Source organism: Castanea sativa, chromosome 7 (assembly GCF_040712315.1).
Source record: "Castanea sativa cultivar Marrone di Chiusa Pesio chromosome 7, ASM4071231v1".
Lineage (NCBI taxonomy): Eukaryota > Viridiplantae > Streptophyta > Magnoliopsida > Fagales > Fagaceae > Castanea > Castanea sativa.
The window spans coordinates 7441918-7586096 of NC_134019.1; the positions used below are offsets into that span (position 1 = coordinate 7441918).

General features: G+C 35.6%; 3 protein-coding genes and 1 long non-coding RNA gene across 5 annotated transcripts; 2 read left to right on the forward strand and 2 right to left on the reverse strand.

Annotated features, from left to right (window-relative positions):
* Positions 1–18408: 18408 nt before the first annotated feature.
* Positions 18409–27054, reverse strand: LOC142642358 (serine/threonine-protein kinase STY13-like). Of its 2 annotated transcripts, none has more exons than XM_075816710.1 (3): positions 26789–27054; positions 24586–25692; positions 18409–18976 (listed from the first exon to the last, which is right to left on the reverse strand). In XM_075816710.1, exons 2-3 carry the CDS (start codon positions 25494–25496, stop codon positions 18637–18639), a joined length of 1251 nt encoding a protein of 416 aa, XP_075672825.1. In that variant the 5' UTR covers positions 25497–25692; positions 26789–27054; the 3' UTR covers positions 18409–18636. The 2 variants fall into 2 exon arrangements, with proteins under 2 accessions (XP_075672825.1, XP_075672826.1); XM_075816711.1 differs by having other exon boundaries at positions 24586–25585; positions 26789–27016.
* An 8407-nt stretch (positions 27055–35461) lies between these two features.
* Positions 35462–37556, forward strand: LOC142642180 (uncharacterized). The gene is made up of 3 exons (XR_012845601.1): positions 35462–35648; positions 36264–36317; positions 37214–37556. It is a non-coding gene; the product is annotated as an uncharacterized LOC142642180 (long non-coding RNA).
* Positions 37557–55614: 18058 nt separating this feature from the next.
* On the forward strand, positions 55615–93699 carry LOC142642881 (uncharacterized). Its single transcript, XM_075817318.1, has 27 exons — positions 55615–55734; positions 55891–56145; positions 57492–57551; positions 57677–57769; positions 59824–60052; positions 61264–61370; positions 66116–66178; positions 66755–66855; positions 71215–71309; positions 71456–71476; positions 72377–72472; positions 72559–72679; positions 72825–72974; positions 73156–73352; positions 80970–81241; positions 82931–83032; positions 85800–85976; positions 86104–86292; positions 86747–86988; positions 87095–87241; positions 87538–87754; positions 88706–88834; positions 88960–89103; positions 92281–92355; positions 92483–92644; positions 92956–93015; positions 93221–93699. The coding sequence occupies exons 1-27, from the start codon at positions 55732–55734 to the stop codon at positions 93293–93295; spliced, it is 3582 nt and encodes a 1193-aa protein (XP_075673433.1). The 5' UTR covers positions 55615–55731; the 3' UTR covers positions 93296–93699.
* Positions 93700–103647: 9948 nt separating this feature from the next.
* LOC142643065 (beta-amyrin 28-monooxygenase-like) lies at positions 103648–107332 on the reverse strand. The gene is made up of 4 exons (XM_075817600.1): positions 106728–107332; positions 105787–106205; positions 104534–104721; positions 103648–104231 (listed from the first exon to the last, which is right to left on the reverse strand). Exons 1-4 carry the CDS (start codon positions 107264–107266, stop codon positions 103932–103934), a joined length of 1446 nt encoding a protein of 481 aa, XP_075673715.1. The 5' UTR covers positions 107267–107332; the 3' UTR covers positions 103648–103931.
* Between the last annotated feature and the right edge of the window lie 36847 nt (positions 107333–144179).

A 144179-nucleotide genomic window follows, 5' to 3' on the forward strand; every position in this document is an offset into this window, starting at 1 on the left:
GGTGCCAAGAGAGAAGAGTTTTAGATTGAAAACACTGAACATGGAACACACATGCAGCAGAAGTTATAGAAATACAAGGTGCACAACATCATACATTGGGAAGAAGTTAGTGAAAAAGGTTAGGAGACAACCTAACATAAGGCTCCAGGGCATTCAGGATGATGTGCATGAGAAGTATGTGGTTGACATAAGTGCAAACAAGGCAAGTAGGGCTAGAAAGAAAGCTCAAGAGGCTGTTGATGGGGCCCACACTGCGCAGTTCAACCAGTTGTGGGAGTACTATGATGAGTTGAAAAGGTGCAGTCCTGAGAGCACAGTATTGATGAAGGTGCATACTTATAATAATGGTGATTTGGCAGCTAAGCATAACTTGGCAACTGGGCTGCCATATATTGAAAGAATCTACATCTACCTGGATGGTTGCAAGAAGGGCTTCTTAGCAGGGTGCAGGCCAATCATTGGTCTAGATGCATGCCATCGGAAGACCAAGACAGGTGGTCAACTCATGTGTGCTATTGGTAGAGATCCCAATGATGAATACTTCCTCATCGCATATGCAGTAGTGGAGGCTAAAACCAAGGACTCTTGAACCTGGTTTCTTAATTTATTGCTTGCTGACATAGGAGATGGAAACAGATGGGTGTTCATATCTGATCAGCAGAAGGTCTGATGGTAGCTTTATTGCTTGTTAAATTAATTATGGTTGATAGGTGTTCTTAATTTATTGCTTGTTGAATTAATTGTGGTTGATGGGTGTTCTTAATTTATTGCTTGCTGAATTAAATGATTGTGCTTTGCAAGGGTTGGTGAACGCCTTTGTTGACAATTGGCCACAATACCAGCATAGAATCTGCTGCAAACATTTATATAATAACTTGAGGAAGAGTCATCTTAGTGTCCTTATTAGAGACCTTTTTTGGAAAGCAGCCAAGGCTACCTATCAGCAAGCATGGGAGAGGGCAATGAATGAGCTAAAGGAGGTGGATGAAGATGCATTCAAATGGCAACAGTCTCACTCAACAACTATCTGGGCTAGGCACATGTCAAAAGTGATGGCCAAAGTGACACAATCCTGAACAACATGTGTGAAAACTTCAACAACAGGATACTTAAGTTCAAGAGCAAACCTATAATCATCATGGTAAGGAAATCTACTCAGGGTAGTCATCACTTAGTATGCATATATGTGCATTATGATCCATCAATCTATGTGATTCATGAATGATTAATTCTCCCTTTCTCTCTATGTGCTTGCAACTTGAGTGTATTAGGTTATATCTGATGGCTAGATTTCAAGCAAACAAACAAATGATTATGAAGGTGGAATCTGAGTTGTGTCCTAAGATAAGGAAGAGATTGTACAAGAAGTTGGCATGCAGCAAGTGGCTAGCATGTTGGGCTGGTCGTACCAAGTTTGAAGTGAAGAATGAGTTGTATAGTTTCACTATAGATTTGGAAGAGAAGAAGTGCAGTTGTAGGAAGTGGGACATAACTAGCATACCATGTTGCCATGCCATTTCCTGTATCTTTTTCAACAGTGAGGATGCTGAAAAATATGTCAATACTTGCTACAAAGGACTACCTACATTGATTGCTATAACCCCATTATAGGGCCCATCAATGGCCAAAATATGTGGAGACCTAGTGGACTGCCACTTGTGCAGCCCCCTATCAAGAGGAGACCTCCTGGCAGGCCTAAGAAAAAGAGGGCACTAGAGCCTGATGAACCTAGAAATCACAACAACAACAAAAAAAAACAAAGGAGTAAGCATCTCAAAACAATGCAAGTCATGTGAGAAATTAGGCCACAATAGGAGGAGCTACAAGGGAGAAGTAGGAGGGAACTCCTCCCTGCCTGGGAGTGCATCCCAAGTCAGCAGGACCACTAGGAGGGTAAATATACTACTTTGACTTAGATATCTGTGTTCTTTTGTTTTTCAGTTGGCAGATTATTAATTGTTATTGTGTTTGTGTTTGCAGGCAGCCAAGGATGGTCATGCAAACAACCTAGCTGTAGGCAGTGCACAACCAGGCTCCAATACTCAGCTAATTGTACATAGGGCATACCCAAGCTCTAATGATGATGTGACCACAAGTGCACCTCCACCCCCATTGATAACCAATCCAATCTAGGACCAAAAAGATAGAGGAAGAGAAGTGCAAACAGCCCAGCTGTAGGCAGTGCACAACCAAGCTCCAATGCTTAGCCAACTGTACATAGGGCACAACCAAGCTCTAATGATGATGTGATTACAAGTGCACCTCCACCCCCCACTGATAACCAATCCAATCCAAGACCAAAAAGACAAAAGAAGTGAAGTGCAGTCCCACTGAGACCTTGAATGCAATTGGGTATGCAGCAAGGTATATGGCAACAATGAGATTTGCTGGAAGATAGCAAGCTGAAGTGGGACCTTTTTTTTTTTGTTGGTGTGCTATATGTTGAGAGCACTCTTCATATGTTTATGTAACTGCAATGACAATTTTCATTTTGGTATACTTATATAATGGCTAACCAAGTCCTTTTTTTGTATGAATGTGCTAGGTAGACTTTGTCCCATATTTTGTAATTATTGCGGTATACCTTAAACTGTTATTTGTGCTAATTAGTGATCATTAGTATTTACAGGTGGATGAATACTTGGTGTTAATTGGTGTTAATTATTGTCTATTTATTGGTTTTAATTGGTGTTAATTAGTTCATTAGTATTTACCCATTATCCCATTGTTGTGATGAATACTTAATTACTGTACAGTTGAATCCAGATTTGTTTGACTGGCATTGGGGGGCTATTGTGTTTTTAAGGCTATTGTGCAGGTACCCCTATATGGTTTAGATATGCAGGTCTGTGATTATGCAGGTAATCTTCAACTTGAGTGTATTATGTAGAACATCTCTTTATGGAATGATAATTGGGGTCTTATATTATAATTGAGGTAGTCCTATATGTTAACAGTAGGAACTGAGATGTTGTTCTGTTTTGGTCTATCAGATATGGCTCTGTTATTTGTTTTTTAGCTTGATATGTAGAGTAATACTGAGTGCACACAAGGCACAAACACTTCATAACAATGCATTAAATTGGTATACAAGTCATAGATTAATTAAAAAGTGATGTTCCATTGCTAAAGTCTCAAATTACAAGAGAATTACACCAAAATTCAGGCCTTTTCCCACTAATACATACCAACACAAATTCAAGACAACACATACCAACACAAAGATTCTACCAAAACCTACCAACATTCACCAAAATTATGGCATTTTTCCACTAATACCTACCCACATAATGACCCATTTTCCCTCTACCTATTTAGCCAACCAAAAGAAGCATCAAGCGGAGTAGCATCCCACTTATCACCAAAGACAGCCCTAGGCAGATGAGTAGCCTCTTCTCTCTCTTCCTATAGCCTACAATGTCAGCTTCAAGGGTAAAAATCCGTTGCCTCTGCTCTAGAATCAGCACCTTGCCACGCTCGCATATTTCATCATCACGCTATTGAAAAAATTTACACTTGCGTCCAGCCTGACACCCAAGAGCCAGATAAAACCCATTATATCTTCAACCAAAATCATGAAAAACAACAACAAATGGTATTGGCAAAATCTGGTCACAACCAATCCAACACTTGTATTAGCAAAATACTAAAACCTTGAAACTAAAAAAGACCCACTAAAGAAAATAACTCTAAAATAAAAACCCAATAACAAAATCCAATAAATGTTCCATAAAAACATCTTTACAGTCAAAGAAGCCCACAAAAGATTCCTCTTTCTCACTCTGTTTTTTTTTTTTTTTTCTCACCTAAACTTCACTCCCACCCAGAAAATCAATAGAAATTTAAAAAGTTTACAAAGAGAGATCACGTATGATTAGAAGAAAAGAGAGATAGTGTATTATATAGATACTAACTTACCCAAAAATTTGGACACCCATAGAACCTTTTTCCAGGGTTCTCAGGTGTCCACGAAACAACCAAAATGGGTTTCTCATAGTAGAAGCATTGGGTTGGGCCCTTTTCCTCAAGCTTCCACTCGATGACATCGAGCTTGATTCCATGAGAACAGTTGTGAGCAAGGAGCTGAGTTCGTGGCGAGGAGATGAGTTTGTGGCGAGGAGCTTAATTTGGGGGTTAGGGATTTCTAAATTTGGGGGTTAGTTTGTGGCGGGGAGCAGATGATTATGAAGTCACGTGAGGGCCACGTGACCTCCTATAGGCGGGAATCGGACTAACTGAAGGAGGGAAAGCCACGTGGAGCTTGTGGACATTATTTTAATATTTTTAAATTCTGCCGTTTGCCACGTGTGCATTTTCCATATTTGATGTAACGACAGGAAACAAAACAAGAAGCGTTTTTCAGGATAGAGAGTAAAAGTGGTAAAAATAAAATCTAGGGATCAAAGTAGGAATTGCCTGAAAATGTGGTTTTCGCCTTTGATATATTTGTGCTCATGGGAGTTTGGTGCCCACAATCTATAGCGAGAATGTTCGGTCTCTACGTGTTGAATTTGTTCTATTAATGGAAGTATGTTTAAATTGTTATGTAAACAAATATTGTGCATTCTAATATGTTTTCCCAGTAAATATGTTTCGGATTGACCATTGGTTAAGCATGTTAACCTTCCTTCAATAAATGGGTATCTTCGATATGTTGATAAGCTTTAGAATGATTTTGTTGATATTCAGTTTTACAAACTCTCTAAAGAGTTAGCTTGATCCTATTTTGAATTATATTATAGATATGTGCTCACTGAGTTGTCAAGCTCATCCATTTCCTATTCTTTCTCACAGTGAAGTTTAAACTTTGAAGGAATGGTTGACATGCATGATTGGATACTTGGGGAATCACAAAGACGTTACATAGATTCGAAGTTTTGAACCTTTGAGAATGTTTCACTGTATTTTTAAGATTCCGTTGTCATTCGAGAAATAAAGACGTAATGCATGTGATTCCCCGAATTGATTGGATATTGATTCTGTGTGTTGTGTGAATGTGCGTGAAGTATCACATCAGGTATATATTGAATTGAATTGGACTTTATTGAGAACTACAAGGAGTCTTAATTATGACTAGACTAATCCTTTTAAGGTATAACACAAGCATGCTTTTCTTGAATTGTCACATGCAATACTAGGGGTATTTTTGAGAGTTTCAGTGAAAAATTCATTAAATCCAATTTCATTCCATCTAATTCCCCCAATTTTAGGGGAATGATAATTGAGATTTTGAGGGAATATAAAGGATTGATTATTCCCTCCTACCATTCCATTCTCTCTCACTAAAACTTCCAAACAATGAAATGATATTTTAATTCCCTCCACTAAAACTCTCAGACAGAATGCAAGGAATATTTCAAAATAATTTATTTCATTTCAATCAATTCTCTCCTCGCAAATGAAGTGCTAAAATGTTTTTTTTTTTTTTTTACCATCGCACACCCGTGGCATGAATGTCACTCTATAAGTATAAGTGCTTATAGGGTGTGGGAGACAAGAGTCAGGGTTCAAGTCTCTAAGAGGGAACTTCGCACACATATATACTTAAATTAGGCAATAGTAGAACTCTATCTCAGATTAAAAAAATGCTCTAACCTTGTTATAATTTTGTGTTCTTCTTGAAATCCTGAAAAATTGATTAATTTTTATTCTTTCAAAATAGTCAAACCTTTTCTTTATGGCATGTAGAGAGAGAAATTAAAAAGAATGTCACTTTGCACTTTGAGATATCTTTTTGTAATTAGAATTTTAAGACATGCTATATGATCTTATTTATGACTGATAGTGATGATTTCTACAGGCCGTCAATGAGTTAAGGAGGCTGACGAGAGGATACAACCCGTCAGCCAAGTCTCATTAGGATGCCTCCTTTTTGACATTCAAGGCCATATCCCTTACATAGCGACGTTAAGCTGACGGATCACGGTGACGAGTCAGGGCTGACGACCTTGGCTATAAGGGTCCTTGGCTGACGTTCTTTGTGGTGACGACCTTGGCTGTAAGGGTCCTTGGCTGACATTCATTGTGGAGACATACATAGGCTGACGGTAGTGTAGGAGGTACACGTGGGTTGACGACCTTGGCAGGTAAAAGCTGAAGGAGTAATCCAACCTTCATTTTTAGCCTATCTTGACTTCTGCTTATGTGAATATAAGGAAAGTTCTTGCGCTACACGTTCGACTTTAGTCAAAAAGATTCCTATAAGGAAAGGGCTTAATACAATAGGCAAAGATCCACGAATTACTCTTTTAAAAGGAAAGTACTTCTTCACCAAGGCGCTTATTTCGGCCACATACCACTATATATACCCCAGAACCCTCATGACCCAAAGGTACGCACAATTATCTCAGCTCTGACACTCTAGGGTTGTTTAAAATACTCTAACTTGATCGTCGGAGGGTTTTTGGCCGGCACCACACCGGTGCTCTCTTAGGTCTATTATTTTCTTTTTGCAGGTATTGTTTCGGTTTGAGGAGTGCTTGCAACTCACTGGTGATATTTTCGGCTTCATCAGTTGGCGCCGTCTGTGGGGAAGAGAAAATCTTTCGATTACTTTAGCCTCGCTCTATTCCTGAGACAAAGAGTTGTATGGTACTCACTCGATCGATGGCAACGAACAACAATCAAGGCGACGAACCGCACGCCACCGTCCTAGAGAGGCAGGTTCAAACGCTTGCGGCAGTGGTTGAGCGCCTCACCAAGCAGAATCATGATTTACAAGAACAGTTGCGACAAAGGACCGCACCCCCAAGTGCACCACAGGAAGACCAGGAGGGCGCTAGTCCGGAAGGAAGGAACGCAGAAAGACCTGAGGGCAGCAACGCTCCAACCAGACCCGAGCGACAAGAAAACAATCAACCATCGGTCTCAGACGCCGTACCGACTCACATAGCCGCCGAAATGCAAGAGATGAGAGAACGCATGGATGTGATGATGAGCGCCCTTAGAGGACGGGTATCCAGCAACCTGGACGACCTCGTCCATAGAACGGATTCACCATTCACAGCGTCGGTGAATTCATACCCCGTTCCTCCAAAGTTCCACATGCCCCATATGGAAAACTACGACGGATCCAAAGACCCGTTGGATCACCTGGAGTCTTTCAGAACCCTAATGCATCTTCAGGATGTACCGGATGAAATCATGTGCAGGGCTTTTCTTACCACCTTGAAAGGACCTGCGAGGGATTGGTACAGTAGGCTGATGCCTAATTCCATCGGTACTTTTAAGGAACTAGGCGCACAGTTCGTATCACACTTCATTGGAAGTCATCGACACAAGAGGTCTATTGCATGTATACTGGGAATTAAGCAACGAGAAGGCGAGACATTAAGGTCTTATATAGCCCGCTTTAACAAGGAGTCCCTCTCGATAGACGAGGCAAATGACAAGATACTTGTGGCAGCATTCACGAACGGGTTACAAGAGGGTAAGTTCTTGTTTTCACTATGCAAGAATGACCCAAAGACTATGTCCGATGTATATTACAGGGCGACGAAGTATATGAACGCGGAGGATGCCTTGCTGGCCAGAGACGACCATAAACCAAGAAAAAGGGAGAGACAGGAAGATGTGAAACCCGATAATGGACGAAAAAGGGGGAGAACCAGAGAGGGACGAGATGATCGACGACCCAAGCCGCCTACAGGAAGATTCACGAACTTCACTCCCCTGAATGCGCCCATCGACCAGGTGTTGATGCAGATTAAAGATGAGGAAACTTTGGCCTTTCCTGGCAAGCTGAAGGGAGATCCCAACAGGAGACCAAGGGATAAATACTGCCGTTTTCATCAAGACCACGGCCATGACACCGCCGATTGCTACGACCTGAAACAGCAAATAGAAGCTCTCATTAGGCGAGGGAGGTTACAGAGGTTCATCAACAAAGAGAGGGCGGACCCGCCACAAAACCAAGCCCCTCGGTGAGACAATGATCGCCCCAGGCAACCCGTAGGAGACATAACGATGATTGTAGGAGGCACCATGAGGGCCGGATCTTCCAAGAAAGCCCGAAAGACATACATCAGAACGGTCCAGAACGTCCAGTCGGCAAGTCCTGCGCTTGGAAGGTCACGGATTGGAAATCCCCCCATTGAATTCTCGGAAGTAGACGTCCAGCACCTTCATCATCCCCACGACGACGCTTTGGTCGTCACCATACGGGAAGGAGACTACAACATACACCGAGTTCTCGTAGACAACAGAAGTTCAGCAGACATCCTTTACTATCCCGCTATCCAACAGATGGGAATTGAAAGGGAGCGACTAATTCTGGTTAATGCCCCACTCATTGGCTTTGGAGGGGCGAGGGTACATCCACTTGGCACTGTCACTTTAACGGTAACCGTTGGAGACTACCCACAGCAAGTCACCCGGAACGTAACATTCCTGGTAGTCGATTGCTCGTCGGCTTACAATGCCATCATAGGGCGTCCAACCCTCAACTCATGGAAAGCCGTAACCTCGACATACCATTTGATGATAAAATTCCCTACTGATCGTGGAATTGGAGAATTGAGAGGAAATCAGGTATCCGCACGAGAATGTTACATGGCCATGATGGAGATGGACAGTCATATTCAAGCCATGAACATAGAGGAACGCCGGGTGGCGACAGAGCCCGTCGAGAGGCTCGAAGACGTTCATCTCGACAAAGCCCACCCGGAGCGAACGACAAAAGTCGGAACCTTGGCCGACCCGGCGATACGTCAAAAACTCGCAACTTTCTTGAAAGAAAACAAAGACGTATTCGCATGGAGCCACGAAGACATGCCAGGAATTGACCCGTCGGTCATGGTGCACAGGTTGAACGTGTCGCCATCTTTTCCGCCCGTCCGACAGAAGAAAAGAACCTTTGCCCAAGAAAGAGACCAAGCAATAGCAGAAGAAGTCTGCAAACTGCAAGAAGCGGGATTTATCAGGGAAGTGTATTACCCCGATTGGTTGGCGAACGTCGTGATGGTCAAAAAGAACAACGGGAAATGGAGGATGTGCGTCGACTTCACGAACTTAAACAAAGCATGCCCCAAAGATAGCTACCCCCTCCCGCGGGTCGACATCCTGGTGGATTCTACGGCCAAACATCAGTTGCTAAGCTTCATGGATGCATTCTCCGGGTATAACCAGATCCGAATGGATGAAGCCGATCAAGAGAAAACTTCGTTCGTAACAAGCCAATGCCTCTTTTGCTACAAGGTCATGCCCTTCGGCCTGAAAAACGCTGGCGCAACCTATTAGAGGCTCATGAACAAGATGTTTGCACGACAGATTGGAAGGAACGTCCAGGTGTATGTCGACGACATGCTGGTCTAAAGCCAAAGGGAAGAAGCTCATCTGGAGGATCTTAAGGAAACATTTGATACTCTTCGCTCCTACAACATGAAGCTCAACCCAAGCAAGTGTGCCTTTGGAGTGACGGCAGGAAAGTTCTTGGGGTACATGGTATCCCAAAGAGGGATCGAGGCCAACCCGGACAAGATTCAGGCCATTATGGGGATGGCCCCTCCTAAAAATATTAAGGAAGTACAAAGCCTCAATGGTAGGGTCGCCGCGCTTAGTAGATTTGTGTCGAAGGCCGCAGATAGATGTCTACCTTTTTTCCGAACATTGAAGAAATCCTTTGAATGGACTGCCGAGTGTCAACAAGCGTTCGAAGATTTAAAGGTCTACCTCTCTTCACCGCCATTGCTGAGCCCCTCGCAACCAGGAGAAGAACTGTTCCTCTATCTGGTTGTTTCCCCAGTAGCTGTCAGTGCGGCCTTAGTTAGGGAAGACGATAAGGTTCAACGACCCATGTATTACGCGAGCAAGGCATTGCACGGTGCAGAAGAGAGATATCCCCCCATGGAGAAACTTGCCTTCGCTTTGGTTACAGCGGCCTGTAAGCTCAAGCTATACTTTCAAGCCCATACAATAGTCGTCCTAACTGACAAACCTTTGCGGCGAGCAATGGGCAGCCCTGCGGCTGCCGGACGAATGGCGTTATGGTCGGTAGAACTAAGTGAATTTGATATACAATATCGCCCCCGTGTTGCCATCAAGGGGCAAGCGGTGGCCGACTTCATTGCTGAGTTCACCAGCGCGGAAGGCGAAGAGGAAAAGAATCCCCAATGGAGCATTTTCACTGACGAGTCATCCAACAAGAAGGCTGGTGGGGTAGGGGTCGTGCTTAACTCTCCGGAAGGCGACGAGCTCAAATGTATGATTCGCCTCGATTTTCCTACAACTAACAATGACGCTAAGTATGAAGCCCTGATAGCAGGTTTAGACCTTACTCAAGTTGTAGGGGCCACAAACATGGTTGTTCATTGCGACTCCCAAGTCGTCACAAGCCAGCTAAATGGCGAGTACGAGTGCAAGGGTGAAAGAATGAAGAGGTACTAGGAACAAGCAAAAAAGAGGATGGACGGGCTGCAAGCCAAAATAGTCCAAATTCCAAGAGGAGAAAACGAACATGCCGACCGACTTTCCAAAGCCGCATCTGCGGAACCTATGACCACCATCGACAAGGTACTTTCTTTTATTCAGTCCTCACCGTTAACTGACGTTGTCTGCATACAGGAAATTGGTTCCGAAAACAATTGGACCACGCCCTTGATCTCCTACCTAAAAGATAGCACGTTGCCTGAGGAGTAGGAGGCTGCCAGGAAGCTGAAGGTCCGGTCTGCACGGTTTGTCTTGATAAAGGACGTCCTCTACAAAAGGGGATTTTCTCGACCATATCTAAGGTGCGTAGATCTCAAAGAAGCAAGCTATGTTATGAGAGAAGTACACGAGGGGATATGCGGCAACCACTCTGGATCACGGTCATTGGTACAAAAGTTGATTCGAGCCGGATACTATTGGCCGACAATGCAAAATGACGCTCAGGTTTATGTGAGAGCTTGCGACAAGTGTCAAAGGTTCAGCAACATCATTTGGCAACCGGCGGAAGAATTGACCCCCATAACTGCCCCATGGCCATTCGCCCAATGGGGGTTGGATATCATGGGACCATTCCCGATGGCAGTAAGGCAGCTGAAGTTCCTCGTCGTCGGCATCGATTACTTCACCAAATGGGTTGAGGCAGAAGCCCTAGCCACAATCACTGAAAAGAATATAAGGGGTTTTGTATGGAGAAACATCGTTTGTAGGTATGGAATTCCAAGAGTCTTAATTTCAGACAATGGTAAACAATTTGACAACGACTCCTTCCGAGCCTTCTGTTCAGAGTTAGGAATCAAGAGCCATTATTCCTCCCCAGCCCATCCTCAGGCAAACGGATAAGTGGAAGTCACCAACCGATCCTTGCTTCGAATCATCAAGACTCGGCTCGAGGGGGCAAAGGGCGTATGGCCCGAGATGCTACCCAACGTGTTATGGGCATACAGAACGACAGTACGAACCCCTACAGGAGAAACCCCTTTCCAGCTGACATACGGAAGTGAAGCGGTCATTCCAGCCGAGATAGGACTCACAAGTTATAGGGTGGAAAATCACGACGAGGGAAGAAATGATCAAGAGCTCCGTTTACAACTGGATCTAATTGACGAAGTAAGGGCGGTGGCCGAGCAGAGACTCGCACGATACCAGGACCTCGTAAGCAAGCACTACAACTCCCGAGTCAAGCACCGAGACTTCAAAGTCGGAGATCTTGTTTTAAGGAAAGTAATGGGCGCAGCCAGAAATCCAAACACAAGGAAAGCTCAGCCCGAACTGGGAAGGACCCTACAAGATAGTATCATGGCGAAGAAAGGGCACCTATCACCTAGAGACTCTTGACGGGCAGAAACTACGACACCCATGGAACGCCGAACATCTCAGAAAGTACTACCAGTAGAAGATAGCAAGCGGAACGTTACTCCTCATTACCAGTTTATGATCCTTAATTATTTGTCTTAGCTTATTCCTGTCTACAGTATATTTTAAGTCCAAAGGGCTGAAAGTTTATCTTTCCTATTTTTGAACAAAATTTTGCTTATGAATTCATCATAATAAGAGGAGGTTCATTCATAAACGACTAGTAAATTTTTTATGTCTTGAAGAAAACAGCAAGTCCTCTACTTCTAAGTCCACAAAGTGGACAACCTGCTTCTAAATCCACAAAGTGGACGGCCTACTTCTAAGTCCACAAAGTGGACGACCTACTAATAAGTTCACAAAGTGGACGATCTACTTCTAAGTCCACAAAGTGGACGGCCTACTTTCAAGTCCACAAAGTGGACGACCTGCTAGTATGTTCACAAAGTGGACGATCTATTTCTAAGTTCACAAAGTGGACGATCTATTTCTAAGTCCACAAAGTGGACGGCCTATTTCTAAGTCCAACAAAGTGTATGACCAACTTTTAGGTCCACAGGATGGACGGCCTTACACCTAAAATCCACAGGGAGGACGACCTCATTGCTAGGTAGGGGGCCTCATCACTAAGTACACGAGATGCACAAGGGCAATGAAGTGCTGATCTTTTCCCTCTTGAACTCGTCATCTTGCCATGATGCAACAAAGTGACGGCGTTATGTTCAAAGTGACGGCATAATAAGTTAGCCAAACTGACGGCATTGTTCGTGGAAATAATGGACGTATAGCCAAATAGATTAGCTAACAAAAGAAGAGCTGACGCCGTTAGGAAATTAACTGGCGTACAATTAAGTTTTATCCAAACGACGTCGCCCACGAAACTGACGGAATGATAATAAACAGTTTTTATGAAAAGAAACTGATGATGTCATCAGTTCAACAAATTGGATTGAAAGGAAAAAACGCCGTCACAAATAAACTGACGAGCTCATATAATTTCGACTTGGAATAAAAAACACACATACTTGAAGTATAAAATGACGTTAAAATTAACATGGACGATGTCTTTACAGAAACCCAGAAAAATGGACGTCAAGTACTACAAGTTCGTCTACACTTTTTCTTAAACAAAAAAGAGGACAGAAAAATAAAATTGAGTTCATAGAACGGTCTCAAGGTCCTCCATCGTCTTCAACAGTAAAAGGCTGGGCACAGGAGAGAGAAGGGCTGACGGCATTTTGGTCGTCACCACGGGGATTTGCTGGAGTCAGAGTAACGGATTAATCCGCAGCTGGTTGAGCTAGGACGACGCTGTTGTCTCTTTAGCTGTTGTCGTCAGCTTCTTCATTGACGGTGTCACCTGCAGGGGTTGACGGGATGGACTCATCCATTGAAATCCTTGACAAATCCAAGTCAGGATAGGCAGATTTTACTTGCTTCAAGCAGTCCTCGAACCCGTCACCATAGTAGGCGGCACAAGCGTCTATGAAGGCTGACGAATCCTTAAACTCCGTCACAGCATCGTTCCTAGCCGTCTCCACTTGGACTAGGATGGACCTCAACTCCTTCTCCGCCGTCACCTTGGCCTCCGTTTCCAGCTCCCGTCGGCGGGTCTCCTCCGTCAGCTTTTCCTTGTAACCCTTCAGCTCCTCGCCTAAGATGCGGTTCGCATCCCTGTACTGCGCCTGGCCGTCAGTTAGGTACTTGACGCGCTCGTGCAGACGGGTAATCACCCCTTCCTTGGCAGAGCACCTGCTTGACAGAGCCTTCATGCGAACCATAGCCTGGACGAAAAAGGGGACAAGACAACGTCAGGATATAAAAAATTGGTCGGGCACCAAAGTAGAAAGCGGGACTCACTCTGGTAAGGTCGAAAAGGCCTGACGCCTTTATCTCGTCAATAGTCTGCTCGGCACAAGGGTCCATTTCCTCATCCTTCAAAATGGACTCCATCACCTCTACAGCGTAGTCTTTATGGGTCAGCAGGCGACGTGCAGACTCCTGGGAGATAGGGCTTGACGAGGTCATGGGCCCCTTACCTACCCCATGAACGGGCCTAGGAGGTGACGGTCTTCGTGAAGACTTATCCCCGGTAGTTGGGGCAGCTTTCTTCCCTGAACGGTCTTCCCTACCGTCAGGTTTTCTCTTGGCCGCGACCTTCCCGACGGGCCTGGGGGCTGACGGTGGGGTTGACTCGCCCCCAGCCTTCTCTTGCTGTTTCTTCTTGACCGCAGCGGCAGCTCGAACCCTCTGTTTAGCTGACTCCATTTCTGCGAAAAATAAGGGTTAGAAAGAGACAGCGTCAGAATAAAGACAAGAGGTAAAAAGACACTCACGACGACGGGAATAAGCGTTCAATTTGCAATCTTCCTCCGTCGGTTCAGGACCTCCACAATATAAGTGAAGAGTATCTAACGTGATTAGATCCCGACACTTCCTCTCGTCCAAAGGAATGGCCGTCACTCGACGAATGAAATCCTCTTGCTCCTCGGTAATACGTGGACGATTGTTAGCTGCAATAAAAGGTGACGGGTTAGGATAGCAAAAAAGTAGACGAGGCGAGAAGGGTCGACAGGATTAACCTGAATCTCTAACGTAAGCCCATGTGTTATCAAAACCATTGGGCATTGACTCCCACTCCTCTTGACGACATACCCAATTTGTTCCCTCTACAAAGAAGTATCTGCCCTTCCACTTCCTATTGGAGTCAGGCATATCTGACACTAACTTCAACTCCTTTTCCCTCACTGCAAAATGATACACTCCTTTTGACGAGGAAATGTGCTGAGGACGATAACACCAAAAGAACTCGTCCAAGGTCAGCTGATGGTTCCCACCACTCAGACGACCCCACAATATCTCGGCACCAATGAAGGTTCGCCAAGCATTGGGGGCAATCTGGCTGACGGATATCCCGAGGAAGTTAGCCAGCTGACGATGTAATGCCGTCAGCGGCAGCCTTAGCCCTGCCGTGAACATGGCATCATACATGCCGACGTCCGCGGTTCGTCCCGAGTAACACCTCTCACCTTCCTCGGGAAGACGGATGGGAATGTCGTCTGGTATTTGGTAACGGGACCGTAAACTTTTGAAAACATTCTCCGACATCGTCGGGAGAAAATTGTTGACGGACCACTCTAAGGGTAAGATGAAGGGACGGTCATCACCAGAGGATCCCGAGGTGCTCTCTAAGGCTTCCTCATCACCGTCACTCTCACCCCCGTCACTGATACTTGCCTTTCCACGAACCCCCTGATCTTCATCGTCTACCCCTTCTTCATCACCGCTCACCTCACTTCCTCTAGAACTCTCTACTTCACCGTCAGAAGGACCTGACGATTCTCTTTCTGACGACCAGGATAGGCCCTCCGCGGGCTCACGACCTGATTGGAAAACTTCGTCATAACCCGCTCCGTCGCGGATCGACGATTGATCACTCGGCGTCTCCCTAAACATCTGACTACCTACAAACGACGGTTTTTTTTCTAAGATCCTAGGTAGACGACTTCACTAAAGGGCGTTACTAGGAAAAGTAAAAAGTAGAGTATCGAAAACTTACGTGTAGTAGGACGGTCTCAAGAAGCTGACGGCTGCACGATTGACGGCGTGATAAGATTGGCAGTGACGAATTCGTTCTCTCAAGATGAACAAGGCGAAAAAAATGGGAAAAAGATAAATAGTTAAGTATATATAGGAGAGAGGAGGCTCGAAAGACGAAGCGGCACGCCCGTCCAGACACGGAGCCAATCAGTTTATGCCATGTGTCCCACCATTTAATGAAGATGGCACGAATTACCATGCACGAACCATTTCCCCAATAACGATTACTCCATGACCCGTCATCCATAGCTGACGGGGTAATGGAGTGGGGGGCAGTTGATAGTGATGATTTCTACAGGCCGTCAATGAGTTAAGGAGGCTGACGAGAGGATACAACCCGTCAGCCAAGTCTCATTAGGATGCCTCCTTTTTGACATTCAAGGCCATATCCCTTACATAGCGACGTTAAGCTGACGGATCACGGTGACGAGTCAGGGCTGACGACCTTGGCTATAAGGGTCCTTGGCTAACGTTCTTTGTGGTGACGACCTTGGCTGTAAGGGTCCTTGGCTGACGTTCATTGTGGAGACATACATAGGCTGACGGTAGTGTAGGAGGTACACGTGGGTTGACGACCTTGGCAGGTAAAAGCTGAAGGAGTAATCCAACCTTCATTTTTAGCCTATCTTGACTTTTGCTTATGTGAATATAAGGAAAGTTCTTGCGCTACACGTTCGACTTTAGTCAAGAAGATTCCTATAAGGAAAGGGCTCAATACAATAGGCAAAGATCCACGAATTACTCTTTTAAAAGGAAAGTACTTCTTCACCAAGGCGCTTATTTCGGCCACATACCACTATATATACCCCAAAACCCTCATGACCCAAAGGTACGCACAATTATCTCAGCTCCGGCACTCTAGGGTTGTTTAAAAGACTCTAACTTGATCGTCGGAGGGTTTTTGGCCGGCACCACACCGGTGCTCTCTTAGGTCTATTATTTTCTTTTTGCAGGTATTGTTTCGATTTGAGGAGTGCTTGCAACTCACTGGTGATATTTTCGGCTTCATCAATGACATCCATATATTTTATGTTTACTGTTCGCGTAAAATAATCTGCAAGCGCACAGAATCGTAACAAGTAGTAAAGTGTTTTTAGAAAACAAATGTCGAACCCACAGGAATTAACTATGTTATTGAATAACGAAATTCACTAAATTAATTACTATTTGAAAAATCAAAAATAAATGGAACATTCTACTATCTGAATTAAATTAAACTATTTAATAAAAATAAATCTACGAATAAAAGATTAACAAAATGCAAAAATCTAAAAGTGTAAAAATATGATAAGAATGGATCTAGAGCGGTTGATTTCACCTAACAAATCCCACACAATTTATTCTTCCTAATTATTAAATTCTAATAATCTCCCGTTGATGATTAAAAATTCCTTAAGTATTCAATATCTTCTCTCGAATAATATCAAAAATATCTTCAACTAACAATTTCATATCTCTATGTGAATTTAATTAATTGGAGACTCGTTACGTACTTTGAATTTTCTGAAAAATCACACTAATCGCGGTAAAGCATCTCTACTTTTGCTCAACTAATGACGTTTAATTCTAGAACTAAAATAACAAATCACCTCTCGGTCTCATTGTAATTCAATTGATCAAACAATAATTCGTAAAAAATATAGTAAGCATTAAGAATAAAAATTAAACACTCAATCATGGAAATCTTAAAAATAAAATAACTCAGAATATAAATTGTGTGATCATTGCTAGACTACATCAACGCTCTAGAAAATAAATTTAGTTCATAATAAAATTGAAAAGAAAACAAATAAAATTTATGTCTTTCATCTGAATTGGTTAATCAACATGAAATTCTCGCCTTTGTCCTCAGATCCTCCTCTTCATAATGACTCCCAAAACAAGTTCTTCTATGCGGCGCCCCCTTTTCCTCTCTGGTTTTTTTTCTTTTTTCCCTAAAGAGCCTTTAATAGGTCAAGGAATCCTATTCCCGTTTGGAGAAAATCCCAGATTTTTAGGCTTCACTTAACCGATGATTTTGGCCCATTTAACGTCAAAATTTGGACTTTTGGTAAGCTACAAAGTTGTAGCCCTTTAAGTTAACTTTCCAGCCCAACTTGAATCATCTCGATTGGATATCTGAGACGAAAGTTATGCCAAAAATACTGCTGATGTGCAGGCTGGAATCCTAATCCGAATTAAACTTGGATTTGGTGCAAATTTCCTTTGATTCTTTGCTCCACTTGGACTTAAATTTAATTGGGTTGGTCTTCTCTTGAATTCATGCCTTGCTCCACTTGGACTTGAATTTAATTGGGTTGGTCTTCTCTTGAATTCATGTCTGGCTGGATGTAAGTTGGCTTGATTCAATTGGCTTAGCCCCACTTTGCATGTAAAGCCCTTGTTATTTGCAACACAAAAATATTATATAATCAGTAACAAAATAACATAAAAGTAAGGCTAAATATGTAGATATGTGAGTACTTTATTGTATATATTTCATGCACATCATTTTCTAGTGTTATTACTTTTGAAACGTGACTGGTTGTTAGAATTAGAACTAATTTTAATTAACAATTTAGGCATGCTTAACCATATATTTTATGTTTTCTAGTGTTCTTACTTGTCAAATATGCCTAATTTGTTAGAATTAATTTAAATTAACCATTTAGGCATGCTTATTTATTCAGTTTACATATCTAATTTATGAATTTTCAATTTTTTTTTATATTTATTTTTTTTTTTTTTTTTTTTTTGACCTGACTTCTAGAACAGGTTAACATTCAATCTGGGCTTAATAACTATAATTAAAAGTATAAAGGATATAATTGCTTTGGACCCCAACACCGTTTGAGACTATATTGTATCTCCTCTCCTACTCTTCCTTTTTGAAATTGATCCAGTTGATTTTTGCTTCCTAGTTTTCTTATTTGGTATTTATTCTGCAAATACTTGTTAAAGACGTCTACAATGATGGATTTTAAGTCTCTCCATATGATCTCGAGCAAATTGCGATATTTTGAGAGGCGGAAAAACAAAAGGCAAGTCAAGTCAACACAACACTCCGCAATAAGAGGGCATGTATACATATGCATCAATTCTCGTCTATTACTAATTCAGCAACAGAATCCATTAAAATAGAAACCCCAAAACCAGCAGTTCTAGTTGTAATAACAGTTCTTAAACTTGATAATTAGAGGGTACAATATGTTTCTCCTGCCCATTTCTTCTCCTGTTGTTTTTCTTACAGCTGTGTTCTTGTCCAATATCTTCTTGGGATCAATCCAGAGTCATTGGTTGGGCCATACAACACCTAAATCGCGCCTTGCGAACTGTTGTCAAGATCTCAACCTCTGCATTCTCAAGCATTCTGACAACTTCAGTGAAAGGGGGTCTGACATCAGGGTTGGCATCCCAGCACCTGGTCATGATCTCACTGAGAGTGGGTAAGCAATCATTGGGAATGATCGGACGGACACCTTTGTTGACAACTGCAAAAGCTGCCTGCACTGCCGTCATGTTTGGAAACGGAAGCAATCCTGTAATGAGCTCCCAAAGAACAATTCCAAAGCTATAAACATCTACTTTCTGTGTGTAAGGCCTATGCTGGATCATCTCCCTGCAGACCCAAAATTCACAGGCAAGTAGACAACATTGTAAATTAGAATATTAAGAAATAGACAAAACGCACAATAAATCATTAGATATTTCAGATTCAAGAATCTAAATGACAAAGCATCATTAATGCATAGCAAAACAAGATTGTGGTAACTAGAACACAAGATATTCACAAGGTGTTGATAGCCCAATTATTAGATTAACTCAACTACATCTCAATCCCAACTATTAAGGTTCAGCCTCATGAGTCCTTTCTAATGCATTTTATTTTTAACCTCTCTCTACAAATCTTCGCTCCGACAACTTGAATCAAAACACTTATTCTCACTGATGCATTCAACGATCTTCACTCAACATGCCATAATTACAAGATTATAGCAGTTAAAACATAAAACAAAATATTGATGTAAAAGAGTAATTTTGTTTTCTTAGTATCAAGCAATTGATGAATCTAATTAAAGCAATTCCATCAATAACAAATTTCAGTTAGAAAGTACAATAGATGAAAGAAAGATCAAATATGTTCAGAACATGTTGATAATTACTAGATAACAAGAGGGGGAAAAATTTGCTGCAATCAATAAAATGTCATCATCAACTTGTATTAAATAAATAATTAACTAATGCAGCCAATGAGCTCTAGCTCAATTGGCACCTCCTCCCAGTTCTAGGGGGAGGGAGGGTAGGTTGTGGGTTCAATACCCATTGGCTGCATGTGTAACTTACTAATAACAAGAATAATCTAATTAAGGCTCTCTACCCAATAAGAAATTGTCGACTGACAAGACCACAAGAAAATATTACACTAATAGATGTTCACAACACAAGACAAATAAATGTCCATGTAGCCAAAAAAAAAAAAAAAGACAAATTAATCTCCACTCAAAGCAAAAATGCATAATAATAATATCTAATTAATTGCTTCTCTACTATATATGATTAGTCGATCTTTAAAACTGAAAAATGTCTTACCCAATGCACAAAGCTCCCACCTTTTGAGGGGTTAGGGAGAGGTCATGGTAGGCAACCTTACCCCCAATTTGATCTTTAAAACCAACCCCCCCCCCCCCCCCCCCCCCAAAAAAAAAAAAGGACAGATAAACTCATCCAAAATATAGAGGAAAACCAAACAATTCAAAAACTATGGGTTGATTATTGTTGGGATCCTCAGCTACTAAAGCTACCACATAGACCCCACAACAAAGCTGTCTTCAATATATTAAATTTTAAGTAAGAAAAGGATGAGCAACATTTAAGTTACTAAGCATAAATGTCAGCGACTACCTTCCATAAGCTGTGGTTCAATAACTTTGTAGTCCTAAACTGCATAAAATGTTCCATGTCTACCTTGCAACACATCTTTCGATAAATTAAACTTCATGCGGCCTGTATATTGATGGGCTAATATAGTTGCCATACTTTTTCATAAATAAATATATGACCATTGACACAAATATCATTAAGATTCAATGCAATATTGTTAAAACTAAACAATATCCACCACCTTGCTTGTCTGTTGTCATAGCCACCACCACCATTCTCTCCCATGACGTACCACCATAGCAGCTCATTGCCACCTTCACCACACCATTAGACTTCACTTCCACTGCTAACAGTGCATATTCTACTCTAAGGTAACAAACAGCAAAGGGTGTACTATACACTGCAATCTTTCTATTGGAAAATGGATCTCAACCCTAAGACCTCAATCTCCACCCCATTCTTATGGGAGGAAGATGTGCCATTTGAACTCGTATAAAGCACAAGGCAGGCTTAAAGCCTATTTTTCACTCCTCAAATAAAGCTAGGAGAGGGGATTATATTAGGTAGACCATCAGCTTATCCTTGACATTTTAACTTATGCTTCCATTTTTTGATAACTATTAACCCATGTGAGGCCAGACCTATTATGACTTTGATGAAGATGAACATAGCTCTTGTGTAATTCACCCTCCTGCTAAAGAGTTCAAACAAATATAACCGTTTCACATTTTCCAGCTAACAAATAATGAAGCCACAGCCTGCACAGAAATGAAAGCTGCAGATGCTTTGTGCTGAACTCTTATCATATGGGTAACTGTTTCACAGATTTTTTTTTTTTTTTTTTTTGATAAGTTAATGAAAACTGACATAATTGGCTTAGGATTATGCAAATAAGTTTACCATACATACCTAAACGGGTAATAATTTATCAAAAATTTCAAAGTGGTACATGACCACCACCAAAGCCCAAGATTGCAAGTAAAGTATGCCCATCAAAAGTTGAGATATGCTTTAATAGAGTACAAACTGAGAGCAGCCATTTAGCATAGAATAGTAAAACAGAAGCAAAATAAATGTTAGTCCTTGCATCATTTATATAGTATGAATGAATAAAAACTATGCCACATCAGAATACAGCTAAACTAATATCAACCCAAGACCCAAGTACAAATACTGACCAATTGACCAAAGAACACCCAGGTTCTAAGCACTTGTCAGGAATAAAATCATATCAATCACATTCAAAGGTAGATTGTCTACTTCCAAAAAAGCTCAACGGTTAAAAGACTAGTGCATAAATTGGTAGGTACAACCAACATCAATTGGACAAGGCAATCCCCAACATTTGGGTGGGGGGGGGGGGGGGAGTATCAACAGCGGCTTGATTGAGAGGAATTTATGACAGTGATTATATATATCTAACCTACAATAATAATAATAATAATTTATAATAGGGGGGAAACTATCCAATTTAAAATAGCTTTAAAAAAATGCCTTATGCACGCTTTAGTATAATAGACTTTGACTCTGACATTGAGGTCTCATTAGAAAGAATATTTCAAATACCCAACATATGAAATTAAACATACAAAATAGAGATATATGAGTGTGTGTGCACCCTGAAAAACTAACCAATCTATTGCAGAAATCAGTTGGATCATTTGATCTATCACTAAGAAAGAGAAAATCTGTTTGGATGCTCAAGTGTGGATTTTATTTTTAATTGTTTATCACACAAAATGTAAAAATTCAATTTATTATTTTTATTTTATTTTAGTTTAGTTTTTACATCACTTGGCCATAGTGTATTTAATAATTAATAGTACCTAGAGTGTATATGATACTGCTTTAAGTCACTTAATACAACTGATCGACCAACCTGATATCACCCAATTATACCACTTCACAATGTCAATTAACCCAGGAAATTTATCAGTAAAGCAAGTCAAATAAATTACTGCATTCATTAATGAAATTTTTTTTTTTTTTTTCCAATTTGATGAATTGTCCCAAATTAAAGTGTTTATTGCTCAATGTAAGTCAGTTTTCAGTTTGTATCCTTGATGACTTTCTTAGCGTATGTTGTTTTCTTTCAGAAAACATATATCAATTAATCAAGAACCTTCCACAGCCTAAAATCATAGTATCTACCACATAGTAATCAATTTATAATATCAGAAAATTGATTGTTTCCCCCACTATACTTCTTGTATACTTGGGTGACTCGTTTCCTGATTTATATAATTTTATTACTTATCCAAAATATATATATATAGAAAGATTTGAGAATTTTAAATCCAGATTATCCTTTAAATTCTGTGTTCATTTTCTGATATTGTATATACTGCCCATCCTCTCCCTCTCTCACACAACCATCCCCAACCCCCCCCCCCCCCCGCCTCCCAAAAGAAACATAGACATGATTTGGCACTGAGAATGAGGCGCATGCATATTCAATTTGTTCTTCGTAATTGGGTAATTTCTGAAATTTATGTTTAGGGTTAAAAAATTGATTAACCCTAATCCACATGTACCATTTATAGTTTTAAGGATAAAGCCCAAATTACCCTCACTACCATACAATATTTGTGATACCCCAAATTGTGCAAATTTGATTGGATTGTTTGAGTGTGTGTTGTGCGGCTAGGTGAATCTTGGGTTTATGAGTGATTACAAGGAGCCCCAATTGAAACTTGAGTAGTCCTTTTGGAGTGTAAGTGTAGATGTGACTAGAGCTTTTCTCTAGTCATTACAATATTAATCAAAATATTCTTAAAAAGCAGATAGCTAAAGGAATCAATACAAATATCACTTTTGAAAAAGTTGAAACTTTCACTGTATTTAACAACTTCAACCAATAAAAGGAAAAGTTAGATTTACTAGAACAATGTCATAAAGGTTTATTTTTATGACATGGAACCTCACCAAGGCAGGGCCCTTTGGACCCACCCCCAGGGAGTAAACCACAAATCCATGACCTAGAACAATATCATAAAGTATTAACATTGACACTTTTCCTACTGCAATAAAATGAGTGTCAAACATTCATGATTTCTTTAGATGTAATATGAACAAAATAAATTGAACTTTTCCTTGAACAATATATCCTCATGTATAAAATTTACAACCGCAACCTCAGCCGAAAGATGGTGATTTTTTATTAGATAATCATAGATTTGTTTCCAAAGATTATTTAAAGCAATTTATATATATATATATATATATATATATATTGATGAGTAAAAAAGTAAAGTAATAAATATCATAATAGTGCATGATTACTTATCAAAAAATAATAATAATAATAATAACAGAGCATGATTTCCTACATAAGCAACTTGGAGATCATGTTAGCATTTGCAAACCAAAACCCATTCTCTTTTATAGACAATATAGAACTTCTATTGGAACAGTTTCAAACCACATCTAATTCAGCAAACATGGATACTAGACCTTAGGTTACTAGTAATTGCATACCTGGACCAAAGGCCTTAAATTTTGACGACTAGTAAAGAAAATACTAAATGCATGCTTATGTGCTCTAACACAAAAACAAACAAATATTAATTTAAAAAAATTTGAAGTCACTAGCTATGAACAATGTTGTAACCCTAATAGTTGTACCCAAGGAACAATGCAATTAAGTTCTCAAAATGATTCTCACAAGACAATTAGATCTGACCTAATGGTGATCAAATGAATCTTCTAAAATACTTGCATGATCTTATAGTTAAAACAAGCACAACTAAACCTACCCTTGGTGCACACACACTCACACACATATAGCCATGTTATTATACAAGTCGAGCTACCAGAAAATTTTTCAGGTCTAAATCAAAACATCAAACCAATATCATCTGACTGCAAGCTTATATATGGCATTGCTTTTCATGAGCATTTTCGAATATCTTACATAATTGTCGTAGAAAGTAGTTTTATTTTGAACAATACCATGTCCCTTTTAATGCACTGCAGCATAGGATATATTGTTAAAATGATTGCAACAATTTGTCTTGAACTTTTTAGCTGTAGAAAATGTGTGAACAAACTTAGAATTGGAAACTAGAGGTCAAAGACTCTGAAAAACAAGATGCATTTCTATATACAAAAAAGATTTAAAAACTTTGATGTCTAAAAGCAATTCAATATAGAATAAAGATGAAAAATCAGAAGAAGGTAGCAATTAGTAATTCTGAAACATTGGTAAGTGATGGATGCCACTAACTATATTAAATTTAAAAATATTATATGTAATGCAAGCGTGGGAAAAAATACCCAGATAGAGAACAGAAAGAGAGAGAAGGAAAAAGTATGAAAATTTTGACAGCTAAAGATCAGAAGTCTTACGGAGCCATCCAGCGATATGTCCCTGTCTCTGGTGTCATTCCCTCAGTCTTCACTTCAATGCGGGCAACTCCAAAATCTGCTACCTTTATGGACTTGTCCGCATTAATCAAAAGATTGTCGGATTTCAAGTCCCTGTGAATCAATCCAAACTCATGCACATATGCCATACCCCTTGCAACATCCAAGGCCTGTTTGACTGCCAGTTTCAATGGAACAGCCCGATTCTGCCGCTTCATCAAAAACTGCCGAACAGAACCCCCCTTTGCATACTCTGTTACAATGCACCATACCATTGGTTTCCGACAGGCACCAATGAACCGAACTATATTGGGATGCTTCAATCTGGCCAACATCATAACTTCCTGCTGAAACTGTTGCTCCATTAACTGAGCCTTTTCCAGATCATTTTCTGGCCTTTCCAAGATTTTGATCGCAACATCCTCCCCATTATAAGTACCTCTGTAAAGTTTCCCAAAAGCCCCTTGAGCAAAAGCTGCCCCCATATTAAGCTTCCTCAAATCAATTGTCCACTCATCAAAGTTCTCAGGCCCCAAAGTGGGGGAATTGCTATCCATTAAAGCTTGGGCAAGTGCATCATCACTCAAAGCATGTGTGACTCTTCCTCGACGATTGACACTCAGTGCAACAGAGTGGTTGTCAGTAGCACGCCTCCGCAACCCTTGGTGATTCAAAATGCGAGTGTGGGAGTCATTTGAACCAACGCTGCTGTTATCCATAGACATTGCAACAGAACCTCCACCATTGCTTGTTTGCAGGCTTCCAAAACTGTCAATGGACATGTTGGTACCCTCTCCGAGTTTATGGTAAAATCCTTGTGACAAATCATAGTAGTTGTTGTCCTGGTTGTTCAGGCCTATAATTCCAGTGAATTTTGGACTAGCTTCCAACATTTTCCCACCCGGGCAGCAGAACCTTTAAGTCTCTTATTTCTTCAACATTCGAAATCCCAAACTCAAAACCCCTTAGCAAAACCCTAAAACTACAATTGTTCCACAAGATTTCAGCATATATGCAAATAACTTATGCTCTAAAGGTCTTCTAAATTATTCCATTCTGGGAAAAATTTAAATCTCCACCAAACATTTACTGGGATAGGGAAAAAGAAAATAAATAAGTTTGAATTAAACATCTTGATCCAACATACTGTGCATATTAAATCATTTGGCTCAAATCAGCTGAGTTTTCCATTATTTGATAAACAAAAAAACATTAAGCATAAGATTCAAACTTCCATATTTCCTTTCTTATGCTTGATTTAATAAACTTAACTCTCTTTTTTTAGTAAGTTACACGTGCACCCAATGGATTTAGAATTCACAACATTCACCTCCATCCACTCTTTTAGGAAAAGAACGCGCCATTTGAGCTTTAACTCGTTGACCAAAAAAAACCCGTCCTGTTTACTGAAATGACATTTATTGCGAAAACTTTTGATTTCAAGAACTTTGTTTGTAAATTATTTATGAGACAAAAAAAACTTTCATTAGAAACAGTGTATATCTATAGAGTGAATGTTTCAAACACAAACAAAGCGTCTCATTTAATTTTTTTCGATGAGCTCTAGTCAATTGGCGCCTCAACTAACAAGTTCCGGGTGGAGGGTGAGCCTGTGGATTCAAGACCCATTGGGCGCGTGTGTAACTTACCAATAAAAAAGGTGACTCATTTATTTCACAGTTATATGGCTACTATATATTAAGTAAAATATATAAGCTTATAGAGAGTGAAATTCTGGGTTAACTGACCAATTAAAAAACATATACCATATGACAAAATCAGAGATTTCTTTAAAAACCCTCTTTTTTTTTCAAATTTAAAACAAAACCCAACAGAGCAATTAGATAAAATCAAACAATTTCACACTAAATACTCATAAAACCCAAACTAAAATTGACCTAATCAAACAAAAATAAACCCATATGAAAAATCAAAGCTTTCAATTCACAGATTATTATCGAAATTAAATAGCAATAAAACCATAAATCATAGCCCCAAAAAAAAAAAAAATTTGCGACAATTTTGGTCAACCAAAGCACTAAAGTAACAGCAAATAACGAAAATTGAGAAAATCAAAACGAAAATTAAATAAATAAATAAAAGTCCCAAAAAAAAACAATAAACCCTAAAACCTAAGATTCATCATTTTAAGAGCTTCGATTTAGCGAATTCTCGCGAAACTTACCTCGATCGAAAGCGCTCGGCCGTGCGATTCCGATTCTAATCGAATCGGATAGTTACCACATGCAAATCAACGGCCAAGATTTCACCACAGCCCTCTCTCTCTCTCTCTGTCTTTCTCTCTCTAGCTCTCTCGCTCTGTGTGTGTGTATGTGTAAACGCAGAAAACGACGACCAAAGCGACCAACAAGAAGGATCAATGCAATAAAAAGAAAGAGAGAAACAAAGAAAATGGGTTTTTATGAGAGTTTTAGTATTAAAATAATGTGTATTACTGTTTGGCTTTTGCCACTGCTATTCTTCTACTACTACTACTACTATTACTTTTTCTTTTTCTTTTTCTTTTTTTTCTTGTCTTCTGGGTAAATTTTTTAGGTTTTTTTTTTTTTAATAGACTCGATAGAATTTCAAGCTTTTGATTCTTCCATTTTTGTTTTTACCAAAAATATGTTTAGAATGGGCAAAAATAAAGACAAAAATGTTATTTTGCTAAGTATAATAGTATTTTAGTATATTCCGATCATCTTTCATATCTTCTTAGTTCATCGGCGTTTCCACTAATATAGAGTAAAAAAAAGTAATATAAATTCCAGTAAACTGTGTTTGTGAGTTATTATTATATTATGCATATTAGTACTTTCTTAGATAATTATGAATTATTTAATAATATTTGTTCTTAGTTCTCTTGTTTGACGATAAAATAGTTAAGCTATCTCAAACCCACGACAGATTATATATGATTAACAACACTTTTTCAAAGTTCATAAGAGAAGGTAAATTAGTGAAAATGAACTAAAAAAAAACATTCTTTTATTTCTTCGTTAGTATTTTAATATATTCCGATCATCTTTCTTGTCTTTTTCGTCATTTTCTCTAATATAAGTAAAAATTAATAGAAATTCAAGTAAACTGTGTTTGTGAGTTATTATCTTAGTACGCATATACTTTCATAGATAGTTACGAAAGAATCTGAATCTATGATGTTCATTAAATGATATTTGCTCTCTTAGTTCCCTTGTTTGACAATAAGAGAGTTGAGTTATCTCAAACTCACAATAGATTGCACATGATTAACAGCACTTTTCCAAAGTTCATAAGGGAACATAAATTAATGCAAATGAATTTAAAAATAAAAATTCATTTATATCTTTATTAAATGTTTGTAAGGAAAAGAATGAAAATTTAGTGTTTATGTGATGGATTTTACAACTTGTTTGTGACAGGAAAACAAAATGGGATATAAAGGGGTTTTAAAAATCATTCCATATGGTCCTCTGTTTTAGAATTTTAAAGGAGGAAATGGATATGGAATAAATAGTAGATAATGTTTGATTCATTCTGTTCCATTAAAATGTAAAACCTTGAATCCCTCCAAAAATAGAGGTGGTATCCACCATGTGAGATAGATATTATATATCCCTGTTATACAAAATAAAAATTCATCCGAATGTGAGGGATCTCAAGGTAACAAAATGAAGTTTATAGAACAAATTGTGTTATTGAACATCAAAAGCCTCCCTTATAAAGTTACAATCACCCTAAAAATCACATCTCTCAAGCCCAGTGCTTTTGCAAAAACATATGCTATAAACATGCCATTGTTTTCATTGCACCATTCTTCATTAAACTTGGACAAACCTCACTTTTAACTACAAGAACTGTTCCATTACAATTTTGGAGTTGAATACCCACGTCTCTATTGTTAAACCTAGCAAGAACTTTTGCATCAAAATTTACCTCTAGTGTTACCAACCGAAGCCAACCAGTGATGGGGCCTTGCATCTATGGAATGAATTCTGTTAACATGCATAAATAGAAATTTTGTAGCCAACTCCAATGCTTTTTGATAAGGGTGAGGATTGAATTCAATGGCCGGTTTCATTGGACATGTTGAGCGTCTCCAGTGGAACAAGCCACTATACACAAGCCCAACCCTTTTGATAATAAGTAACAACCTATAAACAAAACACATATATCCGTGATTAATGTCATTGAGATTCAACCATAACAGCCACATCAAGAATTTAGAGTTAAAAATTTCAAATTCATCCCAGTTTCACCACATGGTCTAAAAGAATTTTTTAAAAAAATCCAATTAACAGCCACTAGCAGTCAGGATCTACAAAGAAAGAAATAGTCCACATGGCATAAGCAAAAATGAGTAATACAGTAGAAAAATGAGTAATAGTTTTCTCATCATCTTTACAAGTTAGACAAGTGTTGAAAGAATAACATGCACAATTTTCCACTTGAAAGCCCAAACAAATTTACATCCATGAAAGCCCAAAACCATTTTAGAACATTTCCCCTCCACCTGCACCTATTGACATCTTTCAGTCAATTACATAAATGATAAGCACGTTGCACTATGAAAATATATTTCCTAATGAGCAAGACTTAAAAACAGTATTTAGTGCATTTTTGGTGCAGTGGTCACTTCACAAGTATAAGTGCTTGTGGAGTGTGGGAGGTAAGGGCTGAGGTTCAAGTCTCCAGGTTAGAGCTTCACACACATATACACTTAGATTAGGCTATAGTAGAAATTCTATCTTGTATTCAAAAAAAAAAAATGTACAATATTTAGGTATTATTCCATAGGTTTCCCTTTTAAGATCCTGTCATGTGAATTTTTCCTCATAAGATGAAAATATATATTTTTTAATTAAAATGAGAATCTAAAGAATAGCACCTAAGATGTTGTGCCTAAATTTTATCATTTTCTAATACCTCTTCAAAAAAAAAAAAAAAATTCGCACAGTTGAGACTAGCCCAAAGGAATATACTTAATGAGCGATGCTTCATGATGCAAAAACACACCATCAATTACTGAATTTTTTTTTCCCATTAATATGCACCTTATTCAATAAGATCGTAAGCACAAGCATTGAATGGGGCACACATTATAGGGTGTCAACTTTATTAGATGGTGGTTGTTGAAAACATTTATCAAACTACACTTGTATGCTTTGTCCATTATTAACCTATCATCTCAAATTAGATGTAAAACATTGCACCCCTTAAGGGTTTGTTTGATAGCAAATTGTAAACAATAGTTTTAGCGTCTAAACACCAAAAATTTTGGTTTTAAAAAAAAAGTGTATTTAATTAAAAATGTTTTGAGTCACAATTCTCAATTTAGGATGTTTAAATATTATATTTTGAGAATTCATCCTAACCTATTTTTAGTTTGTAAGTGACAATGTTGAGTGGCATTATTGCAAATATATCAAAATTGTGGGACCCACATGACTGAAACAATTGTTCCTCTCCCTCACGCCTCTTTCTTTTTCTCTCACGCCTCTCCTCTCTCTCTCTCTCTCTCTCTCTCTCTCTCTCTCAACTCTTTTAAGTTCTGGACTCTACCTCATAACTCCTCTTAAATTCTTCTAATTCATCTACACTTTTTTATCTCTCACTGCTTCTCTTAAATCCATTTAACACAAAGAACCAACTTTCTCTGAAATTCTTCCCTAGCTTTCTCTCAAATCACATAAATTCTCAAATCTTCCCCAGGTTCCCCTCGACTGCTCGCATATCCCTCATTAATCTTCATAGTTCCTCAACCACAATTTATTATGGTAAATGTAAGAAGCATGTGAGGAATACTTGCTTCCAAAAAGAGACATAAGGGAAATAGTGAGACTTTAACACCTTAAACACTAAATTAGTGTTTTGTAAAAGCTTCCAACATTGCTTAGTAGAGGGGTCATATCAAAAGTTTAAAACTCACAAAAACCCAATTCACCATCTTTTTTTTTTTGGTTTACAAAAAGTACTCAAGTTTAAATACTGAAATATTTTTTCATCATGTTTTTAACTCCCACAAAACAAATGACTTAGTATAGAAGTCAATTATTTATAAATATTATCGTTAGTAGAGAAAAGATAGGACAATTGATGACCTCCATGACTAATCGCCACACCATGAAGAGGCTTAACAAATTCAACTTTCATAATCATCTATTGTGGTTAAAAGCCATAAAGTTCGAATATAAATCCTTTGTACCATTTCCTGTGTTCCACTTTATGTTCCATTAATTACAACTTATTATGTGTTTATTTTTTTCCATTTTAAACTTTGGCTATTTTATAAGGAAAGTTAAACAAATACATGATAAGTAGTAATAAGTGAAATATAAAATAGATCACAAAAAGTGATACAAAAGATTTGTATTCATAACCTTCCCATGGGATACACAAGGGAGAGTGTCAATCTCTCAGGGAACTACAATCAAAAGGTCATATCTTCCTTGGAAGCAAAAGAAAAATGTGAGATTGGAAACTTGACATCGAAGAAAGATTCTTAATACCAACTGAATATATATATATATATATATATGTGTGTGTGTGTGTGTGTGTGTGTGTGTGTGTATCAAGAATCGATCAAATGGGTCAACGAGTATTTGGACACTTTATTCCATTATTTGAATAAATGTTATATGTTAACCTAGAGATATCAAAGTAGCCTACGCTAGTTATCAACATTTCTTGATCTAGTGAAAGCCTCAACAACTAGAAATATGAAATCTTATATATCCCTAATTGACAGTGCAATAAAAAGTGCTTAGTTTTGGTGTCTATGATGCTCAATTTTCTGTAATGAATAATGGGCAAAGATGTAACAATTTTCATGACAAATATGTAAAGATATTTGCATATATTAAGGTAATTTTCTAAAAATCTCATTTCATTGTTTTCTTTATCAATATATCAATAATTAGATGTTTCAAACACTCATACCAACTTTGAAGATGACTCACTGGCAAACTAGAATGGGTTATTCAACTTATTCTAACATATGACTTTAAGGCATACATTATATCATATACTATATTATAAAAGTTGAGCTTAAAAATCATGGTTGTGCCAAGTGGCTACTATCACTAATTAATAAATTAATTATATTTTTTGTTAGGATATATTTCCTTAATTAAGGGATAATATTTAACAATTATTTAATTTAGGTAGAACTTTATCATTTAAATTTCAGCAAATTTAAATTATATTCAAAACTCAAAGTCTATTATAAACAATTTATAAACTTAAATCTCACATAACAACCCATGTTTTGACTAAGAGATAGTATTTAACAATAATTTATCATCAAAATTTTCTAAACTTAAATCTCACACAACCCATGTTTTTGTTCTTGTTTTTTTTCCTCAAGTTGCATGATTTAACAATAATTTAAAACAAATTAAAATTCTATTTAAATTAAAAGTTTAGTATAAAAAAATTCTAAATATAAATCCCACACAACCCATACTTTTGTTTTTGTTTTTTTTCCTCAAGTTGCATCTTATTGAACTAATATTTTATTATGATATTAAGCTACAAAACTCTTGACTAAGAGATACAATTTAACAATAATTTAATTTAAATAAAACTTTATCATCTAAGTTTTCTAAATTTAAATTCTACCCCAACAAAAAGTCTATTATCAAAAATTTCAGAACTTATATATATCTAGCCAGGGTTTTTCGATAAAATCCATCTTAACTCGTAAGCCATCTCTATAATTAAATCCCACACAATACACCCCACATTGTTGTATTTTTTCTTTTTCCAAAATGCAACTTACACTTATGTTCTAGTCTAATAAATTTATATAACTTATTGTTCTTTGCTTCTTAATTTTATGTGCGTGATATTAATTCTCAATTTTTAGACTTTCGGTTATATGTTTTGACTTTTGGTTTTTGTTATTGTATTTAATTTGTGAGTGTGTTGGTTTTTTCAATTAGACTATCACTAGAAAAAAAAATTTTGATATTGAGTAACCATTTTGTTTATTATTGTTTGTGTTAACTAGGACATAGATTAAACATAACCCAAATAGGAATGATCAAATTCATTCCATATTTCATATTAAGAAATTAACATATAGCCCAAAGAGAATTTTAAAATACAAAAATAGATAAATACTGATAAAATCTAAACTCTAAACAATAAAAACTTAAAGTAATTTTTTATTAAAATTATTTACTTATTCGATAATTTATTATTTATTTAATAATTCAGTTTTAATTAGTTTAAAAGTTTGGAGCTTACATATGAATCTTTATCAAGCCATGCATCACAAACTAGAATGGGTTATACTAACATGTGACCTTAGGACATACATTAATAAACCATTTTAGGAAACTTTTGATGGAAAAATGAAAAAATAACTAACTTTTTGACTGTTTTTAATTTCTCATAAAAAAAATTCATGAAATGGATAATTAATGTATGTTCTGAGGACATATATTAATTGCACCCAACTAGAATTGCCAAAAGTCAATCTTGAAATGTTGGAAAAACTGAAAAAAGAATCTAATACAATCATTGAATAGACAATCACTATTGATCTTAACTAAAAGTCTAAAACTACACTAAGAAGGACGTTAAGATGTGTTTTGCTCTCTGAATGCATGAAAAAAAAGGGTTAATTTACTGTAAAATTCTTATATGCATTCCTATGGTCATATAAGGAAATGCCAAGATTAGATATCAATATCGTATCATACCGTTTGCCCCTCAAATTTGAATGCCTTCTTTATATGACTAAATTTGCACATGATAGATTTGGACATTATCCATAAATTTAAAGAAGATGATAAACTATACTCAATCAAATTTACGAAAATAATAATGCTAGAAATATAAATTATTTTACAAAAAAATTTACAAACTATTAATATGATGAATAATTATTGGTAAATTAAAAAGTGATATTAATAATAGACCTAAATGAAAACTAATAAGAAGTTGACCACATCAACATTTTGTTATTAATATCTAACAATACAAGTTTTGGAAACAATTGCCCTTTGTCAAACATTGGTGTGTTGGTGGAAAACCAAACTAAGAATGCAATTTTTTCCTTTATATATGGGTTTTCAAATATACTCAAATTAGAATTGTTGAAAAAGACAAAACTAAAACCCCAGTCATCACGATACAATGGCCTTTTGACTTGTATTTGCACTTTAATGGTGAGTTGTTGTAATAAATATTTTAATTGTAAAATATTTTGTTTAGTTTCAGCTAGTCCTCTCTTCGGTGTTAGTTTGATCGTTCTATGTGCAGTGATGTGTTTTCTTATAAAATAAGTATGGTTGTAATATTTGTGTTTGTAAGACTTATGTTTATGTAATATATCGCCCGTTTATGCAATATATATATATATATATATATATATATATATATATATATTAATTGTTTTATTAAGATATTTTGTTACAAACCTATTGCATAAAAGTTATCGTAACAAGGCTAAGGCCACTTGGCTGAGTTAGTTTGATATTCAAAAAGATAGGCTTGTGGGTTATGATGTATAAATAGTCTCCTTTTTAATTTAGATATGGTATCTTATGTCCTATGCCTTAGGATGTGTTTGTTTGGAGGTAAAATACGGTGGATGAAAAACTTTCAAGATAAAATGGGAAAAAAAAAACTCTTGTGGAGTGTATTTAGTTAAATAGAAAGGAAGGAAAATAAATGGTGGGGTTCAAGTGTTTTCTTCTCGGCCCCACCAAAATCTTTTCTCCAAAATGGGGTAAAAACTGAGTGGAAATGAATTTTTTCTTGATTGACAAAAATGCCCATGTGCATATTCTTCAAGTTGTCTTTTTTTTTTCTCCACTGAGCAGTACAGTTGCCCTTTTTTTTTCTTCTTTTTTTCTTTTTTTTTGGGTAGTTGCCTCTTTTTTTCTATTATTTTTTCTTCTTTTGATTTTCTAGGGCCTACCGTGCCTCTTTCTTTTTTTTTTTCTAGGCAATAACGTTGCCTCTTCTTCTTTTTTTCTTTTGATTTTCTAGGGCTTTTTTTTTAACTAGACATGATTTTTATTTTTTAATATATTTGAGTGATTGCTCTTTTTTTATGTGTTTATTTGTCACTTTTTTGTTTTAATTGGGTTTCATTCTTTAAGAAGGGTATATGAGTAAATTTATTCAAATTCATTTTTTCCATCATTCCACTTTTCCACTCCCAACCAAACAAAAAGGAGAGAAACCACTTTTCTATCCCTCCAATAAAACGGACACTTAAGTTCACTTCTTAAACTTTAGCCACGAGGTTATTTAACAAAATCAGTAGACAGTGTTAAAACACATTCTACTTCCTCAATGAGAAAACCCATGATCTCTTTTTGTCATCTTCTTCATCTATTTGTTGGCAATTGGTGCACACTCAATAAATTTTGATATATATATATATATATATATATATATATATATATATATATATATATATATATATATATATATCTAAAATTGTATCACTACCTAGAAAATTAAACTTTAAATGTAAAGAAATTAAGATTGACAAGTTATCTTTGGAATCAGTATACTGCCACTACATCTGTCTTTCTCTATTTCTCTTTATTTTCTAGGATCTGTTCAAAGAATTTTATTGAGAAACAAACCAACCTTTGCAGATGACAACTCTCCACATGATAAAACCTCTACAATCAACATTACTCATATAAATTAAGTTTTAAGAGAATTTCTATCATTGTGACTTGTTTTTTGCATTAAAAAAATCATTTTATCAATCGAATTAGGGTTGTAACGCCCTAGCCCCATTATAAAAATAAAAAAAGGGATTAATTATGGAGTCACACGTGCCCCACCTACCCATTTGTTCCCAACCACATATCCTTACAAAATATTTCCCTCACACACTTTGGTTGGCTATCTCTCTGCCTCTCACTTTGTTCTCTTTTATTTTCTTTTCACACAACACTCTTCTTTCACACTCCCTCACTCTCCCACTAGTACACACACTTCACCACCACCTCCACCATCATTTTTCTGGCAAGGTTTACCGGAAAACTCCATAGGAAAAAGCTAAGGCTTACTCATCTCTATTATTTGAGGTAAAAATTTTCAATCTTGTTGGTGGATTTATATGCTTTTGCTAGAGGCTTTCTTTATCTAAGTTTTGATAATGATATGCATGTAATTTATGAGCCTTGGAAGTGATATTCATGTGTTTATATGTATAGGTTTTGTGTTGGTGGAAATTATCTAAGAGTGGATTTATAGTTTTTACAATGGTGGCTATCTAAGTGGTGAAAATTTGGAGATTTGGTTTTTTAATGTGAAATAAATGGTGAATATAATTTTTATTGATTATTTGGAGCTAGTGGATGATTTACATTTGGGGTTTGTAATGGTGGATATTGTTATATATGTTGTTGTTTCATGGGTCTCTTCAAAATAGTATGTATATATTGTGGAAGAAATTTATAAAGTGTTAGGATCTCTTATGTTAAAGGAGAAGACGTTGAATGACATGATTTAAGTCTATAAATTGGGGTCTATGCCTTGTAAATTAAATTGTTGAGAAACTTCGAAAGAAGAATACATTATTTATGAGGTTAAATACTAGGCTTGCCTAATCAAGTGCTTATTTGGCAATTCCTAATTTGTTGCTAGATACAATTTCAAGCGTTATACTTATTGTGATAGGTTTGCTTGATATTGTTTAGGTTCTAACTAATCTCATTTGGAGCTTAAAGAATTAGGTTTTTGTGGATTGCAAGGTACGTAACTTTTTAATGAGATTTTTGGAAAATAACCATGTTGCATAAACATTATTTTGAGTCAAACACATTTTGGAAAATTATTTGTGGCATTATGTTTTCTTAAAATGTATTGTGTTGTGACCTTATTATACATGATTATTTATGAAAAATACATCATATTTGGTAATGCATATGGGAAAATGCATGATTTGCTAGCATGGAAAAGATTAGCATCTTTGATTTAGTTCTTGAAAATAGATTTTATGGATTTATTTTATTATTTGAAAGATTTGAAGATACTTTATCTCAAGTTGTGATATTTGAGAAAATTGATAAAAAATCTTCTTGACAAGAAATGAGTTTGAAGGCTTTGAGAACCTTGTGAATATATTGGATATTTCAAAGGTTTTTGTGAAATTACTTGAAATTGAACTATGTTTTGATTTCATGTAAACTGTGAGCTCTTCATGTTTTTACCCTTAGGCTGTGACATGTGATTACCCAGTGATTAGCTAACTAGATACTATAGTCTGTGTGACATTGGTATCTTTGTACCCATCTTTGTGACGGTTATTAGTTCCGGCTTTATGTCGGCAATGAGTTCTGGCTTTGTGTCGGCGATTGTCATGTGGCATTGGGTTGGATTTTCTAATTTTGAAACAGTGTTATTATTGCTCACAGTATATAGTATGTAGTTTCACATTGAGATATTTTGAAAAGCTTTGTACTATACTATTTTAATCATTCTTGTCATATTATAATTGAAATACTCTTGTAGTATTCAGTTAGAAATTTCCCAAACTAAAATATGTTTGGTAAACTGTTTATCATCATGAAACTTGCATTTCTCCCACTCTCATTAATTATGCTACTTACTAGGCCTTGTCTCATTCCATTTTTTACAAACTTTTCAGAGTAGGCAACGGTCGTTTTAAGACAAGTTTTTGTGGTTAGCAGTAGTTAAACTAACTACTGATGGAGGCTGGACTTTTTTTTATGGTGATCTTTAGATGTACATCCTAGAATCGGCTTGACTCCTTTTCTATCTAATAGTGGTGATGACTTTTATTCTCACTGATAGGACAAGTTGATGAGATGTAATTATATTTATTTAGACCTCCATTCTTTTGTGGCCAATGGACATTGTAATTATTGCATAGAGCCCTGGCTTACTTTGAGAGTATTGTTAATGAAATTATTATGATAATTTCTTATGTTGGTATTTGATATAAATTATTTGGATTGAATTGTCAAAAAGGATAAATCTACAGGTATCTTTGAGATCTTTTTCTCTTACTTTGAACCCTTTTGGATTTTGGGCGTGACAAGGGTTGTTATTTATTTACAAATTTGGTGAAAAAAGAGACTTGAAAGGAAATCTACAGTGAGAAAGCAACAAGATTGGCAATTAAATGTAACCTAGAGCTTGATTTGTGGCCATGAGTGCTTCTTTACTAGCAAGGAGAGAAGAGGGACTGAAAGAGAAAACTTGTTGGGTTCAACGTGTTAGAGAGAGAGGACACAAGTTTTATGACAAGAAAAATAGAAGGCGTTTTAACACTGTTCACTGATTTTCTTAAATAGCCAAGCGACTTAATTTTAATAGGAGAACCTAAGATACAAGATATAAGGTATTATATCTAAAATTTTCCCTTTATGAAAAGTGAGCTTTAAGAGCTTAGTATTCAAAAAAGTGTTCTTAAAAAAATTTATATTATTCATGATTTCCTAAATCGGCTTATTTCCTTTCAATTTCCTATCTTTACTTTTGGTTTTCTTACCTAAATAACATTGTGTTAATCACGCATTAGGCATAATGCATAAAGTTGTGTCTCTTGGGCTAAAAAACATATGAGCAACATATTTGTAAGTGCACGATTGCACCTGGCCCCAAGAACAGTTACGGGCTCAGGCTCAATGAGCCTTAAACAATATGAATTTGTAGAGTGTGGGCTTGAAACCCAGGTTAGAAGTGTCTAAGGATTAAATGACAAGTCAAAGATTGCAAACACTTGAAAACAACAAGGAATATTGTAAGTCAACCTCCTCGGACGTGAGCCGAGAGCTGTTCTTATATTATCTCTTTATCTTTTTTCTTTTTCTTTTAGATTACAAAGAAGGCCCCCCTTTATTCCTGTTCTAAGTTGCTCCTTAAATACTCCTCTTTTTGATACTTTGTACACGTGTTGCCCCAACTCCCCTTAAGCCTAGATATTTCTTTTCTCAGTGCCTTTGAATAGTAACCAGAAGTTTCCCTTCTACTGTTCAAGTGTCACTTCCCCATTAATGCGGCCAGGGTGGTAGGTCCAGGGTCTTTAATGTGGAGGTGGCAGCCTTTATCTTTGGTATTTCTCTAACATCGGTGCTTCTAGGACATTCAAGGGTTCCCCCTCTTTAACCATTGGTCTTGACCGTATCATTCCCTAACCTTTACCATGAAGTCCCGGGTTCTCCGGTGTCCGTCCAAAGGGAAATTCACCCTCGGCTGGATCCTCGGATCCTCAACGTATGGGCCGACCCGTAGTACTAACAAGTTCTAAACCCAAGAGTAGGTCGGCCTTCCTTAGCATGGCCCAAAGGCCCATATTCCCATCAGGGTCTTTTTACTCCCCACAATAGCCCCTCAAAACTCTAATTTTCAACGTCCGAGGAGAAAAATAGGGTTTTGATCTGAAGAGAACTTACTCCACACACTTTGTGAATGATTGCACGTGTGGAAATCGTTTCGCGTCCCAGAAGATGCCACTTGGCGGTTTTATTTTCAAAAACGCGCGCATTTATTACTGTAAGCTACACTTTGTCCCCCACGTTCAACGGCGAGATGGGTATCCAACGGTCTTCGTTACTCCACGAAAATTTGGGCGGGACGAATATAATTTCGAGGCCGCTTTTCCGCACATCGTGACGCTTCGGGAACCTGCGCCTTCATTTAATTCCCCAGGGGCTAATCCCATCAAAACATCAGCAATCATACTTTACCTGCAGAAAATCGTGAAAATTTGCACATCTTCAACCTTGTAAGTTCTTGCTCTCTCTATTCTTAACCTTTTCTCCTCGGATATAGTCCTCGGCTGTCCTCGTAGATATTCTCCCCTTTAGAGTTTAGCCTTTCGTTCTTTTCTGATGGGTAGGTTCAAGTGTCTAGTTGATACCGCCACTGGGATGGAAGGCTTCAGAGCCAAGTATAACATTCCCGGCGATGTAGGTTTAAAATATTGCCCGGCAGAAGCCGTGGCCGATTCTAGAAAAGAGGGAGAGGTTATCATCCCAATGATAGCCTTTATAGAGGGTGGGATGACCCTCCCAATGAAGCCTGTGACTAGGGAGTACCTTCGCAACCACCGGTTGTGTCCCGATCAGTGCCTCCTAAACGTTTTTAGAGTTTTGGGTAGTGTCGATGCTCTAAACGAGCAAATGTGTCTAAACCTCACCTGGCACGACGTCGTCTTTCTGTACGAGTCCCATAAACTTTCCAATGTAGGTTACTACATTAAGTCTCGCTCCAGTGTCGTTAGGCTAATCTCCTGTCTGCCCAAATCCAACAAAGGCATGAAGGACGACTACCTGATCGTCTCTGGGAACTGGCACGACGGCCTCCACTGCCCAGTTGAGTGGGGAAATCCAGGTGCGACACCTTAGGATTAACCTCCCCATCTCACAACTTCCCTTAATACTCACAAACATGCACACTAACATGTATTTACATTTGTTTAACTTTATCACTTGCTGTGTGAATCTGACCATGTTGTTCACTTTCACGTCTTTCTTTGCAGATAAGCAACACGTGCGTCCACGCTTGAGCCACTGCAGCGTTGCCGATCTAAACCGAGTGCTTCGCTCCGAGGTGTTTGTCAGCGAGGACTTACAACTTAAAGCTGCTCATCTGATTCTGGGATACACTCCCATCTCTTCGGACTTCCAGGAGATAGAAAACGCTATAGTAGCGGGTGACCGAAGGCGAAGGAAGATAAACGTAGCCCGGCCCAACTTTTTGGACAACCGCGATCTCCCCGACGCCCCTCACACCGTCTTGTACAACCAGCTCATAGCGGCAATTCCTCTCGCCGTACATTCTCAGGGCATTGCCATCCCGGAGGAGCGAGTGTCCTCTTCCAACACTTTGGATGAGGAGATAGAACAATTTCAGTTCGAGGGCTCTCCACGACCTCGCGGAAACCCATTTGTTATCCTCTCCGACGAGGAGGAAGAAGAAGAAGCCGAGGCCTCAGGGATTGCAGGTCTAGTGATAGCGCGTCCAGACGATAGTTCAGTCGAAGAAGAAATGGACACGCTTAAGGATCTCATGTCCGACAGAGGTGCCCGAGTGGCAAAGAAGGGTGCGAGAGGGTCCCAAGTTCCTCCTACCTTGCCACCACCTCCTCCTCCTCCAGCCGACACTAAGCCTCCCACCGATGATTCTAAGAAGAAGAGAAAAGTGGACGCCGAGGTGGCTGGTGGGGAGAAGGCAAAGAAAATAAAACAGCAATCGCCGCTGGCCCAGCAGCAGAAGCCAAACAAAGGCAAAGGGCGCGCCCGCTCGGTTGAGAGTGGGGAGAGCAGAGAAGTGGCTGAGGTACGACGAGCGCCAGTCACCTGGTCTCCTGATTTGAGACTGGACGACGCCCCTATTCCCTGCCACTCCAGCATCAGAGCCGTGCAACAAGGCCACGCCCACCACTTAGCCGAGGTGCTGGAGCGTTCTCTTCTGCTGCCCAAGGACATGGAGTCTTTGGAGAAGATGGGCCATCCACAGCTGTTCCTCTCGTTGAAAAGGGGTTTAGCTCTGGTAAGCTCCAACTGTACACTTTTGTTTTCTACATTTATTTATAAACATTTCGTTGCATTTAACCTTCTTAACCTTTTTGCAGTCCATCCAAGAAGTTTTTGCGGTCGAGAAATTCGTGGAGGATTCTCGAAAGCATGCTGGGATGGAGCAGGAGTTGAGATAAGAAGCAGAAAAGTCTCTGGGCCAGGCCCTGGCAGAGAAAGGAAGGCTCACTTCACAGCTGGCCGATCTGAAGAGAGAGAGAGACGGTGACAAGGCCAGCTTGAAGACAATGGGGAGTCAAGTGGAGGCGCAGCGTAAGCTCCTCCGTCAAAAGAAGGACGAGCTTGCCCAAATCCAACAGGCACGCTCCGATCTTGAAAAGGAGCTTGCGCTGGCAAAAGAGGAAGCTCACGCCCATAAGCACGCCATGGAGGCCGCAAAGAAGGCCAGTTATCAGGAGGGGGTCATCAAAACCCAAGAGGAGCTGACAGAAGCTTTCGCGGCCTTGTGCCGTGAATACTGTCAGCAAGTCTGGAGGGAGGCTATGAATATGGCAGGGGTTCCTCAAGTTTCCGAACTGAGGAAGCCCGAAAATATTTGGCTTCCCTTAGACATTCAAGAAATTGAAGACCCTCTTGTCCCTGCCTCTCCTGCTCTTCCTCCAGTGGTACAAGAGCTTGTTCTTCCTCCTACAGAACCTGAAGGTTCCCATAAAGAGGAGGACAAGCGTGATGGTGCCGAGAAGGAGGAAACCCCAAGCATGGAGCCCCTCATGCCTTCAACGGACGAAGGAAAACAAGCCCTATCAACCTTCGAAATGGAATTGAAGAGTACTGAGGCTGGCAGCAGCTCCCATCAAGCTCCCCTTCCCTAGCTTAGGGCCTAGTCTAGGAACTTTTGTATTCCCCTTCTTTGTATACGCTTAATGAAAAACATTTTATTCGGCCTTCATTATTGTTGCCTTTGCTTTACTTTATTTTCTTTGTGTTTGTCATGAAAGTTCGTAATAACAAGTAGTTACAGGGAATGTCACTCCACCATGCAAACCATCATGACTTCAAAAATTATCATATAACTTTAGATATTAAAGAATGTCACAGTGCAAATAACTCACATAAAGATCAAACTTTTATAATCCGAACGGATTTGACACTCAAGAATGAAGAATTTAAGATCCGATTTTAACAAATGGAGAAGTAATAATTTCCCTCACATGCGTGATAAGGGCAAGGACACCAACAAGATTTGTGATCCGAGGACTGTACTTGGACAAGTTCCTGTTTGATTATTGATAGTTATAACTTCAAACGTTAAATTCCCCAAAGTAGGAGGTCCGAGGACCCTGCATAACTGAGGTTCTGTCTAACAAATGACAAGATATCAATTTCCACAAGGTTTGTGGTCCGAGGACTGCACTCAACCAAGTTTCTGTTTGATTCTTAAAGATAGTAGCTTCAAATGTTAAATTTCCCAAAGTAGGAGGTCCGAGGACCCGGCATAACTAAGGTTCTGTTTAACAAATGACAAGACATCAATTTCCACAAGGTTTGTGGTCCGAGGACTGCACTTAACCAAGTTTCTGTTTGATTCTTAAGAACAGTAGCTTCAAATGTTAAATTTCCCAAAGTAGGAGGTCCGAGGACCCGGCATAACTAAGGTTCTGTTTAACAAATGACAAGATATCAATTTCCACAAGGTTTGTGGTCCAAGGACTGCACTTAACCAAGTTTCTGTTTGATTCTTAAGAACAGTAGCTTCAAATGTTAATTTTCCCAAAGTAGGAGGTCCGAGGACCCGGCATAACTAAGGTTCTGTTTAACAAATGACAAGACATCAATTTCCACAAGGTTTGTGGTCCGAGGACTGCACTTAACCAAGTTTCTGTTTGATTCTTAAGAACAGTAGCCTCAAATGTCCGAGATACTCATAACTTTAAAACGTTCACTGACAAAAGCACATTTTATTAATAATAATACCTTCTAAGATTGTTTACATTCCATGGGCGTGGTACAATTTTTTCATCTAGGTCAGCTAGCCGATATGACCCTATGCCGGCTACTGAAACAATGCGATAGGGGCCTTCCCAGTTGGGTCCTAGCTTACCCCAAGCTGGGTTCTTAGAGGTGCCCACAACTTTTCTTAGTACGAGATCACCAGGTGCAAGTGGCCTTAGCTTCACGTGGGCATCATATCCCCGTTTTAGCTTCTGTTGATAATAAGCCATTTGGACCATAGCTGCCTCGCGCCGTTCCTCAAGCAAATCCAGGCCTTTCTCCAGGAGTCCCGCGTTATTCTCTAGATTAAAAGAGCTCGTCTTTAGGGTGGGAAAACCAGATTCCAGAGGTATCACCGCCTCGGCTCCATAAGTCATAGAGAATGGCGTTTCTCCAGTGGATCTGCGCGGTGTGGTCCGATACGTCCACAGAACATGAGGGAGCTCTTCTACCCATCTGCCTTTCGCATCGTCCAACCTTTTCTTCAGCCCACTGACAATGACCTTGTTAACGGCCTCGGCTTGCCCATTTCCCTGAGGATAATATGGGGTGGAGTACCTATTTATGATACCCATGTCTCCGCAATACTTCCTGAAAGCTTTGCTGTCAAATTGAACTCCATTATCTGATATAAGTGTATGTGGTATCCCAAATTTAGTGACGATGTTCTTCCACACAAATTTCTTGGAATCAACATCTCTAATGTTCGCTAAGGGCTCGGCCTCAACCCATTTAGTGAAATAGTCTGTTCCCACGAGAAGCCATCTTTTGTTACCTGTTGCCCTCGGAAACGGCCCAACTATGTCTAGTCCCCACTGTGCGAAGGGCCAAGGACTGGAAAGGGGGTTAAGAACTCCTCCAGGTTGATGAATATTAGGGGCGAACCTCTGACACTGATCACATTTCCTGGCATAGTCTTGAGCCTCCATTTGCATATTGGGCCACCAATAACCCTGAGTCAGAGCTCTGTGGGCCAAGGACCTTCCCCCAGTGTGGCTACCACAAATTCCTTCATGCAGTTCTTCCAGAAGTGCTTCCGTTGAGTCAGGGTGCACACACAGCAAATACGGTCCTGAAAAGGATCGTTTATACAGTTTCTGATCCTCGGACAACCAGAAGCGTGGCGCCTTTCGACGTATCTTGTCTGCTTCCGATTTGTCCTCGGGAAGTATGTCATTCTTAAGAAAAGACACGACCGGGTCGATCCAACTAGGTCCAGGCCTTACTAGATGGATGCGAGCCACATTGATGGGGATAAGAGTTGGCTTTAGCAAATCCTCCACAAGGATAATCCTGGGCAAACTCTGAGCCGAAGATGTCGCCAATGTGGCTAAAGAATCTGCATGGGCGTTTCCACTCCTAGGAATGTGAGTTAAGGCAAAGGAGTCAAATTCAGCTTGTTGACGTTTGACCTGGGCCAAATATTCCTGCATTCTGGGGTCTCTAGCCTCCATGGTCCCCATGACCTGGCCGACCACTAACTGAGAGTCTGAGAACACATGGATTTCCCTTCCACCCATTCTACGTACCATCTGCATGCCTACCAAAACTGCTTCATACTCGGCCTCATTGTTAGTAGCCGATAATGTCAATCTTAAAGATTTTTCGAAGACAATTGCTTCAAGGGACATTAGAACAAGTCCAACACCAGACCCTCTCTGATTAGCAGCCCCATCCACATACACTTTTCAAGCCGAGGGCACTGCGGCCGTGATCACTCCAACTGATTTTGCATCCATGTGTGCTTCCTTTAGAGCTTCTTCTAGCAATGGTTCAGTAAACTCTGCCACCAAGTCAGCAAGGACCTGGCCCTTCACCGAGGTGCGAGGCTTGTATTTAACGTCAAAAGTCCCCAGGATGGTCCCCCACTTTGCTACCCTGCCTGAGTAGTCGGCACTACGTAGCACTGCCTTGAGGGGCAATTGGGTCAGAACAACCACTGTGTGAGACTGAAAATAATGGGGAAGCTTTCGTGTGGCATGAACCACGGCCAGGAGCGCTTTCTCTAAGGGTTGATAACGCACCTCGGCATCACCTAAAGACTTACTAACGTAATACACCGGTCTTTGCACCCCGTTATCATCTCTTATCAGGACCAGGCTGACCGCGTGGACGGCCACTGCCAGATAAGCAAACAAAATTTCATGTGCCTCCGGACGAGACAGAATGGGTGGCCGAGATAGATATTGCTTGAGCTGTTGAAAAGCTAACTCGCAGTCCTCGGTCCATTGAAACCCTTTCCACTTGTTCAACAGTTGGAATAAAGGACGACACCGGTCAGCTGACCGAGATATAAATCTGTTCAAGGCGGCAATCATTCCGGTTAATTTCTGGACTTCTTTTGGGTTCCGAGGAGGCTGCAAGCTCTGAATAGCCTTAACCTGTGTTGGGTTTACCTCTATGCCTCTATGAGTGATCATGTACCCCAAGAATTTTCCAGACCCCACGCCGAAAGAGCACTTTGAGGCGTTGAGGCGCAACTTGTACTTTCTCAGTATCTGAAAAGTATCGGCCAAATCTTTCACGTGTGAGGGTATTGTTTTGCTTTTCACCACCATATCGTCGACATATACTTCAATGGTTTTCCCCATTTGCTGTTCGAACATTCTGGTCATCATCCTTTGATAGGTAGCCCCAGCATTCTTCAAGCCGAATGGCATGACCTTATAATGATAATTCCCCGTCGGTGTAATGAAGGCAGTCTTCTCCTGATCCACTAATGCCAAGGGAATCTGGTGGTAACCCTGGAAGGCGTCCAAAAAACTCATCCGAGGATGTCCGACAGTGGCATCCACCAGTTGATCAATACGTGGCATTGGGAACAAATCTTTAGGACAGGCCTTGTTCAGATCAGTGAAATCTACACATACCCTCCACGTTCCATTTTTCTTTTTAACAACAACAGTATGAGCCAACCATTCGGAGTAGAAAACTTCTTTGATAGCCCCCGCCCTTTTAAGTTTAAGAACCTCTTCCTTCACAGCCTCAGAATGTTCTCTGGAAGATCGCCGAGGTGGCTGCCTCCTCGGAACAATAGCTGGGTTGACATTTAAGCGATGACAAATGAAGCCCGGATCTAGGCCTGGAGCTTCATAAGGATCCCACGCAAAAACATCAACATTGTCCTTCAAGAATTCTAACAATTCCATCTTCTCTTGGTGTGGCAAAAGTACACCGACTTGGAAGAATCTCTCTGGGTCATCGGCTACTGGAAACTTCTCTAACTCCTCGCAATGTGTCTCATCTCCTGTCACCATTCCAGATGAATCAGGAGCCGTTAACTGCTATAAGTCTTTGGTTATTAAAGCCGAAGACTTGACTTCTGTCTGATGTAGTACCGCAGCCGATATGCATTGCCTGGCTACCGATTGGCTGCCGAGAATTTCCTCAACACATTCCCCCGAGGGGAATTTGACTTTAACGTGCAAGGTAGAGGAGACAGCCCCAAGCGCGTGCAGCCAGGGCCTGGCGAGGATGGCTGTATATGGAGAGTACGCGTCAACCACAATGAAATCCACCTCAACCGTTTCCGAGCCGGATTGAACGGGTAAACGGATCTGTCCCTTCGGCACAACGGCTCTCCCTTCGAAACTTATAAGCGGCGAGTCGTAAGGAGTTAGATCTTCCAATTCCAATCTTAGCCCTTTAAATAGATCAGGGTACATGATATCTGCACCGCTGCCCTGATCTATCATCACCCTTCTCACATCATAGTTCCCTATCCTGAGGGTGACCACAAGAGCATCGTCATGGGGCTGGATAGTCCCTACCTTATCCTCCTCGGAGAAACCTAAGACGGGCAAAGTGCCCTTCAACCTCTTCGGCCTGCTACCCATATCCTCGGCCTGAGGATGGGAAACCGCCATCACCCTAGTGGGACCTGAGCCGGTCCTACCAGGTGCAGCGAAGATAACATTAATTGTTCCCATTGCTGGCCGAGATGAATTGTTCCTCTGATTGTTTGAGCCAACTTGACTGACCTGCCCAGTGGGCTAACACAAGTGCTGCTTTAACTTTCCCTCACTGACAAGCTGCTCTAGATGGTTCCACAGGGTCCGACAGTTCTCGGTAGTGTGGCCCACATCCTGATGGTACTGACAAAAGCTGTTTTGATTTCTCTTCGCAGGGTCCCCTGCCATCTTGCTGGGCCATCTGAAGAAGGGCTCTTTACGAACTTTCTCTAGTAACTGATGCACTGGTTCTCGGAACACAGTATTTACAGCCTGGGGTGCTGCCGAGCCGGATTGCCCAAAGTAATCCCTCCTCGGCTTGTTGTTGTGATATCTGTCCGACCTGAAATCCCTTCTCTCCTGCGGGATAACCTTCTCCTTTCCCTTCCCCTGCTGCTGGTCTTCCTCTACCCTTTTGTACTCATCAATACGATCCATAAGGCGGCGTACACTGCGGACGGGCTTTTTCGTCAGAGACTTTCTTAGTTCGTGGTCAGTAAAAGACCTACCTTAAAGGTATTAAGCGCCACCTCATCAAAATCACCATCTATTTCATTAAACATTTCCCAGTATCGGTCGGAGTATGCTTTCAGCGTCTCCCCTTCCTTCATGGCCATGGATAGCAGCGAATCCAATGGCCGAGGGACTCTGCTACACGTAATGAACCGCGAAGCGAATGCCCTAGTTAGCTCCCCGAATGAGCCCATAGACCCCGATTTGAGACCGTTAAACCATCTCATAGCCACAGGTCCCAAGCTGGAGGGGAAAACTTTACACATCAGAGTCTCGTTGTGAGAGTGCACTGCCATCCTCTGGTTGAAGTGACTCACGTGCTCCACCGGATCAGTCCGGCCATTGTAGATGGTAAAGGTGGGCTGGGTGAACCTCCTGGGAAGCCTCCCCCTCTCAATCCTCCGTGAAAACGGAGATTTGGAGAGTTGGTGTAACGCCCTACTCATAGCGTCATTGCCTAAGCCCCTAGAAGGGAGATTCTTGCGTCTGCGAGCTGGCCGGTCATCCTCCTCACCGGAGGACACTGAGCTGGCAGGTGAGCACGATCTCGAACTGTAGCCAGCTCGCCTATCCTCTTCCGAGGAAGGATTAGGTGAGGATGATGAAGGCCTACGTCTGGCGCGGCGTAGCTTTCTCTTTAAACGGTTGATCTCCTTCTGCATGGCTTTAGAATCGTCCTCCCGGGGGGCGCTACCCCCACCATGAGTATGGCTGGCGCCTGGGTACTCTGTGTGGACACTTCCCTCACGATCCCTTCGATGTTCAAGACGCTCGAAATGGTCCTCCGGTTGTGATCCCTGTGACTCTGCATGGTGAGAGCCTAAGCCTGCCATAATATCCCTACCTCTTCTAGACTAGATTTCCCACAGACGGCGCCAATTGTAAGTGCACGATTGCACCTGGCCCCAAGAACAGTTACGGGCTCAGGCCCAATGAGCCTTAAACAATATGAATTTGTAGAGTGTGGGCTTGAAACCCAGGTTAGAAGTGTCTAAGGATTAAATGACAAGTCAAAGATTGCAAACACTTGAAAACAACAAGGAATATTGTAAATCAACCTCCTCGGACGTGAGCCGAGAGCTGTTCTTATATTATCTCTTTATCTTTTTTCTTTTTCTTTTAGATTACAAAGAAGGCCCCTCTTTATTCCTGTTCTAAGTTGCTCCTTAAATACTCCTCTTTTTGATACTTTGTACACGTGTTGCCCCAACTCCCCTTTAGCCTAGATATTTCTTTTCTCAGTGCCTTTGAATAGTAACCAGAAGTTTCCCTTCCACTGTTCAAGTGTCACTTCCCCATTAATGCGGCCAGGGTGGTAGGTGCAGGGTCTTTAATGTGGAGGTGGCAGCCTTTATCTTTGGTATTTCTCTAACATCGGTGCTTCTAGGACATTCAAGGGTTCCCCCTCTTTAACCATTGGTCTTGACCGTATCATTCCCTAACCTTTACCATGAAGTCTCGGGTTCTCCGGTGTCCGTCCGAAGGGAAATTCACCCTCGGCTGGATCCTCGGATCCTCGGCGTATGGGCCGACCCGTAGTACTAACAAGTTCTAAACCCAAGAGTAGGTCGGCCTTCCTTAGCATGGCCCAAAGGCCCATATTCCCATCAGGGTCTTTTTACTCCCCACAATATTGTTGTTATTTTGTGACATAATTCACACATAAATAGAACTATATGTTTTTTTTTTTTTTTTTTGAGGAACAAATAGAACTATATGTAGATTACACATTATTGACCTTTGGAAACTCTTCTAGCACTAAGGAAATTTAAGTTGCATATAAATCAAAACAAATATGTTTTTGGGGCAACTTATAGATTGTTATTGTAAGAAGGAATAAAGAAAAAGAAAAGAGAGAGGGCTCTTGCCAAAATTTATACTATCAATGATATGTCCATTCTCACCACATAAAAGGAAGTTCGTAACTTTCTAAGAAAGGACAATTGTGTTGCTTGATTCATCACAAAACTCTTCTCAATGTGTGAGTCCATATTCAAACTCTTGAAAAAGGAATACTAAATTTGAATAGGATGTGAATTGCCAAAAGGCATTCAAGAAAAAAAAAAAATCAAATTGCATATCCTTAACCCACTATTGTTGGTTCCACTAACCTTATGACGTTTTGTTCCCACACCTCAGCATTACGAAAAAGTATATGAGATTGATATACAAACAACTAGTTGAGGAAAAATGAAGGGAAATAGCCATTTATTTCCTCAATAATAAGTTTACTACATATAAGGTAAATTACACTTTAATAGAATAAACCTATTATGAACTAGCTTAGGTCGCCTATGAACAAAATTTCTCTCCAGACTAATTTGGAGAGAAACCCTTGAAACTTCTCATATATCTTTTTTTTTTGTGAATTTTTTAATTCTAACCGTTGGATTTCATGTTCCTAATATTTTTAACATACATAATTAATTTCATTCAAATCGGATGTTATTTACTATTCGATCGTAAACTTATTTTTTATACACAATTTTATATTACAAAAACTTGAAATTTTAATATTTGTTTGATGACATAGCAATTGATCTTCGATCTTCCTGAAAATTTTCAAGCATGAAGGATATAATAAGAACATACAATGCAACGGTTAAATTTTCAAAATTCACACTTAATATAAAGATATATGAGGAGTTTGAAGAGTTTCTCTCTAAATTAGTTTATAGAAAAACTTTGTTCAATCGCCTACCCCTTCGTCAATATAAGCTTTATTACACCACTAAGTTAATCTTTAGAATTGTCATGCTAAATTTGTCTCTTCAAAATATGATTTTATGCTAACCTATCTCATTGCCAAAACTTTGTTGTAGTGGTGACTTATGGCAACCTATCAAGACTGACATTTTGCAAGCATGAAGATAACACGTGGCACAACCTTGGTGATACATATTGAGCCTACTCTAACATCATATGCCAAATATTCATCTTTATGTATTGACATGTATGGATTTTCATAATCATTTTTTGACAAATATGATGAACATTGAACAATTGACACCAATGAAAGAGGTTGTTGAGGACAAATTTTTGCACACCACATGGCTTCGTTTCATTGGCGGCCCACACCACGTCAACACTATCATAAATTTTGGGAAAATCTCTTCTAAAGCCCAAAAGAGCCCATATTTACACAAAAAATGCGTCAAATTCCATGGTTTAAGCTCATAGCACACCATCTCATTTTTGGCTCACGATCCAAGCTCATGAGTCTCATTGGGGGACTTTTGGAAGTCGTGGTTTGGAGGGCCAAAAAGTATGTTCAGTAAAACTCTAGTGGTTCAAAGTTGATAAAAGAAAGCATGTTGCTTGGCATGTCTTCCCCAATTCCCTAAACTCTGACGGGCTAGTGTGCAATAGGTAATGTTTGGTAAGCTTCTCATATCACATAACACTTAAAATGATAAAACTCCTCATGCTCTTTACATAAAAATTAATGTCCATCATATAATATAAGTTTTAAAATATAATTATATCATTCCATATTAATTATATTATTAATTTCATATAAATCAATTCCAAGCACATGGCTAAATATATATTAGTATCTCATATCTAGTATTAAATGCTCTTTTTACTCTCCAAGATTTGGTTAAAATACAAAAAGATCATAATTATATCTCTAAAATTTCATCAAATATTAACCAACTAGTCTATTACTTACCAAAATTATATATGAAGTAAACATATAATTTTTTCCAAGAGAGGAAACTTAGCCGAAAATACCAATAATAGCTCCAGCGAAAGTTGCAGCAGCTTCTGCACAAGCTGCAACAGCTCCAACGGAAGCTGCAACAACTTTTGCAGGAGCTGAAACAGCTCCAGCGGAAGTTGCAAATAGCTTCTGCAGGAGCTGTAACAGCTTCAGCACATCTTGCCGTAGCTCCAGCTGTAGTACCAGAAATAGAAATATCCCTTAAATATTATCTTACCATTAATGCCAAGTATTTCCTCCAAGCAAAAGATGTCATTCATATGACATAATCTAGCTGTGTCAGCAACATTTAAGTTTCAAACTTTCTTCTTTTGGTTAAAAAACAAAAGTCCATTTACATTGTCAAGGACTTTCCCTTATTTGCTATCGTCTCTTCAACTAAGTTCTGATCTAGTTATATAGCTTGACTCTATATAAAGAGGACCAAGCTACACACTAGAGGGGGGATCCATCCCACTCCATTGTTCTAAAACTTCACTTATTTTTGCTGCTACATATACATTTTCCTACTTCCCCATCTCTCTTACAAAACCCCTCTTCATAGATAATAACACAACACACATATTACAACACGCCATTATCCATTACCCATCTTTCCCACACTCTATTGTTCTGAAATTTCATCATTTTTACTGCCCAAAAACACATCTCCATCTCATACTTTATTTCTCATACAAAGTCTCCCTTCTTAGAAAGCAACATAACTCATAACACAAATAATTTCATGTATTTACTATATTTGACCTTCGTATTATCTATCTCACACTTCCATATATTTTACAAACACATTCCTCACAAAATACCCATACATATTACAAACACCATATCTCACAATATATATATATATATATATATATATATATATATATATATATATATATATATATATATATATTTCTTACCATCTCTATACATCTCAAAACGTATCAAAACACTCTTCCAATAACACATTACAAAAGCCATTTCTCATGGAAGGCATATGAACATCAATACTAAGGCCTTTCTCTTAAAAGGTACAAAAACTTCATATTAAAATCATTCTCATTGAAGACATACATTTTTAACACTTAAAGCTACTCCTATGAAAGGCACGAACTCACTCATGTTTGACTAAAAAACTAAAAGGGCATTACATGGGGAAAATCATTTAAGTGCAGGATTAAGGGGACAAACTTACAACCGATGCACATGACTGGACATGCTCTCTCTCCCTTCATTCCATCTTATTTTTTCTATTTTATTTGTAATTATGAAGCCTTTAATCCTTGCTTATTATTGTTATGATGAAAGCCATAATGTTTTCGATACTATGGAAGTTTTCCCTTATGTTGACTTAATAATAATAAGGAAAACATATGATTTTTACCATGCAAACACACTTATTAGCCTGAAATTACCCTACCGCTGGAGATAATACCGTACTGCTAGAGGACTGATTTGGACTATGATGCTGTAAAATGACTAATAATATAACAAACTAACAATGGTAACGTGTTTATTGGGCTTTATTGTTGTCTTCTTGTTAGGGCAACCTTTATCTCTTGCTTGGGCGGGCTTACACGACACCAAAAGCCTTTGGGTTTTATTTCAAGGGTCCATCGTTGAGTTTCGGCTTGGTTACCCCATATTCTACTTGGGAATATCGAAATTTTCCCCTCAACAGAGGTTTAATGTGAAAATTTTCCAATAATTAGATTTTCAACTTAGTTTTATCTAGTGAAATCATATGGTGATTTCTTGGTTAGCAAACGATTTATTGGGAATTTTTTTTAATGCTAATGTTTTGTTATTGATGATACTAACTTGTTTAGTAATGTGGATTAAAGTTTTGAATACCATTTTTCGGACCTTGCTTTGGTTTGTCAATTGGACTATTTTGATACTGGCCCATTTTAGCATACCATATATATATACACACACACACATATATATACACACACCACATAAAATTACCAATAATCAATGTCAATGTTCAATAACTCAAAAGGAAAACCATTATTAATTAGAACCAAAATACATCTTATAATTTGTGTATTTTACTTGACTTCATGACAAAGGAACAACCTACTTTATTAATTTTTGGGAGAGGGATGCCATGATTTTGAGGGTGTTTTAGATTTGTCATAGAATGTTAGGATTTAGGAACTTAGATGTTGTGATTTATGAAATTGGGGATTTTGAGTAAATTTGGTTGGAGTAGGGATGACTTTGCTCAAGTGTTGCCCAACAAATTCAAATTGATTCAATTTGTTGCTGCTCTCAAGTTGATGGCAAGTCTCGTTTTCAGCAACCTAATGGGATTGGGTCGAGTATAGGTTGAGCCCAAACCCAACTCAACCCAACTTGTTGACACCACCAGTAATGACTTGATGGGTAAGCAACAAAATAATGTCAATTTCACCGTTAAGAACTCAATTCCTAGATTTGACTATTTCTATAGTACCACATTATTTAAAATTTTAAATGAAGTGGTACTAGATGCACTTTTAGATTTTGTTATACATAATTTGAACATTGAAATGATTAATTTTAAATAAAGAGGATTATCACTTTCCAAATTACACTTTACCTATATTTATACTATTATTTAAAGGGTTTCCCTGTTTGGATTGGACAGCTTTTTTATTCCAAAATTCCCCTATACCTTAAATTTAAGTAGAGATAAAATTTGAGGATAACATAAAAAAATACTTCTTTAACTCTCATATGTAACCTTGCCTACAAAATAAGCATTACTCTACGTTTTCACTTTTCTTTCTTTCATTTTTTTTTCATCTAAATTCTCTTTATTTTGATTTTGAAGGAAAAAATATACTAAAAAGTAGAGATAAAACTTAAAGATAATATGCTAAAATAATCTCTAATTCTTATGTAAAATATTGCCTATAAAACAGGGCAATTGTCATATTAGTAAGTCAACTTCTTCGATTTATTTCTTCCTCAACTCTTCTTAGTTCTATGTTCTTTTTCTCTACACTATCATCATCATCTTTTCTAAATTCAAAATCCAAAAAAGAGAAAACTTTACTTATAAAAAAAAATTGCAGTTCTAATTGTTTCGGTAAACAGGTATGTCAATGTACATTGCTCTTTTCTATTTTGTTTTATAAAGAAATCAACAGCCTTCTAACTATTTGTACTTTGGGTCTTCTTCATTTCTTTATTTTCTTAGGGTTATCCTTTTGTTTTTAATACGCTTTTGTGGGTTAAAGCTTACTTATTGCTTTTCTTTGATTACAATAGTACCATGGATAGTGCTATTATTGGATTCCCCCCCCCCCTAATTTTTTTTTAAAAATTATTATATTAATAAGTACTAATTTTAGCAATTTTTTTCAATAAAATTACAATTTGCCCCCTTTAATAATGCTATCAATTCTTTTAAGAGTAATCCTATAGTCAAAAACGTTTTTTCAATGTTTATACAAACTATTGAGGTAGCAAATTCTTATTGATTTATACACTTGCATCACTTTTTATGTATCAATAACCACTCATCACATTAGCAATTTGTAAAATTTTTGTAGTTTTAGCATTTTTCACATTTTAAAGGACATAAAAAAGTAATAGATTAAATCTAAAACAAAATATACAAACTAAAAAAAAATTAGCTCAACAACAAAAATTACTAATAATAAAACTAAAAAATTAAGCCCAATCAATTTATTTTACCCATAACAAACTACTTGGCCATTTAAAAAATTTTAAACAAAAATCCTTAGTAGTAAAGCAATAGACTCAAAGGTTGGAATCGCCGCACATAGCTAGCAACAAAATCGCCCCTTTAACTCCAAGTTCTGGTTCCGTCCCTGATTATAGGTACAACGCTTTTCTATGATTACTATTACATAAGAACATAGACTGCATTTAGAACACAAAACTGTGCAATTTGGATAAATATCAAATTGTGTAAAAGAAACATAAAAAAATAAACCTCTACTCACAAATGTAGTAATTCCAAATTTTAATTTTTGTAAATTATTAAACTGTTACCCAAAAAAATTAGAACATCGCGTATTCAGAGGCCAATAAATAACAAAAGCCATACACCTATCTTTTTAGCACTAATAAATTGGAATGCTTAAACTAAAAAAAACGTTATCTCAAATTTGAGGTAATTGTGGGTTCCAGTTAGCTTAACTGGTAAAATTTTTAATGGTTGTATAAGAGATCTGGAGTTCAATATCAGCTTATATAAAAAATTGATTGGTGTCTTCAGACGGGTTGAAGTCTCTGAAAAAAGAAAAAAAAAGAAAAAAGAAAAAAAAAAGCAAAAAAAATATTTTTTTGAAAAAAAAGAAAAAAAGAAAAAAAATTAAAAGGGTCGTTAAGAGGAGATAGTCAGGTTTGTTCATGTTAAAAAAACAATAGAGACGAACATAGAATAATAATATGATGATGATATTGGTCATAGTAACCGAATAGAAGAAGAAGAGTCGTCTTTCTCTTTCTTCCAATTACAGCTCACAAGCTTTCGCACACAATGGTTGTAATTACAAACCTCTTAGATCCACCTCCACTGCTTGATTTTTACATTTCTTTCTTTCTTTCTTTAATTATTTATAAATAAATTAACAAAATTTTTTTTTTTTTTGGAATCGAAACTCACAGAGGAGTTGTTGTTGTTGTGGTGGTGCTACAGGACTCGTCGGGTACGACACTGATGGATCTGATAACGGCGGACCCGACTCCGGCTCCGGCTCCGGCGTCGGCAGCTTCGGCACCGTCTTCGACGGCGGCGACTCAGGCTCCGACGGCTCTGGGGAAGCCTGCCGGGGAGAGGAGGTCGAAGCGATCGGCGCTGATGCAGATCCATAGCGACACCGTTTCGGCTGCTAAGGCTGCTCTCCATCCTGTCCGTACCAATATCATGCCTCAGAAGCATCAGAGAAAGAAGGTAACTCTTTCACTCTCTCTCTCTCTCTCAATCTATCAATTTTCTCACGGTTACTGTTTGGTGGTTGAGAAAGTGTGAGAGAATTGGAAATGATGTTTAGTTTGTATGTCCAATTCTATTCTCTTTCTGTTTGATTACGGAGGAAATGTTTGCGGATCTTAAGACAATTTGGATTTCTCTTTGAAATTGCTCTCTCTCTCTTGAGAATCTCACTCTCTGTTTGGTAGTTGAGAAGCTGTGAGAAAATTCGAAATGATATTTAGTTCTTGTCCAATTCTATCGCTCTCTTTCTGTTTGATTACTGAGAAAATGTTGCGAAACTTACGAAATTCAGATTTTATCTTTAAATGTGTGGAGTTCTCTCTCTCTCTCTCCCTCTGTTCTTAAATTTTGCTTTTATTTTTTATTTAGAAGATCTATTCAAGGTTTTAGAAGATAGAAAATGTTTCAGTTTTATCTAGTTGAGAAACTGTGAGAAAATTGGAAATGATATTTAGTTCTATGGCCAATTCTATCTCTCTTTTTCTGTTTGATTGCTGAGAAAATGTTTGCAAATCCTAAGACAATTTGGATTTCTCTTTGAAATTGTGAAAAATCGAAATGTGAATTAAAAATGTGGAGTTGCTCTCTCTCTAGAATCTCATTCTCTGTTTGGTAGGGTAGCTCAGAAACTGTGATAAAATTCGAGATGATATTTAGTTTTTGTCCAATTCTATCTCTCTCTCTGTTTGATTACTGCAAAAATGTTGCAAAACATAAGACAATTCAGATTTTATCTTTAAAAGTGTGGAGTTTTTCTGTCTCTCTCTCTGTTCCTAAAGTTTATTTATTTTGTTAAAAACGATCTATTCAGGTTTTTTAGGCTCTGTTTGATTACTGAGAAAATGTTGCGAAATATAACACAATTCAGATTTGTCTCTGAAATTGTTACTTATTGGAGAAGAAAATAAAGAAACTGTGAGAAAATTGAAATACGTTTTAAGAATGTGGAGTTGCTCTTTCTCTCTCTGTTCCTAAATTTAATTTAATTTTTTAAAAAAGATCTACTCATGTGTTTTAGGCTCTGTTTGGTGTGTCTTTTGTGGAAACACTTGAGTAGATCCATTCATAATAGAGTAACTAAATTTTATGCTGGCCATCAACCTACTGCAACCCTTCTCCTTTTTTAGCGCTTGGGACTGTTTATTGACAAAATAAATGACACTAAGCATAGACATAGGCGGAGTTGAGTGTGCGTGTAATTAGAGACAAGAAACTCTTGTTGGTAAATTAGTTTTTTGGTTGGATTTTATGGTCTAAGGTATTGCTGTATTGGTGCTTAAATGCAACTTGCTTTGTGTTTACAGCCTGTTTCATATTCGCAACTTGCTAGGAGTATTCATGAACTGGCTGCCACGTCTGATCAAGTAAGCATCAGCCTCACCCTCCTTGTGATTTGCTAAGCTGTTTTTTGTTTTATTATATTGATTGGAAAATTCCATTCCTTATTTGTTTATTGTTTTCTTTCTTAATTGTCATTGCTTGTGTATAGAAAAGTTCTCAGAAGCAGTTGCTGCATCATGTGTTTCCCAAACTTGCTGTGTACAATTCTGTTGACCCTTCGTTGGCGCCATCTCTACTCATGGTATGATGCCTCTTATTATTGTTCTCTCATTTTAGATGTCATTCCCTGTTTAGCAAGATTTATTTATTTATTTATTTTTTAATTATTGTTTAAAAATAAAACTGTTTCTGTAATGGCCTGTTCTGTTTGATGTTGCATCATTTAAAGATATGATCTGCAATGAAATACTGTTTTATGTGGTTTGGCAAGTTTGAACTTTCTGGGTATGAGATAGTTGAGGACTTTGACCTGCTCATGGTGCAGTGTTGGGATCTTTATGGCATTTATATAATAGAGTATAGTAAAACCTTTTTAAAAAAAAAAAAAAATTTCATTAATATTTTTTCAGAACATTTGGTTTGGTGATTTTTTAATGTGATAGCTTTGGATGCTAATGACTGTATGGAAATGAGAGGAAGTCATCTTTTTTTTCCCCCCTGCCTTAACATATATGTAGGGGGCGGGATTGTCCTGTATACTCCATGTGTGCATGGTAGTGCTCTTCATTACTTCTGATAAATATTTTACCTAACAAAGAATTGGTTGATCAGAATATGAATAGTGAGAATTAAAATTTCTAGGAGCAGCAAACAGAATAAACAAAAGAAGGTTTTGTGGTTAACAAGAAAAGGGATATCTTTTCTGCCTGTCATTTTAATTCCTTTGCGGTTAGATATCACCTGGGATGCACGGACACGGCAAAACAGCCGTCGCACCCGCGTCCGACGCTCGACGCCGCTGCCTGTGTGTCGGTGCCGCGTCCAGTTTTTTTTTTTTTGTTTCCGACTCGCGCTGACTCGGCGCAGACTTGGGCCGATTCGCGCCGTCTTGGTGCAAAATGCACTTACGCACCATTCTTCACTTCAATCTTCAGCTCTCTCTCACTCTCTATGCTTTGTCTCGGCTCTCTGCTCTCCATCTCCCCTCTCTCATAGACGCCCTCAGTCACAGATGCACTCAAGCTCGCCTCGTTCTGGTTTCCTGAAGAACAATCTCAGCTCATTGCAGACAACGTAGAATTGTAGATCAGGCTTCTTCTTCTCTGTTTCCTCTTTACTCTTTTGTTCTTCATTTTTGAGTCTTCTGACTTTCATCTCTTGCTCTAAGTTTCTCTACTTTGTTTCTATTTTATCTTTCTTTTTAGTTTTGTGAGCTTAGTCAGTAGTCACGTGACAAAGCATTGGAAAGTAGCAAAGAGAGTTTGAACTTTGAAACTCTCCAACTTTTTTATTAAGTCTGACCCTTCCCCCAAACGTAAATGTACGGTCTTTCTTTCTTTTTTTATTATATTTTATATTTTATTTAATTTTTTAACTTGTGGCTTTGTTTGTTTGTTTGTTTTTTTTTTTTCATTATCTCCGTACATACTATATTACTGTTTTAAACTTTTAATATTCTAAAAAGTGATAGTTGTTATTAACTTAATATTATAATTATAATTTCGGTAGATATTTAGACGTAACATTGATATACTAGTTGAAACATAGACTTATAATTTTAATATTTTCAATAAATTATATTTATCAAAAAAAAAATTTTCAATAAATTATATAAGAAATATATGTATATATAAAAAAAAAAAACCGGTAATATTGATTTTTTATTTGGTATATGATTATATAATGTGAAAAAGTATGCTTAGCAATATATTAATAATATAAATAAAAATATTTTTAATCATTTTTTAATCGCCGCACCCTGCACCCTACTTTTTAAAAAATTGCCGAGTCCCGCACTCGCACTCGCACTCGCACTCGCACTCGCACTTGCACTTGCACCCGAATCCGGAAATGCACCCGTGCTTCATAGGATATCACATACGAATTATTGGTGCCACTTGACTTGGAAAGTGGAAAAATTGTGTATGCTATGCTGATTGTATTACTTATTATTGAATTTATACTATGACAACTTTAACATTTGTCATTGACACGTTTGCCTGTCATGGAGTGAAGCAATCTTGCTTGCTGTGTTGATGATATATGTATCCTCTCCTTCAATCTCCCTCTGTTTTCTTTCTGTGTTGATGATATATGTATCCTCTCCTTCAATCTCCCTCTGTTTTCTTTCTGCAGCTCAATCAGCAGTGTGAAGATAGGAGTGTCCTACGGTATGTCTACTATTACTTGGCCAGAATTTTATCAGATACAGGAGCACAAGGTTTAAGCACAGGTGGTGGGATTCCTACTCCAAATTGGGATGCTCTGGCTGACATTGATGCTGTTGGGGGGGTGACTAGAGCTGATGTTGTACCCCGAATAGTAGAACAGCTTACAGCAGAAGCCTCGAATGCTGATGTTGAATGTAAAGTTGTTTCTTTGTTTAACTTTTCATGTGAAATTTCTTTTGAGCTTCTGCTTGCTCTGACAATACTGTCTTTCATTTATGATTGTTTATCTGATTGTTTGAGTGCATAGTACCAGCATAGTTTTAATTAGAGAAAAATTACTGCATAATATTGTTCTTTGAGGCACAATTAATTCCAAATAGGAGATAACAAAAAATAATGGTGAATATAACCATATATATATTAAAATTTGAGTATATGTCAAGAGCCTTGTAGCTTGGTGACATTGTTTGGTCTCTTTTATGAGGAGAACCTAGGTTTGAATCCTCTCCCCCGTTTATGTTAACAATTGAATTTTAAAAAAAAGGTTGAATACATAGCATGAACACTTGATGAGAAAATTTATATTCTAGTTAGTTAAAGGGTATTAAATTGGTGGTATAATTATCACTTTGAAGAAAGTAGAACTTTCCCTAACCATGGGAATGTGGATATTGATCTTTTTAAAAGGGAATCCACATTCCCCCAAAGGTGAGGTTTAGTGGGAATTTAGATGCCCATAGGCATCTGGATTTCCTTAAGCTATTTGCAACCAACTATGAGAGTGTCCACGTTCCCGAGAATCCTAAAAGATTACCTTGAACCAAATGACTACTTAAATTTATCTCAAGTATGTGATAGACTCATGGTAACATAGGTATAATTTTGTTTTCCATTGCAAGATGGAAACTGGTGCCCAAAGAAAATGGTTTCATTGTCCTTTCGTACAATTTTTTGAGTGGTAAGTTGCACGTGCAACCAGTGGCTTTGAACTTACAACTTCACCTTCCACCTTACTTTTATAAGAGGAGGAGGTGCCATTTGAGCTAGAGCTCATTGGCCATGGCATTGTTACAAATAAACTGCTTGTCACTTATAAAAATGGAAATATGGCTTCAATTTAAGGTGGTTGTGAGAGCCAGCCTAATTCAAACGATATAGAGGCTTGGTTGGTTTGAGAAAATGGTAACATAGGTGTAATGTTATTTTTCTTATCAAAAGGTGTAACGTTATTTTAGGTTGCAAAATTGAAACTACCATCCAAGAGGGAAGAAAGTGACTGCGTTTTCTTTTTAAAATGTCCTTCCTTACTAATTAAGTGGTTGCTATGTTTGAGATTGGGAATTTGACTCTTATTTAAAGTGGTTATATGTAATGATTTGACATTTTTCATCCATCATTTTTGAAGTTCATGCACGGAGATTGCAAGCTTTAAAGGCTCTTACATATGCTACTTCAAGCAACTCTGATATTTTGTCCAGATTGTACGAAATTGTATTTGGCATACTTGATCAGGTTTGTCCTATTTTGATTCCTTCCATAAATGTCTATCTAGAGAATGCTACTTTCTTCTTGTTCTTTGCATTTACTAGAGGCTAATTGATGCAGGCAGTGAGATGCAAATTTTATTTTATTTTCTTTTTAAATGTCAGGGGCAGTTTGGTAATTTTGTAATTTCTTAAGAAATCCAAGTTCTACTAGGAATAAGTATTAGTCTTCTATCTAAAGGGATGTAATGCTTTCTATTGATATTAAGTTTTTCAGTTTTTTAGAGAAGCTATGAAGCTTGTTAGAGGTTTGTGTGATGCAACATGCAAGCTTCTCCGAGGTGTGATGCTTAGGAAGTCTAGGTGTGATGCGTGGAAGTTTATTTTTTTTATTTTACCATTTGTAAATTCACCTTTTAAACCCTAAAAAATAAAACTTTAAAGCGCTAAAGCACACATTCATCTAATAGCCCTAAAAAACCCTCAAACGCCCCATCACCGTTCACACAGTTGCTGTTCACAGCACCAGAACAGCAACTCAAATCTTGGTTTTTCTCCTTTGTTTCATCCTCAAATCCTACTATTCCTTCCCTCCATTGGAAACCCTATAATTTATATTATTTTACAACCTTTTTCACGCTAACCTTAAACCTAATTCCTCAAAATTGAAGCTATACCAGCACTGCCCAGGTCTGGGCCAGAAATCCTAAATCTGATTTTGCTTAGTTCCCCCCTTGTCCTTCATCACTAATGTTTGTATAATCATAATTTTTATTTTCTTTTAACTTGGTGGTGAAAGAGAATACGCAGGTAATGAGCAAGGTTGGCCTATTGTTCTTCTTGGATAACCAAGCATCATCAGAGATTGTGCACATACAAAACTTAAGTTTCGCAATTAACAATCAACCACCGTAAGTCATGAAACTGCTTGTGGAGCCCACAACAAAATTATATTTACAATCCTAGGATTATTAACAGAAAGAGGGGATACCATGGCTTGAACTGGAGAGAACAGAGAAAACCAGCTGTAATACCATGTTGGATGACTGATTCTTACAAAAGCTTGTGTTGATGGGGAAAAGGTGGAACATTGTTATCGTGCTCCCGTTAATAGATTTTGATTGGTGGAGAAAATGTTGAGGTTTTGTGGTGTGTCCACTAGCTTGAGACAACATAGACACATTGATGAGTGTCAAAAGTAATGGTAACTCATGATTAAAGGACTGACTAATGTTGTTTTGGAATTTTAGAAGCTTTTGAACTGGGATACGAAGCTTTAAAGCACATAAAACTTTTTTGCTAAAATTTTGCATTCCTAGAACTCAATATAATATATTTTTGGCAAATATCATTTTAGAGGATCAAGTGGATGTTGGTTTATTTTAATGGGAAAAAAAATAGTTGACTAAGATATGTGGTGAAAACTTCTTAGGTCAGTTGTTGTCATCAGATGTCATAAAATAGTAGAAACACCTTTGAGCAACAGCACCTGCTGAGCTTTTCCATAAATTCTTTGGGGGGTGGGGGTAGTGGGGTTTGTTTAATGTCACAAGAAGGACAATAGTAGTTACCAATCGAAAAAAAGTAGGACAGTAGTAGGCTCTATTCAAGTAGGCTGTTTATGTTGAATCAGGACTGTCTTTTCTTCCCCTGATAAGTAATACTAAGATTTTATTAGCTTGAATGAAAACCTTTAGTACAAAAGTTGCATACAAGAAGGTTCAGTTAAAATATACATGCCAAATCCAACTGATCTATGAAATCTAAAACAGAAGAAAATTTGATGCAGCCAAAAGCAAGCATCTTTTAATGCAATGCTCTAAAAAATGGGAGATTACAATGGTGGGGTTCATTGGAATCCACTTTTGTGAGACATGATCAAGATTGGGAGTTGGAGATGTTCTCAAGTTTCTTTCAGTTGCTATACTCAATCATATTTGTGTGGGATTTGAGGATAAGGTGCACTGGAAATTAAACAGAAATGGGTGTTATACTGGCTGTTCATACTATGAGGATTGATGTGTTGACAGGGTCTACAATGTCAGACTTTCCATGGAAGGCAATTTGGAGAGTGAAAGCCCATACGAAGGTATGCAAAAGAAACCAGATGGGCTGGCCACTAACCTAAATTGAAAACCTCACAGTCGTTATGCCAAAGAAATTTCATATCTTTTATTTTCAGAAAACCAAACCTTCCAGGTAAACAGAACAACAATTCCAAATTACATCATCATAAACCATTTCAATGTTTTAACTTGCAAATAACTCCAGTATGACTTGTGATTCTACTATCTTCATTTTGATTAAATTAATAGACCAACTTCCTTCGGATTTTCCCTCTTTATTCTCCCCCTAATCTTTTTTATTTTAAAAAAAATAAGTAAATGACTTATTAACCGCAGCCAATCTACACGGGAAATATCCTAGAGAGTAGAGATACATCCCTAAAAATAGAATATTGTCCTGTGGCCATCATTTTCTCATTGACAGATCTTAGGAATATGATTATCAGGCCTGTATTTTGTCTTTCCCATCCTCTGAAGACCTTGATAGTGTACAAATAAAGTTTTTCTACCTGCCTTGGATAGATAAAGTCTTCCAATCTTCAGATCCTCCTTTGTGCCTAATGTGTTTGATCTGGCGAGAGCGGAACTGCTGCACTTTCGAGGGGAAGGAACTTTCCACTCTTGAACTGTCTTCTTCTTCATTTGTAGAGTTTTTAGATTTGTGCACTTTCTGTTAAGTTGTTGGTTTTTTTTTTTTTTTCATAGTAAACTCCCTGTGTAGTTGGGATGTGATTTGAATTTGTTTTTTCCCTCTCTTTTTAATAAAGTTACTTTTCTAGTTTGGAGGAATTTCTAGATATATGTAACTTTAGATGGTTATTAAAAAAAAAAAAAAATCAATCTTGGTATAGCTTCAAGCCAATGGAACACATATCTCATATACCAAAGTCAATCCAGGTTAGTTCCACAAATATCATCGGATTTTCCAGAAAGAGAAAATGTGAGATTGTCAAAAAATTATCACTTATAACAGAAACCATAAAACTAAAATTTAACCCCTCCAACTTCTTTAACCATCATTTTACTCAATAGCTTAAGCTATTAAGAAACATTGGGGCTACCATGAACCAAAATTTAGAAGCGAATCATAGATACAATATGAAATCTGTTATTTCCATTTTTGACTAAAACCAAATATTTTTAGCATGTAAATAAGAAAAGTCTAATTAATGTGATCATAAGCTCTCTTCAGATCCTATTTTCATTATACTCCTGGGACTCCTCGTTTTAGTCTACTATCTAGGCATTCATTGACAATAAGAATTGAATTTAAATTTTCTTTGCCTTTAACAAATGCACTTCAGTAGGATATTTTCTACTACCACCCTCAACCTATTCGCTAATATTTTGGCAATCAGTTTAGAAGTCCTTTGCATTCACTGCCTTAGGTTTTTTAGGAGTGAGAGCAATATAAGTAGAATTGAGGCTTTTTCCAAACGTACCTTGTTCATGAAAAACTTGAAACACTCACACAGTGTCCTCTTTGATTATACACCAACATGACTGGAAGAAAGTCTTGTAATAATCATCTAGGCCTTGTAATAACCATCCAGTCCTGGTGCTTTCTCTCCATTCATGTTACTCCTTATCTTCTGGCACCATTGTTTACAGAAGAAACTAAATCGCAAATCTCTTGAGTGCCCCAAATTGAATTAGTGTACATGCAAAGAGAATTCTTCGTAACAATAATTAGATCAGCTCATCCTAAAAGTTGATAGGTTGGAAAAGATGAATTGTAAGACCACAACATTAGAATGGGTTTATTTTGAAACTCAAGGAATGACCCAAAGCATTTCTGAAATCAAGGAGTATCTATTGTTAAGACTCATGAACTTATGAAGAAAACCAACAATGGTGGTGTTATTGTAATATTGAGTTAGCCCCGGGGAGAAAGAAAGACAATTAAGCCTTGACTATTTGTAAGATTGGAACCATATCCAAAAAAAAAAAAAAAAAACCATATTTTGAATGGCTAAACTGAAGTTGTCATTGGACAAGGTCAATATAGCTGACATGAAGCCACTTGTGTAAAAAATATGGATAAGAATTAAGCTGTTAGATATTCTTACTCTCCATGTTGAAATGATTTTGGGTTAATCTTTGCAGTTATGGTGGAGTGTGTGGATTTGGATAGCCAAATTTTTCTTTGTTGGAAATGACAAATGGTTAGGGACTACACCTCATGAAGAGGTCACTAGTTTGAATCTCCCAGGTCTCTTGGGACCAAAACTGATAAAAAAAATTAGAAGTAGATGTAGTGCCCATTTGGTAATGCAGTTTCAAACTGCACTTTTTCAAAGTACAACTTTTTTTATTCACTTTTTTCTAGTTACAGTCTTTTCAAACAACTTCATTTTCAAATAGCTGAAAAATAAGCTGTACCAAACGTTCTCAATTACGAAAACCTCCATTGTGTCTCTAGCTGGGATGTGAAGTGAAACTGAATGACAGTCATAGAACTTATTTATGGTTTGCCCAAATATATTACTCACCAATGATTTGGCATTATATTCTTTGATTTCAAGAACGTTACAAGGATAATTATGTATTAAATTATTTATACATTGTAATGTGTGCCTTTTCAGAATGTAGCGCACTCGCGCGTGTTTTCCTCCTTGACATGTTCTTTTGTTCATCACATTATTCTAGTTATAGCAAAATCATTTTTAAACTATCATGTTTTTAATGTTTATATTTTGATTTTTAGGTTGCTGATGGCCCGCAAAAACGTAAGAAGGGCATGTTTGGGACTAAAGGCGGTGATAAGGAGGTAACTATAATTCATTGCTAACTTATCTATTTGTTTTATTCTTTATTATGTCATAGCCTTGCATGTTTTTTGTGATTTTACTTACCATGCTGATTAATATGATATCTTGGTAGCAAATAAGAATACTTATATCTTGATTTCTGGTTATAGTATCTTCAAGTCTGGTACCAGGTTTGACATGCAGGTTTCTGTTCATTTTCCTATTCCCGGTGATGTTTATGACTAATGAAAAATGATGACTCCTGTAAAGTTAGTATGTTAAATCAACATTGGAATCAGCAACCAAAGGAGCCGCACTTCTATGCATAGAACCTTACAATGATGCCAGACTTTGATTTGGTTTTTTGTCACCCATTTTTGCTAGTTTTCTAGCTATGTTACTGCTTGTATGTGTCTTAGATTTGATTGTCATATTAAGTGGTTAAGTAAAAAAGATTTCAGAACCGAGTATGCTTTCCATTTCTTCTCTACTTATTTTTATATCAAATTCTTTATCTATTTTTTCTTTGAGTTTGGATAACTGGTTGTATAGTTTATTTATTTATTTATTGATTTATTTTTAATTTTAATTTTTAGTTTGTCATTCGGAGTAATTTGCAATATGCTGCACTGAGTGCTTTGAGAAGACTTCCTCTGGATCCTGGAAATCCGTCATTTCTACATCGTGCTGCACAGGGGTAAGTTATTCATTCTGGTCTTCATTGTTTGATGGCATACAGTTGTTGCATGGTAACGTCATTTTGACTAGTTTCGTTGTGCTGAATGCTGATCACATGTAGCATATAGGACAGTAGTATGTTGGAGATTTCATTTAATTCACACTTATCAAGCTGTTTTTAATTTGCTTTTTAAAATGCAAAGATAAGTTTTTTTTTTTATCATTTTTTCCCTGATTTAAGAAAAAAAAATTTCTATAGGTTATTTATTTTGGTTTCTTCTTTTAGGATCAACATTAAGGTGATGGCATTTTTTCTTATTGTTCCTTTCAGCCATTCAACCTTATTTGTTAAAACTTATACATAATCTGTCATCATTCAGATATGCATCCAATACATAATGTATTGTTACGGGTGTATTCACAATGAAGGCCATTGATCTTGACAATAGAAGCAAAAACTTTAGAATTTGTATGAGCAAATACTGATGGAATTTGGGTGATTGATGAAGTAGGAATCTAATGAGGCCACTTGCAGCAGTGAGGTGGTTAGCAAAAGTGTTGCAACATTCGACGGGGGGTAAACTACAAGCAGCGGTGGGCAAGCGTTGTGAATTGAATAGTTTTGTTGGTGATGTGTAGAACGAATGATAGAGGTACTTATATCTTGGTGATGCAATTGGGAGTGAGGCATCAAAGAGGGACAATCATAATACTCAAAGTTAAGTAAGGGTGGAGGAGGATGGAGTTCGCAAAGGGATGCTCATGGGAAGGAGAAGAAGGAATTGATTCTCAATTGTGTAAAGATTTTGTCACTGAAACTGATTAGGCTACCACCATGGGCAAGAAGGCACATGGTGGTGTTTTGTTACATTCAGGCATTGAAGAATGTGTATCAGTGATTGGGGCAGCATGTTGGAGCTCATAGTAAGAGGAGTACCTCACATTGCTTATGGAGGTTGTTGAGGATACAACATGTGGTTGGAGAAGAGGCTACTTAGCATTGATGGGGAAGGAAAGTCTTGGTTGATAGGAGCAATTATTTGGTAGGAAATATATGTGGCATAATCAAAGCACATATCCGAGGATGACATTCAAAAACTTGCTTAATATAGAAAGTGGGCAGGATGGGAAACAATTGGTATGATGGTTGGACCTAACCATGGTTGTAGGCTTGTCCAAGACCATTGACCAACCATTGGACACTGGGAAAATCTTTCTTTTTTCGGTCCATAATAATATGAATGAATCCTAAACTTGCGTTCGAGACATGGCATGAGCTAATGGCCTAGTTGGGCCTAATGAGGAGTTTGAGGCTATCTTTTTTTTTTGATAAGTAAGAAGAGAATATTATTAATAAAAGAAAAGCAAGAAAAATATAAGGAGTTCATGGTAGTGAATGAAGGAAAAAAGGAACAAAAAGACAGAAGCAGCCCCTAAACTATTCTAATATACGAAAGAAAATCCATAAGGGTAGAACAATCCAAGAAACCCCAACAACGAGACCAAACAAAGAGGGTTCGTTGGCAAAGCTCTAATAACTGAACCACAGATTTCTCCTCATCCTCAAAAGACCGCTGATTCTGTTCTATCCAAATGGTTCACAATAGTCTGGAACCAAATTCCAAATATTAGAACTAAGCTTCCCAAGCTAATTATACCAACAAAATAATGTCCACAACTGAACCTGGCATGACCCAATCAATCCCAAACAGCCGAATCATATACATCCACAAAGAATGAGCTATCAAACAAAAAAGTAACAGGTGATCCACAGATTCCGCATTGCAACAGCACATACAACAATGATTTGCCAAATGGCGACCACAAAACATAAGGTTATCCAAGGTAAGAATTTGACCATGAGCTGCTATTCACATGAAAAAAGCCACCCTTTTAGGAACCTCAGCTTTCCAAATGCCCTTCCAAGGGAAAGTGGAAGGAGCTGCATTTCGAATCTTATGATAAAAAGACCGAACATCGAACTTCTCACTTCCATTGAGATCCCAACAAAGCCTGTCACACCCTCCACCCCTTGGAATTCGGGTTTGGATGAAATGAAGTAGGGAGTAGGAAGCCGCTAACTCTCCAGTTCACTTATCATGCCAAAAAAGAATACAAGAACCATCCCCCACCACAAAAGAGAAATGCTTAGCGAAAGTATCCCACCCTTCACTAATACTCCGCCATAACCCACAAACATGAGCCCTTCTACAAGCCCTAGTGCACCAACCCCCTTTTCCCTCCCCATATTTCATGGCTATGACCCTTCGCCACAGATGAGTGGTTTCATGGCCATACCTCCAAAGCCATTTCCCTAGTAGGGCCTGACTAAGACGCCAAATTCCGAATTCCCAAACCACCCAACTCATGCGGTAGGCAGACCTTATCCCAAGCCACCAAGGGATATTTGAAACACTCAATTGACGAACTCCACAAGAAGTTCCTTTGAATGCGTTCCAATCTAGTCGCCACAGTTTTAGGGATAGTAAAAAGAGAGAGGTAATAAGTCGGAAGGCTAGAAAGGGTACTTTTCAGCAAAGTGAGTCTACCACCCTTTGACAAATAAAGCTGCTTCTAGCTTGAAAGTTTCTTTTCCATCCTCTCAAGGATCGGATTGCAAATAGAGGCTGTTTTATACAAGGTTCCCAAAGGCATACCCAAGTAAATCATAAGCAAATTGCCCACCCTGCATTGAAGAATACTAGCCAAAGTCTGAATGTTACTCACTTCCCCAATAGGGACAATTTCACTTTTCTCCACATTCACCTTTAAACCAGTAAAACTTGAAAACAAGTCAAAACCAGCCTAATAGCAAGAATTTGCTCTCTAGAGGCATCACAGAAAAGAATGGTATCATTAGCAAATAATAAGTGAGAAATACGGATACTAGTAGAATTAATAGGACCCGCCTGAAAACCCTGAATGAAACCTCCTTCCTTAGTTTTCTTCAGGATACGACTTAAAACCTCCATGATCAAGAGAAAGAGAAGGGGAGATAAATGATCACCTTGTCTAAGACCTCTAGAGCTACCAAAGAAACCAACAAGAGATCCATTAACCAAAACTGAGAAGTGAACGGCAGTGACACAAGTCTTTAGCCATCTCCTCCATCTACCCCCAAAGCTCATCCTCTCCAACAGATAAAACAAAGTGTCCCAATTCACATGATCATATGTTTTCTCAATGTCCAACTTACACACCACCCTCGGAGTACGACATTTCAGTCTATTGTCTAAGAATTCATTAGCAATAAGAACTGAATCCAAAATCTGTCTGCCACCAACAGAAGAATTCTGTAACTCTGAAATAAGTTTATCCAGCACCCGCCTCAATCTATTTGCCAAAACCTTAGACAATAGCTTATACACACTGCCCACTAAGCTGATAGGCCTAAAATCTTTGATATTCAATGCATTATGTTTCTTGGGAATCAAGTTAGGAAAGAAGCTAGATTATCAATAACCCAGATTGTCAATTCATTAATCTTTACAAGGCCCAGAATCAAACCTGAAATATATTGGGAGAGGAGGAAGGGAAAATGAGAGGATTGCCTTTGTGCTTGATTGATAATAGAGAGAGGATTAGTCTACAGTAGGAATTGAAGATGGTTAGAAGGAAACATGAGTAGTCTTGGTGTTTGGGGCGTGATTTCAATGTAGTGAGATTTTCCAATGAGAGACAGAGCAAGCATAACATGTCACTAGTAATGCTAATTTCTCAGATTTTGTGAATTACCTTGAGTTAGTGGATTTTCCTTTAGAGGAGGTGTGGGGATGTAGCCCTAATGTTGTAACAGAATATTAATATTTATTTTAATTTAGTTGCATTCATTTTTAAAGACTTTGTTATTCAAATGTCCTCCTATTGCTCTCCTTCGGTACTTGCCATATTCATCAGTCAATTTACTTATGAGTGAAGTTTATGGTTGCAGCTCAATTTGGACTTTTGATCTAAGTTCTTATCAATGACTTTTTTCTCATTGAAAGCTAGGGGATTTAATCAACTTTATTACTTATAAAAGCCATATCCTTTTATATTTATGAATTTGAGCTGTGTATATTGGGTGTCATATATCTAATTGTGATTTTATGATCATTCTGTCTAATTTCTGTTTATGCCAGTTTGCTAATGTGTGTATATATATATATATATATATATATTCGTTTGTTTATACCTTTCATGCTTTGTATTTACATGTTTGTGTACATTGGTGGCTGTAAGTCACAATGGATCAATAGCTTTCATTTTAGAAACTCTGGTTTTATGATTCAAATTTTTTGTTTTTGTCTCAGTCGGATGATATCTTTTAACTATTCCTCCTTTGTTGTGTTTTTTTTTTTTTTTTGTCAATAATGAGGTGGTTTTATTTTGTCTGCAGGGTTTCATTTGCTGATCCTGTTGCTGTGAGGCATTCATTGGAAATTCTCTCTGAATTAGCTCTTAGGGACCCTTATGCAGTGGCAATGGCCTTAGGTTACATTGTTTGACTCTTAAACTCTTTCATAATTTAATGGTGTTTATTGTTATGAGAACATTTTTTTTTACATGATATAATATTAGAATTAAAGTTTGGTTGTTATAATGTATTCTGACACTGTACTGGTATAACCCTTGTGCAGGAAAGCTTGCACAGCCTGGAGGTATTCTTTTCAATCAATCTTTGCTGTCTTTTATCTTCCTTCACTTCTTACATTATTACGGATAGCATTTGTTGTTTGAAGTTTCATAATTGCAATATTTCATTTTATATATATATATATATATATATATATATATATATATATATATATATTTATGTATGTATGTATGTATGAAGTTTCTGGGTTTTGATTCCATATAATCCCAATCAAGAGCAAGCATGATTTTCTATGCATATTTCTGCCATTTTTCGTCAGATTTTTTGAGTTGCACATTTGCATATCAGAAACTCTTTCATGATTGTCTAGCCCTTGGTATCTGCATTTGTGTCAGTTCTGTATAGCTGTGCCACATTCATGAAAATATGTTGTCAAGTAACAGAAACGGAACTGGATATCAAATGAAAATGAATTTCTTTGCCAAGACACATGTTAGAGGCAATTTACAATTTTTTCTTGATGTTGATGCCAAAATTTTGACCAGTGCCCCATTTTATGGGCCTTGTGGGGAGAAGGGAAATATCAGATAACTCTGTTGAGTATTTTTTCGAATTAGGTCCAATCCTTTTTTTCTTTTGGGATCTTTGTACAAATGTTAGGTGCATGTGGCAGCATTTCATTTCAAAACTTTATTGTTCTTTTAAGTTTCTGAGATTAATGCAAGTTGATGTTTCTTTTATTCTGCTCTACTTATAAGAGGCAAAGAAAAGTCATTAGTCTATTGTAAGACGTGTAACATGGTGACTTTTGCATCGAACTTATTTCGAGTATTAATTGGATCATGTGAATGAGAAATCTCTGTTTTGCTTCTATTGGTTAGTTGCTTCTTCTAGGAGAGTAAGGACTTTTTTTTGTCCAAGCTTCTCATACAACCTTAGCATGTTTGGATGTTATATGAAGCAGGTGCTTTGCAGGATGTTCTCCATTTGCACGATGTTCTTGCCAGAGTTTCACTTGCCAGGTTGTGCCATACAATAGCTAGAGCTCGAGCACTAGATGGTTAGTAATTGAAAATATTATATCCCAAGTGGTATTTCTCTCCTTCAGTTTTTGAGAAATTGGTTTCTTGAAACTTTTGTCAATAGAGAGGCCGGATATTAAATCTCAATTCAACTCGGTGCTATATCAACTCCTTCTGGATCCTAGCGAGCGAGTCTGTTTTGAGGCAATCTTATGTGTATTGGGAAAGAGCGACAACACAGAGAGGTTTGTTTTGTTAACTTTTGTATCTGCACTTCTTTCTTATTATATTCTCATCTTTTACAGGGTTACAATTACATGGCAAGTAGTTTAGTGTCACTGCTTTGAAAATTTGCTGGGATACAGTTTTCCTTACATTTACATACTGTAGGACTGAAGAGCGAGCTGCTGGGTGGTATCGTTTAACGCGAGAGATTCTTAAGTTGCCAGAAGCACCATCTGTATCATCGAAGGAAGCTTCCAAAGAAAAATCTCAAAAGGCAAAGCGTCCACAACCCCTTATTAAACTTGTAATGAGAAGGTAGAAACATCTCTTTCTCTTTCTCTCTCTGGTATTAGAAAATTTATTCTGTGAGGTTCTTCAGGTGGTGGATTATATGAAGTTCTCAAGTTCAGTTAAATGTTTTGTCAGTGCTTGTCTCATTTATGGGTTTTTAAATTTGAAATTTGTTTCTATTTTTTATGGTTGTTGCTTGATTCAGGTTGGAGAGTTCTTTCCGTAGTTTCTCTAGGCCAGTACTTCATACGGCAGCAAGAGTTGTGCAGGAGATGGGAAAAAGTCGGGCTGCAGCTTTTGCTGTAGGCTTACAGGATATTGATGAAGGAGTTCATGTTAATTCATTTGCTGAGACTGCAGACTCCCACGATTCAGATTCTAATGAGAACTCACACCCCGAAGGTAATTTTTTTTCTTTGCTTTCTGGTTTGTGTCTTGGATAGTTTCATTTTTAGTACATGTTAGAATCTAACTGATTTTCTCATTTCAACTATGCTAAATTGTGTTGGTTTGGCAAAGGTTGTATATGGTGGTTTAGGTTGCTTAGTTTCTTCTACATAGCAGTTGATGTTTATACTGTAGCTTAACTCTAGATGACTTTGAGTGATTTTTTGATGCAAGAGCCTTTGCAGCCTGATGTAGGACAAATGGGGGATTTAGTCTATGTGTACTTATGCTGGGTTTAGGGTTAGGAGAATTTGTGAATCAATGGTTTAGAATTGTTAAAGAAAGGGCTATGGGGTTGTGTTATGAATTAAAATTCAGTTTGAACTTTGAATTTGATCGCTATTTGTTAGAAGAGAGTATGTGGGGTTTTAAGGTTTTGATAGGTAAAAGAAAGGGCTTGATTTGGGGTTGTAAGGAAGAATGAAAAGAGAGGATTTTATGTTATTTAGGGCCTGAATGAACAGTACCCGTGAACAAAATCACAGGAAAGGAAAGAAGAAAAGAGAGAAGAGAAAGGGATAAAAGTACATAGAAGGGTCAATGTGCCTCAATGCTTAAATCACTCAATAATTTTATTAATCAACTCCCTCCTTTGAGTACATTGAGCACAAATATATGAGAATGTATCTTGTACTTACAGTATTAGGACTCCTAGTTTAACTAGTAAATTAAAAACATAACGAAAGACTAACTTGGACTCAACAAAAAAAAAAACCTAAGATACCTGGGATTCCAGAAATGGCCAAAATACCCTTAATTTGCAGGAATTGCAGAAATTACAGATTTTCCCCAAAATACAAAATTGACAATAACCAATAAAATAACACCCCCCCTCCCAAAAAAAAAAAAAAACTGTTTTAACCTCAAAGACTCATACCTAAACCTTTGAAATCACACTACTTTTACTTCAATTGGACTTCACACATGGGCCTCATAAAATAAAATCTTAAATGGACAGATTTACGAAGTTGTAACTAATTGATCTTCTATGGTGGCATCAACCCTCCCCCTAAATATATATTATTTAAGAGGAATATTTACCAAATGTGACCGAAAAATAATTAAAAGCCACAAGCACCTGAAACATATGTACTTGTTTCTAGGATATAACCCATACAAGTGATGCAAATACTATGTCATGGAGGTGGGCAAATACTGCAAGAGGAAGAGCGAGGCTGGTTTATAGGCAAATGTAGTTATGTGGCAAGATTAGTATTTTGGCTCCCTCCATGACATTATTTGCATCATCTAATGTGTATATTCTGTATGCACTTATAAGTCATGTTTAGTTGAAAGTCTTGTTTAATTCAATATTTCTTTATGCTATAGATGGTTTTGTCAAAATAATATGCAGCAATGGATTGGAACACTTCAGATGTTACATCTGGCATATAATTGTTATTGATAGCTAAGCAAAACTTTCTTCCTTTGAAGAATTCTTCTGCTCTTTGCACTTGCACTGTGAAATATATATGGTTTGGGGTAACTTTCAGTATCAAGATTAGGTTGAATAGGAACCATATTCTATTCATTATAGTATTGTTGATAAGATCTATGTTCATTTTATTTGTACACTTTTTTTTTTGATAAGTAAAAGTTTATTGATATCAAAAAGGGGAACACTCTAGTACATAGGAAGTGTACAAGGGGTCAAAAAATCAAGAACAAAAATTACAAGCATTTAAGAAATCAAGAAATGATAAAAATGATTTGTTCCACAAAGCAGCCAACCAATCCATTAAAGTTCTAAAGAAAAATAGCTTCAAGTCTGATATGGATCTCTTCTTATCTTCAAAGTACCGATTATTTCTCTCCCTCCAAAGGCATCATAATAAGCAATGGAAAACCATCAACCATATATACCCAATTCGATGATGGCCAAATGTGCTTTGCCAACATGCTAGAAGCCCCACTACAGATTGCGGCATAACCCAGCTCACTCCAAACAAACCAAACACCATAGCCCACATATCCATTGCAACCGGACAATGAAGAAAAAGATGATCAACAGATTCACCATTACACTTGCACATGTAGCACCAATCCAATATCCAAACCTTCTTTTTTTGTAAATTGTTAATCGTTAAGTATTTCCCTAAAGCAGCTGTCCAAACAAAGAAAACTACTCGAATAGGAATTTTCTGTTTTCAAATGCTTTTCCAAGGAAAGCAATAGTCATTAGAGCCCACTAAGAGATTGTAATAATCCTTAACTGTGAAACCCTTCTTTCTATCAGATTTCTAACACATCTTATCCTTACCAAACCTTCTCACCGAAGCACCATAAATGGTATCCATGAAATTGGCTAGTGCCACACCCCTAAAGAAACTTACATCCCAAAACAGAATTCCATTATCAAACTTCATAATCTCAGCCACACTAACCTCCTGATCTCAGCAAAATCTAAGCAATTCAGGATAATTGGCTGCAAGAGATGTTTCACACCAATGGTCTTGCCAAAATTTCACCCTAGACCCATCCCCAATATCATATAAAATGTGGCGAGAAAATGAAGGCTAGCCTCAACTAATATTTTTCCACAAGCCAACACCATATGGACCATTAATAGGCCTAGTACACCAACTACCCCATCCACAACCATATTTCACCGCTACCACTTGCCTCCAAAGGACAGCCCCCTCCATCCCAAATCTCCATAGCCACTTCCTAAGTAAAGTTTTATTAAAAAGTCTTACCTTCCTTATCCCCGAATCACCCGAAGCAATGGGACTGCAGGCAGTAGCCCATTTAACCAAATGGAATTTTGGTTCATCACCAATGCCACCTCATAAGAAATTCTTTTGAAGTTTCTCAATTCGGTTAGCCATAGAAGTAGAATAGGAAATAAAGATAGAAAATAAGTGGGTAAATTAGATAGAGTGCTTTTGTTAAAGTGACTCTACCTCCCTTGGATAAGTACAAATGTTTCCATCTTGCTAGTCTCTGTTCTATCTTCTCCAGAATTGGATTCCATATTGTCTTATCCTTGAATTTAGCTCCCAAAGGAAGGCCTAAAGATTTCATTGGAAGAGTACCTTGTTTACAACTAAGGACATTCAACAATAAGTCAAAATTATGCACCATACCAATAGGAACCAACTCTGACTTGCCCAAGTTTATCTTTAGACCAGAAACTGCCTCAAACCAAATGAGAATCATACGGAGAAACAAAACTTGATCCAGATCAACATCACAAAAAATTAAAGTGTTGCCTGCAAAGAGAAGATGAGACACCGCCAGAGATCTTCCCCCTAAATGACCCACACCAAAGCTTGACATGTGATCAGCATGGACAACTTTATCCAACATTCTCCCTAGGGCTTCCATAACCAAGACAAACAGCAAAGGGGACAATGAATCTCCTTGTCTCAACCCCCTGGAGCTCTCAAAAAACCCACAAGGAGAGCCATTTATTAGAATAGAGAAGCGAACTGCAGATATACAAAAGAAAATTCACCGCCTCCATTTAGCAGAGAACCCACTTTGTTCTAGTAACTGCATAAGAAATCCCCAGTTGACGTGATCAAAAGCCTTCTTAACATCTAATTTGCAAAGTATCCTTGGCAAACCAGTTTTCACTCTACTGTCAAGGCATTCATTAGCAATAAGCACAGGGTCAAGAATTTGCTTGTTTCTCGCAAAAGCATTCTGTGCAGGTGAAATTATATCTTCCATGACCGTGCAAAGTCTGGTGGCTAAGACCTTAGCAATGATTTTATAAACCCCCCCCCAAAAGGCTAATGGGGCGAAAATTCTTGACTCCAATTGCTGAGTTTTTTTTAGGGATGAGAGTGATAAACGTTGCATTCAAACTTTTCTCAAACTGACCTTTAGCAAAAAAATGATGAAATATAGTCATAAGATCAATTTTGAGAATACCCCAACATGCTTGGAAGAAATCCATTGGAAACCCATCCGGTCCAAGCGACTCATCCCCATTAAAATTCTGTATGACATCAAAAATTTCTGCCTCCTTAAAGGGTATATCTAGCCAATCTGCATTATCACCAGATATCCTTGGAAATACCAAGACTTCTGAAAATGGTCGAACAACTTGCTGCTCAGAGTATAAATTCATAAAGAATTTAGAAATACAATTAGCAATCCTACCTTGATCAGAAGACAAGATTCCATCAACCATAAGGCTCTTAATACCGTTATTTCTTCTATTGGAATTAGCCATTTTATGAAAAAATTTTGTACTTGTGCCCCCCTCCCTCAAGTGTAGCACCATAGACTTCTGCCTCTAACTAATCTCTTCTAAAAGAGTGAGCTTTTCAATCTCGGTACGAAGATTAACTTGTTCTAACTTTTCCTCAACTGTTAAAGGCTGAGGCTCCTCTCTAACATCCAAATCATTCAATTTGTTCCAGAGTTGCTGTTTTTTAAAAGTGACATTGCCAAACTCCACTTCGTTCCATTTTTTTAGATCCAACTTCAAAGCTGCCAACTTCTTAGCTGCCAACTTCTTAGCTAGTATAAAACTAGGATTTCCTTGGAACAAATAAGATGCCCACCAAGCTTTTACTTTATCAACAAAATTCTCCACCCTCAACAACATATTTTCAAAACAAAAAGGAGTTCTACCTTTCCGATGACTTCCCCCCTCCAACAGAATTGGGTAGCGGTCTGAAAGTACCCTCGATAGCCTTCTCTGTGCAAATAGAGTGAAGTGATCCGCCAAGAGAGAAGAGAAAAGAAACCGATCTAATCTAGAAGTAGAGAAAGTATTGGACCGAGTATAAAGGCCTCCTTCCATAGGTATATCCATCAGCTCATGAAGAGAGATAAAATCAGAAAGTTCATACATAGCCCGAGTACAAGTTGTAGACCCTAATCTTTCCGATGGGCAGCGGATTATATTAAAGTCATCTCTTAGACACCATGACAAATCCCACCAACTAATCAGCCCCGTCAGCTCCTCCCACATATTCCTACGTCTCTTGTTCAAATTTGGCCCATATATACTTGTAAAAGCCCACTCAAATTGATCGCCTACATTTTTAAATCTGCATGAAATAGAAAAATGCCCTACTGCTTCCTCCACCTTTTCCATTGCCCTTCGATCTCACATCAAGACAATACCTCCAGAAGCACCTTCTGAACCCAAGTACAACCAGTCTACATAAGGACAACTCCGTATACTTCTGACAATTCCTCTAGTAATCCATTCAAGTTTAGTCTCCTGCAAACATACAATATCAGGCCTCCATGCACGCAACAATTTACTAATTTGAAGCCTCTTCTCAATCTCATTCCATCCTTTGACATTCCAAGAAAGCATCTTCAGGTTCATCTAGGAACAAAAAGAGCCCGCTCCCTACTAATACCACTGCGCCTAGTTGAAGTAGAACCATAATTAATCGAGCTGAATAGACCCTTTAGCTCTCTCAGACCTTTCACTCCAGAACTCTTCACTTCATGTGCTTTTTTTTCCAAAGCAACCCTACAGTGTAATTCAGCCTCAACAGCCAATAAAAAGCTTGTTGCTTGATTTTCCAAACCTTTTAGGGATGTGCCCAGGAAGTTATCGAACCCATTAAATCTGCTTTGGAACCACTCAGAGTAAGCTTCTTCCCTCACTAGATTCTCCACACCCACCACTTCCTGTCCATCCATTGACAAGGGTAGAGAAAAGGCCAGTGGTTCCACAACTAGAGGCGACAAACCCCCTTCATTAGGTAGCTCAGCAGACTCTGAGCAGGTGTCCGAGACCCAATCCTCCACAAGTACTTCATTCCCATCAAATTGGGTTGATGACACCTCCAAAACATCTGAAGACTTCAATGGGACCAAGGCCAATTGAGCTTGCTCTTCCAAAACCTTTGTGACTTCACTTGGAGGCAGAGAAATCTAAATCAGAACTGCCACTCTTCTTCCATCTCGGAGTTCAAGCACCCTCTGCTTTGAATTCCCCCATTTCTTGCTTACATTCCTGGAATGCTCCTGAAGTATCAAGTTGATGTCTCGCTGCAAGTTCTCTTCAGCATCAGAGGTGTTTGCTGACTCATCGGAGCAGAGGAACTTTGTATCGGTCCCGTCGGAGTTGAGGATCTCATTATCGGGCTCATCGGCGCCGATAAGTTCAATATCGGCACCATCGGAGACTATCATCGACTAGGCAATCCTCATCGAGCTTTGTGAATCAGCTTGAGGTTAAGGGAGCTTCGAGATGGCAACCACATCGCATCCTCTGGTACCTCTAATCGAGCTCGTTGAAGTTGAAGGCAAGTTTCCTAGGTTCTGGGTCTTGCCATATGGAGGTGTTTTCTTTGGTTTGGGCCGCTAGACTTTGATGGGCTTGGGATTAATTTTGGGCTTTGCATTGAAAGGAGCTTTGGGCTTATAATTTTTGTTATTATCCTTGGGCTTATTTATGCGGCCCACTTCCTGAACTTCCTGGACTTTGGACCACTTCACCTCCCACCCACCATCCAACCCACGCTCCAATCCCAAGCAGACATCCAGCGTTAAATACGATTCATTGCCACCGCTAATGTTTTCTGTAATCTCAACCGACAAATTTGCCTTAGATGTCGCTTGTTTCTTCCCAACATTCAAGTCGCGCATATCTTGGCTTTGATTGCTAAAGTTTGATTTGGTTGAGATTTGAAAAATTGGCATTAATTGCTTTCCTTTCCTGCTACCACTACCCTCTCTCCGATCACCCTCCGCCGTTGCCAGCAGAATAGGTTTGGAATTCTTCACTATCAGTTTCAAGATAGAATTGGAGGTCTGTTTGATGGCAAGTGTCCTAGGGGCAATAGCTTTTCGTAGATGCAAACCAAACCCTCGCCACTCATTGCCCGATTTTCCTTTTGGCACCGGAAGAAAGCCTTTTCGACGACCATGGATAAGTTCCGAGATCATTAAAAAACTGCCATGTGCATTGGAACCCAATTGCAAAATAAATACTTTCTCACCATCCCGGAAGGTTCGTGCAAAGTTACCAGGCATTGTATTGGGTGTTAGATCCTACACAATAGCTAGCAAATGCTTTGCACTCTCTTTGCCCATGAAAACTGATCGGAGAGAATCCCGATTTCGCTCAAAAATGCGTAACATGAAATAAGTACCACCCTCCTCAATTGAGAATTCGAAAGTCTTAGACTCAACAAAAAAGAAGATTGAACCTCCCATAACAACAGTGAAAAACCACCAATTTTGTGACTAATTCAAGGTTGCCAGGCCTCACTCTCTAGTAAAACTTACTTTCAAGCAATGTTCTTGAAGGCAAAAGAGAGATTAGAGTGAAGATTTCCAATCATCAAGTACAGACAGAAAAATGCAAAGGAAAAATCATTAATATGCTCAAAGAAGCTTTTCCCACTATGAAGAATTGGAGGGATTGTGGGTCATGTCCTCCCAGGCCAGTCAGGTAGGACATCCCAAAATTTTACTCAATTCTAAAAAGTGAATTAATAAATACACTTTATTTTTTTGTAATTTTGAATTTATGGCTCTACATAGTTTGGTAAATACAGTTACATGACTTTTTCAGTGTGTATCTTTAGCTCTATTTTGGATAATTTATCTGATTGCATTCCATTCTCTATCTCTCTCTGTCTCTAGGTACCCGAAAAGCGTCTTCTATATCTAATGGAACAGGTGGCAAGGATACAATTGCAGGTTTACTAGCTTCATTGATGGAAGTAGTGCGTACAACAGTAGCATGCGAATGTGTTTATGTTCGAGCAATGGTGATCAAGGCATTGATATGGATGCAAAGTCCACATGATTCATTTGATGAACTAGAATCAATTATTGCATCAGAGCTCTCAGATCCAGCGTGGCCAGCAACGCTATTGAATGATATTTTACTCACCTTGCATGCTCGTTTCAAGGTATGTAAAGACAAAAAATCATATTTTCCGTCTTAAGGTATGGAATTTTCATTGCAAAGACATTCTTCTAATGCATTTGGTTCGATAATTTTTAACTTGACCTTCTAGTTTCCTGCTTATTATTGTAATATGGTGCCAATATCTCTTTTACTAATTATATATTTTGTGATTAAACAATTGTCGTCTTTTTTTTTTTTTTTGGTGGGGGGGGGGGGGGGGAATATAAGTAATGAGGTTTTATTGAAAAAGAGGAACCACCCATTTATGTTTAGTGTGACCATAAGATAGTCTAAAGAATGCCAAAAAAAGGGAAGAAGAAAATGGAATTACGAGTGGATTGAAAGGAAATCAATGAAATCTAAATGAGAGTGTCACTAAATCCCTAAATATGAGACTGTTTGAACAATAATCTAGCAAAAAATGACTTTAGTTGAACCACTAAAGCTCCACATCCTCAAAAGTATGATGATTCATCTCTCTCCATAGTGTCTACAGCAGGTATAGGGGAACTAGATTCCAAGTTGCAAACACAGGTTGCCAAAGTGATCTCTCTCATCTTCTAATTGTGGTGCTCTCAAACTAATCCAAAGTTTCCATATGTGGGAGGACCTTTTGGCAAAGCCACAAAACCGTTTGTGGTATTGCCTTTTTATAAGATTTCAATACCTATTCCTTGGCAGACATGAATGCCTTTCTTGGTAGACACGGAATACTTTTCTTGGTGGACAAGGAATACCTTTCCTTAGTGGATAATGAATAGATTTTCCTTTCACACCAAGGAAACCCAAACCAAATTAAATTAGGAATTTGAGACATTATCTAACATACTGATTGTTCAACTATCATTTTACGGGGTAAAGTTGATTAGGAGAGATAAATGTCAAATCTGTTGGCCTTTTGATGCTCTGGGATCCTATATTTTGGGGAATACTACTTTGTAGATACTAGATGTTCATGGGGCCTTGTCAGCAGACTTCTTTGTTTTTGTTATTTTTCACTTCTTGTACACTATATATGAAAACCTTTGAGTATTAATGGAAATTGAGGGTAAAATATTGGTTTTCCAGTTCTATAATCACAATGCAAAATATAAAGAACGGAATAAAAATCTTCTCCAATGCAAATCTAGTTTTAATTATTTTAAAAGCCTCTCTTTCTGTTGTTATGCTTATTGGTACAGACCTGGTTAGACAAAACAGAAAAATCTAGTACTAATTCTATTTGTGGTCAATTAAAAAGGGACTTTCTGATTAGGTTTTTAAATATTTGTGTTCACTTATTAAAGGTTTTTCAAATATTTGATGTTGATGTTGATTTTTTGTTATTCAAATGTCTTAAAACTGATGCTTTGCTCAAGGAGCTACTGCCACTTTGGATATCATCTAAACTTGAATTTTCTCTAATATGTTTGAAAATACATTAGACATGTACCACTTTGAATTTTGATTAAGTTTTTGATATCGTACACTTAGCCAAGGGTAGAATTTGTGACAAAGTCAATGATTTAGTCTAGAGAAGTACCAGTTGTAAGAGGCTGATTATGAATCATATTTTTGAGCAATTTCTTCTGTTGTACAATCATTGGCTATCCAAGAATGTGTACTTCCTTTTATGTTGTGTACATAGTTGCTATATCCCAACTGTAATAAGAATGGTTTATTTTCCTCAATTTCATTGTTGGCTCATTAGGCAACTCCAGATATGGCTGTCACTCTTCTTGAAATTGCGAGGGTTTTTGCTACTAAAGTTCCTGGGAAGATCGATGCTGATGTGTTGCAACTACTATGGAAAGTAGGTATTTGTGTGAGCTTGACCTACAATAGTTTGTTCCGCTTTGTTTTATAATTTTTTTTCCTTACGTTTTTCTAGTTCTTTTTATTATTTTAATGATATATATTCCTGCTATTTATCAACATAAAAAAGATATATATTCCTGCTTTTCTTTTGTTTTTTTGCATTTAAAGGTAGTGACATGGAGAAAAATTGATGACCAACACACACACACACACATATTTGTATGAGGGCTATGCATTTTTTTGTGTCGTGAATGAATTATGTAAATGATGACAAATACGTACTATGCAATTTAGGGTTATTCCAGGGTTTGAACACCCTTTTCTTAAAACAGCCAAATACTATTTGAAAATTTCCTACTGCGAAATTCTGCATGGTGGTATTATTGATTCCTCCAATTTTTTCTCTTCCATGTGTATGCAATTGCTGCTAATAAATTGATTGATGGTCAGCCTGCGTGAAGCAGTTGTTGACATGGGAAAAGATGGTTTACATTGGTTTAAAGGAAAGAACGCATGGATCTGATATAACTCACTCAGAATTCCTTTTAAATGATTACTTTGTGCTGACTGACACTACTCCCAGTTAAAGTTATCATTCCATGAACAAGTCTTTCCTGCCAAACAGGAAGAAAAGAGCCACTGCAATGAGCTTTTGAAGTCATCCCTTCTGCAAATGTCTAGAATGCCAACTTGTTGCAATCTCAAATTCTTAATGTGAATTTCACCGTTCCGATGACCATATAGTTAGTAACATGCGTGCGCGCGCGCGCACACACAGATATATATATATATATATATATAGAGAGAGAGAGAGAGAGAGAGAGAGAGAGAGAGAGAGAGAGTCCTAGTGTAACTTGAAAAGTGTAACATTTTTTTAAACCATTGATTTCTATAAAATCTAATGGTTAAAAAAACACTAGTGACATGTGATCAACATTTAAGAGTTAATGATTTAGTATCATTTAAGAGCATTAACTCTTTCTCCACCCTCTTTCCTCTCTCGGTACATCCTCTCTCTCTCTCTCTCTCTCTCTCTCTCTCTCAACGATAAATGGCTGTTCTACAACAACACTGCTACCTGGAGCTCTTTGAGACTCCACTGGACACAGGACTCACTATCCTTAATTATTTCCAATGAGAACTAAAAGCTCCTCCCCTAGCACAATGAAGAAGAGAAAAAAAAATCCCTGAAGGTTCCATTCCAGGCTGTCTTGCCTACCTTAACAAGATAGAGGTTCTGGATTAAAGAATCCAAATCTTTTGTCCCACTATTCTTGCTCTACTATATACTTCACAAATAAAAACATGCCATATGTTCATCTATTTTATTAAATGCTAAATTTATGTCTTCTATTATTTCAATTTCCTAAAATAAATAAATAAATAAATAACCCATCATATTTAAGTAATTGAAGTAATAGAAGACATAAATTTAACATTTAATAAAATAGATGGACATGTGGCATGTTTTTATTTGTGGAGTATATAGTGGAGAAGGAAGAGTGAGATAGAAGATTTAGACTTAGGATTAAATTACAGTGTATTTTCCATATCAATCAAAATATTATGCATCACTGCAAAAACTAAAGCCAGATTCATAGCTTGGATCTTTAATCTTTATTGTTCTTAATTTGGAATCATTACTGGCAGTCCTAGCCTGGTTTAACATATTGTTCTTTTTTGAACCAAAAATAGATCTAACCCATTACCAATTAAATGATGAAATCAAACATCAATTGAACTGGAAAGTCTGTTTTTTTTTTTTACTTAAACGATGGAAATTTTAATCCAAGCGTACAGCTTGTCAACGCCTTTAACCAGCCAAAACAGCTGGAGGAAAAAAATACAGTGACAACAGAAAAAGACGAGAAGGAAACATGTTCTCTCCTCGTGGAAAACATCAAAGCCATGGATGAGAAAAATCTTATGCATACAATGCAGCAAGCAAAAATCCTTTTCAAGCGCTGGAACTTCGAGTATTGGCATCCTCTGGATTTATAGTGATTTATGTATATGCTAAAAATTCAATTTTGTACCCACTGCACGAGGTGTTATGGATCTATTTGAAGAAGACGACGGGGTCCAGTGAAGGTGAGTTCAGATAGGTCTAGGCAAGAGAGAGAGAGAGAGAGAGAGATTTTCCACGACATTTAATGCTATTAAGTCACTGATTTTAAATGGATGACATGGTATTAGTGATTTTTTAACCATTAGATTTCATAGAAATCATTGGTTTAAAAAAAGTGTTATCCTTTTCAAGTTACACTAAGTGTAACTTGAACTCAACTCATATATATTTGTTACTATTTATAATAGTTGAGGGAGGGTCACTCTCCCACGGCTCACTGGTTTTGCATTTGTTTTGATATAAAGGTTCTGTTCAACATAAAGTCAACTTCTTCTTCTTCTTCTGATTTTTTAAAATTTAATTTTTATATTATTATAATTAATTATTATATGATGTATAATAAGCTTTAAGTGGAGTATGCTCATCAATTGGTTGGGTAGGATACACATGTAATACAATGAGTCCTTCAGATGCCTTGGTCTATTATAGCTAGTTTTTGTTGTTGTCATTTCTCTTGTTCTTTGCTATTATCATTCTTCGTTTTTACTATTTGCTTGTCCTTTGTTGGCTATTATCTCCTCTGTCTTAACACACCATCTACTTTCTTTGTTTAGTTGCCTCATGTTTTGCTTTATTTGGTTACTTTGAAAGTATCCAGAAATGATATTTATATGCTTTATAATTCTGTTTCCAGACATGCCTTGTTGGAGCTGGCCCTGATGGAAAGCACACAGCTTTAGAGGCAGTCACTATAGTTCTTGATCTGCCACCACCTCAACCAGGGTCAATGTTGGGGCTTACTTCAGTTGACAGTGTTTCTGCATCTGATCCAAAGGCGGCTCTGGCCTTACAGAGGCTAGTACAAGCAGCAGTAAGCATTTGAATAATACTATATATATAGGGTTCTGAAGTTAAAATTTATTCTGCAAGTCCTATAGGCTAAATTTTAGTCCTTATTGATAGCTGAATTAATATGTTTGGAGCAAATATATTTGCAGGTATGGTTTCTTGGAGAAAATGCAAATTATGCTGCTTCTGAGTATGCTTGGGAATCTGCAACCCCACCTGGTACAGCATTGATGATGTTAGATGCAGATAAAATGGTCGCTGCTGCCAGTTCACGTAACCCTACTCTAGCTGGTGCATTGACTCGACTTCAGAGGTGTGCTTTCAGTGGCAGCTGGGAGGTATAAATTCCCACCTGAGTGGTCATCCAATGGTTACTTGTTTACTGCATATATCTTTGAGATGCATTTTAGTATTCTAAACATGGTTAACTCCCCACCTACCCCTGTCAGTACGGTGCTCACCTGATCATACTAATCTTTTTAATGATTTGTGGAATGTTTATATGTTGATAATTAGAATTATAATGTCTGTTAGAGCATTGACAAGCCTTACCCTAATTTATTGTGCTTTATAGATGGGTGTGTACAAGTGTGCTATGAGTCTCTTTTTGACTAACAAATATGAATTTTATTTTTCAAACTAGTCTAACTTAAACTTTATTTTAAGAGGTTAACTGCCTTAATTGCATAATTTTCTATTTTCTAGATGAGTACTATATGTATTGTCAATATACTTTTGAATATTACTTTTTTCTTTTTTCTTATTTGGGTTGTACTAAATGGACACTTGCAGATTCGAATCATTGCTGCTCAAGCTCTTACAACCATGGCAATCAGGTCTGGTGAGCCTTTTAGGCTACAGATCTATGAATTCTTACACACTTTAGCCCAGGGTGGTTTGCAGTCTCAATTTTCAGAGATGCATCTCAGTAATGGGGAAGATCAAGGGGCCAGTGGCACAGGCATTGGAGTTTTAATAAGTCCTATGATAAAGGTTCTAGATGAAATGTACAGAGCGCAAGATGATTTGATCAAGTAAGAGTTTGGTATTTTTTTAATTAATTGTTTTCTTTTTTGTCGCGTAGTTAAAATGTATCATTGTTTTTATAAAAACTCAAAAAGTTCCAATGTGGATATACAGGGAAATACGGAATCATGACAATGCTAAAAAAGAATGGACAGATGAAGAACTCAAGAAACTTTATGAAACCCATGAGAGGTTGCTAGATCTTGTTTCCTTGTTTTGTTATGTTCCAAGAGCAAAGTATCTACCTTTGGGGCCAATAAGGTACACATTTATCCATATGTGCTTGACTTGATTGATGATAATCCCCTGTTGTAATTGAAGAGTTTGAGATCAATGACGACCTTAGTGTTTCTTTTGGTGCGTGAAGTGTTTTATTTATCTATGCTTTGAGGTTTTATCTTGTGATTGAAATTCTGATGAGAACTTTATGAATTTGCTTTATTTCTGTTCTGTTGTGGCTGATCTTTCTTTAATTACATGTTTAATATAGTTTCTAATGTTTTCTTTCCAAATTTCTGATCTTTGATTTTACCCACTCCTCTTCTTTCAACCTAAAGTGCAAAACTTCTTGACATTTACTGCACACGGCACAATATAAGTGCATCAACTGGTTTGAGTGATCCTGCTGTTGCTACTGGAATTTCTGACCTTGTCTATGAGTCTAAACCTGCACCTGCTGAGCCTGATGCACTTGATGATGACCTAGTAAATGCTTGGGCAGCAAACCTTGGTGATGATGACTTGTTGGGAAACAATGCACCAGCAATGAACAGAGTAAGAATTTAATTTTCTGTTAAACTTGAATTGGGCAGTTTGAGTTACTTCTGTATCACTTTTTACTAATACAGATTCTCCTGTATACTCCCCATGTGCATAGCTTGTTGCCCTTTTCCGCATTTTACTGAATTTTCATTACTTGTTCAATTAAAAAAAAAGGATTTTCATCTTTTTAATTATGGGTTAGAAAGTCAATGTGGTCACTCTTGTATTTTTCTTAAAAGTTTTAATGACTAAGCATGGGGCTGGAGCATTATATTCTTAGCTTCCTCTCTCCAGAAAACATTCTGAATGTTTCTGAGTGTTGGCAGTGGGAACTTCACGTGCGTTCATGCACAGGGATCATCTGTGATGGGGCTGTGCCACATAAAGATTGATATCACCAATTTATACATGAAATTGTGGGTCTTTGTTCACCAGATCAAGGGCCTTTTACATGTAGAGACGAGTGAAAAGTTTAGCAAGTGTTTATTTTTGTAAAAAATAATTGTGCTCTTTTTGCTCATGTCTATTACTATTTTCCATTCAAATATAAGTGAATATATAAATAAGTTTTTCTCCACCTCGATGGTTTGTATATTTGATTTCCTTGGATCTATAAGGGATTTGCCATTTTACTGAGAATTCATTTAGAGTTTTGTTGGATGTAATTGTCTTTGATCTTGGTATGGGCGAACTGTGTCTTACATAAATTGAGAATGCCCTTTAACTTCTCTTTCCTGAATGATTTTTGTGCCTAAATTGCAGTACTATTTGTTGATTAGATGGTACAAGCGGTGTATGAACTTGTTTCTGGAATTTGGATTCTAGTAGCCTTTAAATTTTGATATTGAGTTATTCAGAATCTTCTGCTAAATATTGAACTGTACACCTTTTTTTTTGGTTTGATTTTGAGCCACTATTGAATATTTTGAGCAAAAGAATCATTTCAAATTTACTTTATGTTAGGTTAATGAATTTCTTGCCGGTGTTGGAACGGATGCTCCTGATGTTGATGAGGAGAACATCATTGCTAGACCTTCAGTTAGTTATGATGATATGTGGGCAAAGACACTTTTAGAAACTACAGAACTAGAGGTATGATTTTGTCAAATCCTAAACTTGGGCTTAGCATACAAAATGCTGGAGCTTGGAAGTATGCATATCTCCAACGATTTCCTGGATAGAACTCTTATTGACTTACTTTGTTTCTTGGCTCACAGGAAGATGATGCAAGGTCATCTGGGACATCTTCACCAGAGTCAACAGGATCAGTTGAATCTTCTATATCATCCCACTTTGGTGGAATGAACTACCCTTCATTATTCAGTTCAAAGCCCACCACATATGGGGCTTCACAAACTTCGGTACAACAATGCAATGCATCTCTTTTTTTTCTTTTTTCTTTCTTTGTTCATTATCTTTATCGGTCAAGCTCCTAGGACAATGTTGTTAAAACTTAAAAGTGTCAGGCACACTTAGGCAAGTGCGCACTTGATAGAAGTAAAATGCATAATTTTCAAATAGAATTTACGATCACTTCCAATAGAAAGATTTGTAGCATATAACATACAATAACTCGTATCAATTCCCTTCTAGAAATTATAGAGTTGTTGTCTCTCTGTACATAATTTAGTTATTTTGTATCGTTTAGACTCCTCTGTGTCTATTGTACATAGTCTCTTTGCAATAAAATTCACCTTACTTATCAAAAGAAATATTAATAAGAAAAAATAACTCACCTCACTTATCAGGCAAGCAAAGTGGTTGGCCTTGGGGTTTTCACTTTTTGTGCTTTAGGCACACTTTTTAACAACATGGCACCAATACCGAGCTGTTTTCTTTTTTGGGGACTGATAAAGTGAATAGTAGTTCCTTATAAAAAAAAAGTGCATAGTAGTCCCTTGATTGTACATTAGTACAGACTGTACAGTTGAAAGTTGGAAATTAAAAGCAATGTTAACATGAGGAAGCTAAAGTAAGTTTTGATACTGTGTTGAATTGAGGAATGGGATGGAATTATCCATTACACTATAGACAATGGGCTGTGTCCATAAGTTTTACTTTTGGGTGGAATGTTTGATCCCCTCCCCTCATTAATTAAGGAAATTATGTTACTGTCCATTTTCTTTTAAAACCCATAAAATATAAGGGTCATATGATTAAAATTATGTATTTCTTTCCTTTCAATTCTTGAATAAATTACATCCTTTAAAACCCGTGAAATGGAAAGGGCATAAGAGCGAATTATGTATTTCTTTCCTTTTGATTTTTTAATTTATAGCACCCAAATGCACTAGAAGGAAATACTTTATCCCTTTCTATTCTATTTTATTCGTTTCATTTCCTTAATACAACAATAGCAACTGCAAAGCCATTTTGCAAAAACTTTTTGAGGTCAGGGATGCATCGTCAAGAGACTAATTGAGGTGCATCAATTGTATTCTTCTTTTGTTATTCATTCTATCTAAAGTCATACTCTGTCTTTCACTCTTATAAAAAAAGAAAAAAGAAGTAATGCTCTGTCACAATATGAATTAACATGTCTTTTTTACTATTTGTTTTAGTTCTATCTCTACCTCTTTTTGATCCCTCAACATATTTCACTCATCCTAATTGGTTTATTAATTTTTTCTTTTGCATATGGCCAAACTGTCTTTAAATGACTCTCTCATCTTCTCCTAAAAAGGAACCACCCTAATCTTTATAAGAATTTCATTTTGTATTTCATCTTCTCTTGTTTTTCCAGTAATTATCTTGAGATTCTCATTTTAGCTACGCTTTCTTTTGCATATGACCAAACTGTCTAAAATGACATTATCTCATCTTTTCCTCAATAGGAGCTGCCTCTATTTTTAAACAAATTTCTTCATTTTGTATTGTATTTTTCCTTATTTTTCACTTATTCATCTAAGCTTTTTCATTTCAACTATGCTCATTTTATGAACATGTTGCTTCTTAAAGCGGTATAACATTCAATAGCATATAGCATGGTGGATCTTATAGTAGCTTATAAAGCATCCCATATAATTAATTAGATATTCTGTGATCACACAATACTTCTGGTGCACTTCTCCAAGTCATCCACCTTACTCTTATCCTTTGAATCATGTCATTTTTTATTTCTCCATTCTTATGAATTATTAATCAAAGTTAAAGAAATACTCATTCTTTGTCATTTCTTGATGATCAAAATTTACAAATCCTTTATTTCTGTTTCTACTTTTACCTAACTTGAATTCCATGTACTATGTTTTAGATGTGCTTAACTTAAAACCTTTAGATTCTAAAGGATCCCTCAATATTTCCAACTTTGGGATTAACTCCATGTCTAGTTTCATCTATTAAAACTATATTGTTTTTAAAAAAACATACATGAAGGGACTTCATCTTGAACTGGTCTAGTAAGTTCATTAATAACCTGTGCAAAGAGATATATACTCAAAGCTAATCCCTGATGTAAACCTATTGTGACTGAAAACATGCTTGTGATGCCAAAACTTGTTCTCACACTATTTACTACTTTGTTATACATATCCTTAATCACTTTAGTGTACTTTAGAGGAACACCTTTCTTTTTTGTTGGTCCTTGATTTCTAGTAGTGACATGTCTTTTCTATGGAAAAGCATTGGAGGTCGAAGGTGCCACCCAGAGTTGCATTCTTTTGGTGGACTGGCTTTGGGGAAAATCTTGATTATAGACAATCTGCATAAGAGACATTTGCTTGTGACAGATTAGATTGGTGTTATATGTGCAAATGTAGTAAGGAGTTTGTGGACCCCTTACACCACTCACTAAGCATTTTATTGATGCTAAAGATCTTATTGAAAAGGTTGACAAACATCCTACACCCAATTTACCCAGACATTTCCAAACTTCAATGCACTGGAAACACTTCAAGTCTCTTGACTTCATATCTCTTGTCTTAACAAGTTTATAAATATACTTTTCTCCATTAGTAGTCCCCAACTTGCTATACACCTAATCATAATCCTTAAACCAGCCTCTCTGACAATCTGCTTTGCCTATTTCATTGCCACTTCATAATTTTCAGAAGTGGTATTATCTCTACACTGGATATGTTTTTATAGTTATCTCTCTTTAATCAAATGGCTGCTTGAACCTCTTCATTCCACCACGGAGTCTCTTTTTTCTACCCCACATCCTTTAAATTCTCCAAGTACTTCTTTCCTTTCCTTTAACTTCCAGAAGATTGAGCCTAAATTGAAATATTGGGGCAGAGAAAAAATCGCATCTTATCAGATATTGATCAAGACAGACCTGGCATCGCTGCTTTTTTTTATCTCCATGAAACATAGTGTTGCAATATGGGAGATCAAGTAGCAGTCAGGTCCAGCTTTTGTAATTCTAATGGAAATCCACTTTTTATCCTCTTCAGTCATAGCTCTACTTGAATGTTAACAAACAGATGCAAGGCATTGCTTAGTAGCCTCTTTTGGTGTTTTGAAATTTGTCACTGCAAATACAACTTCCTTTTGATTTGAAGGATTAATTGTGACTCACTTCAGTTACCCTATAATAGGAGAGGCCAATGGCGAGCAGGTTTAGCAATCCATCAACAGGTGTTACCTCTATGTATGAGGGTGTAAATTCTCCGGTTAGTTTCACTGCCTTTTCTCTATCAATTTTTGTACTTATAAGGAGAAACATATAACTAGTTTACTATTGTATGATCAGACTTAAATTTTTAATTCACCATTTATTTTTCTTTTCCTTTCCATCAGATTAGAGAAGAGCCTCCTCCATACTCATTTGAGTCATATGAGAACCCCTTAGCTGGGCGTGGATCCCAGAGTTTTGGGTCCCAGGAAGAGGAACGAGCTTCATCTGGAAATCCAAAGTTTGGAACGGCACTCTATGACTTCACTGCAGGTGGAGATGATGAGGTTAGTTGAGTCCTGTTGATATAATCTGGTTTCTGGACTACAGATTGTTAGGCAAATAATTCAAGGTGGTCTGGCCACCAGTGTTTTAGCATGCACACTACCCCTTTGATGCTTTCAATTCTGTGGGAAATTGAAAGCTGAGGTTTATTTATTTATTTATTTTTATTTTTAATCAACAAACCATTCACAATCAATTCAGTTGAGCTCCTTGCAAATTACATTTCTCATTCATTTATGTCTCTTGTGAAAGTTCAACCTGTTGACTGCTTTGGTACAAACATGCATATGATTAAATGTGCTTTTTCTTGCAGTTAAATTTAACAGCAGGAGAAGAGGTAGAAATCGAGGACGAAGTGGATGGTTGGTTCTATGTAAGTAAATGGAATTAAGGGATAAAAGTTTGAAATAAGAAACCCAAGTTTTTTTTACTTGTTAGTGCTGAGTCTAGATAGCAAGAGTATACATGTAATTGAATATCTTCGAACATGTTGCTAATGTTACTGACTGCTTTGTGGAGATAGGATATTAGTTTTACTTGTAAATTCTCTGCTTAATATTCCATCACTCTTGTTACAGGTGAAGAAGAAACGCCCTGGGAGGGATGGCAAGATGGCTGGGTTGGTGCCAGTCTTATATGTTAATCAATCTTGAGTATGTAGCAACTAGGTTTCATCCATCATTTCTCATTTTTCACTATTTAGGAGGCAATATGATCTCGTGTGTTTATTGAGCATTTCTTCAGCAATTTAGTCCTCATTCTTTATCGGGTCATACATCCTGCTAGAGTTTCATTTGGGTGGTCTTGTCTATGCTTCTTGAAAGTTTTGCGCTGCCTTTCTGCCATGTACCGGAGACTCCAAAGCATCCAGATTTTTTAGTTGTGGAAGTTCCTTGGAGAATGAGTTGTGTTGATCGTTTGTTTATAGTTCTTATTTGTATCATGTACATGTTCAAATTATATCCAAATTTGTAGCATATACAGCTTGTGAGGTGTAGCTATAAATATGTACCCATTCATTTTATTAGTAAATTGATTTTAGCATCTTTTTCTTCTATTTGATTGCTTACTTGTCCCTGGTTCTCTCATTTGATATTGGGAGTTGATTGACAGTTAAATTGTTCATTAAATCCAAGGAAAAAGTTCTCCTAATTTATTTATTTTTATTCCTTCGGGCATTAGATTGCAATTTATTTCCTCGTGAAGTTCATGTCCTAGGCTTTTAAATGGGTACTTTAGTTTAGTGCTAGAAAAAGTTTTCTTCCCTACTGGTTCGGAGCTATCTTGCTCCAACCTATTATGTTGCTATTTATGAGATCATTTGTGTAGTTTTAGTCACATAAATTTTTTAATGCTTTCTCAAAAAAAAAAAAAAAAAAAACTTTGTTATTGATTTGCCAAAAACTTACGACGGTGTTAATTAAAAATTCTTCAAGCGGTGATTTTCAACTTTGGTTTCAATGAAATATTTATGAATTGGACCATTGAGAGTGTTTCAACAGTAAGCCTGAGAGAGGATTAAGGCAAGGCAAGGGGATTCTCTATCCCCTCACCTGTTCATTATCGGTCAGGAAGTTCTTTCTAGGCTATTGGGGAAAGAATTTAGAGATGATAGAATAAGTATGGTGAAGGTGAATGTTAGTAGCCCAGCCATCACTCATGTTATATACGCAAATCATAATGTTCTATTCTAAGAAGCTAGTAGGAGGGAAGCATTTGCTATCAATGATTATCTTGATCTGCACTGTAGATGCTTTGGTCAACTCTACTAAACATAGGTAAATAAGGGGTTTACTTCTCCAGACTCACCAACAAACATGTACGGTATTAAACAAATCTTCCAAATTAAATCTCTTCAACATGACACTTGTTTACTTGGGTGCTCCTCTATTCCTTTCAAAGGCAACTTCAAAATATTTTAAGTTCCCACAAGAAAGGTTAGAAACCAAGTTGCAAGTTGAAAGGTAGAAGAAGCGTCTTTCATGGGCAGGGAGATGCACCGTGATTAATTTTGTAGTTAAAGCTATTCCGACTTACTCCATGTCAACCTTTGACATTCCTTTTTTAAGTGTGTAACAACTTAGATGTTTTGACCAAAACGTTATGGTGGAATTCAAAAAATCCAAATGACAGGTACTTGGTATTGATGCCCATTTTTGATAAAAGGGGCCTATTAGTAGAAAAGCTCATACACAAGTTAAAGGAAAGAAAGAAAAGATTAGGAAATAATGGTAGGAACAATTGGGCTGTGAAAGCCCAAACAGAAGGTATATCCATGAGGAACAAGGAGTGGAACACATTGACCCACGAGTGATGTCGTAGAGCCAACCTCGGTGAGAAGACCCTTTTCAAGAGAAAAGAGAACAGGCCTTGAAAGGGCCCAAAAGGGGGAGGAGGAAAAAGGCTCAATGGGTTGGCCCAACATGACTTAGTATAAAACAACAAAGAAAGAAAGAGTCTTGAGAGGCCCACGGGCCCTAAGGGAGAGATAGGGCAAGCCCAATAAACCCACAAGATTCCCAGAAAAATCTGGAGAAGAAAATTTGTAGGGTCGCAGGAATAAATTGTTTGGGCAGGAAATGAAAAGTAGACTTGTCCGAGATATCTGATTGGTGGACAGGTTTATTGTACTCTATTTATATGAATCTTATCAGATGAGACTTTTTTTTTTTTTGTTTTAGGGTTTACTGTCATCATTTAGTTTGTTTTGAAGACAAAGATTAGTAAGAGAGTGTTTTATTATATAAGTATTTTAAGTGAAATTAGAGATATACTTTTACCAAGCTCTTCTTAAAATTTTTCCCTATTAAGAATAAGGTTTAGAAATATTTTAAAATCACATAAAAGTCCAATCGAAAAAAGGGAATTCTCTTTATATATATATATATATATATAAGTGCACAATTGTACCCGGACCCAAAGACAAACGTGGGCTCAGTCCCAATGAGCCTTAAACAACAAAATTTGTAGAGTGTGGATTTGGAATCTAGGTTAGGGATGTTGGAAGCTTGATAAGTAGGCTAGAATGCTACAATCTTTGCAAATGATAAACAAATATGACAAGGGAACTTTCTCGGACATAAGCCGAGGACAATTTGTATATTGCTTATCTTTTTATGCCAAAAATTACAGTTCTTAGTTCTTTTTCAGCTAACTCACAGATCCCCCTTTTTCTTTCTCCCTTCTCTTCTTAAATATTCTTCTTCTTCCCTATTTCATCCACATGTCACACAAATCTTATCCTTAGATCCCTCTTTTTTCCACCACCTTCTTGAAGTCTTTAAATAATAGCAGGAAGATTGAATTCTACTGTTCAGGGGTCATTTCCCCATTAATACGGCCAGAGAGGTAGGTGCAGGGTCTTTAATGTGGATGTAGCAGCTTTTTTTTGAGATATTTCTCTCACACCGCTGCATCTAGAGGGTACTTGGATCCCTCTCTTACCCAATAGTTTTTCCAGAAATTTGCCTTTAATCTTCTTGGCAAGTTCCAGGGTCATCGCCAGGCCTGTTCAAGGAGACATTAATCCTCGGATAAACTCCTCGGACCTTCGCAGTGTGGGCTGACTTGTGGGCCTAGAGGCCTTTAGTCAAAAACGAATTGGCACCTGTCAATAAAGCCCAAGACCCAAATGTTTGTTTGGGAACTTTTACCCTCCACAACATGCATGCTCAAAAACTCTTCTAAGTAAAGGTTAATAATTTATATTTATTATGATTTAGAAATATATTTATAATTTTTAAATAAATAAAAAAGATAAATTTTAGAGATAAACAGTAATTGTAATTTCTTTTTTGAAGGTAAAAGGACAAAAATTCTAAATTTTAGGAATTCTCTTTTTGAATTCAAAATAAAATTTGTTATTTGACATTTATGACCTTATTTCTAAATAAAGTCACCCTTCATTAATGAGAATATTTTTCAACTATGTAAAACTTCAATTGAAAGAGAAAAATTCTCTTATATATAAGGTTTATTTGAGATTCGTTTATTTTGTTGAAACTGAAATCTTTTTGTTAAAAATAGTACAGTTAGACTTATAAATAATACCAAAAAGTACAGTAAGACCCATAAATAATAGTAAAAATAAACTGAATAATAAAATAAGTTGTTAAAAATAATTTTTGCCAAACACAAATATAGTATATGTATATAAAAGCGAAAAAAACCACTCATTTTCTTTTTACTTTTTATGCGGGTGTGGACTGCCTAACATTTTCATATTGCTTTTGCAAGTCCAAATTAGGAGACAGGACAGTCAACTGTGATTTGGACACAGCACGCCGAAGGGGAAAACGTTTGTCACGTCATAAATTTGGCTTTGACCACCCAGGTGAATGCATGAGCATGATACCTTCAATTATTTGCTTTCATTCGTTCTAACTGAAAAAAAAATACTGAGAAAACAATTTTTATCATGGTAAGTCTTTATCCTGTTGAGATTGCCACTACGGTCTTAAAGGAACTCTTCGTAGCATATGGTAAACTCACTAAAGGCAAATGATGAAGACAACAATTTTTACAATGTTTTTCTCGCAATAGTTTAATTGCATGATTTTAAATTCTGGATTATTTAATGAACTGGAAAAGGGAGAGATTCAAAGTTTTTGAGATCGGACCGAGATTCAATTGAGGTCAAACCATGACGTGTCATTTAATTTTTTAATATATTGGTTACTTAAATTAATTTATATTTATTAATTTTTCATTCTTGACCAACAAGCAAATGCTATTTCACTTGTTGAAAGCAAGTTTGAGTCCTGCCAGCAGCATATTTTCATCGATTTTTACTAAAATAATAACTTGGATAAATTGGATTCTTATAAAACCGGTCCCGAATCAATCTAGACAGTCGACCCGTCCAATCTAGGATTACAAACAAGGTTTAATTTGACAAGTTTTTGTTTGTTGTCGTTGATATCATTTCATTATTAACAATAACCCGTCATTTCAACAGTATTAATTATTATTTTTGACTTATCAGAATTGAATACAGCCAAAGCTCCCAACTCCCCAACTTCCAACTCCCATGGTTTGATCAAAGTTAATTTAAGTGGCTTCCTAGTTGAGTCTTATTATGTCACATCATGGGCAAAAATGGCCAAATACTACATTTTTCCGAAATTTGTAGCAAAAAAGCATAGTGTTAGAACTTAATAGTGATCTACTACTTTTTTGGTACTCAAGTTCTACACACTCAAGTTCCAAGTCGTACTCGACCACAGTAAACTCAACTTCCCCTTAGTTTTGCCACCGTGGCACCGTTTGACATGGCATTTGGGTATTAAAAAATTTCACTTAGTACTTGAGTTTCTTGGACTTGAGTACTGTGCAAGTCTAGTACCTGAGTCCATTAAACTCGAGTATTATAACCCAAATCTAGGTTAACACATATAAATTATATCATTGTAAAGTGCGAAAAATAAAGAACACAATGATATGATAACCCAGGAAAATCAAATTGGTAAACAACCTAGGGAGGATTTAACCTAGCTATTCTCAAGGTAAAACAAATCCACTATGAAAGAATTGAAATTTATACAATAACGACTTAGACCACTAACATCCTATTACTACCTCGAGTAGGAAACTTACTACCATGACCACGTAACAGCTTCGAGTCCACAAACTACTTCTTTCTTGGATTCCCAACAAGTACAAGCATAAGCACTCTTGCTTGTATATCTTTAAGCTCTTGAATCTGCAACTGAATTGATCACCAAGCTCTTGACATCAATTTAGACATTGATAACCCTAAGTGTTTGTGAAGGCCAACACCTATAGATCTCACAAGAGATTCACACACATAGCATAAAAAACAACCCTAAAATGTGGCTAGGGTTTTCCCTTTTATACTTAAGACAAAACATAAAACCTTAAACGTAAAACGGGCTTGGGTTGAGTTGAAAAATTCTGCAGAAAAACAATCTGCATTAACTTTGATCGATCGAGTCTAATTTTCGATCGATCGAGCTAGGCAAATTTACACAATAAACCCTGCAGTACACTCGATTCTAACTTTATACTTAAACATACTTTGAGCAAGACTAAAACAAGGATAAACGTTTTGATCATGGTTTGCCAACATTACAAATTGAAGTTCTAATATATTTAAACCTAAAGTCTTAGAACCCAACAAACGTTATTAGAACAACATTATCAAACAGGTCTGAAGAACTTTTTTATATATATGTTTCTATTGAGCCAGAATTGAATATTTTGAGTAAAAGGATCATTTCAAATTTAACGATTTAGGTTATGAATTTCTTGCCGATATGTTGGGTGGGATGCTCCTGATATTGATGAGGAGAATATCATTGACATGCGGACAAACACTTTAGAAACTTAAGAATTAGAGGTACCTTGGCAAAGACTTTTGTGGAGAAGAGGAAACAACTAGCACCCGTGTTTGCTTGGATGGAAAGTGAAGTGGAAACCACAAGATTCCCAGAAAATTCTGGAGAAGAAAATTTGTAGGGTTGTAGGATTAAATTGTTTGGGCAGGAAATGAAAAGCAGACTTGACCGAGATATCTGATTGGTGGACAGGTTTATTGTACTGTATTTATATGAATCTTATCAGATGAGACTTTTTTTGTGAAAGGGTCTATCGTCATAATTTAGTTTGTTTTGAAAGCATGGATTAGTAGGAGAGTGCCAGATTATATTGACATTTTAAGTGAAATTGGATATATACTTTTACAGGGTTATCCTTAAATTTTTTTTCCTATTAAGCATAAGATTTAGAAATATTTCAAAATCATATAAAAGTCTAATCGAAAAAAGAGAATCCTCTTTTTTATATATACACACACATGCACACTCAGAAATTCTTTTATTTTAATAGGCAAAGGTTAATAATTTATATCTATTATGATTTAGAAATATATATTTATATTTTTTAAATAAATAAAAAGGATAAATTTTAGAGATAAACAGTACTTGTCATTTCTTTTTTGAATGTAAAAGGAAAAAAATCCTAAATTTTAAGAATTCTCTTTTTGAATTCAAAATGATATTTGTTATTTGATATTTATGACTTTATTTTTAAATAAAGCCACCCTTCATTAATGAGGATATTTTTCAAGTACATAAAAGTTCAATTGAAAGAGAAAAATTCTCTTATATATAAGGTATGTTTGGGATCCATTTATTTTGCTGAAACTGAAAATTTTTTCCTAAAAATAATACAGTGGGATCTATAAATAATATTAAAAAGTGTAGTAGAGCCTATAAATAATAATAAAAATAAACTGAATAGTAAAATAAGTTGATAAAAATAATTTTTGCCAAATACAAACATAAACATAGTACACGTATATAAAAGGGGAAAAAACCACTTATTTTCCTTTACTTTTTATGCGGGCCGGTGTGCACTGCCTAACATTTTCATATTGCTTTTGCAAGTCCAAATTGGGAGACAGGACAGTCAATTGTGATTTGAACACAGCACGCCGAAGTGGAAAACGTTTGTGACGTTCATAAATTTGGCTTTAACCACCCAGGTGAATGCATGAGCATGATACTTTCAATTATTTGCTTTCATTCGTTCTAACTGAAACAAAAAAAAAAAAAAAAAAAAAAAAAAAAAAATACTGAGAAAACAATTTTATCATGGTAAGTCTTTATCCTGTTGAGATTGCCACTACGGTCTTAAAGAAACTCTGCGTAGCATATATATGGTAAACTCAGTAAATGCAAATGATGAAGACAACAATTTTTACCGTATTTTTTTCACAACAGTTTAATTGACAAGTTTTTATTTGTTCCCCTCTAATTTTACTTTTACCATCGATATATCATTTCACTAAGGCTTTATCATTATTGTTATTAATTGTTGGATAATTTATTAAATGATAATCCTTTAAAATTAAAATAAATATTACTTGGATGATTTTTTTTTTGGTTCTAAAATCAATTGTAAATAAATGATAAAAAAAATCCTTCGAACATGAATAATCATTTATTTGGATAAAAAAATATGTAATTAATGTTATGTAAATAGTTAAAAAACAACAACTGTAAGGGTGTGCAACTAATGGTGGATTTTATGTGGTTGTGACTTTGTCATTCCATTGTCATAGAAATACATTATGCTAAACTATAGAATGTGCATCCTTTGTTCCAAAGTTCCTGTCCCGCATGAGTACCACCAGTTAATTTAAGAAACGCGTCTCTTGATTTTTGTTTATTCTTAATACCGCTAGTGTCTCTTCTATGCTAAACTATAGAACTGTAACGTTTATTTATTTATTGTTTTTTGTTCAACCCAGGCTTGGATCGCCTTTTACTACTTCCGCCGTTGAATCTGGAAAAAAAAGACCAATCACTACCCATTTAAAGTGGGTTCCAGTTTTCTCCAAAAACAAGAAAAAAAAAAGTAAGTTCCAATTAGCTCAATTGGTAAAATCTATGATTGTTGAATAAGAGGTTCGGAGTTCAATTCTCACCTACACTAAAAATCTATTGGTATCTTGGTTTGATGATAAAAAAAAAAAAAAACTAAAACCACCCAGTTAAGATGATTATATTCTAGATTATCTTAGTTGGGATTAAGATTAGGGTCTTCAAATTTTTATTTTAAGCATCAAAACAGGAAAAAAAAAAAATTATAATAAAATTTTCTTTTTTGGGTTTAATTCAGGGGCTCATTTGAACCTTTGGATTCCAAGTGGAGCCGCCCCTGCTTTTACAAAGCTAAAACTCTCAATACAAAAGAAAGCCAAGATCAAATACAAAGCTTAAACACCCAATAAGATTAGTTTGGGTCGTCACAGTAGTGATGAAAATCAAACAACGATGGATTAGACCATCTCACTGTCACTGGTCAACAAGTCACTCTTTTGTTAACCTTTAATGGATTAAAACTTTTGCTGAAAGTACGGTAGATAAATGTAAAAATTAGTTGTAATAGTATAGTGAAACCTATGAATAGTACCAAAAAGTGAGACCCATGAATAGTAGCAAAAATAAGCTAAATAGTAAAATAAGTTGGCAAAATTAATCATACCAAATGGACGCTAAAAGTGATTGTTTGGATACAAATTATTTTCGGTGGCGTTTGCGTTTTTAGGGTTTTTTTTTTCCCTGCTGCATGCGTTTCAGAGGGGACAAAATTTACTGTTCACGCACTGTTCATGTACTGTTCACGCATCATTCACAAGACCCACAACCACTTTATTTAGGAAAAAAAAAAATAGGTCCCACATTACTATTCACCCATTTAAAAATTATTTTGCTATAGTGTTTTCAGTTTTCAGCTGTATCCAAACGGACCCTAAGTGTGCATTTGACTCCAGATTAAAAAGCTAGCTTATTTTACTATTCAACTTATTTTTACTACTATTCATGGGTTCTACTGCACTTTTTGGTACTATTCATGAGTCTCATTGTACTATTTCAACTCACTTTTATATTTATTTACAATACTTTCAATAAATTTTTTTTAATTTCAACAAAATAAGCAGATCCTAAACGAAGCATAAATTAACGTCCCTTAGTCAACATCTTGAAGTTTCCTTTAAAGAATTCGTCAAAAAAGAAAAAAAACTTGTCACTCTTATTTCTTTTTCTTGATAAGAAAAGATTTAACAAAGACTGATAAGTCCTATAATAATAATGAATTCATAGAAGCCCATCTAACTACTTTACCTAAAATTGAGTCCAAGATTCCAAACCTAAGCCCCCAAAAGAGAGTCTATGAAATAACTGAGAGAGTTGGTAAGGGTATATATACAGAATACAAAAAGAAAAATATTGACCGAGATATATCTTGATTATATTTTGAATTACTATTAATTTGATGTCTTGATTCAAGCAATAATTCAGGTCATATGCTTACAAGGTCCCTAGTCACAAGTGGCAAGTCTTTTTTTTTTTTTTTTGGTGCAAGTTTATAAATTTTAATATCTAAGCTCACCTTAAATCCACTCACAGGAATCGAACTAGCGAGCCCATGAATAACCCCAAGTACTCATGACAGGGGAGATACTACTTCGCCCAACATTAATAATGATTGACAAGTCACTTCTTTGAAATTAAATGCCAATTTATTTGCCATATCTAAAGATATGCTAGTTGGTATCGCTAAACTTGCACTAAAACAAAAAAAAGGTTAGATATCACATCAAATTTATTGACTTGCGGTCCAAGGAAGGATGACTTCTTAAGGTTTATCAGTAAAGTTCTTCTTGCAGTTGCTTTCTCAGTTTTTTTTTATTTTTTTTTAATTTTATTTATTTATTTATTTTTTCTGGTTGTTGTATTATTATTTAAAAATTAATTGTAATTCCTTTTATTTATTACCTATGTTTGTTACGGTGCAAAGTGCATTATAAAATGGTAGTTGAAAGAGTGACCATAACTAGCTCGCCAATTAGCATGAAAGCTTTCTCAGGTCGCTAACATTCCACCTTACCAAAAAGTAAACGGTGCAAATATACTGATCAAAGTTAACGGCCATGACTGTTTGACCCAGCAATATTGCTACATACATAAGAAAAAATAAAATTGAAAACAATTTTTACAACAGTAGAATTGACAAGTACTAGTTCTCATCCAAGCTCACTACTTACATTACTTTTTCACCTATTAACAATAATTTATCATATCAGCCTATGTCAAATTTTTGTGTTCATATATTTTTTGTTTTACCACCATATTTTTGCAGACTTCTGTTTCTTTGGAGGGGGTGGATGCACTTATATAGCTCCTTAACTATGATACCAAGTCAAGATTGGCTCCATTTAGTGCCTAATATTGTATACCAAAGCTATTACCAATTATTATTAATACAATTTCATTATACACATACATCACTTTTTCACCTATTAACAATAATTTATCATATCAGCGTATGTCAAATTTTTGTGCTCATAAATTTTTTCTTGTTTTACCATCATATTTTTGCAGACTTTTGTTTCTTTGGAGGGGGTGGGTGCACTTATATAAATCGTTAACTATGATAACAAGTCAAGATTGGCTCCATTTACATTTAGTGCCTAATATTGTATACCAAAGCCATAACCAATAATTATTCATATAATTTCGTTATACAGTTACATCACATGACATCTGAGTAAACAATTTAATTATTCTTCTCCATTATACATTTTCTTTATGTCCTTGAAGTATCAAGAGGAATAACTTAAACACAACATAAACAAACAAATACAAGGACGAAAATTAAAAAAAAAAAAAGGATAATGTTTAATTGCTCTCCTTATGTTGTGTTTGGGAATGACCAAGGAGGATAAGGACCTAAGAACTTTAAGTTCTTAATCCCAATTAATCAAGCTTTGTGTGGGAAAAGTTTGATGGGCAGGTCCTTTGCAGGCATGGGCATGGGGTCAACAATAATTTTTTCATCAGGAAGAACTTTCTCCCACTTGAACCTTTTCACCAAATTATGCATGAAAACAAGTATTTCCAATCTTGCATATTCTTTTCCTGGGCACATCCTTGGTCCTCCACCAAAGGGAACAAATGTGTAAGGAGCAGGTCCACTTCCCTCAAATCTACTTGGATCAAATTTCTCAGGTTCTGGGAAGTATTTTGCATTTCTATGAGTCGAATTTGCACTCCAATACAACTGCATACACAACAAGAAGAGAAGATGCATTTAAGTTACTTTTAAGACAAATATTTTTTTTAAATATTATTAGCTAGCCATGTTCCAACTTTATGTTTTTTTTTTTCTTTTTTCAATATTAAATCAAAAGATTTTTTCACAATTTTTTTTTAATAACGGTCAACATGATATGTTGTGATTGGTGCTTAAAAATGTCAATTTCAATTGTAGATTCAAGTGAAAATAATGTTTCTCTAATTATAACTGGTAGTTGCGAAAAGTAATGTATCCCTATATCATTTTTTTTCCCTGAATTGATTTACCTTCCAGCCCTTTGGAATGGAGAAACCATTGAAGATGAAGTCATTAATGGCTTCCCTGAAAGCACCTTGGAGGGGTGGAGCAAGTCTAAGCACTTCACAAGCAACATTCCATGAATATTTCATCTTTTGAATGTCATCCCAGTTCAACAACTCCCCTGGTGCTTTTGACTTGGCAATCTCCATTTGCTCTGAACAAAGACAAAAAGGAATAATAAAGATAGAGTTCAATTAATGTCAAGCAAAAATTTTCCCATTCCCTTTGACGATCCATATTCTTTGGCGGCTTATTTGCTAGGATCCTAGACGGCCTAACATATAGAAAATTATTGTGTAATCTCATAAGAATAGTGGGCTCCACTAATTAAATTTATAAAAAGACCCACTATTCATATGAGAGGAAAAACTACGCATTTATGGTACTCTGAGTACCTAACATATCATTCTTAGTAAACTATGTCTATGTCCTGATGTCCATGTGCAAAAGGCAAAATCTCTCTCTTTCACCAATTAAAAAGAAGATGCTTAGTTCGTACCACCATTAGTGTGGACACCAATGGTTGGTTGTTGGGTCATGTGACTTTCAAAGTCAATTTCTAGATTCATTAAACGTGTTTAAATAAAAAATAACCTTTTTTTATTTTTATCTATTGGAGAAGAAAATAAACAATAACTTAATTAGATGCAATATATTCTACCAAAAAAAAAAAACTTTGATGCAGTATAAACAATAACTTAGATGCAATATTTTTTATAATTTTTGAAAGATTGTGAAAAAATTGTGAAAAGTTGTATCCCTAATTTATGCTTAGATTAAAATTGGTTACTTGTAAATGCTATTTTAGTCATCAATATAAAAACATTTCTTGTATTCAAACATAGGAGTTTGACTTTAGCACATGGTTGATCCATTCAGTATCACACGTCTAGTTCAGATTATTGTTTCCCGAAAGCAACTTTTATAAACCTGATTTTCCAAAAGGGACAGCATTAAAGCACCTCCACATTAATTTATTACTCAATTTTAATTTATTGTTCTATTCTCTTGATTTTTTTTTTTGGGCTTAGAAAGTTATCTATAATTAACTCAGTAGGTGCTTTTTATTTATTTTTTGTTAAGACCATCAAACACTAAAAAAAATCACATAAGACCTATACAATCAGAATTTTCATCTAGGGAATAGAAAATCAAATAAATTAAGGCATAGGTCATGAAATGCAAAGAATATAGAAAACTAAAAAAATATGATATTTACCTTTGTAGACGCCATCATAAATATGAGGAAGCTCAGCAAGATACTTGACAATGAAAGTGCAAGAAGCACTGGCTGTGTCATGTCCACCAATCAACAAACCAAGGATTTTATCTGCAATATCTAGTTCATTCATGTATGTTCCATTCTCATCACAAGTCAAAAGCATGTGGGACAATATATCTTGAGTAGGGGATGCTTTGCCATCTGCCAAATCAATCTTTCTTTGCTTAATGATAAGCAAAAGTTCCTTCCTGATGAAGTTGGAGGCTTTGATTGCACGGTTAAATGGTGTTCCTGGCAAGTCAATAGGCATTGATATGATCCCAGAGGCCAATAGTTTGAATGGGTCATCAAATTTTGCGATGTGGTTGGGATCCTCAAGGCTAAGAAACAGACGGCATGCCAACCAAAAGGTGTACCTGTTGACAATGATACAACAAAAAGTATTAATTTGAGTTATTTTACTACTATTACAAATTTTACTAGATAAATATTACCAAATCAAGGTATTAATATCTTTCAATAAAAAGTACATATATATTAAAACTATTGTGAAGTAGTTTTAGTACAAAAAAAATTGAAAACATCAATTCATTTCAAATTTTGTAATTAGTTTCACCTCAATTTATAAAATTTATGTAGTAAAATTTGTATTATCTATAATACTACTTTATAAAAATAAATACTAATTTTATTACAAACTTTATAACAAAAAAATTACGATTTGAGGTGACAATAAATATGATTTTGGTCACTTCATTAACCTAATAAATAAATGTTTAAATTATATTTTTGTAATTTTCTTTTTCGAGAACATTTTTGTATTTGGTGATATATAGGTTTGTAAAAATATAATTAAAACATTTGTTTATTATTATTATTATTATTTTTGACGAATTCAAATTCATGCAAGGAGGGAGAGAGATGAGATATAGTATTACTTTTTTGAGAGAGGGAACACAAGAACTTCGTCACGATTTTCCCATCCAGATGCAAAGTGTCTTTGTGCAATAGTATCCATGATACCTATGTATCTCTGCAGAGCTTCAGGCTTAAGGAAATTTGGAAGCATCTTCCTCATCTTCTTGGCCTCTTCTTTGGAGCTAGTTTGCAGCGAGCTAGGGAAAACTTTGTTGACAGAGTCAGGCCACCATGCAGTGACAAGTTTGTTCTCATTGGAAAACAAGAACTTGTTACATGCAGCACCACAAAACACAGCAGCTGGCTGTCCCAAAAGAGAGGTTTTAAAAACTTCAGAGGAGTACTTAGACATGCGGTCGAAGATGAACTTCTCAGGGTGACCTTTCCATCCCGTGGAAAAGAATTCAAAGCTCTCACCAATCATGGGGTACCCAACTTTGCCTGGTGGGAGATTTGGGCCAGTGAAGCTGGATCTATGCTTGTAAAAGAGGAAGAAGAGGGAGAGAGTGATGAAGGAAACAAAGAGAAGAAGAAGGGATAGGTAGAAATTTTGCTCCATATTTTTTTTGCGGCTTGTTGGAGCAAAACGTTGCTTGTTGTGTGTGTGGTTTGTTTGAGGACTATATGGCAATAGGTGTGGCATTTTATAGGCAGTTTGTTTTGGCTTTCATAGACTGGCCGGGGTGGGCTATAATTTTTGTATGACGTTTGAGAGTGGCATTATCAAAGTCAAACATCGTGAACAGTTCTTTCTTTTTTTGATAGACAAAACAATGTGAACTTGAAAGCTAGGCTGGAGATACACATTTTACCAAAAAAAAAAAAAAAACTAATAATTTTTGCAATCCATAAATTAAATTAAATTAAAAACCTAATTGCAATAGCATTGACTATTAAAGTTACTTTAACTTTTAACTGTTCTAATATTTTAGAAATCTTTGTGTTTTAGATAAAAAAATATAAGATTTCATTGGAATTTTTTTATAAAAAAAAAGTAAGGATTTCATTGGACTTGTATAACCCGTATGAGGTGTGTGATACGAATAATTTATGCTACTCATTAATTAAATTAAGAACCCAATTGCAATAGCATTTTACTATTAAAGTTGTTTCAACTTTTAAGCGTTCTAATATTTTAGAATTTTTTTTTTTTTGTTTTAGATTAAAAATATTAAATTTCATTGAATATATATATTTTAATAGGAATTTCATTGGACTTATATGCCAAGGTTGGAGATTCTAATATTTGGAATGATAATAGGAACTTGTATTACACCAGGTCATTTTGTGAGTATGAAGCACTTTTTTTTTAATTTTTTTTTAATGACTAGTATTTTACCGGAAAATGATTGAGTAGAGTAGAAACTACTTGGAAATTAATAAGCATATGTATGGAGCTCGTGCAGTTCGTGTTGGCTAAGTCAAATAAAGCAGCAAATGTGTAAGCCAACCATTTGTTGATGCTCTCTCCACATTTGTGCACATCATGGGAATGCTCAACCAAAAATTGACCATTTTTTTCCCAAAATTTTGAGGTATTGACAATGGTTTGAGATTGCGAGTTGACAAATCAACTCGCAATCTCAACCCTGAATAAAAATAGAAGAAGAAGGTGAAGAAATAATTTTTTTTAAGGGGGAATTATTGGTAATTGCACCGATGCAATACCTTAGACTGTATATTGCACGAGATTCTAATCCAAATTTTTACTGTTTAGTTAATTATTTATTGGAATCATTTGTGAGAGTCAACCCTTACAAATTTAATTAAATAATTGTTCAATTTAATTTAATTATTGACTGGGTAACATGGTAACAAAGAAGTGGATCTTAAAAAAAAATAAAAGAAACAGAAACAAAAACAAGAACATAAATAAAAAAACAAAAGTGGATTTTTACGTGGTCTCCCTGTGCTGTGGTGGTTGGGTCAAGTTCCATTATTCTATTATGGTAGGCTAGCTTCAGACTTGAAAACCTCATTAGTGACTTTTGAATTCATTATTCTATTATATAGTTTTTATTATTCTTAATTTTTTTGATGCAGCCTGCATATTTCATTGAAATTAGCTTGAAAAAGCCAAAAAAGTAAAAACAGAGTACAAAGCATGAAAAAAAAAAGAGCCGAACATCAACCAATCTGTCTGTTAGCAGAGCTGTGCTTGAGAATGAACGGTTGATACTTGATAAATTCCCCATTTCCACATTATCTTTTAGGATATTTGGTGGTGAGGCTTTGTTACCATCGAATATATTGTAATTATAACATATTTGATTATATATTATAGGCCAAATTTTACATTTTCCCCATTAACTTTTCATAAAAAGCATTTTTGTTATTTTTTGGCCATTTCTTTACTATTTTTTTGTCTCTTTACTGAATTTTTTTTAATAAAAATTTTTGTCCATACCTATCCTAAATTGATCTTAATATCATCACCACTATGTTATAATTAAGAGGGAACATTGCAACTGTTAAATACTTAATGTTAGAAGATTTTTATCATACATGCTAGCAGTGTGACTATAAGTTATATACTTTGGATGATTTGTAACGTGACAATGTTTTGTGTTGGATTGGCTTATTTGAATTGATATGTTTTATATCCTTTTTTTTTTTAGGGGGGTGGGGTGGGAATATTGGCATCTTATTTTACTTTTTTCGAAGAAAAAAAAAAGAGTAGTTGAACTTTGTTGTGGCCATTTTCTTCAATTGAAAATTGTGTTGCGGTGAAATGTATAACTTAAACCAAAAAAAAAAAAAAATTCTGGATGATTTGTAATTTGCCACAATTGTGTTGGCAATGACAATTATTAGGAAAATAATAATTATTAAACAAAAAAAATAAAGGATTGTAATTTGCCACCGTTAAGGTTTGCTTCAGAGCAGCTGATTTAGTTTTTTGCTGAAAACGTTTTGCAAAGAGTGTGCTTAAGTATACTTGTACCTTAAAAAAATTTGAGAAAGTGAAAAAAAGCAAGAAAAAGTGAGTTTTTAAAAAAGTTGTACATAAAAACTAAAAACTAAAAGCTGATGCCAAACTCACCATAAGTATTCAACAATTCCAACATTCCCTTGTTAGTTTTAAGAAAGTGATGAGCATATTACGGTAAATTTAGTATATGTTCAAGGCATAATTTTTTTTTTTAAAATTTGATATTTTGCTTAATTGACATAAAATATAATGGAGGGCACAAAATACTTAATATGAAAAGTTAAGAGCGAAAACTACTAGGTTTTAAACTAAATTTATTGGAGTATTTAGTGCATTCACATTAGTCTCCTCAAGTATTTAGTTAAACTAATTAAAAAAACTCTATTTTTGCTAGTTTAGCTATCTATTATTTTCATACACATACAATAGCCTCAACATTTTATCAACATTGAAATTTAATGTAAAAATGATAGAAGCTCACTACATGTAGAGATGAGACCATCCTCTTGCATTCACATTAGTCTCCTCAAGTATTTAGTCAAACTAATTAAAAAAACTCTATTTTTGCTAGTTTTGCTATCTATTATTTTCATACACATACAATAGCCTCAATATTTTATCAACATTGAAATTTAATGCAGAAAGGATAGAAGCTCACTACATGTAGAGATGAGACTATCCTCTTGCATTCACATTAGTCTCCTCAAGTATTTAGTCAAACTAATTAAAAAAACTCTATTTTTGCTAGTTTAGCTATCTATTATTTTCATACATGTACAATAGCCTCAATATTTTATCAACATTGAAATTTAATGTAGAAAGGATAGAAGCTTACTACATGTAGAGATGAGACCATCCTCTTTAAAAACTTTAGTTCATTTAGTGAGGTTGATGTACACTTGTTTTGAGTTTAGATAAATTTTTGCTGAAATATTAAATTAGTGAGACTGATGTGAATGCTCTTAGTAAGATAGATTTTTGGAAGGAAAACTGTAGGGACTAGGTATTTTTTCCTGTCCATCGAAATGTTTCTCCCTAAATTGGAGAGAGAAAAATGGAGTGATTTTGTGGGCATTGCTTCAGCCCATGAATTTTACTTTTCTAACCCTTTTAACAATGTCCAACTAAGACAACATGCCAACACCCACACACTTCTTCATTTTTTTTCTCTTTCCACCACGGCACCACCATAAAATATAATGGAGAGCACAAAATACTTAATAGTTAAGAGAGGAAACTACTAGGTTTTAAACTAAATTTATTGGAGTATTTAGTGCATTCACATTAGTCTCCTCAAGTATATAGTTAAACTAATTAAAAAAACTCTATTTTTGCTAGTTTAGCTATCTATTATTTTCATACACATACAACAACCTCAATACTATATCAACATTGAAATTTAATGTAGAAATGATAGAAGCTCACTACATGTAGAGATGAGACCATCCGCTTGCATTCATTAGTCTCCTCAAGTATTTAGTCAAACTAATTAAAAAAACTCTATTTTTGCTAGTTTAGCTATCTATTATTTTCATACACATACAATAGCCTCAATACTTTATCAACATTGAAATTTAATGTAGAAAGGATAGAAGCTCACTATATGTAGAGATGATACCATCCTCTTAAAAAATTTTAGTCAATTTAGTGAGGCTGATGTACACTTGTTTTGGTTAAGTTTAAATAAATTTTTGCTGAAATATTAAATTGGTGAGACTGATGTGAATGCTTTTAGTAAGATAGATTTGTGGAAGGAAAACCAGAGGGACCAGGTATTTTCTCCTGTCCATCAAAATGTTTCTCCCCAAATTGGGGAAAAAGAAAAATGGAGTGATTTTGTGGGCATTGCTTCAGCCCATGAATTTTACTTTTCTAACCCTTTTAACAACGTCCAACTAAGGCAACATGCCAACACCCACACACTTCTTCATTTTTTTTTTCTCTTTCCACCACGGCACCACCATGGTTCTGCCTAACTAGCACGTGTCTAGATTATTTATTTGTTTATTTTTGTATCAGCAACATGAAGTTGACCTAAATTGTTATATACAAATAACATATAATATGATATATTAACAAATGAAAGCACATAGACATATGTGAATCATGTTAAGAACATATGTCATTTAGAATTGACTAATCTTTTGACAAAACACACTTTACTTTTAATTGAGTAAATCTATGATGTGTTTAATACTTTAAGGAACAAGAGTTCAAGTCCAAGTATTGAAGCCATGAAAATCTATCTAAGAAACAAGTGAATAAGGGCTGTTCATTAAAGCTGGACAGATTCTCAACAGCTGCTCGACAGATACTATCTATCGAGAATTATGAAATCAAAATTTTCAGATCTGATTTTCAGCCTATGTTGACATGTATGTGTAGGGTTTCTTTTCTCAAAACCCTATACATATATAAGGCTTATTTTAAAGGCCGTCACATATGAGAATACAAGGAGAACATATGCAGAAAGTGACCGATGCCTTATTCTCTTTGAAAGAAGCTACTACGTCTTTGCGTCTTAGGGTTTTGTAAACAAGTGCTTCTTGATCTTTATTGTTGATGAAGTGATGAACTTTGCAGCCAACATCTTCTTTAAGTTAGTTAGTCACGTACTAGGATCCGTGCAAAAGGTTGACGTTCATATATTGAATAGTTCAGAGGTTTTGAAGCGGTAAAAGGTTTCTACTGTAAGTTCATCTACAGAAATTGTAGAGTCTTGAGACAAAAGTTTTGTACTAGATCTAAAACTTCTCTTTACTATGGTGAATTGCTTTTCGGGAAGGTTTTCCCCCAGGTTTTTTACTGTGAAACTAGTTTGTTTCATTGGTTTTCCTAAGTTATCATATCTTGTCTTATTTACTTTTCCGCTATGCATGATATTAATATTGATATTGATAATAAATTTAATTAACAACTTGAGTTTAAAACTTATTAATTCTATAAATCGGGGTCTAAATTTCCCAACAATGATGTGTTATGAAAATCTGTTGATTTTTATAAGATGTTATTTTACTAATTTTAATTTGTAAAAAATAATATAAAAAAATTATATCTTATACGTAAATAATAAGAGCATAAGAGTAAATTTATATAAACTTCATTTTCTAGTATTTCACTTTTTTCCTGAACAAAACAAAAGAGTTTTTCATCCTTTCACTTTTCTACCCCTCCAACAAAACACACTGAGGAAAAACTAAAATCTCTTCTATTCTCCCACTTTTCTACATCCTCTCTATTTTCTATATTCTTAATATTTTATCCTCTCAACTAAACGGATCCTAAATGAAAACTTTGCAATTGCCCTATACTTAAAATAGGGAGAATTTTTGTTTCAACGTAATACATTTTTTAAGAAAAGCATTTCATCATTTTCGACCATTTGGATCAACTGGAAAACTTGGTCAAATCAAAATCACTTACTATTAATTAAGAAAAATATCATTTTTTGGACTAATAATGCTTTCACCACAATACCATGGAAAACTCCAAAACTATAAAAATATCCTTAAAATATTTAAATGATCAAAATAACTCAAAACCTACAAAATAATTGAAATACCCCCTCAAAAACCTTTAAGATGAAAAAAAATACCACTAAAATTTAAAAATAATAAAAATACCTCCAAAATATCAAAATACCTTCAAATTCTCAAAAACCCATTGCTACTTTCAAAATTACATAATTACTCTCAAAACTGTAAACTAATAGTAATTCTCCAAAAAACCTCTAAAATGATAAAATTATATGGGAGAACTGAACAATACCACTAAATTATAAGACTCTTCTTCTAAAAAAAAAAAAAAAAAAAACTAGAAAACTCAATATTTCATGACCAAAATATTATTTAAAAAAAAAAAATCTAAGAGTATATACGGTGCATGTGACATTGTTTAAATTTAGATTATCTTTATTTGGTGGAATAAAGTTTAAAATTATGAGTAACTGTATACATATTATATCTCTAAAAACTGAAAATACCTTGGTGAACGCCATGAATACTTCAATAAGACGACATGTTACCATGATCGACACGTTTGATTAAAATAGTTCATGAATCAGTGAAGGAAATCAATTAATATCTTTTGGCTTATAATTTCCATTTTGCCTACAGGAGGTCTACTATTTATGGGCTACCCAACAAGGGGTATCTCTTTCTCTTCTTAGTCAAGAACCTTATTCTTTAGTACATTATATCCACTCACTATAAGCAAAAATCATGTCACTTCATATGCTACATTATAAAAATTGAGCTCAGAAACCGTGGTTGTGTCAAGTGGCTATTTCTACTAACTAGCAAATTAACTTTATATTATTTATTAGGATATATTTTTTCAAATTAAGGGATAATATTTAACAATTATTTAAGTTAGGTAAAACATTATTATTTAAATTTCAACAAATTTAAATTCTATTCAAACTAAAAGTCTATTATAAAAAAATTCTAAATTAAATCCCAAATAATAACCCATGTTTTCTTTCTAACCCCCCCCCCCCCCCCACGTTTTGACTTCTATTCCAACAAAAATTCTTGTGGGCTACTCTTTTGTACTCCCAGGGAAACTATTTGCGTACTCTCTGGGAACCTTTTTGCAGTCCCACATCGAAAGAATCTCCCTCCACTTTCTGCCTTATAAGCGTGAAGCCGAAAGAGTAGTGTACCATCAGTTATTTCCCACTTTCTGCCTTATAAGCATGAAGTCGCAGGGGAGATTCTTTCGATGTGGGACTGCAAAAAGTTTCCCAAGGAGTACGTAAATAGTTTCCCTGGGAGTACAAAAAGTAGCTCACAATTTTATTATCAATATTTTAAGAACAACTAATTAGTAAATTAATTTTATACATTTAAACTTTATTAAATTTAAATTCTATTCTAACTAAAAGTCTATTATAAAAAATTGTAAACTTAAATTCCCTGACAACAACCCATGTTTTCTTTCTAACCAAAATTTTTTTTTTTTTTTTTTGACTTCTACACCAACTAGGAGTCTACTATCAACATTTGAAAAACAACTAATTAGTAAACTAATTTTATATTATCGCTCTGTTTGTTTCAGCAATGATGTTTTTTAGAAAACGAGTCATTTTCTAAAAAGTATTTTTATCAAACTATCTCATTTTCTAATGTTTGATAGCAACTTTAAATGAGTTGAAAATCAGCTTTCTAACTTCCCTTATTTAGTTTTATGTGAGATATAGTTGTTTTCCAAAAAAATTTAATGGAAAACAATCTCTAAAAATAAGCCATACTTTTTATGTTGACCAAAAATAGTTTTCATTTGACTCATCTTTTTTTATGCTACTTAACACTAGAAAATATGAAAAACTATCTTTACACAAAGTTTTCCATCGAAACAAATGGAGCGTATATGTTATGATATATTTCCTCAAATTAAGGGATAACATTTAACAACTGTTTAATTTAAATAAAACTAAAAATCTATTATCAAAATTTTCTAAGCTTAAATCCCACATAACTCGTGTTTTGTTTTTGTTTTTCCCTCAAGTTGCACCTTATTAAATTAATATTTTATTAGGATTTAGGATATTAAGCTACATGATTTTTGAACAAGGAATAAGATTTAACAATAATTTAATTTGGATAAAACTTTAATTTTTCATGTAAGTTTTAGAAATTTAAATTCTACTCCAACTAATAATCTATTATCAAAATCATGTATTCTACTATTTAAAGGAAAAAATGATGTACCAAGATTCTAATGGAGGATTTAATTATGGAATAAAATTTAAATTTATGGATTAGAATTTAATTTTAGTTAAAATATATGAAAATAATGATGTGTAAAATGGTAAGGACTCAAAAGCTTAAGCGCATAATAATATTATAAAGTCAATCAATAGCCAAACGCCTTTTGTTTTATTATTTTTATAGATACTATAGATTATAATATTGAAAATATTGCATTATGAAAAAAAAAAGAATAATGCATTTATTTATTTTATAATAAGAAGATTTTTTATTATATAATTATATTTGTTTCACTTACTTACCCTCAAAACAAATGCTCATAATTGTTTAAATGACCTAAATTTACAAGTGCCGATCAATCTTGATAGAAGACTCTTCGTTATGTGTTTAGACAGGAAATCAATCTTGATAGAAGACTCTTCGTTATGTGTTTTTCCTGTTATTATCATTATTCATCATCAAGAGAAGTAGCTTAACTAGTTGGTCATTGGCAATTGGCATCTTCCGGTGTTTCTTATTAACAGAGACATTCAGAGTGTACCTAGTCATCAATTATTAAGGAAAGAAAAGAAAAAAAAAAAAAAAAACGTAGTCATCAAGGAAAGAAAAAATATACGTAGTAATCAAGGAAAGAAAAAAGTGTATACACTATACAGTCATCAATTATAGTAATTTTGAGGTATTTTGTTAACAGAGGACGTGGCCTAACCTAAGAACAGAGACAATTACTCTCTTCTTGTTTATGGCTCCTCAATAGTCAATTGAGCTCTAGTCAATTCATAATTTTCTTAGAGCCTATGATCACAACAAAACAATCAATATATTTTACTAAATATAAAATTATAATTTGACGTGAGTTCTAGTTAGCTCAATTAGTAAAGTCTCTGATAATTGAATAAGAGATCTGGGGTTCAATCCCCGCCTAGACTAAAATCTGATTGGTGTTTTGGTTTGGTGATTAAGAACTATCATCAGGAGTGGACGCCATAGGTTAAAATTCTTTCTAAAAAAAAAAAAATATAATTTGACAACTTCAATTAGAAATTAATAAATATATCAACTTAATTCAATCTTAAACAATCTTAATGAATACAATCTTAAATATATCAAATTAATAAAAAATTATAATTTGACCATAATTAAATATATCAACTTAATTCTTGATTATAAATTGTAAATTAATAAATACAGTCAGAGTCCAACTTCAACATTAAGAAAATGATAACTTATAACTACAAATCTTAAACAAGCAACTTGATGCAAGATTATAATTACATAGAGAAAACATCGGATGACAAAAAAATCAACAAAATAAACTCCATTCTAATTGGTGCTAAATTAATTAGTAAATTATACGAAAGAAATAGTTGAAACTTTCCCAAAAATGTTCTTCACATTTTTTAACATTTTGTTGACATAATTATTCTCTACCAAATTGGTTTAAAAGAGAAATGCGAATGAATTATTGAAGACAAAATATAAGATATTATTGTATTACTCAAGGAAAAAACTGTCAATAAGCTATGTTGTACGTCACTTATGATATTGAACCTAATTAAATGTTCTTTTAGGCAAGCCGCAACGTCAAGTCCACATTGTACTAATAGACCAATGTAGACTTTCTCAAATGTGGATGTAATTTGCTCCCTCTGATTATTAGGGTAGGAAAATACAAAATAGTCAAGATTGGGGTCGAAAGGGATATAGATAAATTCCTTGAAAAAGATGCTTTAGAGTTTGGACAATAATTGGGTTTTAAAAAAACTATGGCTGTTAAATGATCTAACAAAATATCAAAGTAATGGTCCAAGCCATATTATCTCTTCGACCACGAATAATTGAACAAGTTTCTTTTCCTATCTCCATAGTTTTCTCTAACTAGTACAACATGTAGGTGCATGAGATATCTCATCATTGAGTGAGCAATTCCTCTCTCTCCATTGGATTGCCAAGAAAGTATCTCTTGTGACAAACATATCGAGTTACTTACGTAATAAACTAAATAATAAAATATCACATGAAAAGTTGGTGAAATCAAACTTTGATATAAAGAAGTAAAAAAATCGGATCACATAACATTCATTCATGTATCATTAGCTTGTTAAATGGGTAACTTATGTTTATGAAAAGAAAAAAAGAGACTTTCTCTCGTTGGATGTGGGGACTCACTACAAGAAAGGTGATAAAAATAAGTTTTCTTACAATATGAATTGTCAAGAACGTGTCCACATGGAAAATGTACTAAACTAAGAATACAATTAATCTTCTTCCTAACTCTCCTTTCACATTTACCAAACCCACTTGTATGACTGATATAACGATGGGGACATGTCCATTTTATATGACTAAAGTAAATAGACTTTTTCCAAGTAATCCAATATAGTGTGCCATATGATGGTATATTTTTAAAGACAAGAAACAGAACCTCTACACTAAGTTTTGCTGTGTAGAATAATAGTGTTACCTGTTCAAGAATGCTATTGCTATCCATTATTGTCTATATAGAAAGTCTTTTGGGTCGAACCACTTGACCTTCAGTCGAAACAAATTAGTGCACCACCTTTTCCTCCGGTCACAAAGTAGGTATTATTAAAATTTATTCCAAAATAGTTGATGCGGAACTCTTGGGTAAGATTATTATTTTGATCTTTTTATTTTGGGGTTATTGTCAATTAAGTTCTTACTGTCAAATCATAGTCTTTTCTTGGCAACCAAATATAAAAACATGAATCAAATTTATCAATCTCTAAATCCGGCAAACATACATATCAACTCAGAAACTAAAAAAAAAAAAAAAAAACCCAGATTTGAACCTAAATGACTACACATTGAAAATAATATAAATCAAATTGACTACAAATTGAAAATAACACAGACTAATTTGACTGTTACCAAAATGTAGGAACTAATTAAAATAATATTTTTGCCTTTATTATAATTTCTTAACTAGTAAATGCACAACTTTCAAGCTATAGATATGTAGGTTATTGTAACAATCACCAACAAAACTTTATGAATAACTTTGAGAAGATGCTAAATATAAATTAGAAGAAGTCTGTTTTGGAACAGCTTATTTAGTTGAAATTAATTTTTTTTTACTGAAAGTATCGTAAATTAAGGTAAAGATTAGTTGAAATAGTACAGTTGGACTCATAAATAGTACCAAAAAGTGCAGTAAGACTCATGAATAATAGCAAAAATAAGCTAAATAGTAAAATAAGCTGACTCTATAATCTGTTCCCAAACGCAATCGAAGACACCCATATATGCACAATCTAATTAAATAACACATGTTTTTTACATGGCTAATACGTAAGCAGACACTTAGCTCATATCATTGTCCCCTTCGGCTCAAATGTTTTGAATGCTGTGCCAACGGCATCCTGAATTCTATATGTGATCACCATCATCCCCATTGTTGCCTTTAATAAAAATGTCGTCCCCAACTTGAGAACTTGATTGGCTACATGTCACGGTTAGTTCATGTATCAACTTCGAACGATGATCATTGTGACAGTACCCATTACAACATACAAGTTTCTGACTTTCTGTCACATTATTAGCCAAAAAAGAAAAAGAAAAGAAGTTTCTGTCACATATATACAATACTTTGCTGGTGTTGCTTGCTATATAATGATAATTCGATATACAGTTATGGAAGTACAGTGAGATTTGAATCTTAAATATTTTTACTAAAAAATATAGAGTGTTGGTTGATCTACAAAATTGTTGATCTTTTTGTTTAGTTTATTTTTGTAAGATATGCGATATTAAAAAGTGGTATATGGAAAAATATTCTAATTTAATTTACAAAAAAATGCATATAATGGCATGGAGATTTAAGTTTTTAGTTTCATTCTTATAATTTTTTTAACACATGCATCAATGATAGATACAGAGTCATGACAATCAGCTAGTTCCTTATTTGACATAGCATCACTCAACTGTCATAGCAGTTTGCAAAACTTTAGTAAATTAATTAGGTAGTATTTTGAAATTTCGTACTTAGAACATATGCAAATTTCATATAAATCAAAAACTGATGTCAAAGATACTGGATTGCAAATTGACAAAATCAATCAAGCTGATGCAAATGTGCTGCCCAAGGTTGTGTCGGTACTTCCTCTCCACTTTAATTTCTAGCATACATTATTTTTTTATTTTCATATATTATTGTGATTATATATAGAATGTCAAGATTTTTTTTTGTTTTTTTTGTTATATGGTAGGTTGCTTTGAATATTATTAAAATCAGCACTAACTAATATGTGTCACGGGCATATTGACTTAGCTTGGTAATCTGATTTATTTATGTAATTGGAATTTGGAAGATCTTGTAGTTAGCAACCAGTCTAATCATTTTTGTTCTTATTGTAATTTCAATGTAATTTTTGAAACTTACTAGATCTGTGCGTTTCACAATTCATTGCCGATTCGTGCAAGCAATAATAAACAGAAATAAAACTAAAGAAATGGATGACACCCTTGTCATAGTTGTTGGTTTTATTTTAAAATTGTGGTTCACTTTGGGGAAATATTATAATAACATATACCTAATTAACAAGGTAAGATCTCAGTCTAGATCATACTTGTTTAAGAAGCACCACAAAAAGTTCCCTGTTTGTGGGAATTAATTATAATCAAATGTTAAGGAAACAAAATCTTCAGCCAAATCTTGTGAACATGCCAAAGTGGCACCAAGGGTAAAATAGTTACTGTATAATATATGAACTTAAGTTTGCATCATTAACATTTTTCTATAGAATGAAAGTCTTCGAATTTTATTTTGTTTTTCAAAATATTTTATAATGTTATTAGATAAGTTTTAAAAGTCCATATTTTTTTTTTCAAGTCATTATATTATAGTTTTAAATTATGTTAATTTAAACTAATAAAAATTATCATATTTTTAGATAGAGCAACTCAAGACAAAACAAATTTTGATAAAATTATGTTTGATATACTCTACAAAAAAGTTATATTGAATTAGATAAATTCTTCACGGGATTCGGTTTGATAGCTTACGTCTAGAACGAAGTACCTTAAATAATTACATCCTAATTATTAAAATCTATGTATTAGGCATTAATTAAACTTGTTATGGCATATATATAGTAGCTTACTCTAAGTTTACCTTGTTTACCTTATACTTGCATGGACTTGCAATAAATTTGTGCATCTTAGACCATAATATTTCTAACAGTGTGTATAATAATTCCAATAATAAGATTTTATTTGTCAGTAATATAGTATAGGATTTTTTTCCCTATTCCTTGACAAACGTAAGAATATTGCTTAAATTAAACACTTTTATATTATTTAAAAGAAGAAGAAGAAGAACTTTTGGTCCTTTTTTATTTAACAAGAATATTTGTGCCCATATTTCATAAAATCTAGTTCATAAATCTCTATATAATTTGTTATCCAGATAGAGGAAAAATGAATGTGACCTTTACTGCCATCCGCAGCTGCTGGCCCCGGTTGAGAATTGTGGTCAATTCAAAGTCCATATATATATATATATATATGATTATCAATCAAATTAGTCAAGACACGATCAGAAACATTACCAGAAGGAGAAGCTTGTTGATCGGATTCATCTCCGTCTTTTTGCTCATCATCATCAGATTGGTGTTTATCCATGTTTTTATCAATCTTAAGAATTAACAATTCTTGTTTAAGATGATCATTATCATGTTTAATAGTTTTAACATCATTTTTTAATTGAATTATTTCTTGTTTAACAGTTTTTATTTCATGTTGGAGATCATTAACAGTTACCTCTTTTGATTTATTCTTATTAAATCTTTTCAGAGTTTCTTCAAAACTTATCGTAGAATTAGGTCTTTTAACTTTATCTTCTTTTGTTAAGTTTTTTAAAAACTTGTCAAGATAATCCTTCTGTAAATTAGGGTCTTCAATTTTACTTATCATAGTTAATAATAAATCATCATTCTCTTTACTTTTGGTTAACATTTTAACAGATTTAATCACATTACAGCAAGAATCTCTACAGCCAAGTTTAACATTAAGAGATTTAGAAATATCGCTACGGGAGTGATAATCAGAATTAGATGAGGAGGAAAAATCCTCTTCAAAGGAATTAGTTGAAGCAGCAGATTCAAGAATCTGAAATAGTTCATTTTGATCATTATTATTAATGTTTAACATGTTCAGCTTCTTTTTTAGTTTACCAGGTTGTTGGTTACAGTCTTTACTGAAATGGCCAAATTTGCCACAGTTAAAGCACTTACCTTTACCTGATCTTTGTTTTTGTTTTTTTTTTTTGTTTTTTTTTTCGAAAAACAGATTTGTTTTTAGCATAAAAATCATTGGGTTTAACAAAGTGGGCTCTGTATCTTTTATGCTTTTTATGGGAATAGCTTTTGTAAACCTTATCATGTTTACTTTTTCCTTTTTTCCTGGAAGGAGCAATAGGAGGTAAACCATATTGTTCATAGAAATTACCCATCTCATATTTAGCTTTCTTTTTATCTTTTAACTGTTGTTTTAACAATTTTTCATCATTGCACATATTAATTCCAAGTTTCTTAATAGTGCTGAAAATATCACCATAAGTTAAATTATCAAAATCAATAGAATCATTTTTACCAATTAATTCATTTTTTACCTTATGAGCAAAGATAGGAGGTAGACCATCAATAAACCTCTCTTTCCAATAAGGCTTTGTAGAGTTTTTTATGAGCATGACTCTGGAAGTAAACACATCTTGGTACCATCTGTAATCAGACATAGTAGGACATCTTAAATTATTCAAATAATCAAAAATTCGAGACGAAATATTAGATGGAGTACCAACAAAATGTTTTAGAATGGTGTAAACCAAAGTATTGACACCATCAGGAACACCACGGTTAATATTTTCATAAAAAATAGGCGTACCATCAGTATCTCTTTTAACAGCATGTTTAATAGACTCTCTGGATTCTTCTGTGAGATGTGAATCCCACCAACCTCGAAGAGAACCAGTAAAACCAGATGCAAGCAAATCAACAATATCAGGATGATCAAGATTGTCATGATTGTTTATGTATGCAATGCCAACCATAGACATGTGAGCCATTTTGTTAATAATCTCTTGTTCAGACAAACCATCAATATTCCACTCGTAAAGTTTATCAGCAGATATTTCTTCAAACTGCAAATTAGGAGGAGTAGGTTTAGGATACCAATTTTTTGTAAAAGACGTGGGATTGGGTTTTCCCACAAATCTTTTAATTTCAGGTAAACTTAAACCATCATCAAAAACATTTTTTAAAGAGTCAGAAGATAATTTCCGGACTAGCATTTTGCTCGGTTTTAACTTTTAAATCAGCAAGCATTTTTTCAATTTTTTCAACAGTTGATCCTTGGGAGTTAACCAAATCAAAAGTCTTACTCTGAGAAGTTTTAAAATCAATAGTTTTTCTTTGATTGGGTAAATCAATCAAAGGCTTCTCAGGTTTTGTAATAGTAGTTTTTTCAACAATTTTTTCTTCAATACGGTCAAGCTGTTGACCAATAATATGCAAAGATTCATTAGCAAAATTGTTTTGTTCAATAATGGCAAAAACATGAGTTTTATCATCAGCAATTTTGAAAAGGGAGGCTTTCATCTCAGTGCTTTCTTTATCATTTTTGCAAGTAATCAAAACAGTTTCCAGGGGTGGATGATTGGATTTAACAACAGTTTTATCATGTTTAACAAAAGCAGATTTTTTTATTACGTTCAAGTAATTGGTATGAACCTCATTTCTTGAAACATAATAATTCTCAAGATAATCAAAAAACAAAATATTTTGTTTTAACAAATTCATTTTTTCTCTCCATTTCCTTTTGATTCTGTCTTTTTTAGATTGAGCAAAAGTACTTTGGTAATACTTTCTTTTGTCACGGTTTGCTTTAGAAAAGAATTCATTACTTAAAGCAACCATATCAATTTAAAAAGCAGGAGTTTCAAAATCCATATCCATTAAATTTATTACACGCAGATGTTTGAAAGGGGAGGAGTTTCAATAGGTGGAAAATCAGATCCAGAAGGAGCATCGGATTTTGAATCTTCTTCTTCTTCTTGATCATTTTTTGAAGGAGATTCAGTTTTAGTTGAATAGTAGGTATTGCTAACTTGGGAATTGTTGCTAGCAACTCCTTTTAGCTTCAAATCACGTGGTTCGAAATTCTTTTTCAAAAATTCATCAACATCAGAATTTCTTTTAACAAAACTTTCAGATTCAGCAAAGGACTTCCTTCCTTCATTGATACTTAAAGGTTTGTTAGTAGGAAAACATTTGGTATCATCAAAAAAGATTTTAACAGTTCCATCAGTATATTGAGCAATTTTAGTAAGATCAAGTTCATCAAAAACAGGTTTAACAGGTGGTGCAACTTGTTCCAAAGTCCATTCTCTGGGAAGAGTAATATCTTGCCATTGAATCATTTTAGGGACTTGGATTTTAGCATTAGGGGTAGAACATTGAATCAACATAGTTTTTCCAGCAGGATCACGTCCTCTAGACCGAGGAGTTAGCTAGGAATCAAGCAATCTATAAAAAATTCGGTAAATAAGAGTAAAGGGTCTACTACCATCATCCATATCATAACCAGAAGTCAATATATTCAAAGTTAAAGCTTTAATAATATTAGGGTCATCAAGTGCAAGAGCAAGATCAGGATAACAATCAAAGTAAACAGGACCATCATACAAAGAAGCAGTAATCATGCCAAGAATGCTATCATTAAATTTCTTATATCTAGCATCACGTAAACATATAAGCATAGAAGCATCAATACCTTTTCTTGATAGAGGTTTAACAGCAACTTGTACCAAACCAATGTGTATATATATATATATAATAGTTTTAAATTATGTTAATTTAAACTTGTAAGGACTCGGTTCGTCACTCAAACCCCAAATAGAAGAGGTTCTAGGCCCAACGAGCTTCATATAATGACTTTGTAAAAAGTGGGCTAGAAAACTAAGCTCTAATGAATCAGATAATAATGATAATGAGTCCAGATGACAAGAAAACAAAAATGAAGTGGTTTTGCTAAAAAAAAAATCGTCCTCAGCACAGTCTAAGAAAACTAGATCTTATATATGTCTCTCTTGAATTTGGTTACAAGTTCAGTGTTTATTGCTACAATATTTTCTCTCTCAAATCTCCCATAGCCTCTATGAGGGGCTTCCTTCTTCATTATATATCCCCTTTCCCTTCATCTCCATCATCCATGTGTAGATCAAGCTGTCAGCTTTGATCCTTGTCCCATTAGCACTTTCCTAAAGTTTTTGGGAGTAGCTGTAATGCAGCTTACCGCTGTTCAGGTATCACCTCCACATTAATGTGGTCAGAGAGTTAGTTGCAGAATATTCAATGCGGTGATAACAACTTACCCTTAGATATTTCTTAGCTTCCCTATGTCCTATGTTTCTCTGATGTTTACCCTTACTAGTAAAACCTTTCTAAGTGTTTCCCTTATGGGCAGATCAACCCCTTTGACCTCTGCCTTTCCTAGCCAAGGAGACATTCCTCCTCGGAATACCTTCCCAAACCTGCGCAATCATGGTTTAGTTATGCCGCTCTGATTGTTATGTCTTCCCTATTATCTATCTATCCTCGGACCATTAAACGTCCTCGGACAAAGCCCACGGCCTAACATATACTTCTGGGCCTTTTTCCCTACAATAGCCCCTCAAAATTTCTTTCCTTCGCTCCTCGGAGAAGAAAGGGATTTTGACACCGCAATTCCAATTCTAACCTTCCTTCACATCATTTCCATCTGCGTAGGTGTCCTTTCAACTGCCTAGAATCACACTCCTGACGCTTTGGCATCTGGGGCGCGCCTACAATTAATTCCTGCTACTCCATGTTCCCCACGTTCTACGGTATGATGGGGATATGTCGGCAAGGGATTTTCATGGGAATTCGAGCGGGAATTTTCCCGCTTGCTTTTCTCTTTCATATATGTGCTATTCAAAAATTTCATTTGCCTTATCTTTTGCATTCTTAAATTTCAAGAGCTGGTCCGATGAGCTTTTCTTCATTCTCATAAGTAGTTCACAACCATTTTTTCACTCTTTCTTCATTTCAGTCTCTCCCATCTTTCCTTTTATTTAGAGTCCATTATCTCCTTGGCCCTTCTAATTTCACTTCGTCTACTTACTCCTTTCCCTTCCCCTCTCAAATGGGTAGGTTTGCCCACTTAGTAGACTCTCCCGAGGGTAAAGAGAGCTTCAAAGCTCTATATAGAATTCCTCTAGGATTGTCCATTAGGTATTGCAAACAGGGAGGGTGGCACACTATGAGGCAGAAGGGAGAGGTAGTGATCCCCATGATTGCTTTCATAGAGGGAGGGATGAGAATCCTTATGGGTAGAGTCACTAGGGATTATCTTATAGCTTATAGGCTTTCTCTTACTCAATGTGCCCTCAACATGTTTACTAGGAAGCGTAGATGCCCTCAATGAGAAGATGGGTGTAAACCTTACCCACCACAATGTTAATTGGATCTACAACTGCCACCACTTATCGAGGCAGAGGTATCACCTTCAAACTAGGTACCCCGAAGTTAGGCTTATATCATGCCTCCCTGATTCCAACAAAGGCATGAACAAGGACTACCTGATTGTCTCCGGGGAGTGGCATGATGGCCTCCACTACTCGACAAGAGAAGGGACACCTAGTGTGGCTCCTAAGTCTAGGCTCATTGTTATAATAACAATATCCTTTCCCCTCACAAGTGTCTCCCGTGCTCCCCCTTTTATTTATTTATTTATTTATTTATTTATTATTATTATTATTATTATTATTATTATTATTTCTATTTTTAATTTGATTTCTCACTGCCTTGCGCTGCTATCTAACAAGGCTTTTCTGTTTTTGATGTTTTCGCAGACAAGTATTTAGCCATTCCGAACCTGAACCTCGTCAATCAGCCAGACTTGAATAGAGTACTCAAGTTCAAGGTATTCGTTCATAGCGACCGACAATTAAGGGCGGTACATTTAATTTTAGGCTACACTCTTATCTCGTCCAGCTTCCAAGCACCAAAGTGCATGAACAACGCAACGGACCCACGTTTGCATTGGATCATCGTTGCAATCCTCGGTTTTCTTGTCTCTGGCCCCATCCTGGAAGGTGTGTAGCAAATAGAGCTGCCACTCCAACACACCGCTGAGGAGGTAGCCATATCATCCCTACCAATCATTAAGGAGGAGGAGGAAGTAGTTGAAATCTCCAAACTCGAAGACGAAGACGAGTTTGAAGTCTTTAACCAATACCAGTCCCCAGAAGACCCTACCGAGGACTTCAGTCATCTTCCCCTAGCACAAGTGAGCCAAATACCAAAAGACCCTTCCATTCCCGAAGCTATGTGGCTATAGCACCAAAAGAAAACAAGCCTACATGACTTACTGGAGTCCCAGGCTGGGGGCAATGTCCCTGAGAAAACATCCCAACCAAAGCCTCCAACCCTTCCCTCTACCTAGGCCTTCCAGACTAACCCAGCTGATAAAAAAAAGAAAAGAGACCAGAAGGGAAAGGAAGTGATAGAGGAGAGGAGGACAGCCTAGTTAAAGGAGTCTGAGCAACAAAGAGAGGGCAAACAAGCCATGGTCCTTCAGACAAGATCCTCTAGTGAGGGAGCCATCTCAGAGAGGAGGGACGACCACCAGGTTGAAGTCCTTACTTAGACCCCCTCCCTGGTGTTGGATGGAACCCCCATTCCCAGTGATGCCTCTAGCAAGGAAAGGTTGGATACGTAGCCAACGTTATAGAGTAGGCTCTGTTGTTGCATGCTGACATGGTTGACCTCAAAGGAATGAGGAATCATGAAGTGTTCCTCACCTTGAAGAGGGATCTCGCCTTGGTAAGCCTTTCAACTAGAAAAACTTTTTTTTTTTTTTACACTTAAAGTCATAACTATGTTCTTAGTCTCCTACTCTTACACCTTATACTCCTTTCTCTAGTAGGCCGTCTAAGCTACACATAGGGTCGAGGATGCATTCAATGTGGCTGACAAGAAAATCAAAGAGCTGATCGTAAAGGTGAATGAATTTGACTGGGATAAGAAAAGTGTTGAGGCTGCCCTAGAAGAAGCTGAGAGGCAGGCGGAGAATCAACGTAAGCAGCTTCGCCAAACCGAGGACCAGCTGTCTATAGCCAAAGAACAGATCTTAAGCCTAAAAAAGAAGCTTGAAGAGGCCGAGAAGGCTAGGGACCAAGCCGAGCAGGATGGCTACGATGTGGGGGTGGCCGATACCGAGGAAGCCCTCAGGGTTGAGGTCACGGGGGTATGTAGGGCTTACTGCCTCCAAGTATGGAATAAGGCCCTCGACCAGGCTGGGGTTAAGGCCTCTTCTACTCTAAGAAGAGCATAAAAATGTTTACTACCTCCCAGTAATCCGTGTGTTAAGCTCTCCAACTTTCATAAGTTCCCAAGCCGACTCTGTCCCTAAAAAAGCAGATGAGGCCAAGGACATCCAAACTTAGGCTCTTCCTCCTTCGACCTGCCCTGTCGAGGACGTTGAGAAAGAAAAAGAGACTTTCAAGGGGGTGGTTCCTGAAACGACCAAACCTCCACCTGCGCCCAAGGATGCTTCTTAGGGTGGAGATGCTCCTCACGATATGAAGATAGTCCTTGCTGCAATCCCCCTTCCTGCTAAAGAAGATCCTAAAGGCAAAGGTTCAGCTTCTACTGCTGTTGAAGTGACCAAGCCCATCAAAGGCGTAGGGAAGGTGAATCCTCCCTTAAAGATCAATTAGGACTTAGATTAGAATATGCTGGTCTTAGTTTTTTTTTTTTGTTGGTAACTCAAACCTTCACCTCTTGTAATCATTTTGCCTTTTCCAAGGTTTAATCTAATGGCAGTTATAAAATTTTTGTTATAGATGTTTTGTGCAAATTCTGACATATCTTATGCTTTGCTTTACACTTAACTAGTATAAGAATGAGGGATGATAGTGTTTGAATTGACATACAACTATGTATTTTAGCTTTAATAATAATTTATGTAAATGACAACATCCATTCCCTACTACGCAAATTGATTACAAAATAAGTTAAGCTTTCCAAGTCCACATTTTCTAACCAGAAATGACTTTAACTCAAAGAACATATCCTTCACACCTAGCTGACGTACAAACGAAGTATAACTTAATTCAGTTCTCTTTACAGATGACCATGCAGTTGCCACATCCTATACAATCAACAACAGACTTGGTAGAACCACCCAAGTTTATAATATCAAAAAAAAAAAAATTGTTAACTTCAAAAACATACCTTAAGCATAACTTGAAAGATCTTGTATACCACTAGACCTTTAATTGATCCCAGAGAATGGTGCAGTATCCATCCATCCATGGTTCCAAGTAATCTTCCTTTTAATAGTAGGTCTAAGAAATTGTAGAGGACAATTAGTTTATGAACTGATTGTGGACATGCTTGCAAATGCTTTAAGTGACATACAAGTGGTTCCCTTCTCTTAGATTACTACAATGAGGGTCTTGTTGGACATCATAGCTAGACTGGTTACTAATTTACCCAAGGCATGCGATTCAGGGAACCTAACATGGCTGAGGTTCCATTTAGCACTTAGTTAAATGTTTGGTAGTGTTGATTTGCCCAAGGTAGGTGGTCCGAGGAACCAGGTATAACCAAAGTTCTGTTTAACACTTAGCTAAATAATAAGAAGTATTAATTTACCCAAGGTATGTGGTCCGAGGAGCCAGACATGACAAAGGTTCTGTTTAATACTTAGACAAATAGTACTTAGACAAATAGTAAGAAGTATTAATTTACTCAAGGTATATGGTCTGAGGTGTCAGGCATGACCAAAGTTCTGTTTAATACTCAAGCAAATAGTAAAAAGTATTAATTTACCCAAGGTATGTGGTATGAGGAGCCAAGCATGACCAAGGTTCTGTTTAATACTTAAGCAAATAGTAAGAAATATTAATTTACCCAAGGTATGTGGTCCGAGGAGCCAAGCATGACCAATGTTTTATTTAATATGTAAGTGGGTAATCAACGCAACGAATAATATCATAAGCAAAATATGGCAGAAATGCCTTTTATTAATAGTAATACTTTCACAAGTTAGTTATATTCTAGGGGCGTGGTACGACTTTTTCATCTAGATCTTCCAGGAAATACACTCCTATACTAGCTACCAAGGTGATACGGTATGACCCTTCCCAATTGGGTCCTAACTTCCCCCATGTTGGGTTCTTTGCAGTTCCTAAAACCTTTCGCAATACCAAATCTCCAGGAGTTAATGGTCTTAACCTCACATTTGAGTCATACCCCTGCTTAAGCTTTTGTTGATAATATGCCAACTGAACCATGACATTTTCTCCTCGCTCTTCAATCAAATCCAAGCTCTTCTTTAATAATCATCATTGTTGTCCGAGGTAAACGAGCTTGTTCTTAGCGTTGGGAATCTAGTTTCTAGAAGGATTACAGTCTAAACCCCATAAGTCAGAGAGAAAGGAGTCTCGCCGTGGACCTACGAGGGGTAGTTCTATATGTCCAAAGAACATGGGGTAGCTCTTCCACCCATTTGCCCTTGGCATCATCCAACCTCTTTTTCAGCCCATTGATTATGACTTTGTTCACAATTTTGGCCTGCCCATTTCCCTAAGGATAAACCGGAGTTGAATATCTGTTTTTAATGCCCATTTCGCAACAATACCTCCTGAAAGCCTTGCTATCAAACTGAAGCCCATTATCCGAGATGAGGGTGTGGGGAATCCCAAACCAAGTGACAATATTTTTCCACACAAACCTCTTAGCATCCATATCTCTATTGTTTGCAGGGGCTCAGCTTCAACCTATTTGATGAAGTAATTAGTTCCAACCAAAAGCCATTTCCTGTTTCCTGTTGCTTTAGGGAAAGGTCCTACAATATCCAAGCCCTATTAAGCAAAAGGCCAGAGACTAGAAAAAGGATTAAGGACACCCCCAGGCTGATGAATGTTTGGGTCAAATCTCTAGCATTGGTCACACTTCTTCACATACTCTTGTGCCTCCTTTTGCATACCTGGCCACCAGTGCCCTTGAGTGAGGGCCCTGTGAGATAGAGATCTGATACTTGTATGACTCCCATAAATCCCTTCATGCAGCTCTTCCAAAAGGGGTTCTACTACCTCGAGATGTATACACAACAAGTACGGTCTAGAGAAAAAGTGCTTATACAATTTTTGGTCCTCGAACAACCAAAAATAAGGAGCTTTTCTTCGCACTTTATCAGCCTCTCCTTTCTCCTCGGGCAAGGTGTCATCCTTCAAGAACATAACAATGGGATCCATCCAACTAAGTCCCACTCTAATCTAATGAACCTGCACCACGTCTTTCTTTACCTCGGCAGGTTTACACAAATCTTCAACCAAGATGACCCGATGTAAACTTTGAGCCAAGGAGGTTGCAAGCAAGAGAGTTTGCATGAGTATTTCTACTTCTAGGGATTTTCTGTAAGGCGAAAGACTTGAACCCTAATCATAAATGTCTGACCTGACTCAAGTACTCTTGCATCCTTGGATCCCTGGCTTCTAATTCACCCTCTACCTGATTAGCAACCAGCCTAGAATCTGAAAACACTTCTAACACCTTTCCTTCCATCTTCTGAACCATAGTCATTCCCACTAACAAAGCCTTGTACTTAGCCAACAACAACAACAACAACAACAACAACAACAACAACAACATCAATAATAATAATAATAATAATAATAATAATGAGCTCCACAAGAAAACAAGAATGAATTGGTTTTGTTCAAAGAAAATCATCCTTGGCACAGTCCGAGGAGACTAAATCATATGTCTCTCTTGAATTTGGTCACAAGTCTAGTGTTTGTTGCTACAGTATTTTCTCTCTCAAATCTCCCATGGCCCCCTGTAAGGGGCTTCCTTCTTCATTATATATCCCCTTGCCCTTCATCTCCACCATCTACGTGTAGATCAAGTCGTTGGCTTTGATCTTTATCCCATCAGCATCTTCCTAAAGTTTTTGGGAGTAGCTGTAAGGCTTTTTACCGCTGTTCAGGTTTCACCTCAACATTAATGCGGCCAGAGAGTTAGTTGCAGAGCATTCAATGCGGTGGTAGCAGCTTTCTCTTAGAAATTTCTTAGCTTCCCTATGTCCTATGTTTCCCTGATGTTTATTCTTACTAGTAAAAAGCTTTCGAAGTGTTGCCCTTATGGGCAGATCAACCCTTCTGACCTTTGTCTCGCCTAGCCGAGGCATTCCTCATCGGAATACCTTCCCAAACCTGCGCAGTCATGGCTTAGTTGTTCCGCTTTGATTCTTATGTCTTTCTTATTATCTATCTGTCCTAGGACCACTAAGCGTTCTTGGACAAAGCCCACAGCCCAACATATACTTCTAGGCTTTTTATCCCTACAAAACAAAATAGAAATTATCATCTTTTTAGATAAAGTAACTCAAGACAAAACAAATTCTGATTAAATTATGTTTGATATTCTCTACAACAAAGTTATATTGAATTAGATAAATTCTGTATGAGATTTGGCTTGATAGCTTACGTCTAGAACGAGGTAACCTAAATCATGACATCCTAATTATTAAAATATATGTATTAGGCATTAATTAAACTTATTGTGGTGTAGATATAATAGCGTACTCTAACTTTACATTAGATTAAGCCAACTGATGTAAAACTTGTACTATAAGTAGAATTAGGACTACCTTATACATGCATGGATTTGCAATAAATTTGTGCATCTTTGACCATAATATTTCTAACAGTGTGTATAATAATTCCAATAATAAGAATTTATTGTTCTATCAGTAATATAGTATAGGATTTTTCTCCCTATTCCTTGACAAACGTAAGAATATTGTTTAAATTAAACACTTTTATCTTATTAAGAAGAAGAAGAAGAAGAAGAAGAAGAAGAAGAAGCACTTTTGGTCCTTTTTTATTTAACAAGAATATTTGTGCCCATATTTCATAAAATCTATTTCATAAAATCTCTATATAATTTGTTATCCAGAAAGAGGAAAAATGAATGTGAACTTTACTGCTATCCGCAGTTGCTGGCTCCGGTTGAGAAATGTGGTCCATTCAAGTAGTAGGTGTAGACAACTGTGGTCAATTCAAGTAGTAGGTGTAGACAACGATATATTAATTTTTAATGTAAAATTTAGAGTTAAGCTTGCAAGTTTGCAATAAAGTAAATCCATTTACAAAATGCAGATTCTCCAAAAGTAAAAAATAGTAGAGAAGGAATGGTGTAATGCTGTTTGGTTTTAGTTTATATTTGATTGATTTAGCTAACAAATGGTGGCTAAATTTCACATCAAAGTGTATATGTATTGTTTTTGCGGCAATAGAAATATTAAACACATAAAAACAAGGGAAATAGTCCTTCTCCAACAGTGATTTGCGGAATATTGTTTATGGGTAGATAGAACATCACTTTATGATAAGTAGTTATTTGAGGGAAAGAAGAGAAAGAGAAATTTCTGTAAAATGAGTACCAAAATGAGTGCAATTGATACCGGCTATACTGGCCGGTATGCACCGTATCGGTACGTATACCAATATCGAAACATTAACGTTTCGTACCGGTTTAAATATCGGCCATACCGGCCAATTTCGGGCAATATCGATGGGTACCGAGTGTACCGGCCGGTACAAAAAAAAAGTTTTATTTTTAGTTTTGTGATTTTTGAATTTTTTTTAAGGTTAGAATAGTAACTTATTTTCATTAACTTATTAGTATTATTTGTTTTCTTAGTATGCAATGAACAATTAAGCTTTCTATTTTTTATATTTTTTTTTCTTTTAATTGATGCTAAAGTCTAAAATCATGAATAATTTGTTCTAAATTGAGGTAATGTTTTATGGTAAATTTTTATATTTATTATAATACACACACACACACACACACACACACACACACACACATATATATATATATATATATAGATATAAAAAATAACGGTAAACCTGAAACGGTACACCAGTATTGAATCGTATCGAAATATATCGTTCCACTGGTCAAACTGGTACAGTCTCCGATACGAAATTGACTCCCTGACCAAAATTGGTGTATCTTTTGATCTTTACTTTTCGCATTGTTTGGCTAAAAGTGAGAGAAATGGGTCTATATAGCTTGGCATTTTGATTACTGAATTGAGTCCATAAATTTGGTATTCATAATACTACCTGAAAGCTCGGATTTGTGTGAAAACACAAGAGTTTGTTCAAACCTCCAATAAAAAATTATGGCTAGATTTCTTTTACTCTAACTTAAACTAAGTGCGGAATAAGAGTAAATGAGTGCAAACAATCGATAAAACTACCCTAAACCATATTCATCCAATATCAACAATAAAAGATAAGTTTAAAGAGTAGGGAAGAGAGATGCAAATACAATATAACACCGAGACATGTTATCAAAGAGAAAACCGAAGAAACTTGGCGAAAAACCTCTCCGCCACTCTTCAAGTGGTAAATCGATCCACTAGAGAATAAGTTGGAGTACATGAATATCAAAAGACCCTCCAAGCCTAGTCTACCCAATGTACTTGATCCCTCCAAGCTCTTGCTACCAAATAGCTTCTTGGAACCTTGTCTTCTCTAGCTTTCCCAGATCCCGCAATTCAACTCGATTGCATCTACCAATGAATGACTCCATCCAATACTTCATAGTAGCACCAAAATCTCACTTGACACTTAAATTGGGTGTGACAAGTGTTTAGGCTATCAACCTCTCATGGATTTAGAGATGGAGAGGTAGGAGTAGAGGAAAACCACAAGGTAATGTGTAGATGATTGTGGGTATAACAATCTCTAAATTTTCTAGGGTTTTTTTTCTCTAAAAAGCACTCATTCAATATGTGAATAATGATGGTATATATAGTGTGGATAAAGACTTGGTAAAACAAAACATGACATTTTGCCAAACAGATTGTTTCGCGAGTATTTTGTGAGAAGGTCTTACTAGCGAGACACTCGAGAAATCCTCCAGGTTGGCATGACTCTTCGCCTTCCATCATGTGCTCTACACGTGGCTCTTTCGTGGGATAGCTTCTTGTGAGGCACTTGCGAAATCCACTTCTTCATCGTTTTAAGCTTGAGTCTTCACACTTTCTTACACTTATCCCTTACAATTAAAAACCACATAAATACAGGGAAATATGATTGATAAAATTACAATCAAATTTGGCACGGAATTAAAGCCAACACAAAATAGTTGTAAATTACAACTTTACATTGCCGCAATTATATATTTTATATGGCAGATTATGTTTGGGTATCTATTCCTTTTACAAGGACTTATCATTTGTTCTCAACCACGTGTTGCTAGTAAAGTGCATTCTTGCTTGGTTTGCTGCTCTACTACTTGAGTCTATTAATTGGAAAAGTTGCTAAAACAAGGCCGTTTTCTTTTTCTATTTTTAAGGAAAATTTTTAGGACAACAATTAATTCCACATCAATTTTTATAATTATTTGAATGTGAAAAAAAGTGATGGATCTATGTAAAAGTAACAAGTAGCTAGTCCCAGTTCGTCATACATGATAGTATTTTGACACCTAAAACACCAAATGTAACAATATTTTCTCAGAAAATCCCAACACATCTTTTTGTTTTCATTGTGTTATCTTATCAATTTATTTATTTATTTTAAGTTTCTCCTTTCAAATCCTCAACAATATATAATCGGTATTATCCTTCCGGGTATTACCCTTCCGAATTCACAACTCTTCCTTTGTCGTCTCTTCCATTATTCACTTCCCTTCTACATTGTTGAACTTTCACTTTCATTTTTAGCGTTAATAATTTAATTGTAAGTTTTTTAAAAATCTATATGATTTTTATATTACGTGTCACAAGTTTAGTAAGTACCTTTTATTATGATACATGTATGTGTTACAAGTATAATAAATTCCTTTTGTCAAGGAATATAGGAAACACACTCACAAAATTAAATACAATAACCAAAACTTAAGATTAAGACATACAAAAACAGTTTTTTTTTTTAGAGAGAGTTTCAACCTATGACGTCCGCTTCTGATGCTAGCTCTTTATCATCAGACCAAGACACCAATCAGTTTTTGGTGTAAGCGAGGATTGAACCTCAGATCTCTTATTCAACCATCAGAGACTTTATAAGTTAAGCTAACTGGAACCCACACATACAAAAACAATTCAAAATTGAAATATATATATATATATATATATATATATATATATATATATATATATATATATATATATATTTGAAAATTTATATAAGAGAACCAAGAACTTAGTTGAGTGTCCATTATTTTTCTTCTTTATAGTAAACTTCCTTTGTCATAATATCCTGCACGTAAATTCAAAAGCAAAAAACAACAAGTAAGATGAATTTATTAGATTAAAATATATATGTAAGTTGCATTTTGGGAAAAAGAAAGTGAATAAAATATAACAACGTGGGATGTATTGTGTGGGATTTAATTATAGGAATGACTTTATTGGTTAAGAGAGATTATATCGAAAAGTCATGGCTTATATATAACTTTTGATAATAGACTATTAGGGTTTATTTGAGATCCGCTTATTTTCCTGAAATTGAAAACTTTTTGTTGAAAGTACTGTAGATAAAGGTAAAAGTTAGCAAAATTAATCATGCCATGAATAGTAGCAAAAATAAGCTGAATAGTAAAATAAGTTGGCAAAATTAATCATGCCAAACAAACATTTAATGGGAGCAGAATTTAAATTTATAAAATTTAGATGGTAAAATTTTATCTAAATTAAATTATTGTTAAATCCTATCCCTTAGTCAAGAGTCTTGTAGCTTAATATCGTAATAAAATATTAATTTAATAAAATGCAACTTGAAAAAAAAAAAAAAAACAAAAACGTGAGTTATGTAGGATTTAAGTTTAGAAAATTTTAATGATAGACTTTTAGTCTTAAATAAATTAAAAAATTGTTAAATGTTATCCCTTAATTTGAGGAAATGTATCATAACAAATAATATAAATTTAATTACTAATTAGTTTTTCTTAAAATGATGATAATAGAATTTTCGTTGGTGTAGAAGTCAAAATGTTGTTTTTTTTTTGTTGGAAAAAAAAATGAGGATTATTGACTAGAATTTAAATTTAGAATTTTTTATACTCTTTTTGTCCCAAATTCTTTGGCCTATATTCTATTTTGAGATATTTCAAAATTAAGTCCTCTTTAAAAAGTCAAACCCATTATTTTATTAACATTCCCGTTATGCCCCTATAGAATTTAACATTGTTATATTAAAATTTGATTTGAAAATAAATATTGAATTTGGATGAGGCTTGGTTGCTATAGAATTCAAATTTGAAGACAAGTTTGTAATTCACAGCCAATGGAGTTTGTAATCGTAAGAGTAGAACACCAATAGAGTTTGTAATCTACAATAACTTTGAAAATTGCACATTGGAAAACTTGTTTTTTTTTTTTTTAATTTTTTTAATATGCATAGTTGTTTAAATTTTTGATAATTTTTTTAAGGGTAATTTAGAAAGGACAAAACTTATATATAACTCTTAGGTGCTGTTCTTTAGGTTTATCTTTTAAGATTCAGCCATGTGGTTACTTAATTAAAAAAATACACTTTCATCCCAAGAGAAAAAATCCACATGGCAGAATCTTAAAAGGGGAATATAAGGAATATTACCTAAGTATTGTACTTAAGTCTTTCCTATTTAGAAAACTTCTAACTTAAAAAAAAAAAAAAAGACATTTAATGATGTTCCCCTAAATAGTTGGGTTTTCTAAATAGTCCAAACAATTTGGGATTGAGGGAGTAATAGACTTTTAAGTTGAATAGAATTTAAATTTGTTGAAATATTTAACTTTAGAAAATTTTGATAATATATTTTTACTTTGAATATAATTTAAATTATTTGAAATTTAAATGTATAAAATCAATTTACTAATTAGTTGTTCTTAAAATATTAATAATAGACTTTTAGTTAGAATAAAAGTTAAAATGTGGGGTTTTTTTTTTTTTTAATTTTTTTTTTTTATAGAAAGAAAATGTGGGTTGTTGTTTGAGATTTAAGTTTAAAATTTTTTATAAGAGACTTTTAGTTTGAATAGAATTTAAATTTGTTAAAATTTAAATTATAAAGTTTTACCTAAATTAGACAATTGTTAAATATTATCCCTTAATTTGAGGAAATATATCCTAACAAATACATATACAATTAATTTATTAATTAGGGGGAGTAAAAAGTTAAAAACTTACGTAAGAGAACCAAGAAATTAAATGGTTGTCCATTGTTTTGCTTCTTTATAATAAACTTCCTTTAACATAATGTCATGCACGCAAATTCAGATGTAAGGAATAATAAGTAAAATTAATTTATTAGATTAATATATAAGCGTAAGTTCGACGTTGCATCTTGGAAAAAAAAAAGTGAAAAAAATACAACTGTAAGTGCACAATTGTACTCGGGCCCAAAAACAAGTGTTGGACTCAGGCCCAATGAGCCTTGTACACTAAAATTTGTAGAGTATGAATTTGAAATCTAGGTTCGGGATGTTGGAAGTTTGATTAACAGGCTAGAGTGCTACTATCCATGCAAATGATAAACGAATATGACAAAGAGATCTCCTCGGACGTAAGCCGAGGACGAGTTGTATAAATATTCTCTTTCTATGCCAAGGTTTACAATCCTTAGTTCCTATTTTTCTCAGTAGAAGGTGCAGATGCTCCTCTCTTTTCTCCCTCGTTTCCTTATATACTTCTTCTTTACTGGTTCATCCACGTGTCACACAAATCTTTTTTTTGGATACTTGTCCCATCCGCCACCTTCTTGAAGTCTTTAAACAATAGCAGAAAGACTGAATTCTACTGTTCAGAGGTCATTTTCCCATTAATGCGGTCAGGGAGATAGGTGCAGGGTCTTTAATGTGGTGGTAACAGCTTTTTCCTCAGATATTTCTCACACATCCTTGCTTCTAAAGGGTGCTTGGATCACCCTCTTACCCATCAGTGTTTCCAGAAGCTTGCCTCTAACCCCTTTAGTAAGTCCCAGGGTCATTGCCGAGCCTGTCCGAGGATACATTCCTCCTCGGACAACTCCTCGGACCTTCATAGTGCAGACTGACTTGTGGGCCTAAATGCCCTAATCAAAACAAACTGGTACCAGCCAATCAGGCCCAAGACCCAAATGTTTATTCAAGAGTTTTTACCCCTCACAACAACAACATGAGGTGTATTGTGTGGGATTTAATTATTAGGATGACATTATTAGTTAAGAGAAATTATATTAGAAAATCACGGCTTAATATATATGAAATTTTGCTAATAGACTATTAGTTGGAGTAGAGTTTAATTTTCGAAAACTTAGATGTAAAGTTATATCTAAATTAAATTATTGTTAAATCTTATCTCTTTAGTCAATAGTCTTGTAGCTTAATATCCTAATAAAATATTAATTTAATAAGATACAGCTTGAGGAAATATATCATAACAAATAATATAAAATTAATTTACTAATTAGTTGTTCTTAAAATGTTGATAACAGACTTTTACGTTATGTTTGTTAATGGTTTTTATTTTCTATTTTCAAAAACTTGTTTTTGGGAATATAAAGAAAAAAAAAAAAATATATATATATATTTTTTTGTATTCTTAAAATTAAAAACATGTTTGGTTAGTTGAAATTAAAAAAAAAAAGTTTTTTGAAGGAAAAAAAATTGTTGTTGGAACCAAAAAATAAGGAGAAAAAAACAGTTACCAATCATATCTTAGTTGGAGTAGAAGCCAAAATTTTGTTTTTTTTTTTGTTTTTTTTTTTTTATAGAAAGAAAATGTTAAATTTTAATTAGTTGTTCTTAAAATATTGAAAATAGACTTTTAGTTGGAGTATAAGTCAAAACATGGATTTTTTTAGAATTCTTTTTTTGAGAAAGAAAACATGCTATATTGTTTGGTATTTAATTTTAGAATTTTTTAAAATAGGCTTTTAGTTTGAATACACCTAAATAGAATAGTTGTTAAATATTATTCCTTAATTTGAGGAAATATATCTTAACAAATAATATAAAATTAATTTTCTTATTAGTGAGAGTAGCAATTTAGGTGAAACACGGTTTCTGTGAGTTCCCATTAACTTTACTGGTAAAGTCTTTGATGGTTATATAAGAGATCTAGGGTTCAATCTCCGCCTACACAAAAACTGATTGGTGTTTTAGTCTAATGATAAAGAGCTGATTGGTGTCTTGGTCCAATGATAAAGAGCTATCATTGGGAGCGGACACTATAGATCGAAACTCTCTAAAAAAAGAGGTCAAACATGGCTTCTAAGCTTAAATTTTATTATATATATATATATATATATACACACACACATATACAATTAATATTGAAAATGTAAAGAAAAAAACGCAAGACAAACCAGAGAAACCCATTAGATAATACCATTAGATAATAGTATATCATTTATGGTAATTTGGTCCTCAGTCCGCAAGTGGTATTATCAGTGGAGACAATTAAATGATTTTTTTTTTCAGAAGCAGAATTAAATGATTTAAATAGTAATATTTCACAGATATTAATAAACGTTCTTAATAAAATGTTACATTTCCCTTTAATATTTTTGTCGTCCACAATAATGCAAACCATATCTTTTTGAGACTACCCTTTTTTTCTTTTTCTTTTAAATAAAATAACAGAAAATTTTATTTTAAATTTCAAATATATACATAAGTATTAAGAAGACCTCGAAAAATATGGGGTGTGTCTTCCTTCAAATATATATAATCTGGTCTACTAAAGAATACAATATAGATGAGCTAGCTTATTCAGAGTTTTGGTTTCGGATGTGGATATGTTAGTCTCATTAGAGTGGAAATCATAGAAGTAGGGACTTGAGTTTGTAGAGAGAAAATTGTGTCTAATGTCCAATTGAATCTGGGGATATTCATAGGCAGGCACATACTTTTTAGAAACAGATATATATGTTATGAATGGATATACTTAGTTGAAGAGTCGTATTTTTATCTAAATATCGATTTCTCTTAATTTAACATCAGATACTAATTTGAAGTTATTGCATGGATAAGAGTGCACTATATCATGGTATGACTATGATCACCCTTCCCAATTATAAACTAACAAAGAGTGGTCACATTGACTTTCTTATTAATAAAATAAGATTCATCACACTCCAACTCAAAGACTTTCCTACTAATTAATGAGATTCACACTCAACAGATTACCAAAGTCATCATCAAGATGGCCAAACAACAGAAAAGTCATCTGTGCAAGAAGGGATAAAATTAAGAAACCTCAGTGTCATCATTCATCATCGCATTCTAAAATAACTACCTGTTTTCAAACACTATATACTATTTTTTTTTTCTTTTTTCTTTAGAATCAATGCACTAATGTTTTATTCAACTGCTAGCGAATCCAAAACAATAAAACAGTAAATATCGGGAGAAACAACATCTATTCAAACTAATAACAAAAAAAAAAGAGATTCAAATTAACAAAAAAAAGAAAAAAGAGAAGAAGTCTTGCTTTCCTAGTTAAGGCCCGTGTTACAGCATTACTTTACCTGCCAAAATAAGAGAAGAAATACTTTATACTAAGCTCAACATATTATTAACCAATGTTTGAAAATTACCATAAAGAGATGGCTCAAGAAAAAAATTGCCCTTAAAATACAAATCTAACAACTGCAAGCTTTGAATAAAAAGAGTGGAGAAATGGATGAATCTATTTCATTAATTTAACATTTTATCATTAGATTTTAATGAAATATTAAAATAAAACCATCATTATCAACTTTCACAACGTCATTCCATCTCTAATATAAATTTTGATCCCATAACGTAAAACAGTATAATATATATAGGTTGGTTTCGAACTTTCATATGTTATTTTTAAATTGTCAAGCTGTTTAAGAAAAGAACACAACGGTATAAAAATTCTGGTATACCTACCTTTTTGTCTTATTAAAGTGTCAATGCCGTCCTCCAAACTTAACTATAGAGGTTGGCATTGGCAATTGACCAGGCAGTGTGTACCATTTTTCTAGGACAATTTTTTTTTTGGGTCACAATTGACACGACTTATCTTATGCCACAAATGGTGATTGGCTAGCTGTCTACATTTTCACGTGAATTTTTTTTTTCCGCCCCTCATAGTTTATCACATCAAAAAGGTCGGTATATACTTTCTAGTGTGAAACCGCATACCATTTTCCGACATATGTGAGTTAAACTGGAAATACCGGTGGCAAATTAATGATATTATTTTCTTGTCATAGGAGGCGGCTGAAAAGTCGGTTTCACTTTCATGGCCAAGCCACGTGTATATAGATAGACCCATCTCCATTAAATAAGCTCTTTTCTAGGTTGGAAGATATTATAAGATCAAAGCGTTTTAGTTTTACCGGAAAAAAATCTTGCTTTGACTAGTGATTCACATTCGTTGTCATATATATAACATATTTAGTAATTAGTACTTAAAATTCAAATTCAATATTAACTCTAAAAAAGTCAATTGAGTACCTCGGTATAATTCAATCCCATGGGATTGGTTTAGTGATTCACAGGAATTAATGGAGCAAGAAATTTCTTTTTAGGGGAGCCAAGCTATATCACTTCGATATGCCTCAGGAATTAGCATATACGATGTAATATGAGAAAAATATTAGAATAACAAATACTACATGAAGAACAATTTTTTTTTTATTTTTTTAATGAATGACACAGAACATGTCCCAGAATTTTAATCATAAAATTTATAGCATTTTTTCTTAACAAAAAGAAAAGTAAGCATTTATATATCCCTACGTACTCTATATGCAAAATTAAAAAAACTTCTAAGAAAAAGAAAAAAAGAGAGAGTTCGTTTTTGGAAAATAAAAATAATTTTTACTGTTTACTAAAGAGATTTACTTAGTTATATCTTTCATGATCATATGCTCTAAATACATCTGAAATAAATGAGTTATACATGGCAAAAAACAGTGAATATTAGAAGACAAAAATGAGAAATTAATGCTTTTAATGAGTGTTATTACAATTTTTTGAAATATAAAGATGGTCATTAATGCTTATATGTTTTCATGAATACATATGCTTTAAAATTTAAATACTCTCGATTGTTTATTTTTAATTTTTAATTTTGTAAATACAAGTTGACTTTTTGTGATTTAAATCCTCTAATTTTATACTAATCCCTTTACATATGAATATATATATATATATATATATATATATATATATATATATATATATATATATATATATATATATATATATAGAGTAAAATACGGTATGCATATATTACAGTAAATATAATATCTCATAATATTTGTTTTTGCACAAAAAATACTTACATAATATACATTTTCATGTAACTTAGTTTTTTTTTATTCCATATTTTTATTTTTTATTCAATTTAATTATATTATCATATATATATGAAACTACCTACATTTTTGCTATTACTCTGACCTAATAATTTTCCTATAAGTAGGTAGTTCAGTACTCTTCGCATATCAAACATGATCAAACAATTAAATTAACAGTGAAGCCTGATGTTGTGTTGTGTTGTTGTTGTTGTTGTTGTTGTTTTTTTTTTTTTTTTTTTTTTTTTTTTTATAGATAATTTATTTTCATTTAATAGATATAATTGAATTTCAACTTATGCATTAATAAACAAAAGCTTTCTTTATCGGTGTATTGATTTGGGGGATATTTGCCATATAAAAAAAATTTCAAACACTATTTTATTGGTAGGCATGTTTTTGAAACTATTTAGAAAATTAGCATCTCAAGTCTCTGATACTTTAGTTCAGTGAGATAGAACAATTTATCCATGTGAAACTCGAGTTTCTTAGACTCGAGAAGAACAAAGCACAATCTGGAGAATGATTTGGGGAACAATTTGGAGAAGAAACGATCTGAAGAAGAAGAAGAATAGAGGAAGAAGAAGAAGAAGAATAAATGCAGATCTGGAAAATGGTGGAACTCGAGTTCCATGTGGATTTTTTTCCATGTTAGATTGTCACCACTTGCAACTTGAGTTTTAAAAATTTGAGTTCTATCTCTGAACTCGAGTTTTAGACACTCAAGATGCTAGTTTGCTAAATACTTTTGCAAACTTTAAAATGAGAAAAATAAACCCAAATCAGGCTGAAGCTCAAATAAAATTCAGGCACACATAAATTGAAAATTTTCAAGCCCAATCCATTAACTGTAGATTGGCCGAACCAATTTTTTACAAAAAAACTAAAAACTAAAAACTAAAAAATGAAGGTCTTTTTGTTTTAGCATAGAGCTTTAAACCTCACATTCAAAGTTTCACAAATTTCACAAGTCCACCTTTCAACAAAATCTAGACATACCTGTATGAGATCGTTAAAAAAATCTTCAGAGACAGAGGAAGGTCTCTTCATGATAGAATCATACCCAAATCGTCCTTTCTTTCTAACAAGATGAGGACTTTTATAATGATCAACAAGATAAGGAACATATTTATTCTTTTCTATATATATATATTAAATGAAACTTTTTTTTAATTAATTTCTTTTTTCTACTATCCTTTAAATACATTACTAAGAGAACATAGCAAAGTATTTACAATTGGTGCTTTGGAAATTTTGCATATATGTTTGATACCTTTACAAGCGATGATTAATTATTGAAAGAAATGAGGATGAATAGTGCAGCTATTTTACTAGCATGTGCATTCCATGAATGATCATCTTGTTGTTTGGATTCTTCCGTCCAAAGCTTCTCATCATCTGCTGAAAGGAATGAATTGACTTCGCCACATACATTTAAATTGCTCCAAGAGCAAATTTTGT

Coding starts and splice junctions, on each gene's coding strand:
- LOC142643065 (XM_075817600.1), bottom strand. CDS start 107,266: ATGGAGCAAAATTTCTACCTATCCCTTCTTCTTCTCTTTGTTTCCTTC. Junction 106,206..106,727: donor GTGTTCCCTCTCTCAAAAAA/GTAATACTATAT, acceptor CATTGTCAACAG/GTACACCTTTTGGTTGGCAT. Junction 104,232..104,533: donor CCATTCCAAAGGGCTGGAAG/GTAAATCAATTC, acceptor TTGTGTATGCAG/TTGTATTGGAGTGCAAATTC.
- LOC142642881 (XM_075817318.1), top strand. Junction 66,856..71,214: donor CTACATCGTGCTGCACAGGG/GTAAGTTATTCA, acceptor TTTTGTCTGCAG/GGTTTCATTTGCTGATCCTG. Junction 72,975..73,155: donor ATTAAACTTGTAATGAGAAG/GTAGAAACATCT, acceptor TGCTTGATTCAG/GTTGGAGAGTTCTTTCCGTA.
- LOC142642358 (XM_075816710.1), bottom strand. CDS start 25,496: ATGTTGGAAGCTAGTCCAAAATTCACTGGAATTATAGGCCTGAACAAC. Junction 18,977..24,585: donor ACATATCGCTGGATGGCTCC/GTAAGACTTCTG, acceptor TTGGGTCTGCAG/GGAGATGATCCAGCATAGGC.